The sequence below is a fragment of the Somniosus microcephalus genome, chromosome 4 (assembly GCF_052327205.1).
Source record: "Somniosus microcephalus isolate GS21.2 chromosome 4, FLI_Smic_1.0, whole genome shotgun sequence".
In the NCBI taxonomy this organism is placed as follows: Eukaryota; Metazoa; Chordata; class Chondrichthyes; order Squaliformes; family Somniosidae; genus Somniosus; species Somniosus microcephalus.
In genome coordinates, this window is record NC_140990.1 from 215,570,587 (window position 1) to 215,678,680 (window position 108,094).

Consider the following 108,094-nt stretch of genomic DNA (forward strand, 5'->3'; position numbering starts at 1 on the left):
CTGAAAAGCAAGCGGCGGCCATTGTTTGTGATACAACACACTGAGAGGTGAGGACCCCTTTTTTAATAAAAAGATTGGTGAGGTTGTAAAGTGTATGTTATAGAAAGATTTACCAAAAATGTTTTATAAGCACTTTAGGTTTCATGTTTCCCCACCTCTTGCTCCCCCACCCCTTGCCCCCCCACATCTTCTTGCCATGTCAGTGCAGAGGCCCGAGGCCTAGGCTTCCCCAACGGCCAGCAGCGCAACTCCAGTCCCAGGCTTCTGGCCCAGACAGGGACCAACACTGGGAGAGGGTCTGCAGGCTCACCCCCTCCCTTTCCCCCACACCTCCCTTTCTGCCCTCCCTTTTCCCCCCTCCCTCTCCACCCCCTCTCCCCCCTCCCTCTCCCCCCTCCCTTTCCACTCTTACCCCCCACCCCCCCTTCAACCCCCCCCACTCCCCTTCCCCCCCCACACCCCTTTCCCCCCTTACCCCCCACCCCCCCTTCCCCACCCACACACCCTCCCCCCCACACCCCCTCCCCCCCCACACACCTTCCCCCCCACCCACTCCCCCCTCCCCCCCACACTTCCCCCCTTCCCCCCCACATCCCCACACCCCCAACACCTCCCCCTTCCCTCCCCCACACCCCCTTTCCCCCCACACCCCCTTTCCCCACCAACCCCCCTTCCCCCCACCCCACTCCCCCCCCACCCACCTCTTTCTCCCCACCCACCCCTTTCTCCCACCCACCCCTCCCATCACACCCCACCCACCCTTTTCTCCCCCACCCACCCCACCCTTCTCCCACCCCACCCTTCTCCCCCCCACCCACCCTCCCCGTTTCTCCCACCGCCCCCCCCCCCCGTTACTCTCCACCCCCCCCCCCCCCCGTTTCTCCCCCACCCCCCTGGTTTCTCCCCCACCACCCCCCCCCCCCCGTTTCTCCCCCACCCCCCGTTCTCCCCCAGCCCTTGCTCCCCCACGCCTTTCCCCTTTCTCTCCTTCCCTCTCTGTCTCGCTCTCTCCCTCCCTCTGTCTCTGTCTCCCTCTCTCTCTCTCTCATTCCCTCTCTCCCTCCTTTGCTTTCCCTCTCTCCTTCCCTCTCTCTCTCTCCTTCCCTCTCTCTCTCTAATTCCCTCTCGCTCTCTCTTTCTGTCTCGCTCTCTCCTTCCCTCTCGCTCTCCTTCACTCTCTCTCCTTCCCTCTCTCTCTTTCCTTCGCTCTCTCCTTCCCTCTCTCTCTCTCTTCTCCCCGTCTCTCTCTCTTCCCCCCCCCGTCGCTCTCTCTCTTCCCCCCCGTCGCTCTCTCTCTTCCCCCCCCGTCGCTCTCTCTCTTCCCCCCGAGTCGCGCTCTCTCTTCCCCCCCCAGTCGCTCTCTCTCTTCTCCCCCCGTCTCTCTCTTCCCCCCCATCGCTCTCTTTCCCCCCGTCGCTCTCTCTCTTTCCCCCCCGTCGCTCTCTCTCTTCCCCCCCGTCGCTCTCTCTCTTTCCCCCCCCGTCGCTCTCTCTCTTCCCCCCCGTCGCTCTCTCTCTCTCTTCCCCCCCAGTCGCTCTCTCTCTTCCCCCCCATTCGCGCTCTCTCTTCCCCCATTCGCTCTCTCTCTTCCCCCCCCATTCGCTCTCTCTTTCTTCCCCCCCAGTCGCTCTCTCTCTTCCCCCCCCCCCCGTCGCTCTCTCTCTTCCCCCCCGTCACTCTCTCTCTTCCCCCCCCCCGTCGCTCTCTCTCTTCCCCCCCAGTCGCTCTCTCTCTTCCCCCAGTCGCTCTCTCTCTTCCCCGCCCCCCCCGTCGCTCTCTCTCTTCCCCCCAGTCGCTCGCTCTCTTTCCCCCCCCAGTCGCTCTCTCTCTTTCCACCCCCCAGTCGCTCTCTCTCTTTCCCCCCCCCAGTTGCTCTCTTTCTCTCTTCCAACAACAACATGCCCTCGAAAAAGCCTCGGCACCGCCGGGCACTCCAGCTAGTCAAGCATATAATCTAGACTGATACTTAAATGTTGTACAGAAGTGCCATAATTTCAGATTTTGGATGGGATGTTAAATAAAGGTCCCATCTGCCTGCTCAGCAAAGGATCCCATAATAGAAGAGCAGAGAGTTCTCCCAGTGTCCTGGTCAACATTTCTCCGTCATCCAACACCACCAAAAACAGATCATAGAATCATAGAAGTTTATGGCACAGAAGGAGGCCATTTGATCCATCGTGTCTGTGCCGGCCAAAAAAGAGCCATCCAGCCTAATCATCTTCCAGCTCTTGGTCCGTAACCTTGTAGGTTCTGGCACTTCAAGTTCATATTCAAGTAGTTTTTAAATGCGATGAGAGTTTCCTGCCTCTACCACCTTTCAGGCTGTGAGTTCCAGACCCCCCACCACCCTCTGGGTGAAAAAATTCTCCTCAACTCCCCTCTACTACCAATTACTTTAAATCTATGCCCCCTGGTTATTGACCCTTCTGCTAAGGGAAATAGGTCCTTTCTAGCCACTCTAGATCCCTCATAATTTTATACACCTTAATTAAATCTCCCCTCAACCTCCTCTGTTCCAAAGAAAACAACCCCAGCCTAACCAATCTTTCCTCATAGCTAAAATTTACCAGTCCTGGCAACATCCTTGTAAATCTCCTCTGTACACTCTCTAGTGCAATCACACCTTTCCTGTAATGTGGTGACCAGAACTGCACGCAGTATTCTAGCTGTGGCCTAACTAGTGTTTCGTACAGTTGAAGCATAACCTCCCTGCTCTTATATTCTATGCCTCGGCTAATATAGGAAAGTATCCCATATGCCTTCTTAACCACCTAATCTACCTGCCCTGCTACCTTCAGGGATCTGTGGACGTGCACTCCAAGGTCCCTCTGTTCCTCGACACTTCTCAGTATCCTAGCATTTATTGTGTATTCCCTTGCCTTGTTAGCCCTCCCCAGATGCATTGCCTCACAGTTCTCCGGATTGAATTCCATTTGCCACTTTCCTGCCTTCCTGACCAGTCCATCGATATCTTCCTGCATCTACAGCTTTCTTCCATACTATCAATCACATGGCCAATTTTTCTATCATCTGCACACTTCTTAATCATGCCTCCTGATGTAAAAAGACTACTGAGCACTTGGTTTGAGTATAAAACAAGGCTTTAATCAACTGTTTCACAACCATGAGATTTTAGTTACATCACTAGTTCCTGGTTACAAAAACATCCTGAACAAGCTGGGCCCACGCCCGATTATTTATACTCCTTGGACGGCGCCACCAGCTGGCCGCCCAGTGTTATTTCATGAGTCATTTCTCCAAGAATGATAAGATTCATGACATTCTTCCCGCCTGAAAGATTTGGAAGTCCGACGACTTCCTTCTAGCGGATTAGGCGGACCACGAATAGCCACAGTCTTTTAGATCTTTGTTTGTGGCTGGAAGGCACGTCTCCTAGGACCGTGTCTTGGTCCCTGGGTCACTTGGTCCGAACTGCTAGATCGACAGGGCCTGTGTCGCCTTGATCGACCTGAGGGAGACTGGGGAGATCATGACTCCGGGTGCGGGTCCCCACAGGCGCAGAGCTGGCTTCATCTTCCTTGGTAGCCGGGGATTGACTGTGTCCTGGCTTCGGGTGGCCATCCCGTGAAGAGCGCTCGGCTCCCCGAGTTGATCCGGTGGAGTAGCCGGCAGACCCCTTGATGGTCCAGGTAGGGCGTCATCCTCAAAGGAGCGCAGAGTGTCGGCATCATTACTATGGGTCTCTCTATCAGTTGGGTCGGTGGGACCAATTGGACAGGGAGCCAGATCGCGGAGTGAAACGGTGGACTCCCGGCCATCAGGGTACCGTACGTTCGCGTATGTGGGATTAACATCTGTTAGTTCCACCTCGTCGATGTGGGGATCATTTTTGGAAGATCGGACAAATCTTCGGAGCAGCACGGGGCCGGGAGCTGCCAACCATGATGGTAGGGACGTCCCATGAGTGGAGCGACGCTGGAACCTGAAGAATCGCTCGTGAGCAGTGATATTGGTGGACGTAGAAAGAAGAGACCTGATGGAATGCAACGCATCAGGGAGCATAGTTTCCCACTGCTGGTCTGGTAGGTTGCGTGACCTCAGTGCAAGACAAACAGCGTTCCAAATGATAGTGTTGTATCTCTCAACCTGTCCGTTACCGATGGGATGATATGGTGTCGTTTTACTTGTGGCGATTCCCCGTTGGGAAAGATAACTTTTGAGTTCGCTTGACATGAAGGAGGGACCCCGATCAGAGTGGATGAAATTGGCCGTACCGCAAAGGGAAAAGACTTGATTGAGGCATTTGATCACTGTGGAAGTAAGCATACTGGGACAGGGGAAAGGGAAAGCGTGAATATTCATCCACCATAGTAAGTAAATAGGTGTTTCGCGTTGAGGAAGATAATGGCCCTTTAAAGTCAATGCTGAGTCGCTGCATAGGCTGCATAGCGTGTATGAGCGAGCCAGCCGATGGACGGAAGAATTGCGGTTTTAATTCCGCACATATTCTACAGGTGGTGCAAGTTCTTTTCACATCTTCCGTAGAAAATGGGAGATTTTTAGATCACACAAAGTGCAACATACGGGTAACGCCAGGATGGCATAAGTCAGTATGAAGATTCGCAAGAGTCGAAGTTGACATAGAAGAGCAGAACGCACGGGTGAGGGTATCCGGGGCCACATTCTCTTTGCCGGGTCGATAATGTATGGTGTAGCCAAAGGCGGCCAATTCCATCCTCCAGAGTTGTATTTTGTTATTCTTGATCTTAGTGCGTTTCCGGTTATCCAGCATAAAGGCCACGGAGCACTGATCGGTTATAAGCGTGAAATGGCGACGAGCGAGAAAATTGCTTCGATGATAGCTGTAGCCTCCTTCTCGACAGGAGGATCATGGAGCTCGCTACCCTGCAAAGTTCTGGACAGAAATGCATCGGGTCGACCACCTTGATTCAAGGTAGCTGAGATCGCCACCTCTGATGCATCGCACTCGACCACGAAAGGAAGGTTTTCATCGATGGAACGAAGCATGGCTTTTTCCAGTTGTCGCTTGAGGAGGTTGAAAACTGAAATAGCCGTTGCCGCCAACGGAAATGACTGCGTGAAGCAGGGGCTGGATCTTGTCGGAGAAGTGGGGTATCCACTTCGCATAATAGGCGAACATGCCGAGTGCCCGACGAAGAGAGCCGAGATTCGTAGGGGGAAGGAGCTCCTGAAGCGGACGAAGTCACTCCGGACCCGGTTTGATGACACCGTTGCCCACCCAGTAGCCAAGGATGTTGACTGATGGTACTGATTTCACAGATTTGGACTCATTTAAGGTTAAGTTGCGACGACGGAGAACGTCAAAAAATTTCTGGAGATTGGCATCATGCTCCTTTTGGTCATGACCAGCAATGGTGATATTATCCAGATATGGAAAAGTGTCCGTTAAGTTCTCCTGTTTGACTAGGCTATCCATTGCCCGTTGAAAGACAGCCACCCCATTGGTGACCCCAATTGGAAGGCCACAAAACTGATAAAGCTGACCATTGACCTCAAAGGCCGTATACTTTATGTCAGAGTCCTTTAACGGTACTTGATGGCATGCGCTCTTTAAATCAAAAGTTGAAAATACCTTGTAGTTGGCACGGTTATTGACCATGTCATCGATGCGTGGTAGCGGGTAGGCATCCAGGTCGGTATACTGGTTAATAGTTTGCGAGTAATCGATGCAAAGACGTTTCTTGTGTTGCTTGAGAGGATTTTTAACGACGACTTGAGCCCGCCAGGAAGATGAACATGGCTCAATGATACCGTCAGCTAGAAGGCGAGAGATTTCTGCCTCGATAAAGGATCGATCATCTTGGCTGAAACGTCGTGATTTAGTGACTATGGGCTTACATCGGGAGGAAAGATTGGCAAACAAGGAGCCGCCAAAACGGTACTTTGGAAATAGTAAGCTCCGGCTTTGACCCTCCAAACTCGAAAGTGAGTCTTTTGTGTTGTTTCTGGAAATCCTGTCCCAGGAGCACATCACTGCATAGGTTTTTGAGCACCCCGAGCCGGGTGGAGAAATAAGTGCAGCCATTGAGAATAAGGTCGACAAGACAAAAGCCGGAAGAGTTGGTGGTCAATGTCATCAGAGCCATTGCAATTTACCTGTCCGAGGGGTAAATACGCAGTTTTAACTTACTGACAACCCGCTCACTAATGAAGCTGTCAGAGCTGCATGAGTCGATTAGTGCACTCAAAATATGTCCATTTACCAAAACCTTCGTGGCTGCATGAGACAGACTTTGGGGAAAAACAGCTGTGATGGGAGGCGGGGCAGTTTTATCCTTGACAGCTGTAACCTTAGTTGTGGTTCTTGGGGGAGGAGCAGTTTTATAGATTGCAGCTGTAACCTTAGTAGTGGCTCTTGGGGGAGGAGCAGTTTTATAGATAGTAGCTGCAAAACTAACAGGGGATCTCGACCGGTATACCTTAGAAAAGTGGCCTTTCTTACTAACAGAGGCTCTTGACTGGCATACCTTAGAAAAGTGACCTTTCTTACTGCAGTGATCGCAGACTGCGTTACGAGCAGGACAAAATTTCCTATAGTGGAATGGACCTCCACAGAAGAAACACTTCCTTCCAGATTGCCAAGATGCCGCTAGGGCAGGGTCGTCATCAGTGAAGGCTTCTAGGGTAGGGTTGTCATCAGCCAGGTTGGAGTCATCATCAGTGAGGGCTTCCACCCGAGGCCTATCGAAGGAGTCACTAAAAGTGATAGCAGCAGCCCGTGCACATGGTGAAAGATAGGTATCTGTATTCCTCTTTGCTAAGTCCAGAGAACATGCCTGGTCATAGACAGCCTGTAACTTGAGGGTTTTATTCTCCAACAGACGCTGACGTATGAAGGGAGACGCAATTCCATTAATAAAGGAATTATGAATTAACTCCTTGTACTGCTCAGCTATGACAGCTTTAAGATTACAATCCTTGCTGAGCCTGCTAAGTTTCTGAAGGAATTCGGCAGTGATTCCCTGGGTTGTTGTCAAGTTGTGGCCAGTAGATGCCGAGCAAAAATTTCGTTTGGGGCCTTAACATATAGTTGCTGTAGTATTTGGATAGCGGCGTCATAGTCTACACAGTCTTCGATATATAGTCAAACACATGAGGGGATACATAATTGGCAAGCATTCGTAACTTATTAGGAACATTCTCACCACACTCCTCAAGGAAGTTGCTGAAGGTACGATACCAGTGTTTCCATACCTTTGCAGCTGTAAGTGAATTTGGGTTCAGGTCGAGACGGGCGGGTCTGAGTAGTTTCTCCATGATGGATCGATTACTTCGTCCGAGTTCCCTTCTACAGTTTGAGTCGTAGCCGTCTGTTCCCAAAACCACTCAGAGCGTGGAGCAAGTCAGTTGGTTTAATTGATGTAAAAAGACTACTGAGCACTTGGTTTGAGTATAAAACAAGGCTTTAATCAATTGTTTCACAACTATGAGATTCTAGTTACATCACTAGTTCCTGGTTACAAAAACGTCCTGAACAAGCTGGGCCCACGCCCGAGTATTTATACGCCTTGGACGGCACCACCAGCTGGCCGCCCAGTGTTATTTCATGAGTCATTTCCCCATGAATAATAAGATTCATGACACCCCCTACTTTGAAGTGTAAATCATTGATGTGTACCACAAATTATTCCATGATGATCAGATTACTCCAAAAGCAAAATACTGCGGATGCTGGAAATCTGAAATAAAAACCGAAAATGCTGCCAATACACAGCAGGTCAGGCAGCATATCTGGAGAGAGAAGCAAAGTTAACGTTTCAGGTTGTTGACCTTTCATCGGAACTGGCAAAGGTTAGAGATGTAACAGATTTTAAGCAAGTAAAGAGGCAAGGAAAGCAGAGAGAGGAGGAAAGAACAAAAGGGAAGGTCTGTGATAGGGTGGAAGGTAGGAGTGATTAAATGACAAAAGGGATGATGGTGAAAGCAAAGGGAGATGGTAATGGGACAAGTAAAGAAACAAAAGGTGGGTCTGGAGGAGCTGTAAATGGCAACAGCAGAATCATTACCAGCACCTGCTGTCTGAAAAAAATGGGAGTGGTGGTTATGATCTATCAGATGATAACTACTGCTCCCATGGTCAGCAGGGTAAGCTTGGTGCCCCCCTGAATTGATCATCCCTGCGACCTTTGAGGGATCAACCTAACTTGAATAATCATGGCAGGCTCCCAGTGGGATTCCAACATGTGCCAGGGGGCCCAGTAATGTGCAGCAGTGGAACAGGGCCAGCTGCTTCTGGGCAGCTGTAGAGGTTGGCCAAAAATTAACATTTAAAAAAAATCATAGGGTTGCCCCACAATTGTATTCCTTCACAGGGCCATTCAAAATTTAACTCCTATTCCATACACCATAGTGATGAATGGGGAGACGGTGAAATGGCTATGTGGCCAATTTCCTGCCCTTGTTCACCCCAGATCTACCTAAAATTGGGTGAATAGCCAGAGGAAAATCATGACCGCACTTCAAAAATAATCCATTGGTTGTAAAGCGCTTTGGGACATCATAAAAAGCACTATATAAAATGCAAGTTATTTTTCATTCTACCTGTCCCTAATCTTTCACACACTCAGTGATCCGGTTATTCACTAGTATAGCATGCAGCTCAGCACCATGTCACTCCATGTATTGGCATGTCATATTTGTTACAAGGAGTGTGTTGCCAGTTCCATTGTAATACTTAGCTCTTCTTCTGCTCCTTGTGTCCACAAGTTCCTGATAGCAGGTCTCCCCTAAGAAGCAAAGGCTACTACCTCACAGTACACAGCATCATTCACTGTACCTGCAGTAGGCACCAGCACAGCCACATCCACCCTGGGGGAAATTTGGATTTAGGGGGAAAAATTCGGTTGCTTTGCGCCTCCCGTTAGCGCCCTAAGAGGACGCTAACGGGGCACAAAGCAACTAACGCCTGGATGCGGCACCGCCAACACCTCCCACGAAATTCAGCAGGAGGTTAGCAGCGGCGGTAACCGTTAGTGCCCCGCCGGCAATGACGTCATCGCTGTGCGCACCGCTCGCGCCCCGGCCATGATCTTCGGTAGCGCTACCTGACTTACCGCCGGATGCTATGTCCAGGGGGGTCAGGGGGACCTACCTGCAGCCGGGGTGGCGCTAATTAAAGGCGAGGTGCCGGGCAGCCATTTTTGTTGCTGGCCTGCCAGCACCTGCCCGCGTTGCCGTCCCCGGCCTCCTGACCAGGCCCCCCATGGAGTGCCGGCTGCGCTCCACGAGCCCGGCACTTCTCTTGATTGCCGGGCCTATTTTGCCAGCACTCCGATCCCTGGTGGCCCAGCTGGGCCCCAGGTCACACTCCGCAAGACCCCTCCCCTTTAAGAAGGGGAAGGAAGGCCTGCAGTACCGCGGCACGTAGCACCATGATATTCCCTCGCAGCGCCTCAAGGGATTTGGGACACTTCCAGTAGCGCCCCACTTCCCTCTTGGGGTGCTACCGCTGAATTTCAGCCGTGGGGGTGCTAATTTTCTCGGGGCGCTACCGGCGAAGTTAGCACCCCAAGGGGGGCGCGACTCAATTTTTCCCCCTTAGACTTTGAGAACATATCACTAAGTGATACACAAGCTCCTTGGATGACGAGGGCGATTGAGAAGATGATGAAACAAAAAAAGGGGGTGTATGATGAATGTCAGGTGAATTCTTCAAGGGAGAACCAGACCAAATACAATAAGTTGAGAGGGGAAGTGAAGATGAAAATAAGATTGACAAAGAGAGAATATGAGAGTAGAATGGGGGTTAACATAAAAGGGAACCCAACAATCTTCTACCGGCATGTAAACAGTAAGCGGGTAGTAAGAGGTGGGGTGGGGCTTATTAGGGATAAAGAAGGTGTTATATGCTTCGAGGCACAGGGCAAGGCTAGAATACTCAATGAGTACTTTGTATCGGTGTTTACTAAGGAGATGGATGCTGACATGGAGTGCAGCTTGGAAAAGAGTGCAAAGCTGTAAGTTTGGTGAGTAAGGAAGTTTGGGGAGGGAGGTGCTCCTTTCTTCTTTTTCTATCTTTAGCCGCCAGGAGAGCAGGAGTTAAAAAGCTGCACGAGAGGGGACAGAGAACCAGCGGGAGTTCGGCTCTGTGACACCCCTCAACTGCATTCGGAGAAAAATAAAAGGTGACATCACAGGGAAAAGGGTAAGTGATTGGTTGGTGAGTATTTTGCTCACTTCTCTTCTCTTTTAAAGCCCAGGAAATGTATTAGTAATTGTAAGGTTTCATTAGTATTAGTAAAGTTTACTAGCAGTAATAAATCTTATTAGGTGTAGTAGGGTTTATTAATTAAAATAAATAAATTAAGACACAATAAAGATGGCAGGGCAGGTAATGTGTTGCGACTGCAGGATGTGGGAGCTCCGGGACGCCAGTGTGATCCAGGACAAACACGCCTGCGGTAAGTGTCTGCGGCTCGAGGAGCTTCGGCTCAGAGTTGAGCTGGAGGCCGAGCTGTGATCACTGTGATGCATCAGGGAGGGGGAAAGTTACCTGGACACTTTATTCCAGGAGGCAGTTACACCCCTTAGGATAGGGTCTTCTGATTTGGTCAGGGACAGGAGGATGTGACTGCAAGTGAGGCAGGTATTGGGACCCAGGAGGTGGAGGAGCCTCAGCCTTTGCAATTGTCCAACAGGTTTGAGATTCTTCCGGCCTGTATGGATGAAAGCGGTGGCTGCAGGGTGGATGAGCAAACTGACAATGGCACCGAGGTACAGGAAGCCATTCAAGCGGGGGGAGTTAATAGGAATGTAGTAGTAATAGGGGACAGCATAGTCAGGGGGATAGATAAAGTTCTCTGCGGCCAAGAGCGAGAGCCCAGATGGCTGTGTTGCCTCCCCTGTGCCAGGGTTTGGGACATCTGCTCTGGGCTGGAGAGGAACTTGCAGTGGGAGGGGGAGGAGCCAGTGATCGTGGTCCACGTAGGTACCAACAACATAGGGAGAACAAGGAAAGCGGTTCTGCTGAGAGAGTATGAGCAGTTAGGGGCTAAATTAAAAAGCAGAACCTGAAGGGTAATAATGTCTGCATTATTACCTGAGCCACGAGCAAATTGGCATAGGGTAAATAAAATTAGAGAGATGAATGTGTGGCTCAAAGACTGGTGTGGGATAAATGGGTTTTGATTCCTGGAGCACTGGCATCAGTACTGGGGAAAGTGGGATCTGTATCGTCGGGACGGTCTTCACCTGAACCGTGCTAGGACCAGTGTTCTGGTGAGACGTATAACTAGGGCGGTAGAGAGGGCTTTAAACTAAATAGTGGGGGCAAGGGATCAGATTTGGGAAGATGTGGTAAATCAAAGAGTAGAGACAAGGCAAGAGAGAAAGGTATTAATATGGGAAATGATAAACAGACTGTGACAGGAAGGGATAGAGAGTACAAATCTTAGAGTAAATCAACAGATAAGGCTAGAGGTTACAAAAATAATAAAAGGACAAAACTAAAGGCACTGCATCTGAATGCACGTAGCATTCAAAACAAAATGATGAACTGATAGCGCAAATAGAAATAAGTACGATCTGATAGCCATTACAGAAACATGGCTGCCGGATGACATAGTTTGGGACCTGAATATTGAAGGGACATTTAGGAAGGACAGAAAGCTAGGAAAAGGTGGAGGGGTGGCTCTGTTAATTAATGATGGTATTAGCACAATATAGAGGGATGACCTAAGCTCAGGAAACCAGGATGTAGAAGCGGTTTGGGTAGAGATGAGAAATGATAAAGGCAAGAAGTCACTTTTGGGAGTGGTGTGCAGGCCCCCTAACAGTAACCACATGGTAGGATGGAATATAAAGGAAGAAATAATAGGAACTTGTCAGAAAGGTACGGCAATAATCATGGGGGGTTTTAATCTACACATAGATTAGAAAAATCAGATGGGCAAAGGTAACCTAGCTGAGGAGTTCATGGAATGTTTTCGGGATAGTTTCTTAGAGCAGCACTTTCTGAAGCCAACCAGAGAGCAGGCTATACTAGACCTGGTATTGTGCAACGAGATAGGATTAATTAATGACCTCATAGTGAAGGCGCCCCGAGGTAGCAGCGATCATAATATGATTGAATTTTACATTCAGTTTGAGGGAGAGAAGAGTGGGTCCAAGACTAGTATTTTAAACTTAAATAAGGGCAGTTATGAGGGCATGAAGCAGAGCTAGCTAAAGTGAACTGGCAAATTAGGTTAAGGGATAGGTCAATAGAGTTGCAGTGACAGACATTTAAGGGGATATTTCAAAATACACAGAATGTATACATTCCAATGAGAAAGAAAAATTGCAAGGGGAGGACCCACCATCCGTGGTTAACTAAAAAAGTTAAAGATAGTATCAAACTTAAAGAAAAAGCATATAATTGCGCAAAGATGGGTGGCAGGTCAGAAGATTGGACAGAATATAAAAAACAGCAAAGAATGACTAAAAGATTAATAAGGAGAGAAAAATTAGAGTATGAGAGAAAGCTAGCTAAAAATATAAAAACAGATAGTAAGAGTTTCTATAGATATTTAAAAAAGAAAAGAGTTAACAAAGTGAGCATTGGTCCTACAGAAAGTGAGTCTGGGGAATTAATAGTGGAAAATAAGGAGATGGCAGTTGAATTGAACAGGTATTTTGCATCGGTCTTCACTATAAAAGATACAAGTAACATCCCAGAAATAGCTGTAAATCAGGAAATGGAAGGGAGGGAGGATCTCAAGAAAATTATAATCACCAGGGAAGTGGTACTGAGCAAAGTGTTGGAACTACAGGCTGACAAGTCCCTGGGTCCTGATGGATTTCAACCTAGGGTCTTAAACGAAATGGCTAGTGAGATAGTTGATGCGTTAGTTTTAATTTTCCAAAATTCCCTAGATTCGGGGAAGGTTCCATTAGATTGGAAAAAGCGAATGTAACTCCTTTATTCAAAAAGGGAGGGAGACAGAAAGCAGGAAACTACAGGCCAGTTAACTTAACATCTGTCATAGGGAAGATGTTAGAAGCTATTATTAAAGACATTATAGCAGGGCACTTAGAAAAGTTCAAGGTAATCAGGCAGAGTCAGCATGGTTTTGTGAAAGGGAAATCATGTTTAACCAATTTATTGGAGTTCTCTGAGAAAGTAACATGTGCTGTGGATAAAGGGGAACTGGTGGATGTACTGTACTTAGATTTCCAGAAGGCATTTGATAAGGTGCCACGTCAAAAGTTATTGCGGAAAATAAAAGCTCATGGTGTAGGGGGTAACATATTGGCATGGATAGAAGATTGGCTAGCTAACAGGAAACAGAGAGTAGGCATAAATGGGTCATTTTCTGATTGGCAAGATGTAATGAGTGGTGTGCCACAGGGATCCGTGCTGGGGCCTCAACTTTTTACAATTTATATAAATGACTTGGATGAAGGGACCGAAGGTATGGTTGCTAAGTTTGCTGATGACACAAAGATAGGTAGGAAAGTAAATTGTGAAGAGGACATAAGGAGGCTATAAACGGATATAGATAGGTTAAGTGAGTGGACAAAGATCTGGCAAATGGAGTATAATGTGGGAAAATGTGAAATTGTCCATTTTGGCAGGAAGAATAAAAAAGAAGCATATTATCTAAATGGTGAGAGATTGCAGAACTCTGAGATGCAGAGGGATCTGGGTGTCCTAGTGCATGAATCAAAAGGTTAGTATGCAGGTACAGCAAGTAATTAGGAAAGCTTATAGAATGTTATCGTTTATTGTGAGGTGAATTGAATACAAAAGTAGGGAGGTTCTGCTTCAGTTATACAGGGCATTGCTGAGACCACATCTGGAGTACTGTGTACAGTATTGGTCTCCTTATTTAAAAAAGGATGTAAATGCATTGGAAGCAGTTCAGAGAAGGTTTACTAGACTAATACCTGGAATGGCTGGGTTGTCTTATGAGGAAAGGTTGGACAGGCTAAGCTTGTATCCGCTGGACTTTAGAAGAGTAAGAGGTGACTTGATTGAAACATATAAGATCCTGAGGGATCTGGACAGGGTGGATGTGGAGAGGATGTTTCCTCTTGTGGGAGAATCTAGAACTAGGGGTCACTGTTTAAAAATAAGGGGTTGCCCATTTAAGACAGAGATGAGGAGAACATTTTTCCCACAGGGGGTCGTGAGTCTTTGGAACTCTCTTCCTCAGAGGGCGGTGGTAGAAGCAGAGTCTTTGAATATTTTTAAGGCAGAGGGAGATAGATTCTTGATAAGCAAGGGGGTGAAAGGTTATCGGGGGTAGGCGGGAATGTGGAGTAATCAGATCAGCCATGATCTTATTACATGGCGGAGCAAGCTCGAGGTGCCGAGTGGCCTACACTTGCTCCTAATTCGTATATATGTTCGTATATAAAATATCGGTAGAAGTGGAAAAGGTAGAAGCAATGGAAGGGGTGAAATTTGATAGACAGGATGTACTACAAAGACTGGGTATGCTTAGAGTGGATAAGTCACCTGGTCCAGATGGCTTGCATCCCAGGTTGCTAAGGGAATTGGGGGAGGAGACAGCAGAATGGCTTGCCATAATTTTCCAATCTTCACTAGATGTGGGGGAGCTGCCTGAGGATTGGAAAGTGGCAAATGTGACACCATTGTTCAAGAAAGGGTGTAGTAACTACAGGCTGGTCAGTTTAACATCATTGGTCGGTAAAGTTTTAGGGGGAAAAATTTGGTTGGTTTGCACCTCCCTAAGAGGGTGCTAACGGGGCGCAAAGCAACTGGTGCCTGGGCGCGGCGCCGCCAACGCCTCCCGCGTAATTCAGCGGGAAGTTAGCGGTGGCGGTAACCGTTAGCGCCCCAAGGTGGTGCGCCGCTGGCGATGACATCATCGTCGTGCGCAGCACCCCGCTCGCAATCTTCGGTAGCGCCCCCTGACTTACCGTCGGACGCTATGTCAGGGGGGCCTACCTGCAGCTGGAGCGGCACTATTTACAGGCGAGGTGCCGGACGGCCATTTTTGTTGCTGGCCGCCTGCCAGCACCTGCCTCGGCTGCTGTCCCTGCTCTCCTCAGCAACCCCCACCACCGCGGAGTGCCAGCTGCGCTCCATGAGCACGGCAGTTCTCTTGAGTGCCGGGCTCTTTTGTCGGCACTCCAATCCCAGTGGCCCAGCTGGGCCCCGGGTCGCGCTGCACAAGGCCCCTCCCCGTTAAGAAGGGGAGGAAGGCCTGCAATACCGCGGCACGTAGCGCCGCGATATTCCCTCGCAGCGCCCCAAGAGGGAAGCGGGGCACTTCCAGTAGCGCCCAGCTTCCCTCTTGGGGCGCTACCACTCAATTTAAAAGTAGCGCCCCGGCGAAGTTAGCGCCCCAAAGGGGGCGTGACTCAATTTTTCTCCCAAGGAAACAATAATCAAGGAAAAAATGAACAGGCACTTGGAGAGGTTTAAGCTAGTTAAGGAGAGCCAACACGGATTTGTAAAAGGCAGATCGTGTTTGACTAATCTAATTGAATTTTTTTATGAAATAACAGGGAGGATCAATGAAGGGAATGCAATGGATGTCGTCTACATGGATTTTAGGAAGGCGTTTGACAAAGTACCACATAGAAGGCTGGTTAACAAAATTGAGGCTCATGGAATAGGGTCAGTGGCAGCTTGGATAAGGAATTGGCTTAAGGACAGAAAACAGCGAGTTGTGGTAAATGGCTGTTTTTCAGACTGAAGGATGGTAGACAGTGGTGTTCCCCAAGGGTCAGTCCTTTTTTTGATATACATATATAAATGACCTGGATATTGGAATACAGAGTAGAATTTCTAAATTTGGCGATGACACCAAACTTGGGGGTGTGGCAAACAGTGAGGATGCAACAGGACATAGAAAGGCTAGCAGAATGGGCAGACAAGTGACAGATGGACTTTAATACAGAGAAGTGTAAGGTGATGCATTTTGGCAAAGGAACAGGGAGAGGCAATATACACTTAATGACACAGTTTTAAAGAGTGTGCAAGGATAGAGGGACCTGGGAGTTAATGTGCATAGGCCCCTGAAGATGGTGGGACATATTGCGAGAGTGGTTAGCAAAGCATATGGGATCTTAGGCTTCATAAATAGAGGTATTGAGTACAAAAGTAGAGAAGTTATGCTGAACCTTTATATAGCGCTGGTTAGGCCACAACTAGAGTACTGCGTCCAGCTCTGGTCACTACGCTTTAGGAAGGATGTGAAGGCCCTTGAGAGGGTGCAGAGGAGATTTACCAGAATGGTTCCAGGGATGGGGGATCCTAGCTACAAGGACAGGTTGGAAAAGCTGGATTTGTTTTCATTAGAGCAAAGGAGGTTGAGGGGTGATTTGATAGAGGTGTACAAGATTATGACGGGTTTGGATAGGCTAAATGGGGAAAACCCACTAGTTGATGGTACAAGGACTAGGGGACACAGATTTAAGGTTTTGGGCAAGAGATACAGGGGGGAAGTGAGGAAAAACTTTTTTTACACAGCGAGTGGTGAGGACCTGGAATTCGCTGCCGATTAAAGTGGTGGAAGCGGAGACACTCAATGTTTTCAAGGGGAGACTGGATAGGCACTTGGGGGAAATAAACGTGCAGGGCTACAGGGATAGAGCGGGGGAATGGGACTAACTGGATTGCTCTACAGAGAGCTGGCATGGACTTAATGGGCCGAATGGCCTCCTTCTGTGCCGTTATTACTCTATGACTCTAAGCACAAGTGAGGAACAGCCAGTTGAAGAGGCAGCAGAGGAGCAGGAAAGTGCTGATCAGATGACAAGTTAAGGGCAACCATCAGATGCTGAGTTTTGGGATTGGTGCAGTCTAGAGCCTGTATACAAATTAATGTTGCTTTCTGAGCACCAGCAATTCATGGAACCATTTGAAAGTGTGAGAACCACTTGAATCTGGAACAGTACCCTTGGATTGGAGGGTAGCTAAGGTTACCCCACTATTCAAAAAAGGTGGTAGAGAGAAAACGGGGAATTACAGACCTGTAAGCCTGACATCGGTAGTGGGGAAAATGCTAGAGTCCATTATAAAAGATGTAATAGCAGAGCACTTGGGAAACAGTGACAGGATCGGACAAAGTCAACATGGATTTACAAAAGGTAAATCGTGCTCGACTAATCTACTGGAATTTTTTGAGGATGTAACTGGTAAAATAGATAAGGGAGAACCAGTGGATGTGGTGTATTTGGACTTTCAAAAGGCTTTCGATAAGGTCCCGCATAAGAGATTAGCGTGTAAAGTTACGGCACATGGGATTGGGGGCAAGGTATTGACTTGGATAGAGAACTGGTTGGCAGACAGAAAGCAAAGAGTTGGAATAAACAGGTCTTTTTCCGAGTGGGGTACCGCAGGGATCGGCCCTTGGACCCCAGCTATTCACAATATATATTAATGATCTGGACAAGGGAACTAGATGTAATATCTCCAAGTTTGCAGACGACACAAAGCTGGGTGGGCATGTGTGCTGTGAGGAGGATGCCGAGAAACTCCAGTATGATTTGGACATGTTGGGTGATTGGGCAGATGCATGGCAGATGCAATATAACGTGGATAAATGTGAGGTTATCCACTTTGGTGTCAAAAACAGGAAGGCAGATTATTATCTGAATGGCAATAGATTGGGAGAAGGGGAAGTGCAACGAGACCTGGGTGTCCTTGTGCACCAGTCACTGAAGGTAAGCAAGCAGGTGCAGCAGGCGGTTAAGAAGGCAAATGGTATGTTGGCCTTCGTAGCAAGAGGGTTTGAGTACAGGAACAAGGATGTCTTGTTGCAGTTGTACAGGGCCTTGGTGAGACCGCACCTTGAGTATTGTGTGCAGTTTTGGTCGCCTTACCTGAGGAAGGACGTTCTTGCCATGGACGGAGTGCAGCGAAGATTCACCAGGCTGATACCTGGGATGGCAGGAATGACGTATGAGGAGAGATTGGGTCGATTGGGCTTGTACTCGCTGGAGTTTAGAAGAATGAGAGGGGATCTCATTGAAACTTATAAAATTCTGACAGGACTGGACAGACTAGATGCAGGAAGGATGTTCCCGATGGTCGGGGAGTCCAGAACCAGGGGTCACAGTCTAAGGATAAGGGGTAAGCCATTTAGGACAGAGATGAGGAGGAATTTCTTCACCCAGAGAGTGGTGAACCTGTGGAATTCTCTACCACAGAAGGCAGTAGAGGCCAATTCATGAAATATATTCAAGAAGGAGTTGGATATATTTCTTAAGGCTAAAAGGATCAAGGGATATGGGGAGAAAGCAGGGACAGGGTACTGAATTTGGATGATCAGCCATGATCTCATTGAATGGCAGAGCAGGCTCGAGGGGCCGAATGGCCTACTCCTGCTCCTATCTTCTATGTTTCTAACCACTCTGCAAGGTTGACTGGATGAGTCCACTAGCTGCAGCTTGGTAATGGTGTTTAACTGCTTTGCAGGTCACAGTCCACCTCCAAAGCCATCTGCAGCAAAGTTTCCCCTTAACAGAGGTCCTAAGCGCAGCCATGGGCTTGCTCAGGAATGCTCTAACTAATGCTATTCAGATTTTGAGCTCCACTGCCCATGAGTCTGTCCTGTGTGAATTCCCCACGCTGGGGAATTACCTGGACAGTGCCATGATGTAGGGCTTCAACAACTTTGTTGCAGCCATGAGGATGTGCTCCAGTGCTGATCACAGGGACTGACCAGCATCGGGCATGGCAGGAGTAGGTACAGTTGATGTAGATGTCAGTCAAGGCAGTGCACGTTATAGCCATCCAGCCACCCCACTCAAATAACCGATGGTGAGGTGGAAACAGTAACCAGAATGTGGCAGAATTTGATTAACTGTTAGATTCTAAAATCTGCTAATCAGACACATATCTCAACAAATCCTAGCAGATTTGGTTTGAATTGAATGGCTTGGTTTCTCCCTCAAGTAACTATTCAGTGACAAACCAACAAATTGTTTCAACATTGTATTGAGTTAAACTGGGATGTGATATCTGAGTGAAGATGTCTTTTTATACCATAATGTACATAACAGCACTAAAGAAGCCAATATAAAAATACTTCATTTTCATCATGCTGCCTTCTTTTGAAAACGTTGGTCGGAATTTTGCCTACCTGGGCGGGTCCGGTGTGGGCGGCGGCCATGGCGGGTCGTGACCCTGCTGCTGGTTCCATCCCGCTGCTGAAAACGACATCCCTTAGCAAGGCCTATTAAGCCCGGCCTGCGCGTTCACGGCCCAATTAAATGGTGCGGGTCTGGTGATGTCATCAATGATGCGTTTTCAGCCGGGATCTTTAAAGGGGCCATGGCCACATTGGATTTGAATGTCAATGTAACATAGTGCTGTCAGTGCACTACAGCTTTGGAGTGCTGCAAACACTGACAATGACGACACAGAGGCAGAGGGCTGCACCCAGGTTCTCCGATGTCTCCCTCCATATAGTCAGAGCACGCAGGGAGGTCCTCTTCCCTTCCAATGGGCAGATGTGACCTCCCCAGGAGACCAAAACAGCCTGGTTGGAGATTGCAGAGGTGGTCAACAGCAGGGATGTGGTCAGGAGGACCTGGATGCAGTGCCGGAAACGTTTCAATGATCTCATTAGATCAGGAAACGTGATTACAAAGCCACACTCAACTGCATCCTGCTGTGCCTCTCATCACATCCCATCACTCTGCCGTCCCAACCCTACCCCTGCACATCCTTACACCAACATACCTTGCACGACCACCCATCCCTCTCTGTCGACATTATCACATCCCCATCTCACTAGCCACCCCTCACATTCACCCTCATCCTTGTGCAATCATACCAACTAACAACACACAAGGCCACTTGACTTTGGCACCATCATAGTCACCCTCTAAAGATCTAACCCATCCATTCCTTACACTCATTCCATCACTTTCACTCAACCTTCTCTTCTTTCCCTCCTTGCAGGAAAAGAGAGCCCAAAATAAGAGGGAGAGGGAGAGAACCGGCGGTGGCCTTCCATCATTTGCAAACCTCACAACAGCAGAGGAGGCTGCTTTGGAAATATCTGGAGTCGCCGAGCAGATGGAGGTGGGAGATGGAGAGAGGGGGACATCTCCACAACCTGGTGACAGAATAATATCTCATAAAGCTTACCTGGCATACATCAGTCACTCATAGGGGCACTGATGTCAGCAGCCACTGAATGGTCATCATGTGCATAATGGTATCTGTACCCATTCTTCATATGACATATCTAACTCATCACTTTACTCTCCCACAGGTCCATCAAGAGCCCCCCACTGTCCAGGAGGAAGAGGAAGATGACTCCTCAGAGGAGCCTCCAGCCTCTGAGGGTGCGCAGGCCCCAGACATAAGCCCACCCAGTACCAGCGCAGATACGCACATCTCGGTAGGTCCCATGTGAGATAGAGTAGTGTTGTCACCAGGTATTTCACAACTCACGAGTGAACAAGAGGAGATTCCTCGCCGGAGGGCGCAGGATGCTCCCAGCTCTGCTCAGCTGCATGCAGACGCTGAGCCTCGGGGGCCATCCAGAAAGAGAGTGGTCCTGGAGGTGTAGGAAGAAGTGCAGGAGGCTTTGACATGTTTTGCGAGCGCGATGTCTGCAAATGTTCAGAGAATGGAGGGGTCCATCTCCAACATGAGCACCACCGTGTCGCAGGCGATGGTGACTGTAGGCTCCTCCATGGATAGGATGGCCACCTACATGGAGCAGCTAATGTGCCACTCACAGGAGCACATGTTCTCTCTGGAGAATAGATGGCTATCTATGGAGGATAGATGGCTATGTATGGAAAATAGATGGCAGAGGCTCATAGACCTCCTCTCTCGGAGGGATGTCAGCATAGACGTGGGTCCTCATGGCCCCACTGATATGCAGCAAGGTGCTCTCCAGCTCCTTGGCAGCAGGGAAGTGAGTAGGCTGCCTCTACCTCTGCTGGAGCCACACGCCTAGCACCTCATAGAAGCACGCAGAAGAGAAAGATGATACGCAAGTAGATTCATGAGGGTAGCCACTTGGGTGTTTTATCCAATGTTTATGTAAAGTTTCCGTTAATATGCTGTCAAACATTAAAATCTTTATTTTCAACACCTTCCGGTCTTGGACAGATTTGTGTGCACCTTTGTAAGTGGCTTAGTGAGTTGCAGTGAATGGTGAGACGTAACGATAACGGCAGCAATCGTTGTGTGTGTGAAAGGAATGACTTAGTCATTGCAGGGATGCTTTATGGTGTTGCTGTGGGGTGGTGCCAACCTGGCACATCATGTGGCAGCCATATGGGTATACAGCATCAAGTGAAGTAAATCTGGCCATCGTGAGGCCATCCCTGGCCTCCCGGGCAGCAATGTGCTCGGGTGCTGATGCCCTCTGTTCTATGCAGCTTCAGGTGATTGCAGAGAAGGTTGGTGGTGTTGTTGGTGCTGCTGGTGTGGGGGCTCATCGTGGTCAGATTCTGAGGACCAAGATGAGACAGTGTAAATGGCATCCATGCTGATGGAATAGATGGCAGGTGAAGTAGAGATGACAGAAGCAATCTGTCAATGGTGAGAGAGTTCTTCGAATGAGGTGACATTGGATGGAGACTTTGCTGGAAAGACTGCAGCCTGCAGAATCTATGCTGGAAATGCAGTGAGAAACAGATTCTGTCGAGGAAAGTGATCATCTGTCAGGTAGGAACTTTTACTGTACATTTGATGCTGTCAACTAATCTGCTGGAGCAATGGCCACTGAACTCCTGCCTCAGGTTGACAGATATGGTTCCTGTGCAACGGGTTTCCTGTGACCATCCAGTAACATTTAAAAGGTAAGGTTAAAACCACTCTTAAGGGTCTGACAACTAGCTACTAATAATTTTAATTGGGTTGCCCACCTCTGCCGGTCGGGTCTGCGCTGACAGAAGCGTCTGGAGGGAAGGCGCGTGATGACAGCGGGTTCCCGACCCACTCCCAAAAATAACAACTTTCCCACCCGACCCGCCTCTAATCGCGCCCAATACTACCCCGGAATATTCCGGTCATAAACACAAGACATCCAGATATTAGAAATTGCCAGAACATACAAACAGCCACCCCTGTGGCTGATCTACATGCTTCCTGTGTTCACTCTAATACAGCATGCAGAGCAGTTTTCGTTGCAGTGTTGGTTCACAGCATACCTTCAAACAATTACGTGCCACAGTGCTAGCAACTTTTGTGGTTTACAGCTTTTCTGCAATAAGAGAGTACAGGAAACTTTGTGCTATCCGGAGGTTGAATGTCCGGCAGCTTCGATCTAACGGCAGAAATCAGCAGCCGTTTTGGTTAGGTTTTTTTTCTTCTCCTAGCATTCTTTTCACAGGTAGGCTCTGGAAAGCGTCTTTGTAGCTTAACAACAGCTTCAGAGACGCTTCCAAGCTACTGGGCCAAGTGTTTACAAGCTGTTGCTGAGCAACAGTGTTTGTGGTCAGATACGGCAGGCTCTGGAAGGTGTCTCTGTATCTTAGCAACAGCTTCAGAGACGCTTCCAAGCCATGGGCTGAGTGTTGACAAGCTGTTGCTAAGCAACAGTCTTTGTTGTCAGATACGGAGATGAAAAGCTCCTATCTGATAACATTGACGCTGGTCTATCCGGAAGTTTTGAGGCAACGGCAGCAGCTCGGTCCCGTGGGTGCCGGATAGCACAAAGTTTCCTGTATATAGAAGAGGAAAAGGTTGTCCCTATGCTTTGCATGCTATTTCTGTGAGGGTGCTACACCTTAAAAACTTGGTTTGGTCCATGTGAACTATGACCAAGTAGTAAAATAATTGATAGTTAGTACACTTACTTTGGCACTCCTCCTGATACTTTTGGATGCATGCATGCACCTCTGGTGTAACTTTCATCACCACAAAAAATTCCCCACCCCTTTAATGGCAAGCAGCAGCCTTTTAAGAGCTGCTGCCTTGCTAGATTTCCATCTCCCAGCCAATCATGCTGCTGGCCAGGCATCCTGATCCTGATTTTCATGCACAGGGAACCTATTGAAATGTGGAGGAGGAGAAAAATTTGTCAAGGCAAGCCCTCCTTGCTACCAACACAGAATCACAAAATCAGGGCTCTAATTTTTGAACAAACACAAATCTGTGACTTTCACTCTGTTACTGCATTCTGCCCAAGATAAGCAGCACTTGTGCGGGAGGATATCTCTGATTAATTTTAAAAAGGAAAGCAGTTCAAGAGGGTGAAAATTAAAGTTGCAGTTAAATTTCTATGACATTCTGATGCATGTGTTACAATATTACTTAATAATATTGTATTTATTTGCATATTCCATGTGTATTTTAGAAATCCTTACACTCTGCATGATTCTGTTTGTGATGATTAAGGAATTGCATCAACACGCATTTCTCCTTTACACTTTGATTTCCTGATTTATGAAAAGTACAAAACTGGTACAAATACTGTAATCCTCCAAAAAAAAATTGAATTAATTTTAGTATTGTCTCAGAAAGCTTCTATAGTTCAATATGTCTAATCCACTATTTTTTAAGTTTTAACAAAGAAGTTCTTTCTATGAAACCATGACAAAACTATTATAATTTTTTTTACTGTTTTGATGGAGTTTTATCAGTTTATTCTTACTATACATGGCAAATTAGTTTCCTGAAACAAACTCTTGATTTGACGTGGTTTTCCAAGTATCCAGGAACTATGCTTCGATCTGCAAATGAATGACTTCAGCAGAATCTAAACCTCTCAGTGCGTTAACCATTCCTCTCAGATGCCAGAAACAGTTTCCTCTCAGGGATTTTACTTCCTTTCTGGAAATGATTTTAGTCTACAACCATTTTGGAACTTTCTACTTCAGACGGAGTTTTCATCTGCTGTTTGGACAGCCATCTGACTGGTTCCAGAGCACTTCTTCTCATCGCAGGTAATTCCATCCAAGTTTCATTCTTGCCTTTTGTTTACTTGTTAATTACCCAGTTTAAGTCTGTGGGGGGGGTACAGAAAGCTTGTGTCCACTGTTATACTATTAAGGGCCTTAGTGCAGACTGACGTGGCATGAAAGGCTGTGTTAAGTGGAGCTGTATGTGTGCAGCATTAATGGTTGTAGCTAACTTTTAACACCATGTATACAGGGTTTATGCTTCAAGTGAAGAAAAACGCAAATAAGCGACATATGGCTTTAAGAGCATATGCAGAGGAACAGTTCTCCTGTTTTTGTGAGTTCAGGGGCCCAGTTTCACTTTTAACTGACTTAAGGATTTATGGAGGCCAGAAGGCATAACAGAAATTATAACTGCCCTTTGTTGAAATCAGAGTCACAGAACTCATGAGTAGCTCTTGAATCTGACTACTTGCAGATCCTGCCATGGGTTGTGGGTTACGAAAGCTGGAAGAGCCTGATGATAGTAGCCCTGGCAAAATATTTTCGACTCTGAAGAGACCGCAAGTTGAAACAAAGACTGATATTTCATATGAATACCTTTTGCTGGATTTTACTTTGGACATTGGTGAGTCTCTTTTGCTTCACTGCTGTTTCTGTTTTAAACTTGATTGTTGTTTAATAGTACAGAGTTAAAAGGTCTATTAATATTCACTTTGATCAAAAAGCAGATAGTTGTTTAAACAATTGTTTATACCCTTCACAGCCAATAGTCTTTCAATTAATCAAGTATATAGTTGTTCTGTAGTACTAACATCTGATAGCTCCGGACATGTGAGGAAAGCAATTGTGATTGAAGTCTGTTTTATTTAAACAAAGCTACTTCAGAAATGGTTCCAAAGTTAACCATTTATTTCAATTTCATAAAGTAAGACTGCATGCATATCATAAATTAAATGTTTGTGCTGAGTGTGCCGTTACTTTTCTGTTTACAATGCAGCAGCCTTCTCCCGAGGGTGCAGACCTCTTGACTTTAGCACCCTCAGCTTAAACTGGGTAGTTTGCTGTTCCGAAGGCAAATAAACAACCCCAGATGGCAGCATTCTGGAAACAGAGCATCCAGTGTTCGTTTGAGGTTCAAATTCTGAAAGCAATCTAAAACAGTGAATTCAATTCTTTGAAAACTTTCCAGTCAGTCAACAGTAACCAGCTCAATCTTCTTATTCAGACTGTTATTGCTATATCTGTTAAAATAATATGTCATATTTAATGAAAGCTATATGATTAAGTAAGTAGAATGAAAGTTATTGCTGCTGTTTTGTTTCCCTCTGATATTTTGCCCCCTCCCCTCCCTTTCTGAAGGCATTGATTCCCGTACTATTCCACAGGTGCCAGGTGCCGAATTGACCATTTTTCACAGGGGAACTTGGGCAGTGAGTGTCAGCAATCATTTCAACTTTGGGAGCCATGACAGCAGAGCTCATTCCACATAACATCCATATATAAAAGCACTTGGTAGTAGGGGTCACTGTGTAGTAATTAGGAGGGGTAACCCTGACTGGTTTTCCCTTGTCCACCTGAAGAACACTGAAACCAATTGTAGCAATGCCGTTGAACCCCTGGCAATTGGCATTGGAACCAGTTAACTGAGGACAAACCGGGGATCGAATTTAGAGCCAAGATGGCTGAGAGGGGGAGATTTTATCTTTGAGCCCTTAAGGGAGCCTTGTTCCTGCCATTTATTTTCCTCAGCCTTAAGTAATTATTTTCTTTTAACGAATGAGTATAAATGTAATCTATCAATTTGTTTGACCACCATATAAGAATGTGGAATTACCTCTATCCCTTAGTGTTGAGGTTGGGCGGGGGGGAGATTACTTCGGAAGGTTATCCCTCTAAGAAAATGATGTGACTTGTGTCAGGTCATCTTCAATTTTGCCATAGTCTCAACTTGACGCAGGTCCTCAATTCTTTTTCTGGAGACATTAGCAGTAGGCATGTTCACTTGCTTTTACAAAAAAAGCTTTTGGTTTCTTGGTGTTTACAAGTACAGCAATAAATTCCTCCCCCGCTGCAGAGATATCAGCCTCACAATGCTTGCCTGCCCTGACCCATTTAAATAACAGCCAGAGGTGGAGAGTGCCTCATAGTAGGCTCCCCTCCCTCACGTAAGTATTCTCTTACCTCTTTTTAGAGGTTGGTCAGCTCGTGAAAAGCCTTGCAAAAGGTTTTTAAACATTTATTTGAAGCTATTTTGCCCCTTTAACTGTGCCTCCTGCTCCTTTTGGTGCTGTAGTGAATGTCCCACTGCAGCATCATTGACATTTTGCTCCTTTACTGCGGCAGGCTCCCTCTTGGTGACAGAGCGGTCTCAGGGTGCCTGGCCTATGTGCACAATGAGCCATGACTCAGGGAAAAAGGGCGGCATTACAGCAGGGCTGCAGCAGTGGGTGCAAGTCCCTCCGCTGCAGGCAAACCCACACTGGAGGAAAATCTAGCCCAATAGGCTAAGTGACGGCACCTGAAAAGGTGGAAAGAGCCGAGAACTGGTGGATGATATTTAACGTTTACCTTAGAGAAACAATGAAAACCACATTAAAAGGGAGTGAAAGTAGCTAAATGAGGCATTGAAGAGGCAGGGAAAAGATGCATATAAGAAAACAAATAAAGGCAAAATTGCAAATGCAGGAAATCAAAATAAAACCAGAGTAAGCATGACTCATAGCAGGTCCATCAGAGTCTAAAAAGAGAAACAGTAGGCCAAATATTTTGTGTTCTAACAAAGAGTTTATACTCATTTAGAGAAGACTGCACCATGAACAGTGAACACAGGATACTAGATTGGAGAACGTACATGTAAATGCTATCTCACACAATAGAGGTGGTTGGGGCCTTGGACAATGGTGTGGGAAGGGGTAAATTGATAGGTGTTGTATTTTGTACAGTTGCATGGGAAAGTGCTAATGGAAGGGCAGCTGGAAGTTGGGGTGGTGGAAGAATGAACAGGCTATTCTGGGGGGAATGGTCCCAGTTAAATGGAGAGTGAAAGACGTGGTTGGTGGTGGGATTGTGTTGCAAATTATGGAAAATCATCTAACAAATGCAGAGGCTGATGGGATAGAAAGTTCCGATTGTGGGGTAGGACCTATTACTGTTGTGAGAAGGCCGAGAGCAGAGGCATGGGAAACGGGTATAGATAAGATCAAGGGCTCTGTCCACTGATGTGCCTCAATAATTCCGAGACTCGAAGTTAGCAGAACAAAAACAAGGCTTTTATTAACTTAGAAAGTAACACGTAAGAGAGAGAGATGTCTTCCTTCTGGAGACTGAGGCCAGACTGAAGCTAGCTTACAAACGGGGCCAGGTATGGGCGGAGCCCTACACACAGCACATTCCAGTATACAATACAGCACATTCCAGTACACAATACAATGAGGTCTGGGGGAAGGGAAATGACACTGAAACCGATCTCAGTCACAGGCAGTGGTGAATGGAATATTTCATCACATTCACCCCTTCTATAGATTTAGTCAGTTCGGGGGTTTGATAGTCCTCTGCGACCGACGTGGCTGTTGCGGTGCCGCGGGTGTCGGCTGGGTGTCCCCGGTAGCCTCCTGGGTCTCTGCCGGGGGTGCCGCCAGGGTTGTTGGAGGGGTAGTTGGTGGGGGTGCCGTTGGTCGGTGTTCTTCCGGGGGTGATGAAAGAGTAGTGGGTGGGTAAGAGTTGCTGTGATCGTCGTTGCCGCTATTGCCGTGGTTGTTGTCGATGCCGGCTGGGGCGAGGTCTTTTATGGACACGGTGTCCTCCCTTCCGTCGGCGTGCCGGACATATGCGTATTGGGGGTTGGCGTGGAGTAGGTGTACTGGCTCCACGAGAGGGTCCGTCTTGTGGCCCCTCACATGCCTTCGCACGAGTACCGGACCTGGGGTGGAGAGCCATGACGGCATGGATACGCCTGAGGTGGATTTCCGGGGAAAGACAAACATTCGTTCATGAGGCGTGGCATTAGTGGCCGTACACAATAGCGACCGTATCGAATGGAGCACATCCGAGAGGACTTCCTGCCAGCGGGAGATAGGGAGGCCCTTGGTCCTTAGAGCTAGAGTGACTGCTTTCCATACTGTCCCGTTCTCTCGCTCCACTTGGCCGTTACCCCGGGGGTTGTAGCTGGTGGTACGGCTCGTGGCGATCCCCCTGGACAGCATGTACTGGCGTAGCTCTTCACTCATGAAGGACGCCCCCCTATCCGTATGGATGTAGCTCGGCATACCGAACAGGCAGAACAGGCTGTTGAGGCATTTAATGACCGTGGCGCTGGTCATGTCTGGGCAGGGGAAGGCGAATGGGAACCGGGAGTATTCGTCCACAATGTTCAGGAAGTAAACATTGCGGTCGACGGACGGGAGGGGGCCCTTGAAATCTAAGCTGAGCCGCTCAAAGGGCCGTGTAGCTTTGATTAAGTGGGCTCTATCTGGGCGGTAGAACCGAGGCTTGCACTCAGCGCAAGTGCGGCAGTTCCTGGTCAGGGACCGAACTTCCTCAATCGAGTAGGGTAAGTTACGGGACTTTATGAAGTGGAACAGCCGCGTGACCCCTGGGTGGCAGAGGTCGTTGTGGAGGGTCTGTAGCCGATCCCCGGTGGCGCTGGCACACATCCCTCGTGAGAGGGCGCCAGGGGATTCGTTAAGGGCCCCTGGCCGGTAAATGATGTCGTACTCGAAGGTGGAGAGCTCGATCCGCCACCTAAGAATCTTATCATTTTTAATCTTCCCCCTCTGTTTATTATTGAACATAAACGCTACCGACCGCTGGTCGGTAAGTAGGGTGAAGCGTTTGCCGGCTAGGTAGTGGCGCCAGTGGCGCACTGCCTCCACGATGGCTTGGGCCTCCTTTTCCACAGAGGAGTGTCTGATCTCGGGCCCTTGGAGGGTCCTCGAGAAGAAAGCTACGGGCCGCCCCGCCTGGTTGAGGGTGGCCGCCAAGGCGAAGTCAGACGCATCACTTTCCACTTGAAATGGAGTGTTCTCGTCCACTGCCTGTAGCGTGGCCCGCTCAATATCCTGCTTAATGCTTTTGAAGGCGGCGTGGGCCTCAGCAGAGAGCGGGAAAGAGGATGCTTTCAAGAGGGGGCGGGCTTTGTCGGAGTAGTTGGGGACCCATTGAGAATAATAAGAAAATAACCCCAGGCACCTTTTCAGGGCTTTGGGAGTGTTGGGCAGGGGCAGCTCCCGTAGGGGGCGCAATCGGTCGGGGTCTGGCCCGATTTCCCCATTCTCCACCACGCTGCCTAGTATGCAGAGGCGCGTGGTGTTGTAAACGCACTTGTCCTCGTTGTAGGTGAGGTTGAGTTTTTGTGCGGTTTTCAGGAACCTCTCGAGGTTCGAGTGGTGATCCTGCTGGTTGTGACCGCAGATGGTGACGTTGTCGAGGTAGGGGAAGGTTGCCTGCAAGTGGTGGTCATCGACCATGCGGTCCATCTCCCTCTGGAAGACCGAGACCCCATTCGTCACCCCAAAGGGGACTCTGAGGAATTGGTAGAGGCGTCCGTTCGCCTCGAAGGCGGTGTACGGGCGGTCCTCTGGTCTGATAGGGAGCTGGTGGTACGCTGACTTGAGGTCGATGGTGGAGAACACCCGGTATTGGGCGATTTGGTTCACCATTTCTGATATGCGGGGTAGCGGGTAGGCGTCTAGTAGGGTGTACCTGTTGATCGTTTGACTATAGTCGATCACCATCCGTTTCTTCTCGCTACCCCTTACCACTACCACTTGGGCGCGCCACGGGCTGTTGCTGCGTTCAATAATGCGCTCTTTCAGGAGCCTGTCTACCTCGGTCGCGATAAACCGCCTGTCCTGCCAGCTGTACCTCCTGCTTTTGGTCGCTATTGGCCGGCAGTTAGCGGTAAGGTTCGCGAATAGCGAAGGCGGCTTTACCTTCAGGGTAGCCAGACCGCACACTGTGAGGGGCGGCTGGGACCCACCGTACTTGAGCGTGATGCTTTGGTGGTTGCACTGGAAATCCAGGCCCAAGATCACGCTCGCACATAGGTTCTTCATGATTAATACTTTAAAATTATCATATACAGTTCCGTTAACACACAATTGTACCGTGCAGTAACCCAGAATGGTCGATGTCTGGGTTTTATCAGCCATAGAGATGGTACCCTGAGTAGGGACCACCTTTAGGGAGAGTTGTTGTGCCAGTTCTGGGTGGATAAAGCTCTCCGTGCTTCCACTGTCAATTAAGCATTTAACCCGGCACCCGTTTACCTCGATGTCCACCATTGATCTGGATAGCGGGTGCGGCCTGGTCTGGTCCCCTGTGACCGATGCCACTGTAGGGCCCTGATCGATACAAGATGGCGTCCACGCTGTCTGCTCACAAGATGGCGGACCCCACGAGGTCGGGCAAGATGGCCGCACACGCGGCGGTGGCGGGTTTTCCGGCGGTTGGTTTTCCGGCGGGGTTCCCTCTGCACACCTTCCCGAAGTGCCCCTTCTTACCGCACTTAAAGCAGGTGGTGCCTTTCGCCGGGCACAGGTTTCTGGTGTGCTTTGGCTGCCCGCAGAAGTAGCAGTTGGGTCCCTGACGCGTCGCGGCTGTCGTAGGGCTTCTGGGGGGAGAGCGGGGCCCAGCCGGTGTCGGGCTGTCGGGCGGGGAAGATGCCTTCCAAGATGGCGGTGCCCTCGGTGCACATGTGGCGGCGTGGACGGCGCGGGCTGAAGAGTAGGCGTCCGAGTTTCTCTGGGCCACATCCAGGGATCGCGCGGTGTCCGCAGCCTGTTTCAGGTCCAACCCCGTTTTTTCCAGCAGTCTTTGCCGGATGTAAGTGGAGCTGAGGCCTGTGATGAAGGCATCGCGAACAAGCTCGTCAGTGTACACTGCGGCTTTTACATCTCGGCACTTGCAGTCTTTGCCAAGCATTTTCAGGGTGCTTAGGAACTCCTCCACCGATTCCCCAGGTCGCTGTGCGCGGGTAGCGAGCAGGTGCCTAGCATACACCTCGTTCGTAGGCTGCTGGTAATGCGCCTTTAAGATGTCGCAGGCGGCCAGGTACGTCTCGGCGTCTTGGATGAGGGGGTAAACCCGGTGGCTTACCCAATTCCGCAGAATTCCGAGTCTCATCCTCGCAGCGTCCGTAGCGTCTTTGACGGCTGCGGAATTGTCCAGGAAGAATTCCATACACTCAAACCAGTGTCCGAAGCGTGCTGATGCGTCCGGAGCATGTTGATCCAAATCCAAACGTTCGGGTTTCAGGAGTTGATCCATAGTGTTGAAAAATAAGTTAATAAAATTGATGTGCCTCAATAATTCCGAGACTCGAAGTTAGCAGAACAAAAACAAGGCTTTTATTAACTTAGAAAGTAACACGTAAGAGAGAGAGATGTCTTCCTTCTGGAGACTGAGGCCAGACTGAAGCTAGCTTACAAACGGGGCCAGGTATGGGCGGAGCCCTACACACAGCACATTCCAGCACATTCCAGTATACAATACAGCACATTCCAGTACACAATACAATGAGGTCTGGGGGAAGGGAAATGACACTGAAACCGATCTCAGTCACAGGCAGTGGTGAATGGAATATTTCATCACATCCACCACAGCCGAGGGAAACTTCAGGTGAGGAAAAGGGAGGGCATTTCAGAAGCTCTGGTGCAGAAAAGAAAGTCATCAGAAGTAATAAAGTGGAGATGGAAAAACTAGAGAAAAAAATGAGACCTCGCAATTCTAAATCCTGCAATCCACCGCCGGAAGTATAGTGTGGTGAGACTTCTGCCCACACTATGGTCCCAATGCTGACCCCATTGGAAATCCTGAATCAATTAATTAGAAAATTGCTGGTCAGGAAAAAGGTGTGAGTCCCACCAGCAATTGGTGAAATTCACCTGGGAGTCATGAAAAATTCATGAGTAGGTAGCGCAAGTTGTTCTGGTGCAGCTGCAGGATTTAAAGCTGGACTGCTGGAAAGCAGAACCAGCATGCAGGAAGGTGAGTACTGTACATGGCTCCAATAGGACAAAGGAAAACTGGAAAGGGCACAAGAGGAGTGTACAGTGGTGAAACAAAGTGTTTTTTCAGTTATGAAATCCCAGAAACTTTTTTGTTGATTGTAATATGTTGATGGTGTTCATGTTTGTTTTGTTGGAAATTTAAAATTGCAGTGGAACAGGGAAAAAATGTGTTTTTTTGGACTTTAGACCATAGTCGAACTTTTGATTACAATGATGAATGGAGTGTTCTGATGTGTTGTAGATTTAAATTATGTAGAGCATCCTGATTATTATAGGATAGGATATCTATAATATTGAAAGTCTCTCCATTAGTTTGTGACCCTGCTGTGTCCTCCTCATGTCCAGGTTCCTCTGTCTCAAGGAGTTCAGCTTTTCAGTCCTCCTCAGGAATCTTGATTTCCAGGCCTGTGGAGGACACAGCAGGGCAAAATTGGGAACATACTAGAGGGAAGCCCCAGACTGATCTAGGCACCCGAATCTAACTTTCAGCATGCCAGTGGCCTGTTCACATAATTCAAGTCTGGATATGACCCTCATTTTAGCCTTTCTCCGGTTCAATGGTGATCCTTTTTGATGTTTTTAGCGGCTATGATAATATCGGAACAAATGCAAAATACTGCGGAAGCTGGAGATCTGAAATAAAACCAGAAAATGCTGGAAATACTCAGCAGGCCAGGCAGCATCTATGGAGAGAGAAACAAAGTTAACGTTTCAGGTCTTTGACATTTCGTCAGAACAGATTCTGATGAAAGGTCATAGACCTGAAACGTTAACTCTGTTTCTCTCTCCACAAATGCTGCCGGACCTGCTGATTAATTCCATGATAATATTGGATACCCCTTGTCTCCAAGAAGCCAGCCAGTGCTTTGCCCATGATTCTGAAGGAGTGTAGGGCCACTGGACAACCAGAAGATGAAAGAATCATGGCAGCTCCCTGCATACTGGGCATTGACGGGCAGAATCCTGTCCCTGTAGTCGCAGACTAATTGGACACTAAAGGAGTGAAATCCCTTTCAGTTTATATAATGTTGTGGGTTGACAGTGTAGGGGCTTATATGCACTGTTCCCTCTAGGGTGCGCGGCTGCGCACTGATCCCTGAGTTCCCACGCACTTCAATTCAAAGGCCACGCAGAGAACAGGACCACTGGACAGCAGGAGAGGGGCCCAATACACAACGGCCCGGAATCCAGACAGAGAGTCGTTTGTGAGCCGAACCCAATTGGAAATCAACAAAAGAGTTGGGGCAGCGGCCACATGATGAGGGAGTGGGTGACCTGTCGGTTGTGTCACCCTCTGGGAAGTTCCACGTGCTGCAGGCAGAAGCTGTAGAGGAGCTGAGCTCAGCCAGCTCCCAGCAGCTGTGGTGGCCGAGTGGTAAAGGTGTTGGATTGGAAATCCTAACTCACCGCGTAGGTTTGGACCCTACCCACACCGGATCAACTTATTCTTTCACATAGTTCACCTTGGAGATCCCTGGCCCCGAAACTGCTCAGCCGGTTCCCATGGTGATGAGGGCAGTGTGTCTCTCCTTCTCCTTGGGCGCCACAGTTCTGGGGGCCTGTGTTACAGAAACTCCGCGCTCACCGTGGGGCTAATCAGAGCAGGCCAGCTCAGTGCAGCCGGCCACTGCTATGGGGCTGGACCAAGCCTTCAAATCGGTGGGAGAGATCGGTAAATACCACGTGTACCGCACCTTCTTATTAAACCTAGACAGGTGAGTCAGTTGCCGAGTTTTACCTGCAACAGGTAAGTAAGAAAGCACTTTGTTGAAAAAATCAAAGAGCAAGTTATTATCTAAATGGAGAGAAACTGCAAAGTGCTACAGTACAAAGGGATCTGGGGGTCCTGGTGCATGAAACACAAAAAGTTAGTATGCAGGTGCAGCAGGTGATCAGGAAGGCCAATGGAATCTTGGCTTTTATTGCGAGGGGGATGGAGTATAAAAACAGGGAAGTCTTGCTGCAGTTATACAGGGTATTGGTGAGGCCACACCTGGAATACTGCGTGCAGTTTTGGTTTCCATATTTAAGAAAAGATATACTTGCTCTCGAGGCGGTTCAGAGAAGGTTCACTCGGTTGATTCTGGAGATGAGGGGGTTGACGTATGAGGAAAGGTTGAGTAGGTTGGGACTCTACTCATTGGAGTTCAGAAGAATGAGAGGCGATCTTATCGAAACATATAAGATTGTGAGGGGGCTTGATCCAGTGGATGCAGTGAGGATGTTTCCACTGATGGGTGAGACTAGAACTAGGGGGCATAATCTAAGAATAAGGGGCTGCCCTTTCAAAACTGAGATGAGGAGAAACTTCTTCACTCAGAGGGTAGTAAATCTATGGAATTTGCTACCCCGGAGAGCTGCGGAAGCTGCAACATTAAATAAATTTAAAATGAAGATAGTTTCCTAGCAGGTACGGGAATTAGGGGTTACGGGGAGAGGGCAGGGAAGTGGACGTGAGTCTAGATTCGGATCAGCCATGATCCTATTGAATGGCGGAGCAGGCCCGAGGGGCCGTATGGCCTACTCCTGCTCCTACTTCTTATGTTCTTATTATGTTCTGTCAGATGGCAGTGACATGCTTTAGAAGAGGAAATGAGAAACAAGTTGGTGTGAATTTTGAGCTGTGCGTAAATCCGCTTTTTTAAATAAAATGATCCGACTGCAGATAGGTTTGTAAGATCAGGCTTTCAATCACTAGGTGAAGCAAGGAAGCATTTTAGCAGAAGGAAGAAGAGTGTTAACACAAGTTTAACTTACTGTTATTTGCTACTTTTTACCAAATCAAATATTTCACCGGGGTGGATTTATGGTTTGAGTCTTGTTGCTGATGTAAGTTAATAAAAACCTTAACATAAAAAGTGGGGAAAATTGGAGCTTACCTTTGAAAATCAGAATTCTGGCATCAGGTTTATATTTTTAGAAATGTTGAGGCACCTCACTTTCTGCAGGCCAACCCAATTAGCACATCAGAAAAAGCTGGAAAAGCTCAGCAGGCCAGGCAACATCCGTGGAGAGAAAAAAGAGTCAACGTTTCGGGTCAAACCCTTTGTCAAGGGTTTGACCCGAAACGTTGACTCTTTTTTCTCTCCACGGATGTTGCCTGGCCTGCTGAGTTTTTCCAGCATTTTCTGTTGTTATTTCGGATTTCCAGCATCTGCAGTATTTTGCTATCCAATTAGCACATCTGTCTGCTGAAGAATTCAGACCGCCTGGGGCAACAATGGTTGCCTCTTGTATTGGATGGTAGAATGAGTGTGGCCAGCTAAAGGCACGGCTGTCGGTGGTGGAGCGATTAAAATCGGGAATGTGCAAGAGGCCCAAATTGGAGGAGCGCAGAGATCGCGGAGGGTTGTAGGCACTGTTCCCTGTAAGGTGCACGGCTGCGCAGCGATCTGTAAGGTCCCGCGCACTTAAATTCAAAGGTTGGAAAGCTGGAACAGGGGGAGCGGCCCAGTACACTAGGGCCCAGGAATACTCACAGCGAGTCATTTGTGACCTCCGAGCCGATCCAAATTGGAACAGCATTTGCCAAGATACGAAGCCTTGGAACCCAGCGAGCGTTGTCTTGGAATTCTGTCAGTACTTTTTTCTGTGGAGGCACGTGTAGTTCATTCCCGGGGACTGAGCGGCAACCGCACTTTGGAACAACACAGATGGAGGTGCAGCACATGTACAATGGCTGCTGGAAGGAGGCTAAAGCAAACAATTTTTAGGCTCCCGGTGAAACAAAAATATGAGAATTTTTTTTTTAATCGGAAAATTGTTTAAATCCGGAAAAAAATACGGGAAAGTGATGTTGAATGTCCCGCTGTAAGTTCCAGTTAAATTTTGCCAGGTGTTGTCCCCTTTTTGAAAGAGTTTATCAGGGTTATTTAAATCATGTGAGAGAGGGGGAGAAGTTTGTGCCCCTGTTTGTACCTCAGAGTCTGTGAGAGACAGGGAATGGCAGCAGAAAGTGGTCCCAACTCCTCACCAAGGCTGGGGATAGATAACCTCACCGCCTCCTTAGGAAGTTTAACCACTTTATTCACTTTCTTATTTGAGCTCCGTTTGGAATTAGAGTTTATTTTATTTATTTTTTTGTTGTATGTTTAACGACAGCATTGAAGAGGGAAAGAGAAATTTGGAACAACTTCTTCTATCAAAGCTGCAATGAGATTTGAAAGAATTTAAAGATTTTTAATGAACTTTTCACAAAATTTGAGTGTTAAAAACACTTTTTTTCCCCCTAAGTTTCGAATATGGTTTTGGAAGAAACAAGCAAAAATCAATTTTCCCCTCATCTAAACAAGTTTCAACCAGGTCTTGAAATCCAAACGCTTTTAAAGAGGTTCTGAAATGATTAAAACATTTTTTAATTGAAATTTCTCAATATTTGATTTGGAGCAATCGAGTGAAGTGAGTAGCTTTACACAAACATTCAACCATGCTGTTGAGGAGGGTGGGGGAGTAGGGGAAGATTTGTAGGAGTTACATAAGACGTTTAGGAAGAGAACCAAAAAAGGGGAAAAACACAAACCATTTTATTTTGTCTGTTGTCCTATGGTCCTAACAAGTCCCAGGAATAATGTAAATATAGATTTCCTCTGACACATTTAGTGGAGTGTTAATAGAAACAAGAGTTATGTAATGATGTATAAAAATTGCAGGAAGCTACTTTAGAAGAAACCACTATTTGTTTATTGAGAAAGACATAGAAAATACTTGATTAAACTGGTAATGTACAATTTCGATTTGGTATAAATGTTTGAAATAGGAGAATAAAAATTGAGAGTACAATGAAGTTTGTTTCCTGCTATTTAATTGCGAAGTACCTAAAATAATTTGACTCTTTTCGTGATAAGAGCAGGGATTAATATTGTGGAGAATTGTTTGAGAGAAAAACATGAGACGCAAAATTTGTAAATTAACATCTTTACGTCAACATGTTAGTAAACATTTCCAAGTCAGTCTGATTGGTTCTATTGTCCAGGAAGAAAGATGAATGTTTATTTCTGTTAAGTCATAGCTTTTCCTGCTTTTTGTTTTTAATTGGGTGACGCAAATTGTGTATGTGTTTTTCTGCACTTTAAGTGCTGCATTTCTGACATGTTACATGGCGGGGTGTGCTGGTTCAAGAAGACAACGTTTATTAATGGAAGTGATTGAAGTTGAAAATATGGATACCTGTTTTTGTTTTGTTCTTTTTAATACTGCGAACTAAAGAACTACAGCACTTTATATTTGTTGGTTGTCTGGTTGCATTGTGATTAGTATTTTAATTAGTTATGTGGACGTACAGCACATCAGTGCCATAGGAAAGCTGCTGCTTGTGCAGCCATTGTTATAGTGACATAAGTGATGAACTAATACGTTGAAAACTTTAAAATTAATACCAATTGCATGTCTTGCTCATCTTGGGCTTTTGGATTGTTTGTCGATGCACAACCCTGTAACTGAGTGACGTTTCTGAAGTGTTAATACATTATTATGCAGTTCGTTTATATCCCAGTCATTTCTGACAAGTAGCTTTTTTTTTTAAATGGAGTTTGTACATGATAGACTAAAAGCTTTTAATTAATTCTACCATAAACAAACTTGCAGAATGGGCATGTAAATGACAAATGAATTTCAATATAGATAAGTGTGAGGTGATGCATTTTGGTAGGAGGAACAACCTACTCCTTGGAAAATAAGAGTCTAAATGGGGTAGAGGTGCAAAGGGATCTAGGGGTATAGATTCACAAATCATTAAAAGTAACAACGCAGGTTAAAAAAACCATAAAAGTGCAAATAAAGCACTGGGGTTCATTTCTAGAGGAATAGAATTCAAAAGCAGAGAAGTTATGTTCAACTTATATAGAACCTTGTCTGATTGTCTCGTGATTTGAGACAGTGGGTTGGCAATATGGCATTACTGTAAATATGCTTTTAAGTGGTTGCTGTTGCTGCCGTTGTTGTTGTAGTAAAATTGGCCCACAGACAAAACGGTCGTGCTCAAAGGAGTTCGTGGCCCGCTCAGTACAAAAAAAATTAGAAGGAATGTTGCTTATATGGTCACCTGTGATCTGATGAAAATGAATGGCCTGCTCAGTCATCTGTCTTGCTACCGCATCAAATGTAATGAACTGGGCTGTGCTGGCAAACAAGGCATTAATGCCTTACCTTAATCAAGAATGGACAGCATAAGTCAGTTATTGTAGGTGGTCTGGACACCCGTTGGTGTTTTGCCATTTTAACCTGAGGCCTGAGCGAGGATGCGGTGGTGGCTTCCCCACCAGGCTTAACCTGCCAGGAACAGGAGCCAGGGCCAGAAGAGGTATGTTTTTTAAAATTTATCACAGGTTTCCTTATGGGCCTGGAGTGCTCCACCTTGTCACCTTGTACCAACCCTGCCCCGGGCTTGACCTGTTCACAAAAACTTCAAGATCTCTCTCCTGCTCCAATACCTCAAATACATTGCCATTTAGCATATAGTCCGCATCAACCTTCTCTCTGCCAAAACACACAACCATATATTTCCCTACATTTTCCATTTCTCTGCCCACTGATCAAGCTTGTCAAGATCCTTCTGAATTTGTGTGCATTGCTACTCATCATTTGCCAATGATGCCAATTTGATATCATCTGCAAATCTGTATACTATGGGCACAATTCCTTCTTCTAAATCATTTATAAAAATTACAAATAACTGCGGCCCCGACACTGAACCTTGTGGCACTCCACTGGTAACTGAATGCCAATCAGATACCAGCCCATGCACTACTACTATTGTCTACCAATCAACCTTTTGCCAAACCATTTTAATACATTCCCATCTATCCCATGGGCTTGGAACTTATGTAGTAGCCTATTATGTGCGACAGTGTCAAATGCCTTCCTGAAAGCCAGACAGATAGCATCCACTGTCTCCCCCTATCTAATAGGTCTGTCATCTCCTCAAAGAAATCCAATAAATTAGCACCCACTCCTAACTGACTGTCTCGGATTATAATGCACAGCACACATCCAATCTGACAAATTAAATAAGCAATTGTACCTGAAAACCTGGATCCTCTTAAGCTTTTTAAAGGGTAAAACAGTACCAATTAAAATATATAGGGTAGAAATCGTGAAGCTCCTCTGCTGTCAGGGAGTCAAGGTAGATGTGAGTGCACATCAGAAAGAAGGCTACAACATTGTAGCCCCGATTCAGTGCCACATGCTCATGTCTAACACAGCCGCAGCAAAACCATGCAAGTTCTGCCCTGTATATTTTTAGAACCATTTATGTTTTGCTCATTAAGCTACCCATTGCTATGTTACCTCTTTTAGGTAGGAGGCTGCGGTATCTCGACTGTGGAGTTCAGTGTAACAACTATCAATACCATTCTGTTACTGGCTAACTGGAAGGCAAATAGAATGCCACTGACAGCATACATATGATTACATAGAAATTACAACACAGAAACAGGTCATGTTGGTGTTTATCCTCCACATAAGCGGTAGATATGCCCTGCTTCCCTTGCTTTTATCCCCCTTTCTTTCAACCATCTATCTAACCTATCCTTAAATGTTGTCAAGGTCTTTGCTTCAATCACTAATTCCGGTAGTGCAATCCACAGACTCACAACCCTCTTTGGAAAGAAGTTTCTCTTGCTCTCAGTTCTGCACCTCATATTTATCTTATGGGCTAAAAATTTGAGTGTGACCTAAAAGCTGCCGGTGCCACCACGGCCGTGGGTTAACGGCTGCTGAAAATAGTGGTGCTGGTAGGACTGAAAAATTGGCCTGGGGGCTAATGATTATTCGCCCAGCGCTAAGCTCACCATGTAATGCCCTCCTGGTGGCGTTCGTCCTGGCATCAGACCCCAATGTGGCATCCACAAGCAGCGTTGCAGCTTCGAACAGCCTCTGAAAGTGAGGCTGCGATTTCGCAAAGCATTATGGGGTCTTAAAAGTTGTCATTTTCTTAAAAGGGCAATGCCTTCTGAAATGATAAAAATAAAAATCATGTAAAAAATATGCAGTGTTCAGCCCTTACAGCTCCACTGCCTTCTAAAAAAAAATTATATTAAAAAGAATTCCCAAATGGGAGTCTTCAGCTCTTAAAGCTGAATTCCCTTCTGCACCTAAAAAAAATGGGAAAAGTGCTTCAGCACTAACACGAATGGCTCAGCAAGCCAGGGAAGGGGCACCCAGGGTCTCACACGCAGCACTCCAGCTTTGTGCAGGGGGTCAACACTGCAAGAGAGGTCCTCTACCCACAGGGGCCAGGAGGCCCTCCAGAAAGAACGATGTGGGACCAGATCACCGAGGCCGTCAGTGCCAGCAGTGTCGCCCCCACCACCTGGCTCCAGTCTCTACAGAAACCTCATGACCTCAGACCAGTGGTCAAGGTCAGTGAAAAACTACCCTATAAGCTTCTCTGCAAATGCTGCCTGATATGAGGAAATAGAAATACAAAGAAAGACGAAAAATTGGAGCTGCTCCCGTTAGTACAGAGGAGATTAAAGGATTATTTGATAGAGGTGTCCAAAATTATGAAGGAATGGGACAGAGTAGATAGAAACCGACTGCTGTCAGTGATTGAGGGGTCTAGAATGAGATACATAGATATATGCCAAGAAATTGGCCCACTTACCACCACTTGTTTGAGCCACGATCCGGTCTAAAAATGGCGGCTGCCACTCTAGCGCCCTTCTGTGGCGCGGAACTTGGTGGCCACCATCTTGGTGAGGGCATAGTGCAGCCAATAACAGTGCTGGCCCTGGAGATGTAAATTAAGAAAGGGTAACGTCACCTCCGCAAACTTGGACCTAAGCGCTGGGTCCTAAGCTCGCTATGAAAACCTAGCATTCAGCAGACTGACAGAGGCACTGTCAACACCTCTTAAAGGGGCACACACATCTTTCAGGTAAGTTTGCATTTAAGCTTTTGGACTGGATTTTTTTATTTTGAAGTAGTGGCTTGCTGCAATACATGTTAAAAGTTTTTTTTTAAGTGTGCAGGGAGTGCTGCTGGATGCTTGCAAGGTCTCGGCTGGTAAAGGAAGGCCTCTGCAAAGACTGAAAATACTCAGCAGGTCAGGCAACATCCGTGGAGAGAGAAACAGAGTTCATGTCTCGGGTCGAGATGCTGCTTGATCTGCTGAGTATTCCGAGCATTTTATGCTTTTATTTTAGATTTACAGCATCTGCTCGCCCCAAAAAAGTTAGCATCTCGCGCCCAAAATTGAATGGTAGCGCCCCAAGCAGGAGGCGGGACGCTACTGGAAGTGCTACCCCTCCCTCTTGGGGTGCTCCCATTGAATATCGCGGTGCTACATGCAACAGCGCCACATGCGTAGGCACGTAGCGCCACGGTACTGAAGGCCTCCCTCCCCTGATTAAAGGGAAGGGGCCAAGCGCAGCGTGCACCAGGGCCCTGCTGGACCACAGGGAGTGGAGTGCCGGCAAAAGAGCCCAGCACTCAAGAGGAGTGCCGGCTGACAGATCGCGGCCGGCACCCCGCAGGAGGAGGCCAGAGAGGGCAGGTGCTTGCAGGCGGCCCAAAAAAAATGGCCGCCCAGCACCTGCCCTTTAATTATCGCCGCCCCAGCTGCAAAAAAAAACCCCATACCCTGTTGGACATAGCGTCTGGCGGTAGGTCATAGGGCGTAAGCCAAGTTTGCGAGTGGGGTGCTGCGCACGGCGATGACGTCATTGCCGGAGGCGCAGCACTGCGGGGCACTACCGGCTACTGCCACCGCTAATCTCCCGCTGAATTTCGCAGGAGGTGTTAGCATTACATGTACCACATAACAAAAACTCCTGGCTTTTTTTCTTTTAAATGAACTACAAATCCAGTTTAATAACAGGTTTGCTGAGCCTTCCTGATCTCCTTACAGAAGGTTTTGGTGTTGAACCAATTTTTGGGCTATTTTGTTTTGGTTCCGAACTCAAAGATGATCCTGTTTCTATCTCAGACTGGTTAGAACCTGTATGTTTCACTTCACTCCACTTTGAGTGACAAATACCAGGAAATATTCACTTGCTTTCACACAGAAGTCTACATGTACTCTCTGAAAAGGTCTACTTGGCCATGAACAGGGTTGTAGTGGAGTTTTGGGTGGTTTGTTTCTGCAATTTTGGCAAACGCTGCATTTGCTGACAAGTGATTCAAGATCACTGTCCAATCCAGGCCAGTAAACAAAGCTTCTTGCAATTGATTTCATACTGACGATCCCTGGATGTCCTGTATGAAGTTCGGCCAGAATTCTATCTCTTAAAGAAGTAGGTACCACCACTCTGTTTCCCCAATTGATACAACCTTGCGCACAAGACAATTCAGTACGACGGTTATGGAATGGTTTCAACTCTGTGTCCATACACTGATCAGTCCATCCATTCAAGGTGTTTTCATACACTTTTTTCAGTACTGAGTCCTTTTGAATCTCATCTGCAATCTCAGTTGTATTCATGGGAAAGTCTTTATCAACTGCACCTAGCGTGAAAATCTAACCTTCACTCCCAACACGAGTCCTCATGTGGCAACCTGGACAATGCATCTGCGATTGCGTTTTGCTTTGAAGTGCGATATTCAATCGTATAGTCATATTGTGACAACAACACTGCCCAACATTGCATTCTCAATGCAGCCATTGCAGGGATGGCAGATTTGGACCCCAATATTGCGAGGAGCATTTTGTGATCGGTTATCAGGGTAAACTTTATGCCGATCAGGAACTGTTAGAATTTCTTGATTCCAAACCCTATGGCGAGTGCTTCCTTTTCAATTTGCGCATAGTTTCTTTCGCTCTTTTTGTGAGGGTTCATGATGCGAAAGGGATTGGTTTCTTTTAGCTGTCATCCATTGCGTGGCTTATGACAGCTCCCACACCATAGCTGTAAGCATCACACGCTAACTTCAGTTCACGCTCTGTGTCGTAGTGCACAAGTAGAGCATCATTAGAGAGACTTCTCTTACAAGCATCGTAAGCTTCCTGTTGTGCTTTCGTCCACTTCCACTGAACATCCTTCTTGAGAAGCTAGTGCAATGGAGCTAACATGGTCGCTAACTCAGGTAAAAAAACATGCGTAGTACTGGACCATTCCAAGGAAAGATCTTAACTCAGACATGTTCTGTGGCTTTGGAGCACTGATGATAGCATCAACCTTTTCCTTAACTGGTTACAAGCCATTTGCATCAACTTTCAGACCAAGGTAAACAACCTCGGGCTGCACAAAAGCACATTTGCTCCTTTTCAACTTGACATTGTGGGAATTCAACCTTTGAAGCACTAAATGTAACACTTCTAGATTTTCTTCCTCGCTGCTTGTTGCAATCAGCACATCGTCTTGATTGCATAAGCAATTTGAAACTCCTTGCAAAATCTTAGCCATCGTAGACTGGAAGATTTTGGGGAGGACTTTACACCATACAGCAGCTTGGTGTACGAGTACAGTCCCTTGTGTGTGTTGATGGTGAGATCCTGTTGACTCTCTTTGTCAACATTCAGCTGAGCATGCAACAGGTCAAGCTTGGAAAAAACATTTGACCCACAAGTGTACGGTTTTGTCTGCTTTGGGCACTACCACAATCGGGGTAGCCCATTCACTTTTGTCAGTTTTTACTAGCACTCCGTTCTCTCTGAGCTTCGCTAGCTCTTCCTCCATCTGACGTTTCAATGCATAGGGGACTGGCCTTGCTTTACAATAGACAGGCTTCAAGTTGGACTTTATGCGGATATGCGCGTCATACCCAGTGATGCCCTCATAACTGTCTGTGAACATGCTTTCGTACTTGTTCAGCATTGTGTCGAGTCGCTTCTTTGAAGCATCTACACTGAAGATGTTTTTCCAGTCTAGTTTTAACTTTCTCAACCAGTCTTTGCCCATGAGAGTTGGCCTGTTGTTGTAGCTCACCACAATAATAGGCAGCTTTACTGACTGGCCATTGTGTTGGAACTGTACATTCCATTTGTCCACATTTCTCTAGGATTTCTCCGGAGTAGGTTTTTAACTCTGCGGTACTCTTTGTAAGTGGTACTTCATTAAACTTACTGTCCTGTACTGGATATGTGTCCTTACTCATGATAGAGCAGTCCACCATCGTGTCGATACACATGTCAATATATTGCTCATTGATCAAAAGTCTTATACGGAAGTCTTTCTCACGACGTTGCCGCTAGTGGCATAGGTATTGTAGATGCATAGTTCTTCAACAGCAGGCATGTTCACTTCAATATTGTGAACTCTTTCCTTTTGTTGTCGCTGCTTCGCATTGCTACTAAAATGGTTCTTCTTGCTTTAGATCTAGCTCTGCAAGCTGTTGAAATATGGCCTTGTTTCTGGCAGTGAAAACACTTCGCATTTCTGTATTGGCAGGACTGTGGTGAGTGATTTCCATTGCAGCGATAACAATTCACTGAACTGCTCTCACCGACATACTTTTGACTTGGTCTCACAGTTTTAGGTTTAGCAGTGGCTTTGTGACTGTAGACCTCAGCTGCACTAGTCACTTGAGTTGGACGGAGCTCCCTAGCATTCTTGAATGCCATCTCCATAGACAGGGTAATTTTGCATGCTATGTCAAACGTTAGATTTGGAGTGTTCAGTAACTTGGACTGTGTGCGCTCATCCACCAGTCCACACACAAACTTGTCTCGCAACGCATGATCCAAAAATGTGCCAAAATTACAATGCAAAGACAGGTTCTTAAGAGCTACAATGTACTCACTGATGGTTTCATTTGGTTTCTGGTACCAAACTTATAGCTCTCTTATTTTAATGGCTTTGGGTCGAAATGGTCTTTGAGTTTCTCAACAATGTCTTCAAACGACGCGTTCTTCACTTTCCTTGGCGCGAGTAGATTTGTCAACATTCCGTAGACATCTGGCCCGGTCTCCGTCAGAAAAATTGCTTTCTTCCATTCACGAATTACTTTATTTTGAGCTTGAACATTCTCATCTGCACCTTCGGTCTCAATAATATTATTGGCCCTAAAAAACATCTCCATCCGCTCAGTGTAAGAACTGAATGGTTCGCGAGCTCAGTCATACAGCCGAGGCTTCCGATGAATCCCGTAGGCGCGACCATGATTGTCCCGATCCCGTTGAACAGTGACTCAGCACGGTACCTGTGTACATGTGAGAATCAACGCCACTGTTGCCGTGTATACATACACGTGAAGGTGAAGCACAGACCATTCTGCATCAGCCTTAACAGTAAAACATCGCAAAAATTCAGTTTAGGTGTCTCAAATTCACCTTAAACTTGTCCACTCGAAGGTTGAACTCTGTGTCCTTCCATGATCCCTAAAAATGGCTTTGGGATCCCATCCTCGTTGCCAAAATGTAATATACTTGGGTAGAACAAAGGAAGGACAGAGACACGATGAGTTGCTGGTCCATGTGCTTGCTTTATAGACCAGAGCAAACTGAGCATGCTCATACCAAACCATGTGATAATACATTACAGGTGACTTTCAAAATTGTAGCTGGTGGTTGCTGTTTGTACAGAAAGGTTTTGCGAAATTGTGCCAGGGTAAAGATAGGTAACAGACTTCCTATTGTCTAATACACAAACAACCCTGATTTGACAAAGATTAAATCTTCATTTAAACTTTTGTGTACAAGGGGCAAAGTTCCTGTTGATAACTAGGAGAGAGTTCCACACACAAAAGAAGCAATTTTTTCTTCTTTTTATTCGTTCATGGGATGTGGGCGTCGCTGGCAAGGCCAGCATTTATTGCTAAATCCTAGTTGCCCGTGAGAAGGTGGTGGTGAGCCGCCTTCTTGAACTGCTGCATCCTTGTGGTGAAGGTTGTCCCACAGTGCTGTTAGGGAGGGAGTTACAGGATTTTGACCCAGTGATCATGAAGGAATGGCGATATACTTCCAAGTCAGGATGGTGTGGAACTTGGAGGTGATGATGGTGTTCCCATGCACCTGCTACCCTTGTCCTTCTAGGTGGTAGAGGTCACGGGTTTGGGAGGTGCTGCCGAAGAAGCCTTGGCGAGTTGCTGCAGTGCATCTTGTAGATGGTACACAATGCAGCCACGGTCTCCTTCTTAGGCAGTCCCTCGAAACCGAGGATGACTTGCTTCCACACTAAAAATGAGTTCTCAGGTGACTGATGAGTCCAATGTGGGACCTACAGTCTCTGTCACAGGTGGGGCAGACGGTGGTTGAAGGGGCGGGTGGGTGGGCTGCTTGGGTTGATGTGCACTCCTTCCGCTGTTTGCGCTTGGCTTCCGCTTGCTTCTGGCGAAGAGACTCGATGTGTTCGGCGCCTTCCCGGATGCTTCTGCACTTTGTGCGGTCTTGGGCCAGGGATTCCCAGGTGTCGGTGGGGGTGTTGCACTTTTTCAAGGAGGCTTTGAGGGTGTCCTTGAAGCATTTCCTCTGCCCACCTGGGGCGCTCTTGCCGTGCCGGAGCTGCGAGTAGAGCGCTTGTTTTGGGAGTCTCGTATCAGGCATGTGGACAGTGTGACCCGTCCATCGGAGCTGATCGAGCGTGGTCAAAGCTTCGATGCTGGGGATGTTGACCTGAGCAAGAACACTGACGTTGGTGCGCCTATTCTGCCAATGGATTTGCAGGATCTTGCGGAGGCAGCGTTGGTGGTACCTCTCCAGTGCTTTGAGGTGCCTGCTGCACATGGTCCATGTCTCTGAAGCATACAGGAGGGCTTGGTGCTGGGTTTGAGGTCCTGGTCTTCAAACACTCTCTTCCTCAGGCGACCGAAGGCTGCACTGGCACACTGAAGGCGGTGTTGGACTTCGTCATCGACGTCTGCCCTTGTTGACAGTAGGCTCCCGAGGTATGGAAAGTGGTCCATGTTGTCTAAGGCCTCGTCATGGATTTTGATAATCGGGGACCAGTACTGTGTGGCGGGGGCAGGTTGGTAGAGGATCTTTGTCTTACGGATGTTTAGTGTAAGGCCCATGCTCTCGTACGCTTCGGTGAAGGTGTTGACAATGGTTTGGAGTTCGGCCTCAAAGTGTGCGCAGATGCAAGCATCGTCTGTATACTGTAATTCGATGACAGAGGATGGGACGACCTTGGATCTGGACTTGAGGCGACGAAGGTTGAACAGTTTCCCGTTTGTTCTGTAGATTAGCTCCACTCCAGCGGGGAGCTTACTGAGGGTGAGATGGAGCATTGCAGCCAGGAAGATCGAGAAGAGTGTTGGTGCGATGACACCGTTTTGTTTGACCCCGGTCCGTACGTGAATTGAGTCTGTGGTGGATCAGTTGGTCAGGAGCACAGCTTGCATGTCGTCGTGAAGCAGGCGGAGGATGGTGACAAACTTTTGAGGGCAGCCGAATTTGCGGAGGACACTCCATTGTGCCCCTTAGTGGGCGGAATCTGCATTGTGACTCTGGGAGGAGCTCTTCAGCCACTGGGGGAAGGCGATTGAGGAGGATTCTTGCGATGACTTTCCCTGTTGCAGACAGCAGGGAGGCTCCTCTATAATTACCACAATCGGACTTGTCACCTTTCTTGAAGATGGTCACGATTACGGCGTCTCTGAGATCCCCTGGCATGCTCTCCACCTTCTAAATAAGAGAAATCAGTTCATGTATTCGCGCCAATAGTGCTTCTCCACCATGGTTTAGCACCTCGGCGGGGATTCCATCTGCTCCTGAGGCCTTGATGTTCATCAGTTGTCGGATGGCCTTTTCAACCTCATGCCGGACTGGGGTTGTGCTGAGGTGGTGGCGGGTAGCATTCTGCGGGATGGAGTTGACACTCGCATCGAAAACAGAGTCTCGGTTAAGGAGATCTTCGAAGTGCTCCTTCCAGCGGGCACTGACTGCCTCCCTGTCCTTGATGAGTATCTCTCTGTTCTTGGCCCGCAGTGGGGTAGGACCTTGGGTGCTTGGGCCGTAGGCGGTCTTGACTGCGCTAAAGAATCCACGCATGACATGGTTGTTGGCTAGCTGCTGGATCTCCTGCACTTTCTCCACCCACCATCTGTTCTTTAGGTCACGAGTTTTTTGTTGGGCCTCGGCCTTCAGGCGTCTGTAGAGCTGCTTTCGTGCTCTCGAGTTCTGTTGCTGTTTCCAGATCAGGAATGCCTTGCGCTTGCGGCTTATTAGCTCCTGGATCTCCTGGTCGTTCTCGTCGAACCAGTCTTGGTGTTTCCTGGTCGAGTGACCAAGCGTCTCTTCACAGGTGCTGATTATGGAGGCCTTGAGTGCAGACCATGTGCTGTGGACACTCTGTGTCTCTGAGTCACTGGGAGTCATCAGGTTGGTTGTGAGGCGCAGGCTGAATAGGGCTTTCTTAGCAGGGTCTTTGAGTGCTCCAGCGTTGATTTTCCTGCGGCATTGCTTCTGTTGCCGCCGCTGTTTTGGGGCTACGTTGATGGAGATGACAGAGCGGATTCGGCGGTAGTCTGTCCAGCAGTCGTCAGCTCCTGTCATGGCGCGGGTGATGCGGACGTCCTTGCGGTCCCTTGCTCGGACGATGACGTAGTCCAGCAGATGACAGTGCTTGGAGCGAGCGTGTTGCCATGAAGTCTTGTCTCTCTGATGGAACAAGGTGTTGGTTATGACAAGGCCATGTTCTAAGCATTGCGTCAGGAGTATCTTAATGGCAAGAAACTGGAAAGTACTGAAGTACAAAGGGATCTGGGGTCCTGGTGCACGAAACTCAAAAGGTTAGTATGCAGGTGCAGCAAGTGATTAAGAAGGCCAATGGAATGTTGGCTTTCATTGCTAGGGGGATAGAATATAAAAATAGGGAGGTATTGCTTCAGTTGTACAAGGTATTGGTGAGACCGCACCTGGAATACTGCATACAGTTTTGGTGTCCATACTTAAGAAAAGACATACTTGCTCTTGAGTCAGTACAAAGAAGGTTCACTCGGTTAATCCCGGGGATGAGGGGATGGACATATGAGGAGAGGTTCAGTAGATTGGGACTCTGCTCATTGGAGTTCAGAAGAATGAGAGGCGATCTTATTGAAACATATAAGATTGTAAAGGGGTTGGATCGGGTGAATGCGGGGAGGATGTTCCCGATGATGGGTGAAACTAGAACTAGGGGGCATAGTCTTAGAATAAGGGGCTGCTCTTTCAAAACTGAGATAAGGAGGAACTACTTCACTCAGAGGGTGGTAGGTCCATGGAATATGCTGCCCCAAAAAGCTGTCGAAGCTACATCATTACATAAATTTAAAACAGAAATAGACAGTTTCCTAGAAGAAAAGGGAATTATGGGTTACGGGGAGCGGGCAGGAATTTGGACATGAGTCTAGGTTCGGATCGGTCATGGCCCTGTGGGTAGCGGAGCGGGCCCAGGGGCCGTGTAGCCTAATCCTGCTCCTGTTTCGTGTGTCTAATTCTGTTAGATTCAGGAGATAGTCCTGTGATAGTGGATTGGCGGTTAGGATCAGATCAGCCATGATCTTATTGAATGGCGGAGCAGGCTCGAGGGGCCGATTGGCCTACTCCTGCTCCTATTTCTTATGTTCTTATAGGAGGGTACCATTGGATTTGGCTTTCCCTACCCCCTCTCTGCCGATCACACCTCCTCAGAAGTCTGTGTCCTTTCCAACTCTGGCGTTGAAGTCGCCAAGGAGGATCAGCTTGTCGCCCGTTGGGACTCGGGAAATTAATTGTTCGAGGCTGGAGTAGAATTCCTCTTTGGTCTCGTCTGTGGCTTCTAGTGTTGGGGTGTACACACTGATGACCGTAGTGCACTGGTTCCAGGCTCAGGTGAGCCGTAGAGTCATGAGGCGTTCGTTTATTCCACAAGGAGAGTCTCTGAGACGTTCAACTAGCTCATTTTTTATGGCGAAGCCTACCCCATGGAGGCGGTGTTCTTCTTCAGGTTTGCCTTTCCAGAAGAAGGTGTAACCACCGCCTTGTTCCTTGAGCTGGCCTTCCCCTGCCCGCCGGGTCTCGCTTAGGGCAGCAATGTCTATGTCGAAACATCTGAGCTCCCGGACAACGATAGCAGTACGGCGTTCCGGTCTGTCGCTGTTGGGGTTGTCCATGAGGGTCCTGACGTTCCAGGTCCCGAACTTCATTTTAAAGGGTGGAAGATGCCTGTGAATGAATTCTTTTAACGTAGATGGTACACACTGCAGCCACGGTGCGCCGGTGGTGGGGGGAGTGAATGTTTAATGTGGTGGATGGGGTGCCAGTCAAGCGGGCTGCTTTGTTCTGGATGGTGTCGAGCTTCTTAAGTGTTGTTGGAGCTGCACTCATCCAGGCAAGTGGAGAGTATTCCATCACACTCCTGACTTGTGCCTTGTAGATGGTGGAAAGGCTTTCAGAAGTCAGGAGGTGAGACACTTGCCACAGAATACCCAGCCTCTGACCTGCTCTTATTGCCATAGTATTTATGTGGCTGGTCCAGTTAAGTTTCTGGTCAATGGTGACCCCGAGGACATTGATGGTGGGGGATTCAGCGATGGTAATGCCATTAAATGTCAAGGGGTGGTGGTTAGATGCTCGCTTGTTGGAGATAGTCATTGCCTGGTACGTGTGTCACTCATCAGCCCAAGCCTGAATGTCGTCCAGGTCTTGCTGCATGCGGGCATGGACTGCTTCATTATCTGAGGGGTTGTGAATGAAACTGAACACTGTGTAGTCATCAGCAAACATCCCAACTTCTGACTTCATGATGGAGGAAAGGTCATTGATGAAGCAGATGAAGATGGTTGGGCCGAGGACAATTTGTGGATCTACAACACTGGGATTCTGCGCAGTCACTGTGGAATATTAAAGGAAAATGTGCTTCAATTGCAGCAGATCTTACGTTCCCACAACAAGAGATCCATTTGAAGCAACAGTGACTTTTGAGGTGCTCCTGCAGTCATTAGAGGACTGACTGCCAAGCACATCAAACTCATCAAATTCACTATTCTGCATGCCTTTAGACTTTACTGAGTTTAGGAGCAAGGGTGGGTTTTCTCTGCCATCTGTCTGGTATGAAAAGTAACATGGTTCGACAGCTCCTCAGCAGGCTGTCCAATACAATCGAACAATTGCTGGTGCACAGAAGCAGTTTTCTTTTGAAGGCTGGGCCCTTAAAGTTGGCATCTCTGTCCTCTTCAGCAGAGCCAGGATCCGGGCTGCCTATCAGGTAAGCTGCCCTTGCCACTAGTCCCCTGCTCCTGCTCACTTGAGCGCTGTGATTCACCCTGTGCAGACCCCTCTAACCATTTGATGTGCTGATTTCCATGCTGTTGTTTGGGAGGGGTGGAGTGAGTGCCGGTGCTTCTTTTGGAGGGTTGTCCCCCTTAATCTGCAGGGTCAGAGTCATTGGATGGTCCTAGAAAAAGGGGAGAGGACAAGGGTCAGCATAACATGGAAATGTTAGGCAGTAGCAGATGATTGGCAGCACCAGGTTGCCATGTGATTACAACAACAACTACTACTTGTATTTATATAGCGCCTTTAACATAGTAAAATGTCCCAAGGCGCTTCACAGGAGTATTATAAGACAATGTAGGAACTGGGGTTCCTAGCTGAAGAATTGAGATCGACTCAGAAAATCAAAAACAATCAAATTTAATGAACAAACGAAGCTGTACAGGAAACTGTAGGATACAATGCAAATAGGTCTGGTCTGCTTGAAAGCCTCTCTCGAAACTGCTAGAAGGTTCCGAGCTCAACTGCTAGCAGGTTCCGAGCTCAACTGCTAGAAGATTCCGAGCTCTGACGTCATCACGTTCTTCCCGCCGTTGAGAGATCACGTGACGGACGGCATGATGTCATCACGCGGAGTACAGGAAAGAAGCCCTAGTACAGTTAACAGATACATTAAAGGTGCAGCCCCCAGCTGTATACAATTGTCCGTAATCCTCTGGTGGTTCCGCCACATGTGCCCCCCAAGAATTGCTTTTAACAGAGAAGGTAAGGCGAGAAGGGGGTCTGACGAGTCTGTCCGACCGACTGCAATACCCCGGCAGCTGGAACGAAGCCTAGAAGATGAACTGGCCGTTGGCTGTGGTTGGGATGACGCCGCAGGCGGAGGTGAAGAAGAGGCCGGCTGTGGTCGACCCGGTGAGGCGGGCACTGGCGACTCGGCGGATGACTGTGGCTGTACTGGACCGGCAGTCGACGGTGGACGACCACGACGAGGCGGCTGAGCGGTGACGACTGGTTCGCTCAGATCCAGATGCACCGGTTTCAACCGGTCGATGGAGATGTGGTCAGGCTTACCGCCGACGTCGACTGTGAAGGACTTGTCACCTGACGAGATGACGCGGAACGGACCTGTGTAAGGCGGTTTGAGCGGGTTTTTGCGAGCATCCTGCCGAATGAACACGTATTCTGCGCTCTTAAGATCCACCGGGACATGGGACGCTGCAGGTCATGATGCGACGTAGGCACTGGGATGAAATTCCTAGCCGCTTCCTGGTGGCTGACGAGCTGCTGAGCTGGGGACCAGGGTTCTGTGTGAGGTGGAAGAAAATCGCCAGACACTCTGAGTGGGTGGCCGTAAACCAGCTCTGCTGAAGAAGAATGCAGGTCGTCCTTAGGCGCTGTGCGAAGACCTAGCAGCACCCAAGGGAGCCTGTCCACCCAACTAGGCCCACGGAGACTAGCACGCAGTGCGGCTTTAAGGGACCTGTGGAATCTTTCACACAGACCGTTCGCCTGTGGATGGTAGGCGGTGGTACGATGAAGCTTGGGGCCCAAACCTTGAGCTACGGCGTTCCAAAGCTCAGAGGTAAATTGAGGCCCCCGGTCGGAGGAGATGTCAGCCGGTACCCCGAACCGAGCTACCCACGACGAGATGAAGGCTCTGGAGACGTCTGCCGCTGTGGTGGCAACCAAAGGAATTGCCTCTGGCCACCTGGTGGTGCGGTCTACCACGGTGAGGAGGTGAGTGTACCCGCGAGAGGAAGGGAGAGGACCAACCAGGTCCACGTGCACATGGTCGAATCGACGCTCCAGAACCGGAAAAGTGGCGACTGGGGCCTTAACATGGCGTCGTATCTTGGACTTCTGACAACTCACGCAGGTATTGGTCCAGCCACGGACGTCGAGATGCATGCCCTTCCAGACGAATTTCTTTGCCATGAGTCGTTGTGATGCTCTCATGCCAGGGTGTGACAACCCGTGGATAGTGTCGAAAATTCTCCTGCGCCATTCGACTGGAACGATTGGACGTGGGACGCCCATCGAGATGTCACACAGGAGTGTGGTCCCTGCGGCCTGGAAACTGACATCAGCCACTTGTAAGCTGGAAGGTGCGGTCCGGTATGCCTGCACTTCAGGGTCTGCCTTCTGTTCTTTTGCCAAACCAACATAGTCGACTCCCAGGTGTACTGCGTGGAGCTGGGCGCGGGAGAGACAATCCGCCACCAGGTTGTCTTTGCCCGAGACATGTTGTATGTCGGTTGTAAATTCAGATATGTACGTAAGATGACGTTGTTACCATGCTGACCATGGTTCCGCTGTCTTGGCCATTGCAAAAGTAAGTGGCTTGTGGTCTACAATAGCCGTGAATGGGCGTCCTTCCAGTAGGAAGCGAAAATGGCGGATGGCCAGAAACAATGCCAACAACTCCCTATCAAAAGTACTATACTTGCGTTCGTTCTTCCGCAATTGGCGGCTGAAGAAAGCCAGTGATTGCCATGTGCCGTCGACCCACTGCTCCTGTACTGCCCCGATGGCATAATCAGATGCGTCGGTGGTAAGGGCAATGGTTGCGCCCGGAAGGGGATGTGCCAACATGGCCTCAGCAGCCAAAGCGTTCTTAGTGTCGAGGAAAGCCTGGTCCATCTGGGGTGTCCAATCGATCGGGTCTTTGCCCGATTTACCTCTGAGGGCCTCGTACAAAGGTTGCATCAACAATGCCGCCTTGGGGACAAACCGATGATAAAAATTGACCATTCCCAGAAACTCCTGGAGGGCCCTGATGGTCTGAGGAAGAGGGAATGAGGTGACTGCTTCCACCTTCATGGCCAGCGGGACGGCGCCTTCTGAGGTGATTCTGTGTCCCAGGAAATCAATGCTGTGCAACCCAAACTGGCACTTGGCCTGGTTGATAATAAGGCCATGTTGGCTGAGATGAGAAAAAAGGGTACACAAGTGCGTAATGTGTTCTTTCGTGCTGTTACTGGCAATAAGGATGTCGTCTAGGTAGACGAAGATGAACGGCAAATCGCGCAACAGGGAATCCATGAGACGTTGGAAGGCTTGTGCTGCACTCTTCAGCCCAAACGGCATACGAAGGAACTCAAAGAGCCCGAAAGGTGTGATGACGGCAGTTTTGGGGACGTCCTGAGGATGCACGGGCACTTGATGAAAGCCTCGGACGAGGTCCACTTTGGAAAAGATGGAATTCCCTGCCAGATGGGCCGAAAAATCCTGAATGTGAGGAATTGGGTACCGATCCGGTGTGGTAGCCTCATTCAGGCGTCTGTAGTCGCCGCATGGTCGCCATCCGCCGCCCGGCTTAGGAACAATGTGTAATGGCGAGGACCAAGGACTATTCGAACGTCGAATAATACTCAGGCGTTCCATTGTATGGAACTCCGCCTTGGCGGCCGCGAGTTTACCGGGTTCCAGCCTTCGAGCTCTCGCATAAACGGGGGATCCTGTCGTGGTAATGTGGTGCGCCACACCGTGCCTCACGACTGAAGAAGAAAATGTGGGCCTGGTGAGCTCAGGGAACTCACTGAGAAGACGAGAGAACTCATTTGGAGATGGGACTGCACAGGCAACTGACCAAGACATCGCGGTGCTTCAGTGGCAGGGGACCAAGTGAAAAGTGGAGGCACTGATTAGCCGGCAGTGTCGGACGTCGACGAGAAACCCGTTTGCACAGAAGAAATCTGCCCCCAGGATGGCCTGTGAGACTTTCACCGTGATGAACTCCCAAACAAAACGTTGGCCGCCAAAACTCAACTGGACCCTACGCTTTCCGAACGTGCGAATGACCACACCGTTGGCTGCCTCGAGGGGGGGACCTTGACCACCGGATTGAAGATCTAGCTTCGACGCTGGTAGGATACTGCACTGGGAGCCAGTATCACAGAGAAAACGTCGCCCTGACAGGGAGTCTGTAATGTATAGGAGTTTCCCTGCAGACCCGACAGCCATCGCAACTCCGGCGCGTCCCTTAGGCCTTATTGATCTTCTCAGAAACCGCTGGTTTGAGGTAGGTTTTTTTTTGGGTGAGAAACTGCAGGGCGGACAGCAATTTCTAGCCTTCGCGCCGAAACGAGCGTGGTATGCACACCAGCCTGCAGGAGGAGGAGTCGGATTCGCTCTTGTGGGGGATGGGCGCCTCGTGGCTGCACAAGATTGTTGTGAGACGGTGAATATTTTATCCGCTTCCGCGGCGAGTTCAGCACAATCCGTAATCGCGGAATTGGCCAAGGCCGTCTGTACTGGCTCTGGTAGTTGACAGAGAAACAGCTCGCGGAACAGAAAACATTGCGATTCTGAGCCCAAAAGCGTGAGCATTTGGCTCATGAGGTCTGAGGGCTTTGAGTCCCCGAGGCCGGGCATGGAGATAAGTCTGCGAGCGCGCTCCGACTTGGACAGACCAAAAATCTGCAGTAAACGTGCTTTTAAAGCTTCGTACTTGCCATTGTTCGGTGGACTCTCGAGGAGGCTGACGACCCGCGAGGCCATGGCGCTGTCGAGGGCAGAGACCCCGTAATAATAACGGGTCAAATCCGCTGCTACTCCCCGGATTGCAAATTGGGCTTCCGCCTGGAAAAACCACGCGGCCAGTTGTTGCTCCCAAAATTGCGGCAGTTTGAGGGTGACGGCGTTCGTGTCCATGATGTAACTTCAACGAAAATTGTTCGAAGAAATTGGGGTCACCAATGTAGGAACTGGGGTTCCTAGCCGAAGAATTGAGATCGACTCAGAAAATCAAAAACAATCAAATTTAATGAACAAATGAAGCTGTACAGGAAACTGTAGGATACAATGCAAATAGGTCTGGTCTGCTTGAAAGCCTCTCTCGAAACTGCTAGAAGGTTCCGAGCTCAACTGCTAGCAGGTTCCGAGCTCAACTGCTAGCAGGTTCCGAGCTCAACTGCTAGAAGGTTCCGAGTTCTACTGCTAGAAGGTTCCGAGCTCTGACGTCATCACGTTCTTCCCGCCATTGAGAGATCACGTGACGGACGGCATGACGTCATCACGCGGAGTACAGGAAAGAAGCCCTAGTACAGTTAACAGATACATTAAAGGTGCAGCCCCCAGCTGTACTACATTGCTGTAAAAGGAATTATATACAATTGTCCGTAATCCTCTGGTGGTTCCGCCACAACAAAAAATTTGATTACTTGAGAAAAGAGTAATAGGCAGGTACCCTGTTGAGGTAATGTGAAGCAGTTAGCAGAGGAATGAAATGCTTTGGAATGCTGATTGTGCCTGTTGTGAGGGCAGTTGTGAGTGTGTGATTAAAATGAGAAGGAGAGATGTGCAGTGTCCTGTTGTGATTGGCGATATGGAGTAGGGAAGGGATCTGTTTGGAGTTCTGGAGGTGGGGGGAAATGCTGTGGCAAGGTGTAATGCAGAGAAATAGGGATAGCAAGACATCATTCTCACTGTTGTTCGGCTCAGGTTGTTGAAGTTTTTGCAGCACTGAACCCATGTCCTGGGTGTGATGGTCCAGCCACCTCTGGTAAATCTAGGTGCTCTTGCCTGAGACATGTTCCCTAATCGCCCGGTAGCAGCAAAGATTTCCAGAGAGTGAAAGGACACCTCGCTTTAAGAGGTGCATTCACACTTTAAATGGGCACTGGGCCAATCGAAATCTTGCCTTCCAATTGGATAGGCTACCCGTCACTGCTGGAAATGTGTGGGCAGTTTGCCAATGAAATTTAAATGAAGCCCGATCATCAAAATAGTTCAGGCCTCTCGCTGATGACATCAGCTGGGCGGCCCGATTGCACCACAATCCGCCCAAAGTGAAATTTTAAAGAAAGACTTGCATTTATATAGCGCCTTTCGCGACCACCGGGCATCTCAAAGCGCTTTACAGTCAATGAAGTACTTTTAAAGTAGAGTTGCTGTTGTTGGTTGAGGGATAAATATTGACCAGGACACTGGGAATAACTCCCCTACTCTTCTTCTAAATAGTGCCATGGGATCTTTTACATCCACCTGAGAGCAGATGGAGCCTCGGTTTAACGTCTCATCTGAAAGACAGCACCTCTGATAGTGCAGCACTCCCTCAGCACTACACTGGAGTGTCAGCCTAGCTTTTTGTGCTCAAGTCTCTGGAGTGGGACTTTGAAACCACAACCTTCTGACTGAGGCGAGAGTGTTACCAACTGAGCCACAGCTGAACTCGTTTAAAACGCTCCACTATCCCACTGAACTCCGGGTTGTAGGGGATGCGGAAGTGCTGTTTCACCCCGACAAGATGACGGAGCTGTTGCATTACATCTGCCCTAAAATGAGAGCTGTTATCACTCTCTATTCTTTTTGGAAATCCCCATCTACTAAAGATCTGTTCCCACAAAATTTTAGCCATGATCAGCGCATCATTTTTGCAGGTTGGGAAAGCTTCAATCCACCGGGTAAACATATCTATGACTACCAGGATATACCGATACCCTCCTTTTCCTGTGGGTAGGGGGCCTGTATAATCAATCTGCAATGTTTCCCACGGGCCATCATTCAGATGGGGCGTACCCATTGGGACCTTTTGTTTGGCAGGGGCTGGATTCATTTGGGCACAGATGAGACACAGGTCCAGGTAGTGCTGGACATCCTGTTGCATCATTGGCCACTAATAACAATTACGGAGCAAATCAGTTACCTGAGAACCGGAGGCATGCCCCCCAATTTGATGCATATACAAAATCAATTCTTTTCTGAAGAATGGAGGTATAACCCAAGTCAAATTAGGGCCATCCTTATGATACAGAACCTCCTCATGTAGGACAAGTGAGTCCTTATTTGATGCGAGGGAGGGAGGAAAATCTTTCCCTTGGCATGTGGCCTCTTTGGTCAGCACCACATCAGGGTCAGTGTCCGGATAAGTTTTAAAATCAGGTATAACCGGAGTCTGTCGTACTGGTGCCACCAGTTGTGCTTTGAGTGGATCCCATGGAATCCCCTTTATAGCAGCTTCTCTGGCTAGTAAGTCTGCCTGGTTATTACCATCGCCCTCTGCACTAACTCTGGCCCGCTGATGTGCCTTATAAACGGCAATTTGTCCTGGGCACTTACCAGCGATATCCCAAATCATTTGGAGTTCTGAGTGGTGGGTGTGCAGTTTGCCTTCTGCTGTGCAGAAGCCGCATTTTTGCCAGATAGGGAGGTATTCCATGAGGGAATTACAAAAAAGGAGCTGTCAGAATAGATTGTGATTTTATCGGTGACAGTTTGAAGGGCTGCGAGCGCTGCAATAACCTCGGCCTTTTGGGCTGAATATTGTGGTGGACATTTAATGAGGATACTATGGTTATCACACGGTATCCAACATGCAGCACCAGTATGATACTGTCCCTCTTGGTAGAATTGAGACCCATCCACATAAACCCTAGTAGAACATAAGAACATAAGAAACAGGTGCAAGAGTAGGCCATTTGGCCCTTCGAGCCTGGTCCGCCATTCAATAAAATCATGGCTGATCTTCCCAGTACAGTATATCAATAGATTGACATGAATACTTATGAACATTGCGTCTGTCAACTTGCAAAAGTATTCTTAATATCACTGCTGTATACAGTATTCTGTTCATCACACTCTCACCAACCACTTTCTTTATGTTTAAGCATTCTTTTATAATTGTCTTTCACATTCACTGTGTGCTGTAACAGTGACTTTGTGATAACGTGATTGTTCTATTGTAAGTGTAAGTATGGAGGTATGCTTCTACCATATGGAAAGTAGTAATACACATATTTCATATTATAGGAATTAGGAAACAAGCTGAATCCAAACTGTGTTCGTCTTTAAAGAGTGTTCACTTTTCTGCCTTTTATTCCTAACATTAAAGGTTCATCAAATCCAGATGTTATCAAGATCTCCTCCCTCTTGGACCTTAGTTCTAAATTGGAAGGGTACTACAGGAAGGGATATGTTGTTGCCACCATCCACCCTACAATTCTTTCTGTGGGACGAAGGAAACGATCTCCACTGAGTTACATCTATAGAGTTATATTAACTAAAATAAAATCGGGGTAAGTTCAATTCATAGCTTTAAGTGTTTTTTTTTTGTTAAAACATCAATTCAGAACTGTAAGAGTTCAATATCAAAAAATGAATGACTTAATTTGAAATTTCCAAATTGCAAGTGCTTCATGTTAGAGGGTTGTAATAATTGTCACACTCTGTTTGAAGCAGCTGTTATTACAGTGCAGCTAAAATGTGAAATGTTATTGTTGTACTTGGGGTAGAAATCCAATTCTGAGTCCAGGAGGACGACACTGAGGGCATTTTAACAATTTGACTCCTGTAATTATTAGAATTTATTTGCAGTTAGAGATTTCATTTAAAACTTGAGGTTGCCAGATATGTTTATAATATATTTTTAAAGACTTCTTGTATAGTATACTCTCCTTGATCATTCAATTTGAAGAAGGTTGTTTTATATTTTTTTATTTCACAATAAATTTCTTTGAAAATTAATTGGTCAGAACATTTTATATTATGTGTTCCTATAGTAATAGAACAATTATATCTATTTTCAATTAAGTTTGGGTTTAATAGGATATTATATAGTTATTTGTACTGAAAATGTCGGACATAGCAAATCTATGTATATATCTATGTATCAGCCGATGATCCATGGTGGAATGCAAAGATAAACCCCAGCTTCTATTCTCCACTGCTAACCGTCTTCTTAAACCCTTCTCCCCTGTCTCCTCCACCCTCACCTCCGACAACAAGTGTGAGGAGCTCATGGACTTCTTTGTCTCTAAGATTGAGACCATCTGTTCAGCTGCCTCTGCCACTTCCCTTCCTCCCCCTAGCCCACTGGGCCAAACTTCCTCTAAGGTTTCCCCCCTACCCTAGCCCTGAACTCGCATCTTTCTCCAATTTCTCTCCGATCTCCCCTCATGATCTCTCCACGCTCATCTTGTCCATGAGACACACTTCCTGCTCCCTCGGCCCTATTCCCACAAACTGCTGACCACCCAACTTCCTTTTCTGGCTCCTATGTTAGCTGACATTGTTAACGGTTCTCTCTCCTCAGGTACTGTCCCCCTCTCCCTCAAATCTGCCGTCATCACCCCTCTCCTCAAAAAAACAGCCCTTGATCCCTCCGTCCTTGCAAATTACTGCCCCATCTCCAACCTCCCTTTCCTCTCAAGTCCTTGAACGTGTTGCCACCTCCCAAATCCGTGCCCATCTTTCCTGCAACTCCATGTTTGAATCCCTCCAAACAGGTTTCCGCCCCTGCCACAGTACCAAAACAGCTCTCATCAAAGTCACAAATGACATCCTTTGTGCCTGTGACAAAGGTAAACTATCCCTCATCGTCCTTCTTGACTTTTCTGCAGCCTTTGACACGGCTGACCACTCCATCCTTCTCCAATGCCTCCACCGTCGTCCAGTTGGGTGGGACTGCACTCGCCTGGTTCCATTCTTATCTATCTAATCGTAGCCAGAGAATCACCTGCAGTGGCTTCTCTTCCCGCTCCCACATCGTTATCTCTGGTGTCCCCCAAGGATCTATCCTTGACCAGCTCCTATTTCTCATCTACATGCAGCCCCTTGGCGACATCATCCGAAAACACAGTGTCAGTTTCATACGCTGATAACACCCAGCTCTACCTCACCACCACTTCTCTCGACCCCTCCACGGTCTCTAAATTGTCAGACTGCTTGTACGACATCCAGTTCTGGATGAGCAGAAATTTTCTCCAATTAAATATTGAGAAGACCGAAGCCATTGTTTTTGGTTCCCGCCACAAACTCCATTCCTTAGCCACTAACTCCATCCCTCTCCCTAACATCTGTCTGAGGTTGAACCACACTGTTCGCAACCTTGATGTCATATTTGACCCTGAAATGAGCTTCCAACCACATATCCGCAGCATAACTAAGACCGCCTATTTCCACCTCTGTAACATCTCCCGTCTCCACCCCTGCCTCAGCTCATCCACTGCTGAAACCTTCATCCATGCCTTTGTTATCTCTAGACTTGACTATTCCAACGCACTTCTGGCTGGCCTCCCACATTGCACCCTACGTAAACTTGAGGTCATCCAAAACTCGGCTGCCCATGTCCTAACTCGCACCGAGTCCCGTTCGCCCATCACCACTGTGCTCGCTGACCTACATTGGCTCCCGGTTAAACAGCGCCTCGATTTCAAAATTCTCCTCCTTGTTTTCAAATCCCTCCATGGCCTCGCCCCTAAAAGAAAAAAAACTTGCATTTATATAGCGCCTTTCACGACCACCGGCTGTCTCAAAGCACTTTACAGCCAATGAAGTACTTTTGAAGTGTAGTCACTGTCGTAATGTAGGAAACACTGCAGCCAATTTGCACACAGCAAGCACCCACAAACAACAATGTGATAATGACCAGATAATCTGTTTTTTTAGTGATGTTGATTGAGGAATAAATATTGATCAGCACACCAGTAATAACTCCCCTGCTCTTTTTCTAAATAGTGCCATGGGATCTTTTACATCCACCTGAGAGAGCTCAGACGGGGCCTCAGTTTAACGTCTCATCTGAAAGACGGCACCTCTGATAGTGCAGCACTCCCTCAGCACTGCACTGAAGTGTCAGCCTAGATTTTTGTGCTTAAGTCCCTGGAGTGGGACTTGAACCCATAACCTTCTGACTCAGAGGCGAGAGTGCTACCCACTGAGCCACAGCTGACCCTCCCTATCTCTGTAACCTCCTCCAGTCCCACAACCCCCCCAAGATATCTGCGCTCCTCTAATTCTGCCCTCTTGAGCATCCCTGATTATAATCGCTCAACCATTGGTGGCCGTGCCTTCTGTTACCTAGGCCCTAAGCTCTGGAATTCCCTGCCTAAACCTCTTTGCCTCTTCACCTCTCTTTCCTCCTTTAAGATGCTCCTTAAAACCTACCTCTTTGACCAAGCTTTTGGTCACCTGCCCAAATTTTTCCTTATGTGGCTCAGTTTCAAATTTTTTGTCTTATAATACTCCTCTGAAGTACCTTGGGACATTTTACTACATTAAAAGGCGCTATAAAAATACAAGTTGTTGTTTTGCACACAGGAATTCAATACCAAGTGTAGTCTTCAGGTGATGTGAGGTTCGATGGCAGGGGATAATTGGACCAGGGTGTGCAGATGTAATTAATTCCCTATTTTAAAGTCATACATTCTGTTCTTATTTTGACATTTCCACTATAATTTCTTGTGCACAAATTTATAATGGAAACTGTTAATGTAAATTGGTCACCTGCCTCCTGCCAGTGATGCCGTTGCATCCTCTCACCACCTCCCCCCTCCCCTGACTTCTCCCATCTACTTCTCCTGCACTTCTGATCTTCTGCCTTGTCACTTAGACATAAATTTCTTTTCCCCCAGTCCACCTTTCTATTGTCACCCCCACAATCCCTGTTCACCTCACCCTGACTTCTCTTTACCCTCCTTCCACGCACCAATCTCCTTTCCTACCTAGCCCTTAATCACGCTTCCAGTCCTACTTTGCCCTCTAACAGCCTTTTCACACTTAATAAGCTTGGGAGAAGCAGGTCCAGGAGCACAGTAGACCGTAGCGGGATGGAAAGGTGTGTGAGTTCAGTAGCTCGAGGTGGATAAAGATACAGATGGAGCAGGAGGTCATGTGAGCAGGGTGGGGCTACACAGGATGGCCGGTGTGGGGGAGGGAGACGGGATTACCCTAGTTACTTGAATTAGCTGTGTAACTGCTTCCCTGGTGAAGAGATGGGCCAAAGAGACAGTTGCATCTGAGGTTGAGGTACCAAACAAGAACCTCGCTATCCACTAAACAGCACAGGAAAGGCCAAAGCAGCCTGAAGGGAGCCATGAGACTGGATTAAAACAAGTGAGGGGCAGAAAGCTAGACAGAAGAAAAAACAAATTAATAGAGAAAGTAAGAAGGAAAAATTGTTAAACTTAAAAGTTTAAAACTGACTTATCTGACAGAAGAATCAGTTTCTCTCTCCAAAGATGCTGCCTGATCTGCTGAATGTTTCCAGCATTTTCTGTTACTGTTTCAGATTTCCAGCATCCATAGTATTTTGCTTTTGTTTTTGTGTAGACAGGAAGTGCTCATGGACTTGGATTTTAATATATTGTAGGTATATATTAAAAGTCCTGCATCTGCACGCACTTCCAGTTGGGTAGGTATTTTGTCACAGTCTTTCCCGTGCTGTGCCCATGACATTTTCTGTTACGTTTCCTTTGATTTACTTATCTCGAGTGCTGCAATACTTGGTCTCCAAACTAGGTGGAACTGTTGTCTACTTATGTTAGGCACTGGGAGGTCACAAAGATGAGTGGCAGTGTTTCAGGACTTTCATGTCTTCCAGGTAGACTTTTTTTAATTTATATTTTAAAAAAATAGGTTTAATTTAAATTTAATTACAAGTGTTTTAAATGTTTCTGCATCTTTCTCCCACTCCTGCCACCATCTACATCTCCTACAAACTCAACAATGACTGCACTTCAAAAAGTACTTCAGTGGCTGTAAAGTGCTTTGGGTTGCCCTGAGGTTGTGAAAGGTGCTATACAAATGCAAGTCTTTCGTTTTTTTGTCCTGCTTGCCTGTTCTTGGTCACTACCCACCATTATAGCCTACACCCACCACAAGCAGTGCACCCCACCCCCCCCCCCCCCCCCCCCATTCTCAGTCGCTGTCTATCTTTGGGCTTCAGGCCTCATGGTTGTGATTCCGGCCCTGCATCAACTCCACTCCCCGACCTCCATCCTGTCCCCCTGCTAGTCCCTGCCCCTCGTCCCCCTGCATCCTCTTCACTGGTGGAAGTTTAGTGGAATTTATCTTTAAAATGCTTGTACAGTCTATTTATAGCACTAAGGAAACCAACTGGTGGCAGGGATGAGGAAATAGGTGTGCTGATGGGGAGGAAAAGGATGGGTTGCAGAGGAAAGGAGGGATGAAAGGGAGGCTGGTGACAATAGAGTGAGGGAGAGGGGAGGAAACATGGTGAGGGTTTTTAACGCACAGTGAACACTTCAAAAACATTTTCCTGGTTTAGTGCAGCATTGTCCAATAGAAATCACTGAGTAGCTACAGTGACAACATTTTAGCCATTGTCACTCATTTTAGTAGAAAACACCTTACTCACATTACAGGCAAATGGACTTCACATGTACATTTACTTAGCAAACATCTACCACCATGCAGTACGACAGGCTTGGCATGGAATTTAATTTGGTGGGCTTAATTCCTCCAGTTACTTTGTATTACAAGGACAACAACTGGAACCCATTTTAAAACATCAATCTATTTGTGTAATCTCACAGTACTAACACATTTCCACCAACAGTTTCCACAGAGCTTCCACCAGTCCCCTGCTGGAGTTATGGCGAGAGACCGATGGAATTTCAGCCCCCTAAACTTATTCTGCTCTTAATTCCTATTAAATGTTTTAATGTTATAACAGTGGGGCTTTAAGGCTAAAGAGTCTCAGTTTACAATAAGTGAAGTCAGCTAAACTAGGAAAAAGAAAACTGACCATTTACTTTGATAGGGAAAAGCAAACTGATCTGATCCAAAACTTTAAAAAGTTAGCTGAAAATGTTCGTTACATAAGAACATAAGAAATAGGAGCAGGAGTAGGCCAATTGGCCCCTCGAGCCTGCTCCGCCATTCAATAAAATCATGGCTGATCTGATCCTAACCGCCAATCCACTATGACAGGACTATCTCCTGAATCTAACAGAATTAGACACACGAAACAGGAGCAGGATCAGGCTACACAGCCCCTGGGCCCGCTCCGCTACCCACAGGGCCATGACCGATCCGAACCTAGACTCATGTCCAAATTCCTGCCCGCTCCCCGTAACCCTTAATTCCCTTTTCTTCCACTTGATGGTACAATGCCCTTTCCTAAACAGACACTAACTTGGACTGTGAGATATTACATAGGATTACACAGGATTACATAGGATATACGGTACAGAAACAGGCCATTCAGCCCAACCAGTCCATGCCGGCGTTTATGCCCCTCTTCAGCCTCCTCCCGTCTTTCCTCATCTAACTCTATCAGCATAACCCTCTATTCTCTTCTCCCTCATACGCTTATCTAACCGCCCCTTAAATGCATCTATACTATTCGCTTCAACCACTCCATGTGGCAGCGAGATCCACATTCTCACCACTCTCTGGGTAAAGAAGTTTCTTCTGAATTCCTTATTAGATTTCTTGGTGACTATCTTCTATTGATGGCCTCTAGTTTTGCTCTTCCCCACAAGTGGAAACACTCTGTATCCACTCTATCAAAACCATTCATGATTTTAAGACCTCTATTAGGCCACCCCTCAGCCTTTTCTTTTCAAAAGAAAAGAGACCCAGCCTGTTCATCCTTTCCTGATAGGTATGCCCTCGCATTTCTGGTATCACTCTTGTAAATCTTCTCTGCTCCCTCTCTAGTGCCTCTATATCCTTTTTATAATATGGCGACCAGAATTGTACGCAGTACCAAGTGTAATCTAACCAAGGTGCGATACAAGTTAGCATAACTTCACTACTTTTCCATTCTATCCCTCTAGAAATAAACCCTAGTATTTGGCGTGCTTTTATTATGGCTTTGTTAACCTGTATCGATACTTTTAGTGATTTGTGCATTTATACTTCGAGATCCCTTTGCTCCTCTACCCCATTTAGATTCTTATTTTCCAAGTAATATATGACCTCCCTATTTTTCTTACCAAAATGTAATACCTCACATTTATCTGTGTTGAATTTCATTTGCCAATTATATGCCCATTCTGCAAGTTTATTAATGTCTTCTTGTATTTTGTTGCAGTCCTCCTCAGTATTGACTATCCCCCCAATTTGGTGTCATCCTCAAATTTAGAAATTGTGTTTTTCATTCCAAAGTCTGAATCATTAATATAAATTGTGAACAGCAGTGGTCCCAGCACTGATCCTTGTGGAACATCACTACCCACCTTCTGCTACTGTTAATAGCTACCCTTTACCCCTACACTCTGCTTTCTGTCTTGAAGCCAGCTAGCTACCCATTCTGCTACTTGTCCCTGACTCCGCATTCTCTGACCTTATTCATTAGTCTATTATGTGGTACCTTATCGAAGGCCTTTTGAAAATCTAGCTAAATTACATCTACTGCATTACCCTTGTCTACTCTCTGTGTTACCTCTTCAGAAAATTCCCTTTTGAAATCCATGCTGACTATTATATTTTTGGTTTCTAGGTGTCCTTCCATTTTCTCCTTTAGTAGGGATTCCATTATTTTTCCTACCACCGATGTTAAGCTGCCTGGTCTATAGTTTGCTGGACATGTTCTATGTCCATTCTTGAATATAGGCATTACATTAGCTATCTGCCAGTTCTCTGGCACGACACCTTTTTCTAACTAATTAATAAATATGTGTAGTAATGCCTCTGGTTAAATCAATTGTAAAGTGAACAGAAATGCCAGTTGTCTGCATTTAGTTGTTTCCTGTATATGTCCACAGAAAATCTTAATAATTCTTATAAAGCTAACAAAAAGGGTTCATTACTGTCATATAGTTTCTGTTTATCTTACTTCAATACAGCATAAAGAAGTCAGAACAAGGAGAACAAAGACACTACAAGCTAGTTGTTGAAGAATGGTCTGTGAACAATCAAACACTCTCCAGTGATGTTGTGAAAGGACTGTTAGACAAGGTACTCTCTCATAATGCTTGCTTTTCAGTGAGGCTGTTGAGTCAGAGTCGAGAACGAGTCCACAGAGTTCATGAATAAAGGCAAACAAATAAATGCTGTGTCAGTGAATCAGGTTCCTGAGGAGCACCTGAGTGTGTATACTGTGTGTGTGTATAATTGATCAGTTTTGAGTCTGATCGGTGAGCTAATTTATTTATTTTTGCTTGTTCTGGGTAATTTCACCCTTATTATTTGCAGTGGAACTGCTCTCGCATATTATTGGCTTGTCAGGAATATCTCCACTGCATACATATCAGTAATGACGAGTGGCTAGGCAGACATATTTCACAGTTGCGACCGGAGCACATCTACTTCACTTACATGAACAAAATGACAAGATTTCCTGATTTTGTGGGAGGCAAAGGTGGGTTAGTTCAGATGTAGGAGGTCACCCTGCTCAACCAACCCTCCCTTTTACCCCCCTGCCCAGCCCTCCCTCCCTCCCCCCGCCATCCTGCCCATCCCTCCCTCCCCCTGCCCATCCCTCCCTCCTCCCCACCCGGCCCATCCCTCCCTCCTCCCCCACCCGGCCCATCCCTCCCCCCCGCAACCCTGCCCATCCCTCCCCCGACCACCCTGCCCATCCCTCCCCCCCACCGTGCCCATCCCTCCCTCCCCCCCACCCTGCCCATCCCTCCCTTCACCCTCCCACCCTGCCCATCCCTCCCCTCCCTCCCCCCCACCCTGCCCATCCCTCCCTTCACCCCCCACCCTGCCCATCCCTCCCTCCCCCCCACCCTGCCCATCCCTCCCCCCCACCCTGCCCATCCCTCCCTCCCCCCCACCCTGCCCATCCCTCCCTCCCCCCCACCCTGCCCATCCCTCCCTCTCCCCCACCATGCCCATCCCTCCCCCCCACCCTGCCCATCCCTCCCTCTCCCCCACCCTGCCCATCCCTCCCCCCCACCGTGCCCATCCCTCCCCCCCACCCTGCCCATCCCTCCCTCTCCCCCACCCTGCCCATCCCTCCCTTCACCCCCCCACCCTGCCCATCCCTCCCCCCCACCCTGCCCATCCCTCCCTCCCCCCCACCCTGCCCATCCCTCCCTCTCCCCCACCCTGCCCATCCCTCCCTTCACCCCCCCACCCTGCCCATCCCTCCCTCCCCCCCACCCTGCCCATCCCTCCCTTCACCCCCCCACCCTGCCCATCCCTCCCTCCCCCCCACCCTGCCCAACCCCCCCACCCTGCCCATCCCTCCCTCCCCCCCACCGTGCCCATCCCTCCCCCCCACCCTGCCCATCCCTCCCTCTCCCCCACCCTGCCCATCCCTCCCTCTCCCCCACCCTGCCCATCCCTCCCTTCACCCCCCCACCCTGCCCATCCCTCCCTCCCCCCCACCCTGCCCATCCCTCCCTTCACCCTCCCACCCTGCCCATCCCTCCCCCCCAACCCTGCCCATCCATCCCTCCCCCCCACCCTGCCCATCCCTCCCTTCACCCTGCCCATCCCTCCCCCCCCACCGTGCCCATCCCTCTCCCCCCCACCCTGCCCATCCCTCCCTCCCCCCCACTCTGCCCATCCCTCCCTCCCCCCCCACCCTGCCCATCCCTCCCTTCACCCCCCACCCTGCCCATCCCTCCCTTCACCCTCCCACCCTGCTCAACCCTCCCTCCCCCACCCTGCCCATCCCTCCCTCCCCCCCCACCCTGCCCATCCCTCCCTTCACCCCCCACCCTGCCCATCCCTCCCTTCACCCCCCACCCTGCCCATCCCTCCCTTCACCCCCCACCCTGCCCATCCCTCCCTTCACCCTCCCACCCTGCTCAACCCTCCCTCCCCCACCCTGCCTATCCCTCCCCCCACCCTACCTATCCCTCCCCCCCGCAACCCCGACCCTGCCTATCCCTCCCCCCCACCCCCACTCTTCCCATCCCTACCCCCATCCTGAGAGAGCCACAAAGGATAAGGCTGCACCAAAGGCAAAGACTAACTCGGAAGTACCCTTCTACCAGAATCTACAGAATGTATCAGGAGGTCTTCTGAAGGAGGCAATGATTCAATAAGGAGCCATAGAACGAACTTAGCCCCCTTCCTGGAGTACTACTTGGCACAATTGCCCTAGGGCACTGTTCAGCATAACCGGAGTGCCACATGACAGTGGAGCCCCTGCCTGAAATTCCATGCTTGGGAGTGACTCGTGATTTCTATCCATTGCCCTCCTCACACACATGCTTCTTATGCAAATTGCTGCCCAACAATTAAAAAAATTATAGGTAGAATATAATGGTTTTGAAATTCACCTAAAAACTGTGTTTTCCATCTGTATTGTTGAATTTTAGGTGAATGAGTCAGCCAAGAAAGGAATGAAGTTCATTGGATTTTTAAATCAACTCAATTCCCAGTCAAAGGCCTGCAACGGTACAAAATTATCAACAGAACCAGATGCAGATTTGGGACAGGATGTCTACTTTAAATTGCCAGATCAAAGAAAGCAGAATCCTGATGATAACTATATAAAATGCAGTGAGGGGACTTTGACCACAAAGCCTGTGGAATCTGCAATGGAAGGAGAACATTGGTGCAATAAAATCACGAATGTTTTAGAGAATGGGCCAACTCCAGAGGAAGATCTTTTGCATGGGAGAGAAAAAGAGATTGGAAAAGAAAGCTGTCCTTCCGTTCAACCAAAGGAAGGTTTGTATTATCGTTATCTTTTTAAAAAAATCAGTTTTCTTTCCTAAGTATCTATTGTGTGGTTAAAACTGGTGTTTATTTGCAGGTTACATATTTATGCAGTCAGATATTCAAGTATAGAGAGTCCTAAATTTACTCCACCTTCATTATAATGAAACATCTGTTATAGTGCATGTTCCTCAACAACATGAAATATAACATGAAAAAAATTACTCTCAATCCAGTATATCCTATAAAAGTGACATGAACAACTCTTGTTATATGGAAGCAGCACAATAGCAAACTGTTTTTGATTTTGGGTGTATGTGTACCGCAGGCTAGATTATAGTGCAGTTTGAGTTGTATCTGATCCTGTGGCGAACATTCCCAGGGTCACATACACATCAGACTGCAGTAAAATCTATGTGAGAACGGAAAATAGACTTAAATTTCAGAGATTTGAATTATATTTTATCATCAAGAACATTTTTTTGCAGCAACCATAAAATACTGTACAGTCTTGGCAAGGAAGAAGCAAGTAGTGAGAAATCATGACTATAAACTAAACTTTTTAAATACACCTGCCCCTTAAAAGTAGACAACTTTAGTCATAAGTATCATTTGCGTCCATCTTGCTCTGTAACAGAATTCCACTGCAATTTTCTAATCAATGGAAGATATTATTACTATAGAAATATTACTATGAACGGCACAACATGCTAATAAGAACACTTGTTTCACAATCCATGGGTCACACATTCGAGTACGAGAGCTGCCTGCTGCTTGACTGCACCAATTAGCGCCTGAAACGAGTTTGCTTAATTGTCAACCAGGCTTCCAGGTGAAGCACCTTACAGTAGAGGAGCGTTCTCCACAGAGTCAGATGCACCTCAGACATTACTTAGAAACCACCAGCTGACTCTTGTTCTCCATTGACTGAATTGATCAGAATAGGGTAGCAACATGCTTTGGAGCACCAATACCTTAGAACTGGTGGGACCCATGTTCAGTATCCCATGCCAGGGAATTACTGATCCATGGTACAGTGAAACATTGTTGATCAGCCACCTGTTTTACACCCCATCCTCCTCGATCGGGCTGTAACATGGGCGGCCAATCCAATCCCATCAGTTTCTCACTAGGCGAGTTAAGTCAAAGTTACCCGCTCGGTATTACTAAATTATCTTTTGAATTGTGGCGCTGTAGGGAGAGTGTATTTGACCTGTTGCCTTGCTTTGTTCATTGTTTTATTGTATGCTGACAGTATTCTGACAGTATATAAATTGTCATTCTAGATGTGAAACTGTTTGCTGTTTTCAATGTTTCTGATGAAGACTTAAGTGGGCGATCCTACCATGAAGGCAATCTGTCTCTCAGAGTAACAAGGAAGGGCCAAACCATCTGCACCCTGGAAGCAGATTGGTTGGAAATTACAACATCTTATTATAAAAGTGGAATGTCATTGGTTGATTCATTCATAGCCTGGGAAACAATGAAGGGTAAATACATATTTTATCAAAATTTACAATGGTACTGTATCAGCAGCTTTTGCGAGTACTGTGAAGTCTGTGCTGGTTAGAATACTTTTATTAGTTTGGGGGTAATTGTCTAAAGGTTACTGCATTAGGAAACTGCTTTTAAAATATTCTGTTATTGAAGAAGATGATAAATGTGTAAGTGTGTGGGTGGTGACGAATGATTTAATGTAAAGTAGCCCCCTCAGGATAAATTGAAAGATTCATACCTTGTAGGAGCCTGTGGACAGGCATAGGATCAAGGTTGTAGATTGATTGAATGTGGTCTCTTGCAATAAAAGAACTTGGCAGGATGTTAGAAAGTGTTTCAGTGATGCCACAGAACAGGTCACCAAGCTGATGGAGCGACGAGCAGTGGAGCAGCATCCATTCAAAGACCACTGAAACTATTTAGAAGAGTTTCAAAGATGTTTTGTATGGACCACTTAGAAGGAATTGGAGACAATGATGCTGATTGGACCATCAGTGATTCTGGTAAGTGCCCTCAAGTATATCTTTAAATATAACCATTTATAAATCATGTTTCTTAGCACAATGTATAAAATGTATCTTTTTTTCTCATTTATCTTCACATAATTTTAATAGATCATCGTCCAAATTGTGGGAGTGGGGGAGAATATTGGTAAACTGTTCCTTTAAGACTTTGGTGCTTTGCATATACATAGGGGGAGAAATTCAGTTGTTAGAGCCACCCGTTAGCACCTTAAGAGGGCGATAAGTGGGGCACGAAGCGGCTAGCGCCCGGGCGCGGCGAGACCTGCGCCTCTCGCGACATTGAGCGGACATTTAGCGGCGGCGCAAAACCGCAACGCCCGCTCAGCTGCGCGCGCAGATCCTGACGTCATTTCATGGTGCAACGCCCTTGGGGCGCCCCGAACCGGAAACTCGGTGGCGCCCCCCTCCTTTCCGCCTGGCGCTCCCAGCGACTGGTTGACTGGAACGGTTCCCAGTCGCTGTGGGGCCGGGGGGGTGCTATTTAAAGGGGGCTCTTCCTGGCTTCTTAGTGGTAGCCATTTTTGGACCACTCCTTCTGTGAGAGAGAGAGAGATTTGCAGAGAGACAAAGGGAGAGAGCTTTCTGCATTGGATCGGCGCTCGCACAGGTACTTCTGGCTTCAGCCCAGAACTTTGCAGTTGGATTGATTTTTCAGTGCCATAACCTTGAGTGGCCACATACTATGGGGGCTGCAATGGGTGGAAACGTTGGGTTTCTCCATTGCATTGAGAGGGCTCAGAGACGCTGAGAGAGCGTGCCAATCATGGCCAGACGGAGGAGGGCCAACAGGCGTCGGTACAGGAGGCCTTACCCTCCCAGGGTATTCCGCCAACAGTTCTCCTACCTCAACATGTCTGAGGAGCAGTGTTTTCGGAGGCTTCGATTCAGCAGGGAGGTGGTCACTGAGCTCTGCCACCTGCAGCACGGTGGCATAGTGGTTAGCACTGTTGCCTCACAGCGCCAAGGACCCGGGTTCAAATCTGGCCTCGGGTGACTGTGTGGAGTTTGCACATTCTCCCCGTGTTTGCGTGGGTTTCCTCCGGGTGCTCCGGTTTCCTCCCACAGTCCAAAGATGTGCGGGTTAGGTTGATTGGCTATGATAAATTGACCCTTAGTGTTAGGGAGATTAAAATATGTGGGGTTACGGGGATAGGGTGGGATATGTGCCGGTGCAGGCTCGATGGGCCGAAATGGCCTCTATCTGCACTGTGGGATTTCTGTGATCTGCAGCCTCAACTGAGGAGCAGGACGTCTCTGTTGGTGGCAGTGAGGGTGACAGTGGCTCTCAACTTCTATGCCACCGGCTCCTTCCAATCCGCTACTGGGGACATTGCCAATGTCTCCCAGTTCGCGGTGCATTGCTGCATCCACCAAGTCACGAATGCCCTCTTTAAAAGGAGACGTCAGTACATTTCCTTCCCCATGACCCTGGACAAGCAGCAAGAGTGCGCAATGGGATTTGCAAGAATAGCGGGCTTCCCCATGGTCCAGGGCGCCATTGACTGCATGCATGTGGCTTTGTGGGCGCCGCAAGAAAATGCCGAGGATTACCGCAACCGGAAGGGGTTCCATTCGTTAAACGTGCAGTTGGTGTGTGACCACAGACAGCTGATACTAGCTGTCAATGCCCGCTTTCCAGGCAGCAGCCACGACGCCTTCATCCTGCGCCAGACTTCTGTGGCAGACCTTTTCGAAGCCCCGGCTCACCCAGGAGGCTGGCTTCTCGGGGACAAGGACTATCCTCTGTGCACCTGGCTGATGACCCCGCTCCGTGCGCCCAGCACCCCTGCTGAAGAACGATACAATGAGAGCCATCAAGCGACCAGGAATATCATTGAGCACACAATCGGCGTGCTAAAGCAACGGTTCCGCTGCCTGGACCATTCCGGGGGAGCCCTTCAGTACTCGCCTGAGCGAGTCTCCCATTTCGTCGTAGTGTGCTGCATGCTGCATAACCTGGCAATCCTCAGGACTCAGCCACTGCCAGCAGACATTGGAGCACCAGCAGAGGAGGAGGAGGAGCACCAAGACGGGAGGGAGGCACAAAGTGCATGGGCCGTCCGTCAGCGGCTTATTGCAAGTCGGTTCTAGGCCCCCTCTGAGGGAATGGCTTGTGCCATTGAAAGAACATGAATGGAACTGTTCCGCAAACCCTGAGCCGGTCAAGGCAACAAATAGTTCAAAGAGCAAACATGCACAATCTGAATAAAGACACTTCTTTATTTAACAAACTGTGTGCCCTTCCCGCATGACAAAGTAATAGAGAGAAACCCCCAAAAAAGCAGTCAGACACATAACTGGCTCTCACAACCTGGAGACAATGAACAAAAGAGTAAACAAAAAATGACCACGACCCTCGGCCTTCACTTAAAAAAAATTAACAGCATTTTGCCACACCTCCTACTTTTTGCCCTTCGAGGGTGATCTGCTTCGCTTGCGAGATTGGCCCCTTCCCACCCTGCAGCTCCTCCGCAATGGGACCCCAGTGGCTGCAGCAAGGCTGGGGGAAGGCTGCTGAGTGTCAGAAACTGAGTCGGCAGATGCCCTTGGGGGACGGCCTGGACCAGCTCTGGGCCTGGAGGGCCCGGCTGCTGATTGCTCCAACTCTGCATGGGCGGCAGCAGTCTGTCCTACAGTGGAGAAGTGACAGTGTTGGCAGCAGGAATGCTGCCATCCTGACAGAGGACAGGCACTCCCTGGTCGGACGACACACTGGCATTCCCACGGGGCAGCACTGCAGCATGTGGAGCAATCTGCTGAAGCACAGACTGCTGGCCTTCTGCGGCGAGGGCCCCGGCGATTCATGCCCAATGCAGCGAGGGTGGCCGCAGTCAGTGCTCGTGTGGCCTCAATCTGTGTCTGCATCAAACCAGCCACTGACTGCATTGCACCACTAAGCACTTGCGTGGAAGCCGCCTGTGCTGCACCGAAGTCCTGCAGACTCCTTGCCTGTGCTGCACCGAAGTCCTGGACACTCCTTACCAGTGACTCAATGGATTCGGGCATCCTTGCCACTGCAGCCATGAGCTCAGTGTGCCTCTGCTCCGCCTGGGTGCCCATTTCAGCGAGGAGCCGCACCTCTTCTGCGCTTACTGTAGCAGGACTCGAGGCCAGACTCTCCCTCCAGGAAGAAGGCCGCCGAGCTTCCCTACACACTCACCCCCCGCCGCCGCCCACCCCCCGCCCCGCGTTGCTGCAGCCCGCTGGGCCCCGGAGCTTCACCCTCCTCAGACCCTTCCCCCCGCTCCCCTCCAGGGAAGACGTGTCCCCATTATGGCCATGGGCTGCCTCGGCTGAGGGTGGCACTGATGGTCCGGCTTCCTCTTCCTCCTCGCCTTCAGAATCACTCACAGTGGCAGCTTGAGGGCCCGCGTCCTCACCTGGCGAATCACCATCTGAAAGCAGGGAGGTACAAGAGTTGCTTTAGCGTGAGGACGGGCCGCAGCAAGGGAGGCATGAGTGCTGCAATGCACTGTATTGGTTCGATAGTGGCAAAGGATGCTGGTGTGAGGCACAAGTGGAAGGAGAGAGGTCAAAAAGGTGATGACCTTACCATTGCTGTCCAGAACGGGGGTCAGCATCTCCAGTGGCGACGGGGCCAATCATCCAGCCTGCCATAATGCGCTGGACTCGCTGCTCCAGATCGCTGAGGTCTTTAAGGTGAGGCCGGCCTCCCCTGGTTCGTTGCTGCTGCCTCCTGTTATGGGCCAGCTTACCCTGCAAGAGAAAGGATGGGCTCTGAGTACAGTGTGAAGCCCTGATCTTGGCTGCGCTGCCTCCCATGGTCGAATAGCCCTTACAGTGTGTAAAGTGCTGAATGTGCGTGTGAGTTTCATGAAAGGCTCATAGGTGTTGGATGAGGGCTGGGCATTGGGGCTCTCAGGACCCTTTGGCCATAAAGTGAGGTGCACATGCAGGGATGAAGAGGCTACTGAAAAGGGTACTCACCTTGACGACCCGAGTGAGGTCGTTGAACTTCTCCCTGCATTGCACAGGGGTCCTAGGCACCATGCTGCTGGAGGTCACTCTGTGAGCCACCTCCCTCCAAGCTTTGCGGTAGTCGGTGGGCAGCGGTCTCCTGCCACTGTCCGGAAACAGGATAGATCGCCTGCGCTCCACTGCGCCAACCAGAACCTGCAGGGCCCCCTCACTGAACCGCTGCGCTCGCTCCCTGGCCCTCTCCATGGTCCTAGGCGTTAAACTGTGGCAGCAGGTCTGTCCAGGCCGAGAATCAGGGCTCCGATGTGCAGGGTGTGGCTGCAATCCAAGATCGACCCTCCCCTTTAAGAGCTGACCGGCGCCAGCGTGTCTGTGTGCAATCGCTAACTGGCCGCACCTGCGCTGTGCCCGCCCTCGGTGGTAGCGCCTCGCTTCTCCGGCTTAGTGCCTTAGGACAGTTGTGCAGCGCCCGCTTTAGCGCTCCAAGCACCTCTTGGGGCGAAGCAGGTCAATTTAGCTGAAGGTGGCGATAATTTGCGCCGGGCGCTAAATTTCGCGCCCGCTCGAGTATAACGCCCCAAACGTGGCGATACTGAATTTCTAGGCCATAGTCTTCCTCAATTCTCAATGCACATCAGTCCTCATTAGTACTGCACCTCCAATATTTTTGTGTTATTCTCAGTATCAGTTTCTTTTGTGACTAGCACTTCTTCACTCTCTTGCCTACATAATGATAGTCACTGCATTTCAAAAGTAACCCATTGGTTGTGAAATACTTTGGAATATCCTGAAGGTGTGATAAGGCAATATACAAATGCAAGTTCCCTCTCTCTTTAGTTCATTTTTTTTATCCTTAAATTGTGTTGATAGTCTAATACTTTAGTAAAGGTTTGACAAAATGTTTGTAAATTTTTTTCCCCCAGATTGTTTTTTCCTGCTAGTTCTCACCTTTTTGCACACAGCAATTGGCATCAACTTTTGACTTCAAAATATAATTTATTATTTTCAAGTCAAACTTGGCCGAAGTTGTTAGTCCCCTCAGATTGTTGATGCTTTCAGTAGATGTCAGCATCTAGATATCAAAGTTGTATATCATGACATGGTCATTTCCACTGATTGCTAGTTATATTGGAGGAGAAATTGGGTTGTGTAGCACCTGTTTTTTAGGCATTACGCAACTTCCTACTGCTTACAAGGTAGCAGTCTGAGCTTCCACAGCAGAACTCAGACCTTTGATGGAAGCTGTTTGTGCTGCAATGGAAGCTGTGACTTTGGCCATCAGATGCTGTATCATGGTGGGTTCCACAGGTGTGCTGATGGAAGTGACCATCCGTTCCATGTTGGAATGGATGGGCTCCAAGCTCTGCGCAAAGCCCTGTGCCAAGTTAATGCTGGACTCCTCCATTGACATTGTGCACAGGCTTTCTAGCAGGTTTTCCAGTCCACCAAGCATTTTGTTATGTACATCCATCGGCCTTGCCCTCCAGTGAGCTGGAAACTGCGCTATCCTTTCTCCCCACCCTGGCTCCTGCTTACTGTCGCACCATGTGCAGATCCCTCCTCTATCTTAGCCTCTAAAATATGCGTAGCGTCAATGTCTGAGCTGGTGGCTGCGAGTGTATGATCAAGAGACGGTGTCTCTTCATCTTCACTGTCTTTTTCCTTTTACTCCACTGACTGGGAAGGCTCCAGTTCTTGGGTATCTGAAATGAAAAAGGGATTGGCTCATCCGCTGCTGAAACCCTCATCCATGCCTTTGTTACCTCTAGACTTAACTATTCCAACGCACTCCTGGCCAGCCTCCTATCTTCTACCCTCCGTAAACTTGAGGTCATCCAAAAACTCTGCCCGTCTCCGAACTCGCACCAAGTCACATTCATCCATCACCTCTGTGCTCGCTGACCAACATTGGCTCCCAATTAAGCAACGCCTCAATTTTAAAATTCTAATGCCTGGTTTCAAATCCCTCCACGGCCTCGCCCCTCCCTATCTCTGCAACCTCCTCCAGCCCCACAACCCTCCGAGATATCTGTGCCCGTCCAATTCTGGCCTCTTGAGCATTCCCGATTTTAATCGCTCCAATCTGAAACAGGAACCCAACCCACCTCGAATCCGCCCACTTCCAATTTTAATTGAGACGATACGGAGGGTGAATCCACTCTCCGGAGGTGGGTCGGTCATTGAAACCTTTTAAGGAGGCTGTGTGCCTTCCTTTTAACAGGATTTCTATTTTTAAACCAAGTTGGCCAGGTTTCCCAAGCCTCGGAAAACCTGGCAGGTAAAAGTATGTGAGAAGGGCTGGACCCATCAGGTAAGTGCCTTTCCAGAACTACTTGTTTGAGTGAGTGTTTCCTCCAGGCTCACCAAACTAATCTGTACACCCCCTCACCCCCCATGATCACCGTCTCTCCCACCTCCATGATCTTACCTGCCCCCGAGCTCCCCATCACAGATCCCTACATCACCGACACCCCCCATGATCAACCCCCGTCAACCCCGACTCCCCCCACCTCCCCCCCCGCCCCCCGGCGATCTCCGACTCTCCAGGACACCCCCATCTCTCACCCCACAATCTTTGACCCCCTCGCGATCTTCGACCCCACCCGCCACCCCCCCCAACCATGCTCTACCCACCTCCCCCGTGTCCTCTACCATCAACAACCATGAAACCTACCTGATCCTGAACTGTGGCCTTTTCTGGAGCCTTACCTGCCTGTAAGGCAGCCAAGCCTGTCCATCAGGCTGGCTTCCGGGCGGGGAATTCGTTTAATAAAAACATGCAGTTCGAGGAAAGCTGCCTTTCCAGGTTTCCCGACCATAATTCCTCTGCCCCACTCCAAAACCCCACCCTGGTAAATATCGCGGCCTTTGAGTATGACATTCACTGATTCTCACTTATTTTTGATTCCTATTCTCTCGGGAGCTAACACTCAGTTTGTTAAAAGTTTCATATGGCAGATATGGCAAAATAACAGCTGCGTCTCGTGGGAAATCCATCTGGAACATCAGAATTAGATTAGCTTTATGAATCTTCTTAAGTAGATCTGTTTGGGTACAACTTACTAAGGCATAATCGAATGATAATTCCATTTTTAGCTGTGTATCAAATGATATTGGCAGAATTCAATTATCTACTCCTAGTCATATGACCTAGAAATTAGTGTGGGCCCATTTTTGTGTCCAGATTCGGCACTGTGTGACCAGCACACACCTGAACCAAGAGGCCTGAGGATCAGTAGAAATCGATGCTCGGCGTGAGCTACTGCCGCTGGTCACACCTCTCCAGAGGCAGCTCACCCGAGCTGCCTGCCTCCCCAGCAGCAGACCTCAGGCATATCCCGGGAGGCGGAGATTGAAGTGTATATGGGGGGGGGCAATCGCGACCTATGGAGTGGGCCGAACGCTTCTGTTCCACAGGGTGGGTTTTTTAACAAGAAATGTTTTTAATCACCTACCTGGAATTGGGGCATGCTGAAGAGTCCTGAGTGGGTCAGGCACAACTCCCGCCCCATTTATCGCTAGCGAATTTCTCAGTGGGATCCTTCAACAGGCATTCGGCCCATATTTTACATATAGAAGGGGTGTAATACACTTTAAAAAAGGCCCCCCCAAATTTAGCAGTTGGACCAATGACTGTGCAGGTTTGGCGCAGGCCGTCCCAGTGCTAAATTGGTATGCTTTGCACCCGTTTTACACCTGAAAAATAGGTGCAATGCTTACAATTTCTACCCTATAATTCTACTGCCCAGAGATTTCAACTGCCAGCCTGAGAATCCACTAGCAAACACTATAGCAATGCTACATTCTCTTGCAATTACTAACAGCCTTACCCAGCTGGCTTGTATCCCAGTGGATGTAATGCTATTTAAGATCTACCATTGACTGATTTCCTCATCGTCTGAAAGCAATTAGCAAGGCACCAGTTTGGACTATGACCACTATTTGAGTCAAATTTGTTAGAATCTTGAAAGGAATGCCAAAAGGAAGGTTTTCCTTTTTGACGAGATTAATTGGAATGGTCTCAAGCAGGAAGCTACAGCCTATTCATTCTTATCTGGAATTTGAACTGTGTACAAACAATACGAAATCCATCCCAAATGTAAATAACAGTGTTAAACACGAGGTGGGCCTGGGATATGGGTGCCACCATATTGGTAAAGGTGGCTTCCCAGGCATCCGTACCGCCCGCCTGAAACCGGTGTTGGGCCCCTTGCATATGCAAATCAAGGGCCTAATGCCTGTCTTCGGCTCCCTCCTGGAAATTGGTCAAAAACGAGTCGGACCGTGCATCACCGCGAGAGGCTGCCGAAAAAAATAGTTTCTGCAAAGGAAAGAAAAGCAAGTGTTGTTGCATCTCAGACATTTGGCACCCACCTGGAATCGACCACGTAACTACATTTTTCTACCGAGGCACACCTACTTAGCCATGTTTCAGGATACCTGCCCTCACTGTTGCCACTTGAGTTATGCTGTTGGCTGGAGTCTGGTCTGCAGACAAGATCTAGCACAGGGCCCTGTCCCCTGTCTGTGAAAGTCACTATAATATTCAACTTTTATATCACTGGATCCTTTCAAGCCACCACTGGTGATATTTGCCACATTAGTCAGACTTTGTCCCACTGATGCATCAAGCATGTGACAGAAACGAGGGGACACCTCTGTTTATTTCCCCACAAGAAGGCGCAGTTTTTTTACCTTTTGGCAGCCTTTCCTAAAGTGGAGGGTTTCAATGACGATACACACATAACCACCAACCCCCTAACAACCACCCTGTAGCCCATATGATTAGGAAAAGCTGACATCCCATCAATGTACAGGTGGTACCAAACCACAAGAAGAGAATAATGCAGGTGAATGCATGACACCCCAGCAGTTGTCAAAATGCCTTTGTTTTGTGCAAGCCTACAATGCAAGTGCTATTTCAAGAAGCAGGCAGACTGGATGGACGGCTTTTAGGAACTAGGGCTGTTGCCTGGAGCCTTGGCGGTTAACACCATGGAGGAATCACCAAACAGAAGTTGACATAAAAGTACGATGAGGTTTATGCCTCCATCTGAATTCCAGTGGAACACAAAATTGGCGTGTTGAAACAGAGATTCTGCAGTCTGCACAGATCCGGTTAGGTCCTGCTCTACAACTTGGAAGATCTCGAAAATTATCGGAAAATGGTCTGCTGTTTACTGCATCATTTTGTAATCTGCCTGCGGCATTGGTAGAGGAGGAGGAACATTAAATGGCCGAGGGGGATATGTAGCCAGGAAGACTGATGCATCAATCAATCACAGAGCTTTTTGCATAAAAGTTGCATTTAAGATCTAGCTCCATATACAATTAGCCTTTGTCTTCTCTGATTGAGCTAGTTTGATTCACCAGAAACATCACCCCCCCCCCCCCGCAAATTCAGGGCCCACGTGGGATCACCTTAGGAAAAGCTTAAGATCTGGGAATCCTCATTTGAAAACTTCTGTTGTAAACTATAACTTATCCTAAACTTGTTCCTGTCCCTGCATCTAGTCTGTCCAGTCCTGCCAGAATTTTATAAGTTTCAATGAGATGCCCTCCCATTCTTCTAAACTCCAGCGAGTACAAGCCCAGTCGTCCCAATCTCTCCTCATACGTCATTCCTGCCATCCCAGGTATCAGCCTGGTGAATCTTCGCTGAACTCCTTCCATGGCAAGAACATCCTTCCTCAGATAAGGCGACCAAAACTGCACACAATACTCAAGATGTGGTCTCACCAAGGCCCTGTACAACTGCAGCAAGACATCCTTGTTCTTGTACTCAAGCCCTCTCGCTATGAAGGCCAACATACCATTTGCCTTCTTAACCGCCTGCTGCACCTGCATGCTTACCTTCAGCGACTGGTGCACAAGGACACCCAGGTCTCGTTGCACTTCCCCTTCTCCCAATCTATTGCCATTCAGATAATAATCTGCCTTCCTGTTTTTGACACCAAAGTGGATAACCTCACATTTATCCACGTTATATTGCATCTGCCATGCTTCTGCCCAATCACTCAACCTGTCCAAATCATCCTGTAGTTTCTCGGCATCCTCCTCACAGCACACACGCCCACCCAGCTTTGTGTCGTCTGCAAATTTGGAGATATTGGCCTAGAAATTCACTTGGGCGCGGGCAGCTCGCTCGCACCCAAAAGTTAGCGCTGGGCGGGGAGGCATTAGCGCACGCCGTATATTCGTCTTCTGCGCCCCAATTCGGAAGCGGGCGCTATACCAGGGTGTGCCCGCCTCCGTTTGGGGCGCTGCAACTGAATATCGGCGCGCTAGTTGCCGCAGCGCCACCCGGTGCGGCAGGCTGCGGTACTGCAGGCCTCCCCCTTCTCTTAAGGGGGAGGTGCCTGCAACGGCCGGAGCCCCAACCGCGAGTGCCGGCAAAAGAGCCCGGCACAACGGAGAAGTGCCGGGCTCCACGGAAACCAGCCGGCAATGCCGCGGGGGGGGGGGGGAGGAGGCCGGGGAAGGAGGTGCGGGCAGGCGGCCGCCGAAAAAGCAGCCGGCCGCACCATCACAGAATCTACAGTGCAGATAGAGGCCATTTCGGCCCATCGAGCCTGCACCGACACATATCCCACCCTATCCCTGTAACCACATGTATTTAATCCCCTAACACTAAGGGTCAATTTATCATAGCCAAATCAACCTAACCTGCACATCTTTGGACTTCAGCTTTAAAGCGCCCCACTATGGCAGCAGGATGGCCCCGTTTTCTGTTCGCTGTTTGCGCCCGCTTCGGAGGAGGCGGGCGCAAATAAATATGGGGATCGGCGCGGTTTCAGGGCGTTACGGGCCACCGCGCACACCGATGACGTCATCAGTCCCGGCGCAGCACTAACGGCTACCGCCGCCAATACCACTGCACTCAATTTCAGCGCTATCACCCCGTCGGCGCAAAAGACCTCTTTAGGCGCTAAGTGGGCGCAAGGCCCACTGAATTTCTAGGCCATTACATCTAGTTCCCTTGTCTAGATCATTAATATATATTGTGAATAGCTGGGGTCCAAGGACCGATCCCTGCGGTACCCCACTAGTCACTGCCTGCCACTCGTGAAAAGACCCGTTTATTCCAACTCTTTGTTTTCTATCTGCCAACCAGTTCTCTATCCAAGTCAATACCTTGCCCCCAATCCCAAGTGCCTTAACTTTACACGCTAATCTCTTATGTGGGACCTTATCGAAAGCCTTCTGAAAGTCCAAATACACCACATCCACTGGTTCTCCCTTATCTATTTTACTAGTTACATCCTCAAAAAATTCCAGTAGATTAGTCAAGCACGATTTACCTTTTGCAAATCCATGTTGACTTTGTCCGATCCTGTCACTGTTTTCCAAGTGCTCTGCTATTACATCTTTTATAATGGACTCTAGCATTTTCCCCACTACCAATGTCAGGCTTACCGGTCTGTAATTCCCCGTTTTCTCTCTTCCACCTTTTTTGAATAGTGGGGTAATATTAGCTACCCTCCAATCCATGGGTACTGTTCCAGATTCCATCGAATGTTGGAAGATGATCAGCAATGCATCTACTATTTCTAGGGCCACTTCCTTAAGTACCCTAGGATGTAGATTATCAGGCCCTGGGGATTTATCGGCCTTCAATCCCATCAATTTCCCTAACACAATTTCCCTACAAATACTGATTTCTTTCAGTTCCTCCACACGAGCCTCCTCCCACCCATCTTCATCTAACCCCATCAACATATCCTTCTATTCCTTTCTCCCTCGTGTGTTTATCTAGCTTCCCCTTAAATGCATCTATGCTAGTCGCCTCAACTACTCCTTGTGGTAGTGAGTTCCACATTCTAATCACTCTCTGGATAAAGAAGTTTCTCCTGAATTCCATATTGAATTTATTCATGGCTGTCTTATATTTATGGCCTCTAGTTCTGGTCTCCCCCGCAAGTGGAAACATCTTCTCTACATCCAATCTATCGATCCCTTTCATAATCTTAATGACCTCTATCAGGTCACCCCTCAGACTTCTGATTTCTAGAGAAAAGAGCCCCAGCCTGTTCAATCTTTCCTGATAGGTATAGCCTCTCAGTTATGGTATTGTAGGAATTAACGAATTCCAACGAATAACGGAGATCGACACAAGAGAACAACTAAACAGGTCTTTACTCAACGGAGATGCCACGAGGACTGCCTGGGCAGCCCCGTGGTTTGCGACGTGACATCATCGCGTTTTCCCGCGCTCTTAAAGGGGCCACACCCCGTACATGCAAACTCTATATACAAAACACAGTAATGCCTAACACAATGGTACAGGTTTAGGCTGGTGTTAGAACATCGTTAAAGAGAATTATATACAGTTAGCCAGAGTCATTCAGTGGTTCTGCCACAGTATCATCTTAATAACTAACAACTGTCATCATTTATTTTCCATTTTTCTCCTTTAGTTTTTGCTCCAATTTCCCTGTCCTCTTCCTGCATGGCTTCTGTTCTACTACCATGGTAATCACACTCTGTTACCTTGACAAGTGGATTTTATGAATGTGTGAGTCTGTTGTCCCGTAGCCATCCAGGAGTGTGTTCTTCGAACACGAGCTTAAACTGGTCTGTGACTGCTACAGAAAGTATACTTGTCCATTCTATAAACAGGGAAAAGAGCACATTCATCAAATGCATGAATTACACTGTTATTTTTAAACAGTTAAACAAGTTAAGCATTATTTCATTCATTGTACCTGTAACTATTTAATAAGGTGATATGAATATCAACACATGAACAGGTAGAATCTTACAGCACAGAAGGAGGCTCTACGGCCCATCATGCCTGTGCTGGCTCCTTGAAAGAGCTATCCAATTAGTCCCACTCCCCTGCTCTTTCCCCACAGCCCTGCAAATTTTTCCTTTTTAAGTATATATCCAATTCCCTTTTGAAAGTTACTACTGAATCTACTTCCACCACCCTTTCTGACAGTGCATTCCAGATCATAACAACTCGCTGCATAGGGGTCACACAGACCCCACAGAATGTGCCAATCTTTTGAAAATAAATTAAAGCTGCTCACAAAATTCAGTCTAAAGTAAAACATTCAGAAATCATGCTTTTATGTCTACACAGATGATTCATCCACACATCAAACTACATCTAGTAATTGGACGAAGTCCCCAGGTCTTGTCTAAGGAGTTCGATGAAGATGATAAAAATGAAGAGAGATCGATACCATTGGCAATGTGAAAGGCCAACCAGCATTCAAGGCCATAACACAGCCAATGGAATATCAAACCTGGAGGACACCTCACTTGCAAATTCAAACCAAGGTTCACATCACCAAAAGGTGATGTTTGGCACTGCACCTGGAAAACAGACATTGGCAGATGGGGATTAGCCCATTACTCCCACCTCCACATCTAGAGACAGCAGAGTGCCCCAAGAGCTCAGAGCACAACAAATGCTTTTGATGCTCTTGAAATTATGCTTGCCAGACACAGAATGGCAATACATCCTTGCATCATAATAGGAAAAGCCGGCCAAAATTAGCTGAGCAGGTTGGCATTTTTGTTAGTCTGCTGACTACATTAATGTGCCAGCTGCCACTTTCTACTGTACATCTCAGAAATGTTGGTAATAAGACCCTCTTAGAGTCTCCCAATACTCAGACTGGAGGGATTGTTAGGGCAGCCTCAAATGCCACTCTGGTTGATCTGGCCACCTATCTGAGGCTGATCCTATGGAGGCTCCTGATCATGTTGCCTTTTCCCAGAGTTCACCTTCAAGTAGGTATTCAGTGGTTTTCTACCAAGATAAATTAGTAGTGATATACTGTATGTATCAATATAATTTATTAACCCTTTAACTAAAAGGTTGTCAAATAAGAAGTAATTTTTTGCACTTCTGTTTTTTTTCTCAATGCAAAAAAAGCAAGTGACAGATTTAGAATAAATTTGAGAACATTTAGGAATCAGAATGTTAAGGTTCTATGTGCTCATATATGTTCTGTGTTCTATGTTTTCACATTCAGGAGTGTTCTGGTAAATCGGCCACCATATATCCTCTGGATCTGCAGTCCTTATGCAGAAGGTGGCTTGCCTTATACTATATAATTCATCAAAATAGTTAGGTCGAGTGCAATTTCATGTGTCCTGTTTATCACTGTTATTTTTGTATAAACTATGAAATGTAATAATTGTACCTACTTTATAAAAGTTATGCATTGTTTAAAGACTGAAATTTTTCTAAGATTCCATCCTGGTCAATGATAATGAATTCTGACATTTCCATTCATCACAGTTTGATCTACAACAGACTATTGTGGCAGATTTGTGACTGGCTATTTGTTATAAACCCCATTTCAGAGGTCCCTAAAAGGGTGTTGCCAGTATTGCAAATGGAGCAATTCCACCCTCGCTTCCCCCCACCCATTCTGCAGATTAAGATAATACAAGATAATTAAGATATCTGATGTTGCCTTTTTCCACCATTATCTAACATTGCATTCCAATAATACCATTAACTAGAGTATGTGAGCCAGTGTTTGATGGCCATACAAGTTTTTTTTCATTAATCAGATATTTCAGAGCTCAATAGCAAATTCTATTCTACAGATTGGTGGCACATGGATCTACTTCCACAATTTCTGATGTAGCAAGTTCCCATTCTTGGCCATCTTAGCACAAGGAGTTGGTCAAGGATGATATGTAATTTCCCACAAGAAAACTGGGAAAACCATTACACTTTTGTGCACCAACAGTGAGATTGGAAGAAGCCTGGGAATAAGCTACCAGCCTATGATCTCAACTGATGATGAAGCTTAAGATCAAGGAGAAGCAAAAAATTGGGCAAAACATATCAAATTGTCATCTCACCGTGCCACATGTCATCTGTCTATTTCTAATGCTAAACTTTTACTTTATAAAGCAGATTTCTATTATTTTTTAAGGGAATACTCCACAACATAGCTATATAATGACATTCTTGAATACACCTTGTTTAAAGTTAACCACTTGGGTTAACTTTCTCTATACCTTACTCATTTTAATAACTGGAATGTAAAGGGCAACTTCTTACAATAATAGAGTGAAAGTCTATATATATTAGGTTTGGAAACTGTCAGGAGCTCAGAAACCTAAAATAATGGGGAAGAAAGTTAGAGATGTATTTTTCTAAGTAGTACTGGAGGATAAGGCTATGGGATAATTAATCTATTCCAGCATGTTGAAAAACATACATTAGTTATTAAGTAGTATTAGTTACAATGACCAAAGATGGTATCACACAGCCAATAATCATATATCACTGTAACTAGAAACATGAAGATCACCTTGAACATATGAAAGATCTCTAACATTTCTGCAGGAAAAATTACTGTAATATTACGATTATTCACCATGAGTGTGTTTCTAGAATTGATTTTGATAACTTTTGGTAATGTGGTATGTAAACATAAGAACCAGGAGCAGAAGTAGGCCATACGGCTCCTCAAGCCTGCTCCGCAGGCCTAAAGGTGAGTGCAACGTAGTCAAGAATCAATAGGCAGTGTGATGAAATATGTCATTCATCAGACTCTGTATTTAACTACATATATTGTATTGCCTGCTCCTGTGTTTTACCTTGTATTGTATATAGTGCACCGCCCCCTTTCTCCCCATTGGGTGTGTCGGCTCCGCCCATACCTGGCCCTACTTAAGACAAGCCCAGGCTTGTCTTGCTGCAGAACAGCAGAATGCTAGGTGAAGACACAGGCATCTTTCTTTGCTAATAAAAGCCTTGTTTTATCCAGTTAACTTTGAGCCTTGAAGTTATTGAGGTGCATCAATTTTATTAGCAAACTTTCAACAATGGATCAACTTTTGAAACCGGAACGCTTGGATTTGGACCCGCATGCTTCGGATGCATCGGCACGGTTTGGACACTGGTTCCAGTGCTTGGAATTTTTTATGGCCAACTCCGAAGCCGTCACAGCCTCTAAAGCCACCGGAGATGTGAAACTCGGGATCCTGCAGAATCGGGTAAGCCACCGGGTTTTTCCACTCATCCAAGACGCCACCACCTACCTGGATGCCTGCAACACTCTAAAGGCCCACTATCAGCGGCCTACCAACGAGGTGTACGCCAGGCATCTGCTTGCTACCTGCACACAGCGACCCGGAGAGTCGCTAGAGGACTTTCTAGTCACCCTAAGAGTGCTTGGCAAAGACTGCAAATGCAAAGACGTGAAAGCCACGGTATACACAGTCGAGCTTATTCGGGATGCCTTTATCGCAGGCCTTAGCTCTAATTACATCCGGCAGAGACTGCTAGAGAAAACGGGCCTAGATCTGACACAGGCTGTGGACACAGCGCGATCGCTGGATGTGGCTCAGAAGAACTCTGACTCCTACTCTTCAGGCCGCGCGGCCCACGCCGCCTCTGCTTCCCCGCCCGGTAGCCCAACACCGTCGGGGCCCTGCTCTCCCCCCAGAAGCCCTACGACAACCGCGACGCATCGGGGCCCCAAATGCTACTTCTGCGGGCAGCCGAAGCACACCAGGAACCTGTGCCCGGCGAAAGGCACCACCTGCTGTAAGTGCGGTAAGAAGGGGCACTTTGGGAAGGTGTGCAGAGGGAACCCCGCAGGCAAACCCGCCACCGCCGCGTGCGCGCCGTGGGAGCGGCCATCTTGGACGCCATCTTGTCCGACCTCGTGGGGTCCGCCATCTCGCGAGCAGACATCGTGGACGCCATCTTACCCGGCCTCGTGGGGCCCACCATCTTGTCCCGATCAGGGCCCTACAGTGGCGTCGATCACAGTGGACCAGTCCAGACCGCACCCACTATCCAAATCGATGGTGGACATCGAGGTAAACGGGTGCAAGGTTAAATGTTTAATTGACAGCGGGAGCACGGAGAGCTTCATTCACCCTGGTCTACATAAGAACATAAGAAATAGGAGCAGGAGTAGGCCAATTGGCCCCTCGAGCCTGCTCCGCCATTCAATAAGATCATGGCTGATCTGATCCTAACCGCCAATCCACTATGACAGGACTATCTCCTGAATCTAACAGAATTAGACACACGAAACAGGAGCAGGATCAGGCTACACGGCCCCTGGGCCCGCTCCGCTACCCACAGGGCCATGACCGATCCGCACCTAAACTCATGTCCAAATTCCTGCCCGCTCCCCGTAACCCTTAATTCCCTTTTCTTCTAGGAAACTGTCTATTTCTGTTTTAAATTTATGTAATGATGTAGCTTCGACAGCTTTTTGGGGCAGCATATTCCATGGACCTACCACCCTCTGAGTGAAGTAGTTCCTCCTCATCTCAGTTTTGAAGGAGCAGCCCCTTATTCTAAGACTATGCCCCCTAGTTCTAGTTTCACCCATCATCTGGAACATCCTCCCCGCATCCACCCGATCCAACCCCTTCACAATCTTATATGTTTCAATAAGATCGCCTCTCATTCTTCTGAACTCCAATGAGTAGAGTCCCAATCTACTCAACCTCTCCTCATATGTCCATCCCTTCATCCCCGGGATTAACCGAGTGAACCTTCTTTGTACTGACTCGAGAGCAAGTATGTCTTTTCATAAGTATGGACACCAAAACTGTATGCAGTATTCCAGGTGCGGTCTCACCAATACCTTGTACAACTGAAGCAATACCTCCCTATTTTTATATTCTATCCCCCTAGCAATGAAAGCCAACATTCCATTGGCCTTCTTAATCACTTGCTGCACCTGCATACTAACCTTTTGAGTTTCGTGCACCAGGACCCCCAGATCCCTTTGTACTTCAGTACTTTCCAGTTTCTTGCCATTAAGATAATAACTTGCTCTCCGATTTTTCCTGCCAAAGGTACAACGACTCTCTCTAACTATAGTCCCTACTCAGGGCACGATCTCTATGGCCGACAAAACCCAGATATCGACTATTGCGGGTTACTGCACGGTACGATTGTCCGTTAAAGGCACTGTATATAATAATTTTAAACTGTTAATTATGAGGGATTTATGTGTGAGCGTGATCTTGGGCCTGGATTTTCAGTGCCACCACCAAAGCATCACGCTCAATTTCGGTGGGACCCAGCCGCCCCTCACAGTGTGTGGTCTGGCTACCCTGAAGGTAAAGCCGCCTTCGCTATTCGCGAACCTTACCCCTAACTGCCGGCCAATAGCGACCAAAAGCAGGAGGTACAGCTGGGAGGACAGGCGGTTTATCGCGACCGAGGTAGACAGGCTCCTGAGGGAGCGCATTATTGAACGCAGCAACAGCCCGTGGCGCGCCCAAGTGGTGGTGGTGAGGGGTAGCGAGAAGAAGCGGATGGTGATTGACTATAGTCAAACAGTCAACATCTATACCCAACTAGACGCCTACCCGCTACCCCGCATATCCGAGATGGTGAACCAAATTGCCCAATACCGGGTGTTCTCCACTATCGACCTCAAGTCAGCGTACCACCAGCTCCCTATCAGACCAGAGGACCGTTCGTACACCGCCTTCGAGGCAAACGGACGCCTCTACCAGTTCCTCAGAGTCCCCTTTGGGGTGACGAATGGGGTCTCGGTCTTCACCGTTCGTACACCGCCTTCGAGGCAAACGGACGCCTCTACCAGTTCCTCAGAGTCCCCTTTGGGGTGACGAATGGGGTCTCGGTCTTCCAGAGGGAGATGGACCGCATGGTCGATGACCACCACTTGCAGGCAACCTTCCCCTATCTCGACAATGTCACCATCTGCAGCCACAACCAACAGGACCACGACTCAAACCTCGCGAGGTTTCTGAAAACCGCACAAAAACTCAACCTCACTTACAACGAGGACAAGTGCGTTTTCAACACCACGCGCCTCTGCACACTAGGCAGCGTGGTGGAGAATGGGGAAATCGGACCAGACCCCGACCGATTGCGCCCCCTATGGGAGCTGCCCCTGCCCAACACTCCCAAAGCCCTGAAAAGGTGCCTGGGGTTATTCTCGTATTATGCCCAATGGGTCCCTAACTACTCCGATAAAGCCCACCCCCTCTTGAAAGCATCCTCTTTCCCGCTCTCTGCTGAGGCCCATGCTGCCTTCAAAAGCATTAAGCAGGATATTGAGCGGGCCACGCTACAGGCAGTGGACGAGAACACTCCCTTTCAAGTGGAAAGTGATGCGTCTGACTTTGCCTTGGCGGCCACCCTCAACCAGGCGGGGCGGCCCGTAGCTTTCTTCTCGAGGACCCTCCAGGGGCCCGAGATCAGACACTCCTCCGTGGAAAAGGAGGCCCAAGCCATCGTGGAGGCAGTGCGCCACTGGCGGCACTACCTAGCCGGCAAACGCTTCACCCTACTTACCGACCAGCGGTCGGTAGCGTTTATGTTCAATAATAAACAGAGGGGGAAGATTAAAAATGATAAGATTCTTAGGTGGCGGATCGAGCTCTCCACCTTCGAGTACGACATCATATACCGGCCGGGGGCCCTTAACGAATCCCCCGACGTCCTCTCACGAGGGATGTGTGCCAATGCCACCGGGGATCGGCTACAGACCCTCCACAACGACCTCTGCCACCCAGGGGTCACACGGCTGTTCCACTTCATAAAGTCCCGCAACTTACCCTACTCGATTGAGGAAGTTCGGTCTCTGACCAGGAACTGCCGCACTTGCGCTGAGTGCAAGCCTCGGTTCTACCGCCCTGATAGAGCCCACCTAATCAAAGCTACACGGCCCTTTGAGCGGCTTAGCTTAGATTTCAAGGGCCCCCTCCCGTCAGTCGACCGCAATGTTTACTTCCTGAACATTGTGGACGAATACTCCCATTTCCCATTCGCCTTCCCCTGCCCAGACATGACCAGCGCCACGGTCATTAAATGCCTCAACAGCCTGTTCTGCCTGTTCGGTATGCCAAGCTATATCCACACGGATAGGGGGGCGTCCTTCATGAGTGAAGAGCTACGCCAGTACATGCTGTCCAAGGGGATTGCCACGAGCCGTACCACCAGCTACAACCCCCGGGGTAACGGTCAGGTGGAGCGAGAGAACGGGACAGTATGGAGGGCAGTCACCCTAACTCTAAGGACCAAGGGCCTCCCTATCTCCCGCTGGCAGGAAGTCCTCCCAGATGTGCTCCACTCAATACGGTCACTATTGTGTACCGCCACTAATGCCACGCCTCCTGAGCTAATGTTTGTGTTTCCCCGGAAATCCACCTCGGGCGTATCCATACCGTCATGGCTCTCCACCCCAGGTCCGGTACTTTCACGGAAGCATGTGAGGGGCCACAAGACGGACCCTCTCGTGGAGCCAGTGCACCTGCTCCACGCCAACCCACAATATGCGTATGTCCGGCACGCCGACGGACGGGAGGACACTGTGTCCATAAAAGACCTCGCCCCAGCCGGTAACAACAGCGACAACGACTACAACAACAACAGCAACAATGACAACAACCACAACAACTATTACCCACCCACTCCACCCACTATTCTTTCATCACCCCCGGAAGAACACCAGCCAACGGTACCCCCACCACCTACTCCTTCAACAACCCCGGTGGCGCCCCCGGCAGAGACCCAGGAGGTCACCCGGGACACCCCGCGGCACCGCAACCGCTACGTCGGTCACAGAGGACTATCACACCCCCGGACAGACTAAATCTGTAGAAGGGGTGAATGTGATGAAATATGTCATTCATCAGACTCTGTATTTAACTACATATATTGTATTGCCTGCTCCTGTGTTTTACCTTGTATTGTATATAGTGCACCGCCCCCTTTCTCCCCATTGGGTGTGTCGGCTCCGCCCATACCTGGCCCTACTTAAGACAAGCCCAGGCTTGTCTTGCAGCAGAACAGCAGAATGCTAGGTGAAGACACAGGCATCTTTCTTTGCTAATAAAAGCCTTGTTTTATCCAGTTAACTTTGAGCCTTGAAGTTATTGAGGCGCATCAGGTAGTGAAGCTTAAATGTTTACCTTCAGATGGCAAGAACAAAAAAGAGTGCACAGTAATGCTCTCTTCCTGTAAGCCTTGCGTAATATTTTGGTACAGTTGACACAATCTTTGTACACTATACTGGCAATTTTGGAGGGCGCATAAAATTGATTTTAGAAACCCCATTTATGCATAACTTTTTTATGTGCAAGGAAGTGTGTTGTGGAAATCACATCTTAATGCTAAGCAGATTTGTAAAATGTCATGACCACTTTTATCCAAAAGCAGAAAATGTGTGGCTCAGTAGACTTTTGATTTTGTGGCATTTTCCATGCTCTTGAAACGCTCACTTCTATTTCTCAGCTGAGCCACGAGGTATGATACCTAGTGGTGGTGGAGTATCTCACTAAAGGTAACAAAATGTGTGCCCAATCATTTTGTACCACAGCAACCATTTATTGTATTCTGTTAGCACGTATATTGCATCAACCGTAGAAGGGAATTTGGTCCAAGATGAAAAATGCGTAGAGGGACCTGGCATTGATTGGGGGGGGGGGGGAACAAAATAGTTCCAAAAACAATAAAAATGGACTTTAGGAAGTTGAAGGATAAATGTTAGCAATTAATTGGCCCAGATTTTGCAGGAGAAATAATGGTGAGGCTATCAGTGCTCACCATTATTAAAGTGTAAATTGGACAGCAATTTCCGGCAACCGCACATGCGCAGTTAAACACGTAAATAAGGAAGTTGTTGTCAGAGTTGCCTTGCTCCTCCAAAAACCAAGAGACTCAGCATTGAAACACATTGAATGGTGTGAAGTTGCTGTACTTACCTGATATATACCCACTAAACTCGCCAGAAACATTAGAGTTTGTCCATTCCAGTATAAGTAAATTTTTACAGGCGTGATAAGTCTTAATTATTGCCAAACAGCCTCTCTGGCACTGAAAATTAACATTTACAAGTGTGGACTCTCATTCCTTCAGCTTTTAATTATTGTTGAAGATTTAAAAAAATTAAAAATGTAATTTTTTTTTAACTTTTTCTCTCTGGCTCTTGTCTCTTTTAATACCATCTTTCTTTCCCTCTCTTTATTTTGCCTTCTGTATCTGATTTGACATTGAATTAAATATTGTAACTGATACACCCTGGTTCAGACTCTGCACGGCTCAGTAACAATTCTTCAATTTGATTGGTTAAGGACATACACAGTTTCCTGCCCTGTTCACACAGGTCCCAGATCCCCTGTAGAGGGTGCTGCACCGAAATGGCTTTCTAATCACAGCAAGTTCCAGTGCAAAAGCCCATAAGAAGCGTAATAAACGGCTGGCACCCTTTGTTCGCCGCTGACCACAAAATCTGGCCCAATTATTTTTATCGATATTGCTTTATACATTCATTTTCAATTCTAGGAGACTATTTATCCAAGTCTGTGGATGGCATGTTTATTTATGAAGAACATCATTTGGAGACAGTTGAGTCAAGCAAGATACCAAATGATGCAATAGTTGTTGAACAATGGACAGTCATTGAGGTAAGGTGATCTCCTATTTTGTTCAGAGTTTAACATTTCTATAAAATATGTTTCCAAAATATTTAGGATGTAGAAACTTATGTTTAGACACTTCCTTGTTGATTTCTTTCAGAAGTACATCTCCTTTAGTTACTTTCTAAATATACAGCTGTGTTATTCCTTACAAATCAGAATTGTCTGTTAACTAAAGTGAGAATTCCACCCATTATCAACTCTGCACTTACCCATATGAACACATGTGTGCACACACACACATTGAAGAGAAAATAGTAGATTATTCATTGTTTGGCCCGGTTATTGTTCTTATATATTAATATGTATGGGCAAGACACTCAATGCAACTGAGGAAATCAGAGGATAACCATCTTTTTTTTTGGACCAGAAACCACATGACTCTCCTTTACTACGTCTTGCAGGAACACTCTTAATTCTTTCAATGGAAAAGCATTCTCATTAAGGTGCTGCAATGAGACCACATAGCCTATGGGAAGTAGGAAGCTATCATCTAGTTACACTAGTAAAAACAAAATGGACTGCGACTTGGTGGAAACGGAACACTGGTGTGTTAGCCTGTTGTGTCATGCAGTGGCAGGACAGTGATATCTACCCATAGTTCCTCATGCTGTGACTTACAGATCATGCCTGCACCACCATACCACACATTAAAACTAAGCGCTTCACCTGCAGGGAGGGAAAATTAACTTAGGTGATTCGTGCATAGCATCTGGCAACCAACTACTGAAAGAAATGGTTTGTAGACTAAGTCGTAACAAATAGTAGAAATAGTAGATGCATTGTTGATTATCTTCCAACATTCGATGGAACCTGGAACAGCACCCATGGATTGGAGGGTAGCTAATATTACCCCACTATTCAAAAAAGGTGGTAGAGAGAAAACGGGGAATTACAGACCGGTAAGCCTGACATCGGTAGTGGAGAAGATGCTAGAGTCCATTATAAAAGATGTAATAGCAGAGCACTTGGAAAACAGTGACAGGATCGGACAAAGTCAACATGGATTTACAAAAGGTAAATCGTGCTTGACTAATATACTGGAATTTTTTGAGGATGTAACTAGTAAAATAGATACGGGAGAACCAGTGGATGTGGTGTATTTGGACTTTCAGAAGGCTTTCGATAAGGTCCCACATAAGAGATTAGCGTGTAAAGTTAAGGCACATGGGATTGGGGGCAAGGTATTGACTTGGATAGAGAACTGGTTGACGGATAGAAAGCAAAGAGTTGGAATAAACGGGTCTTTTTCCGAGTGGCAGGCAGTGTCTAGTGGGGTACCGCAGGGATCGGTCCTTGGACCCCAGCTATTTACAATATATATTAATGATCTAGACAAGGGAACTAGATGTAATATCTCCAAATTTGCAGACAACACAAAGCTGGGTGGACGTGTGTGCTGTGAGGAGGATGCCGAGAAACAACAGGATGATTTGGACAGGTTGGGTGATTGGGCAGAAGCATGGCAGATGCAATATAACGTGGATAAATGTGAGGTTATCCACTTTGGTGTCAAAAACAGGAAGGCAGATTATTATCTGAATGGCAATAGATTGGGAGAAGGGGAAGTGCAACGAGACCTGGGTGTCCTTGTGCACCAGTCGCTGAAGGTAAGCATGCAGGTGCAACAGGCGGTTAAGAAGGCAAATGGTATGTTGGCCTTCATAGCGAGAGGGTTTGAGTACAGGAACAAGGAAGTCTTGCTGCAGTTGTACAGGGCCTTGGTGAGACTACATCTTGAGTATTGTGTGCAGTTTTGGTCGCCTTATCTGAGGAAGGATATTCTTGCCATGGAAGGAGTTAGGCAAAGATTCACCAGGCTGATACCTGGGATGACAGGAATGACGTATGAGGAGAGATTGGGTTGATTGGGCTTGTACTCGCTGGAGTTTAGAAGAATGAGAGGGGCTCTCATTGAAACTTATAAAATTCTGGCAGGACTGGACAGACTAGATGCAGGGAGGATGTTCCCGATGGTCGGGGAATCCAGAACCAGGGGTCACAGTCTAAGGATAAGGGGTAGGCCTTTTAGGACAGAAATGAGGAGGAATTTCTTCACCCAGAGAGTGGTGAACCTGTGGAATTCTCTACCACAGAAGGTAGTAGAGGCCAATTCATTAAATATATTCAAGAAGGAGTTGGATATATTTCTTAAGGCTAAAGGAATCATGGGGTATGGGGAGAAAGCAGGGACCGGGTACTGAACTTGAATGATCAGCCATGATCGCATTGAATGGTGGAGCAGGCTCGAGGGGCCGAATGACCTACTCCTGGTCCTATCTTCTATGTTTCTATGTTAAATTATTCTAACCTTTTAGAAATCTTTGTTGGGCAAGGCTAAGCACCCTACCTTAAAACTTCAGTGCCTTGGTCGAGGTGCACCAAAGAGCAACAAGAATAATTGCTGGAATTAGTGTTTTATGTTTTCATTGGAGGAAAAGATGATTGAGAAGAGACATGATCCAGGTTTTAAAATGTTGAGGACACGATAATTTCATGTATTACGTTATTTAGCTTGCACATTGAGAATCGAACTAGAGGGCATGGGGACACGTATAAAGAGCTTGATTTAACTGGGAGGGGCAGGTGAGAAGAGTCGGGAATTAATTTTGGAGAACCTTTTCTCAAACAATTAAATAGATATGGTACATTCCATGACGCAACAGAAACGACCAGACTTTATGGATCTTTTTCACATTCCTTATTTTCTTATCAAGTTTTGGTCCACATAAGAACAATGGGTTTAGAAGAGGGAAGTTAGTTTTTCCAGACACTTTTCATGAAGTGGAAGATCTTGGAATTTTATCCAGGGATGCCCATTATTGGGAATATGAAAACCATATCTATAGGTACACTAAGATCAGAAATAACAGCCTCCCTACCCAAGTCTCGTGAAGAACATTGTGACCATTGTCCCATTCCTAACACTATAGCAAGATCCCTTCCCACAGACAATATCTAGCAGTTTTATTTTGAAGGCAAGTATTTATTGATAACCTAAGGAGGTTACTCCTCAGTCTGTTCCTCTCCGTTGCTAGATTTTCTTTGCTTCTGAGACCACAGTTCTGCACTGTCAAGAGAGGCAAATTGAATCTTCAGCAGGAACTTCATGCCTTCTGTACCAATACACAAGTCATCTAAGGGCAAATCCACATGCTTCTCTGGTTTTATATTGAACCAAATGTACTATTGAGGCTGGAATTGCTGCAGATACAGTGATCCAATGTTCAGTTTCAACTTCTCTATGTAGCACGTACTGAGACCAGGTCCCTCGAATCCACCATCCTGCAGATGAACTCTACAAGGAAGGCATCATTATTGACAGCCAGAGATTGGGATACTCTGTGAAGAACAGATCTAGTTTTGTATGTTTAGAAGAGCATTGTGATAACATATTAAGTAACAGGCTCAAAAAACTTTATGCCTGAAACTTCTAAAGAATGCAGCCATCACCTGTTCAAGGAACTTAAAAGTATTTTCATTGTAACCTTACTGCCTGTTCTCAACACTGCTTACTGGCTCCAGATATCCCAGAATTGGATCACTAACCAACCTAATCAATACCTGGCTCTTTTAACTGAAATATCTCAATGCAAATATTTGTACCATTTGAAAGACTGCCTGTACTGGGATAATGTGTGAACAAATAAGTCACCAAGGTAATGGTAGACATGTAACCCTTTCACCCAAAATGGCTTAATAGCCACCAACAGATTCACTCATAGCAAGAAATTACCATTCGTCTTTTTGGCTTCCTCCACGGGAACCGAGAGTTGGGCCAAACATTCTGTTCTGGGTGCTAAAAAGGACTTTGTCTTATTATGAAATATTTTATTACTGTTTTATGCCAGCACAGTTTGTGCTTACTAGTCACTAATTTTCTCTTCTAGCCCTATAGATCTGATTTTGTTATGTACATTGTCACAGAGTTGAAGCTATTGGCAGCCTGCAGGGATTAAGCAGATAATGTCAGCTTGGCTCAGTGGTAGAATTCTTGCCTCTGTGTCAGTGGGTCATGGATTCGAGCCCCGCTGCAGGACTAAAGCACATAATATAGGCTGACACTTCAGTGCAGTACTGAAGGGATGCTGCATTGTCAGAGGTATTGGGGGTGAAATTGGACATGGCGGGGACACAAAACAGGCGGTATGACATCAGTCGTCTGTTACACGCCCAGTCTGATATTCATTTCCACTGATTTCAGTAAAACTGAATATCGAGCGTGTGGTGTAATGGTCGGTCTACGATTCTGCCTGTTTTGCATCCCTGCCCTTGTCCAATTTCCCCCCCACCACCATCTTATGGATGAGACATCAAACTGAGACTCCATCTGCCTGTTTAGATGGATGTAGAAGATCCTGTGGCACGATTCTGAGAGGAGCAGGGAAGTTCTCCTGGTGTCTTTGCCAACATTTATCCCTCAACTAACACCATCAAAGAAAAATCCAGACTAACTGGTTTGTGGGACCTTGCTATGTGCAAATTGGCTGCCATATTTTCCTACATAACAACTTCAAAAGTAATTCTTCCTTTACATCAAATTGGTTAGGAAGGAAATTTAATTACTTTATTGGTGTTTAAAATTATATGGGGTTTTGATAGAGTAAGTAAGGAGAAACTGTTTTCACTGGCAGGAGGGTCAGTAACCAGAGGACACAGATTTAACATACTTGGCAAAAGAACCGGAGAGGAGGTGAGAAGAATTTTTTTTACGCAGTAAATTGTCATGACCTGTACTGCCTGAAAGGGTGATGGGAGGAGATTCAATAGTAATTTGCAGAAGGGAATTGGATATATACTTGAAAAGGAAAAAAATTACAGAGCTATGGGGAAAGAGCAGGGGAGTGGGATTAATGGAGAGCTCTTTCAAAGTTCCGGCACAGGGACGATGGCCCAATTGGCCTCCTTCTATGTTGTAAGATTCTATGATTTTATGTTTTTTCAACTTATCTTTGAATTATTTTGATAATTGATTGTTAGTCATAGCTTTATTTGTTCTTATAGGGTTGTGAAGTAAAGACTGATTATGGTCCTTTGCTGCATACACTGGCAGAGTTTGGATGGCTGGTTACTTGTGTGCTAGCCACACCTATCATTCGCCATGACAGGTAATATAAGTTGATAGACAATTGTTTTAATGCCTTGTAGAAGTATTTTTTATGCTAAAATAACATTTCAGAATAGTAATGCTCTCAGATTATCTAGATGTGTGCATCCAGAGGACTGGTTTGAAACCATCAATCTCTGGGATTTTCATGGAAGGATCAGAGAATCTCACAGGAGATACCCAAGGTTCAGCATGGAAGAGGATCATTGGCCTTGGGTATTAAGTGCTTGACCATGGTAGCAGCAATTCTGAAAAATCAGGAGGTGGTGGATGATTGTTTTTTTTACAAACTCCTCCCAGGTCTCTGCCAAAGCAGTGGTCAGCAAATCCTTGGTAAACTGAACTGGAAATAACCTGTTACAACTGATGCAATCCATCACAGGGGCCTGCTTTTAGATCTGATGCGGTATGGTCAAACTGCCTTGTTCTTGACCAGTTAACTTCTTTGGGCTTCCTCCCCTCAAAACAGCAAAATATTTACATGTACATATTTTAATCCAATATGCCTATTGGTAGATTATTTGCTGTTGTTACAGTAATTCAGATCTTTATCCAATATAACATATATGTTTACAGTGAAGGAAATTTAGCAACAAAACAGGTGATATTCTTACAGAGACCTGCCACACCCAACCTTGATCTGCATCTGGAAACAGTAGAGGTAGGTTAAATTAAATTTAACTTCAGGACACCACAATATGTTCGATGTAGAATGTTATTTCTTGTGGTCATCGTTTTCTTAATACTTCAAAATAGTTGATCAGCACACGTGAACTGTACCTTCCCAATGGCAATAACATGAAGTAGGACATCTCCATGTTAATTCTGCAGAGCTACAATTTCAGAGAAACAACCTGAGTTTGTATAAATTGCTTAGATACTGAAGTGTACTGGGGGTGCAGGAATTGAGCGTGGTATTATGTAATGCTTTCACCAGAATGTTACCAGGGCTCCAAGGGTTAAATTATGAGGAGTGATTACATAAACTAGGCTTGTATTCCCTGGAATATAGAAGGTTAAGGGGTGATTTGATTGAGGTTTTTAGGATTTTGAAATAAATTGATAGGCTAGAGAGAAACTTTTTCTGCTGGTGCGGGAGTCTAGGACAAGGGGACATAACCTTAAAATCAGAGCCAGGCCATTCAGGAGAGAAGTTAGGAAACACTTCGTCACACAAAGGGTGGAGAAGTGTGGAGCAGGTTCAAGGGGCTGAATGGCCTACTCGTGTTCCTATGTTCCAGTTGTTCTGGGTCCAAGCCACACTCCAGAAGCTTGAGCACATAATCCAGGTTGATGAGTGGGGAATGCTTCACAGTCAGAGGTGCCATCTTTCAGATGAGATGTTAAACTGATGCCCCCTTTGCCTTCGCCTATGGATGTAAAAGATCCCATGGCACTATTCAAAGAGGAGTTGGGAATTCACCCTTGTGTCCTGGCCAATATTTATCCCTCCGTGTGCTAACTCGCACCAAGTCCCGCTCACCCATCTCCCCTGTGCTTGCTGACCTACATTGGCTCCCAGTTAAGCAACGCCTTGATTTAAAAATTCTCATCCTTGTTTCCAAATCTGTCCATGGCCTTACCCCCCCCCACCCCCCATCTCTGTAATCTTCTCCAGCCCTATAATTCCCCATGACCTCTACGCTGCGCCTATTCTGGCCTTTTGAACATCCCGATTTTAAATGCTCCACCATTGACAGTCATGCCTTCAGCTGCCTCGGTCCTAAGCTCGGGAATTCCCTCCCTAAATCTCTCCGCCTCTCCACTTCTCTTTCCTCCTTTAAGACGCTCCTTAAAACCTACCTCTTCAACCAAGCTTTTGGCCATCTGCCCTAACATCTCCTTACAGGGCTCGGTGTCAAATTTTTCTTTTTAGATAACACTCCTATGAAGCGCCTTCGGACATTTTATTACGTTAAATGGAGTCCCCTGATCGGTCAGAATCTCTTTTGGAATTCCTACCTTGGAAAACACCCTTGTCAATTCTTTGGCAATGTTTTTTGATGCCATGTTCCGTAAGGGAATAGCCTCTAGATACCTGGTTGCAAAATCCATTATCACTAGAATATATTGTTGGCAGACCTTTCCAAAGGCCCCACCAGGTCCATTGCAATTCTTTGGAAGGGTACATCAATTATGGGTAGGGGGACCAACGGAGCACAGAGACGAGGTTGAGGTTCTGCCAATTGACATTCTGGACAGGAATTACAATACAATTGAACTCCTTTATAAATCCCTGGCCAAAAAAATCATCGTAAGTTTTACCTGGGATTTTTCTACCCTGAGATGTCCGCCCAACAAATGTTTATGGGCCAGATCTAATACTAGCCGTCAATAGGGTTTTGGAACCAATAGTTGTTCTACCTCTACCCCTTACTAGTCACCCTATACAACAAATCATTCCCAATTATATAGCAAGGCCCAGTCCTTTTTGACGTTGTCAGCTGTGGTTCAGTGGGTAGCACTCTTGCCTCTAAGTCAGAAGGTTGTGGGTTCAAGTCCCACTCCAGAGACTTGAGTACAAAAATCTAGGCTGACATTCCAGTGCAATACTGAGGGAGTGCTGCACTGTTGGAGGTGCCGCCTTTTTTTAAATGAGACCCGAAACCAAGTGAATGTAAACGATCCCATGGCACTATTTCGAAGAAGAGCAAGGGAGTTATCCCTGGTGTCCTGGCCAATATTTATGCCTCAATCAGCATCACAAAAACAGATTATCTGGTCATTATCACATTACTGTTTGTGGGAGCTTGCAGTGCGCAATTGGCTGCCGCGTTTCCTACATTACAACAATGACTGCACTTCAAAAGTACTTCATTGGCTGTAAAGCACTTTGGGAAGTCCTGAGGTCATGAAAGGCGCTATATAAATGCAAGTCTTTTCTTTCTATTTTTAATTTACCTTTTTACCTGGTGTCCATTAACTGATACCGCTTTGGTTTTCACGTTATGAAAAGCCAGGTCATTGGCCGTTTAAAATCTGCCATACTCATGTGAAACTCCTCTAGAGAGTCTTCCCTTCTCCTAAGAAGGTGCTCTCGGGAAACTTCTCCCTCTGTGTCTGTCAGAGGTGCTCTACTAGTGGAAAAGGTCCTGAGTTGATCTCCTACTAAAATTGTAGGGACCTGTTCTGTAGTTCCTTGAGACTTATACCACCTCCGCTCTCGTTTAGATTTTCATTTCTTCCCAATCCCCTGAAATACGTTTGGGTCCTCGGAGGGAAAATTTTGAACAAATTCCTCATTAGTGTCAGTGTCCGACAGGGGCCTATTCTGAACCTTGATCTCCCAGAATCACTGGTTGAGGGAGGCCTGGAACTACCCCTGCGGTAATCTCCTGACTTTTCCCATCATATTCCAAAGTTACCGTAGTAGTGAGATAATACCGTACCCTTGTTTTGGACCCATGCAGTAACTGGTAAGGTCGGATCAGATTGTCGACTATCAAGGTCACGGCGCTACCGGAATCAGTCAGCACAGTGACCTCCTTATCTTTATTGGCTTTAAAAACAATAGGTGGCCTCCACATGACTCACGGTTTGCACTATGCCAATCAAATAATCCTCCCTGGGGGCTGGGTTCTAGTTTCCCAGACTACAGTCCATAGGTTCCCCAATGTTAGGACATCATCTTGCAATATGTCCTAGCCCATCACAACGATAACACTTTAACAGCTTATCAGATTTAACATTTTTAACTTTGTTATCAAAGAGGTTACAGTATCCTTTCACAGCTTCTTGCTGCACTTCAGCATCCCACTTCCTCCATACAGTTTTACCGGAATCTTTGCGGTTCTTTAGGCTATGAGGGCACCCTAGGGTGCTGGAGGGGACGTCTCATCGATCATGAGCTAGTTCCTCCACTGCCGGATGTCGATTACAGCCACCAACTCTTGGGTGTCTGCTGGCTCGCCTTGCCCGACCCATGACTTGACGTTCGGGGGTAGAGCGCAGATGACAACCAGCTCCATGATCTTCACCAGGTTATTTGTCTCAGGCTGCAGCCATCGCCAAGCCAGGTGCATCAAGTCACACATCTGTGATCTTGGGAGGTTTCCTCACTTCATTAGGCCAGACTTGAAACCGTCGAGCTCTCAGCATGGGGGTTACTCCAGAACGGGCCAGGTTTTCCTCCTTCAGTGTCTGGTAATCAGCTGCATTCGTCAGTTCCAAATCAAAGTTTGCCCTTTGGGCGTCTCCTACCCAAAAAGAGCCACAATCCCTGCCCACTTCTTTTGGCCCCTTTTCTCGCTCTGCGCATCATTCCAAGGCCAGAAGGTACGCCTCCACATTGTCATCCGGAGTCAACTTTTGCAATACCAAGCTAGGCCAGATAGGCTGCGGGTCTGTCGCCTTGGCCCCTAGGACCCAGTGGTCAAGTAGACACGTAGACTAAAGCTTAATGTTTAAATCAAGTGAGGTTAATTCACCCACGACAGTTGTGTCTTTAAGTGCAGAGATTAACAAAACAGTAACGGGGATTACTTTCCAGCACACCCATTCTGAATCTCACTCACAGCTCCTTCCTCTCCAACATCACCCCAACTGAACTATTTCCCTACTTTTTATCCTTGCAGGCTAGGAGTCGTCCCTGATTGACTTTAATTGCCTTTAAAGATTTCTTAAAGTTATATCATCTTGTCTTGGTCATTCTGCCATTTTATACCACTTCTTAAAGCAGACACAGAACTCTCAAAAGCTTATGGTTCACATATCGACATTCTCTCACTATGTAATTCTATTCTACTCCCCTTTGCCTGTATCCTTTTATATTCATCCTTTTCAATACCCTGTTAAATGGTGTTGTAGACTCCACCTACGTGCACTTCCTTGCAACCAGATCAAGCTACATATTGGCAGAAGCTTAGGAACAGATCACCTATCTACCCTTCTGAATTGGAAACCGTGCATGCTGAGAGGGATAGAATTACCTGGAATATACAGCACAGAAACAGGCCGTTCAGCCCAACTAGTCTGTGCTGGTGTTTATACTCACACGAGTCTCCTCTCATTCCATCTACCTCATCTCCGCCTTTCAGCATATGTTTCTATTTCTTTTTCTCCCATGTACTCTTCTAGTTTCCTTTTGAAAGCATCTAAGTTATTTGCCTTAACCACTTGCTGTGGTCATGAGTTCCACATTCTAACCACTCTGAGTAAACATTAACAGTGGACGAGGAGAGAAACTGCTTAAAGTGTTTAGGTTGAAAATTTACCTTCAAAGGTCAGTTTTGTGATTTCCCAAAAGATTGTATGAGAATTCAGTCTCCTTTGGTTTAAATGCCCACAATAAAACATTTTTCAGTATTCTTTCCATTTGTACAAGCCACTTTATTGAGACTTCCCTTACAGAAAAAATCTACTCGGCAAGCAAAAACTAATGAAAAAAGCAGAAACTGGAACAGACATGTGGGTGTGAACACAGGTAAAAATAAGCCTTCAGAAGCAGAGTCTGCTGTGGATTCTTGTACTACTTCAGAGAAAAACTTCTGGATCAAAGAGCCGTCCCATCAATATGGAGGCTTTTCAGGGATGCTTAGCACTGATGGTGTTTTCAGAGACTTGGATGATGGGCAGCTGGATCAAGAGGAAGAAGCACCTCAGGTTACCTGCATATGACACTGCACAGTTCTGTTATTACATACGAAAGATAACAGTATAAAGAGACAATCAGAATTTCTAGAGTGTACTTTGATTGATAATCGCTAATAGCTTTGTGGGATGTTTGAAAAAAATTGTTTTCAAACAGAAAACTGTATTTGAAAATGTGCCTTTTTAAAAACGTTTCTATCATTTTACAGCAGACACATTAACAAATATTTCAGGCTCTCAGGATCTATGCACACAGATCCAGGCCTCTTTAACAAAGCATAACTGTCTATTACAATTTGCTCTTGCAAAGAACTTCACCTGCTGATTTAAAATCACTCTCAACTTATTTAGTAAAACCATTCACAGGAAAGGGGATGTGTAGATGCCTACAGATATTTATATTTCACTTTACAATTCTTTAAGTGATATTTTTGCTACTTTTTCTATTTGTATTATGTGTGCTAATTTTTTAATTATATGTTACCTCTTTTCCTGCCATTTCTGTTAGTATAATTCTAGGATTGTTTTTTATATTCGTATAGTTCAAGAATATGTTCACACAAAACAGTGTTATCTCTGCATTCTCCAAAGGAATCTAAAGCACTGTTCAGTCAAAGTAGTGGTAGTTACCCTGCCAAATAATGTATAAATGGTAATGAAGTGTAGAAAAATAACCTTTAGCTCCTTTGGCATCAGCTAAACATACTGATGGGATTATTAACTTGTAATGCACTGAGAGCTATTTAATAAGAATCAGTCTGGTACTGGTGTCAATGCAAAATTCTCTCAATTAACTTATTAATTTCCTCAGCTCATCAGGGGAATAAATGAAATTCTTATGGTTGATATGTATAAAGAACCATTGCATCAACTTGTGTACTGAGTACTCACTTTGGATCACAATAGAATCTCTCATTCATGGTTCTGCACAGTGGTCAGTCATCATAGTGTAACATAGAAGAACATGTGTACAAGAAATAGTGATCCATTGTATCAGCCAGGACAATAATTCCAGTGTCACTTCTGGTTTAACCACATTGTTTAGTACCACATCTAATCTAATTACATGATACATGAGCCGTCCACGTGTTGCATGCCCACGAGTAAATTAACATTAATTTTTTTTTTTAATTGGTTGAAGAGTCTCTTAGATAGTTAGGAGGAAAAATTGGGGATATAGTCACACCTGGGAACCCCTGGCACCTCCTGCTGGTTGGTTACAGGATGCACTGGCAGCAGCTGTGGCAACTTTCTGTCAGGCCAGGCAGATGAAGGAAAGTACACAAAAATGGAGAAATTTACCAAAATTCTCCGACATAAATAATAAAAAAAAATCTTTGTAATGTTTGAAGTACTCCTTACAGTCATTACAAAAAAATCATTTTTAGTGTAAGCGTAAAAATGTTAATTAGCACTGTTTTTAATTGTTTGTATCTTACTCTCTAGAGATGAGGTTAAATGGGTTTTGTGAATATTGGGGTTTATCACTTTGTTAGTATGAAAGACTGCAATGGAAGAGAGTAGGTGAAGCTGAAACTTCTTTGATGTTGTATTGTTTGTTTGGTGTTACGAAGGAAACAATGTACTAATGTCAAGTCATATAATATAAATTACGGGTATTTGGGAGTGAGTGATAAAGCTGGAGTTTAGTCTTGGAGTTCAGATGATATGATCAAAGCCCTGCAATTAAATCACAGCCTGCCATTATTTTTAATATATGTATTGTGGTTTTAATGGAATTAAAGTAATACACCACAGTACATAGAAGACTCAGTAGTGATTCTGATATCATCACTGCAGAGTGACAACCGCAAGCAATTGCTTGACAGAAGCGTACAGTAGAAGATTCACTTTGCAGTTGGGAACCAAAATTATAGTGTTGTTGTGACCATAGTTATTAAGACTGTATTATAAGCATTATCATAAGTGTTTTTTTTATTATTCTATGCCGTAGCTCCTCACAGTGTTGTTGTTAGGGACATATTAGTTGCCCTATTAAGGTGTTTCTTAATGTAATTCATTGTTTTCCTATTATGTCATTTTTATACCCTGCTATTTCCACATTATGTCATTTTTACAGTGTTATTTCCATGTTATGTCATTTTTACACCGTGTCATTTCCATGTTATATCATTTTTACACCGTGTTATTTCCATCTATGTCATTTTTACAGTGTTATTTCCATGTTGTCATTTAGTGTTATTTCCATGTTATATCATTTTTACACTGTCACTTCCATGTTATGTCATTTTTACACCGTGTTATTTCCTTGTTATATCATTTTTACACCGTGTTATTTCCTTGTTATATCATTTTTACACCGTGTTATTTCCATGTTATGTCATTTTTACAGTGTTATTTCCATGTTATGTCATTTAGTGTTATTTCCATGTTATAATTTTTACACTGTCATTTCCATGTTATGTCATTTTTACAGTTATTTCCATTTTATATCATTTTACAGTGTTATTTCCATGTTGTCATTTTTACAGTGTGTTCTATTTACATATGCAAAGCTGCAAATAACTTGTATGCAGAGTCCAAATAAATATTCTGACATTTTTAAATAGAAGTATTTACTTATTTAAGTAGAAATGATAAAGTAAAAAAATTAAAACTCCACAGAGTTATGCAAAACATCACAATGACTTGGTACTATTCAATATACATTTTACAATTTGTACATGTAAATCAGAAAATAGAAAGCCATAAAATAATACTGAATATGCATTTGTCTACTTTGTTGAATAATTATCAAATATATAATTTATATTCCCATTTACACTGCCAACATAATAGTATGGTACAAAAGCAAAATACTGCGGATGCTGGAAATCTGAAATAAAAACAGTAAATGCTGGAAATACTCAGCAGGCCAGGCAGCATCTGTGGAGAGAGAAACAAAATTCATATTTCAGGTCGATGACCTTTCATCAGAATTGGAAAAAGTTAGAGATGTAACAGGTTTTAAGCAAGTAGAAAGGCAGGGAAAGGGGCGAGGAGAAGAAAGAACAAAAGGGAAGGCCGATGATAGAGTGGAAGCCAGGACAGATTAAATGGCAAAAGGGATGATGGTGCAAGGCAAAGGAGGATGGTAATGGGACAAGTAAAGAAACAAAGGATGGGTCTAGAGGAGGTGTAAATGGCAACAGCAGAATCATTATCAATAGCTGCTATCTGAAAAAATGGGGATAGTGGTAATGATCTGAAATTGAGGAACTCGGTGTTGAGTTTGGAAGGCTGTAAAGTGTCTAATCGAAAGATGAGGTGCTGTTCTTCGAGCTTACATTGAGCTTCATTGGAACAGTGAAGGAGGCCGAGGACAGAGAGGTCAGAGTGGGAGTGGGGCGGAAAATTAAAATGACCGACGACTGGAAGCTCGGGGTCACCCTTATGGACTGAACGGAGGTGCTCCGCAAAGCGGTCTCCCAATCTGTGTTTGGTCTCCCCAATGTAGAGGAGACCACATCGTGAGCAGCGAATATAGTATACTAAATTGAAAGAAGTACAAGTAAATCGCTGTTTCACCTGGAAGGAGTGTTTGGGGCCCTGGACAGTGGGAAGGGAGGAGGTAAAAGGGCAGGTGTTGCATATGATAGTACGGTAGTTGTTGAGTTCTAAAAATAGCCATTCTAGACATTGGGGGCGATTTTAACCCTCTTCGCTCAGCAGAAACCTGGCAGGTGGGCTGTTAAAATCGCCCTGGCTCTTACCTGTCCAAAAGCCATCATAATCGTAACATCTGCAATTTTAACCTGCTCTCCTGACCAGGCAGCAAGGACAGGCGCCCAGAGCCTTCTTTACATAGGCATGTTGCTGCCCGATATCATCACTGAGACCCGACTGTAATTTTAACTCAGCCCTGAGCGGGGAATCCACCTGAAGTTAAAATCGG

General features: G+C 46.9%; 1 protein-coding gene across 1 annotated transcript; it reads left to right on the forward strand.

Moving 5' to 3' along the window:
* Positions 1-22,349: 22,349 nt before the first annotated feature.
* Positions 22,350-106,891, forward strand: rftn2 (raftlin family member 2). Its single transcript, XM_085985803.1, has 10 exons — positions 22,350-23,817; positions 24,251-24,400; positions 58,667-58,850; positions 66,369-66,480; positions 68,802-69,156; positions 70,431-70,634; positions 93,370-93,491; positions 98,508-98,611; positions 99,187-99,271; positions 103,960-106,891. The coding sequence occupies exons 2-10, from the start codon at positions 24,259-24,261 to the stop codon at positions 104,224-104,226; spliced, it is 1,575 nt and encodes a 524-aa protein (XP_085841929.1). The 5' UTR covers positions 22,350-23,817; positions 24,251-24,258; the 3' UTR covers positions 104,227-106,891.
* The last annotated feature ends 1,203 nt before the right edge of the window (positions 106,892-108,094 follow it).

Coding starts and splice junctions, on each gene's coding strand:
- rftn2 (XM_085985803.1), top strand. CDS start 24,259: ATGGGTTGTGGGTTACGAAAGCTGGAAGAGCCTGATGATAGTAGCCCT. Junction 58,851..66,368: donor TTAACTAAAATAAAATCGGG/GTAAGTTCAATT, acceptor ACTTCAATACAG/CATAAAGAAGTCAGAACAAG. Junction 93,492..98,507: donor AACAATGGACAGTCATTGAG/GTAAGGTGATCT, acceptor TTGTTCTTATAG/GGTTGTGAAGTAAAGACTGA.